Consider the following 144179-nt stretch of genomic DNA (forward strand, 5'->3'; position numbering starts at 1 on the left):
GATCTTTAACGTACTAGGTTAAGTTTATTCCAAGGTATTTGATTGTTTTTGTGGCTACTGTGAATGGGATTGATCTTGGCAGTTCTTTCTCAGCTGTGGCATTGCTTGTGTATACAAAGGCTGTTGATTTTTGTGCATTGATTTTATATCCTGCTACTTTGCCAATCTCTTCAATGCGTTCCAGTAGTCTCTTAGTAGAGATCTTTGAATCCCCTAAATAAAGAATTATATATCTTCAAAGAGGGATAGTTTGACTTCTTCCTTCCCAATTTGTATCCCTTTAATTTCTCTTTTTTGTCTAATGGCTCTGGCTAAAACTTCCAGAACTATATTGAATAGCATTGGTGAGAGTGGTCATCCATGTCTGGTACCAGATCTCAGTGGAAATGCTTCCAACTTTTCCCCATTCAATAGGATGCTGGCCATGGGTTTTTCATAAATTGCTTTGATTGTATTGAGGAATATTCCTTCTATACCCAATTTGCTCAGAGTTTTCATCATGAAAGGTTATTGTTTTTTATCAGATGCTTTCTCTGCATCTACTGAGATAATCATATGGTTTTTCTTCTGCAGTTTGTTAATGTGGTGTATCACATTGATTGATTTGCAAACACTGAACCATCCCTGCATACCAGGGATAAATCCCACTTGGTCTGGGTGGATGATTTTTCTGATGTGTAGTTTTATTCTATAGGCGAGAATTTTATTGAGGATTTTTGCATCTATGTTCATCAGGGATATTGGTCTGTAATTTTCTTTCAGTGCTGCATCTTTCTCTGGCTTAGGGATTAAGGTGTTGCTGGTTTCATAGAAAGAATTTGGTAGGATTACCTCTTTTTCGATTGTTCTGAATAGTTTGGGAAGAATTGGAGTTAGTTCTTCTTTAAATGTCTGGTAGAATTCAGCAGTGAATCCATTGGTCCTGGGCTTTTCTTTGTTGGGAGGACCTTTATTACGGTTTCAATTTCTGTTTCAGTTATGGGTCTATTTAGGTTTTCTATGGCTACATGCTTCAATTTAGGTAGGTTGCATGTGTCCAAGAATCTATCCATTTCTGATGGATTTCCCTGTTTGCTGGCATACAAGTCCTTGTAGTAATTTCTGATGATTCTTTTGATTTCTGTGGTGTCTGTTGTTACATTCCCTTTTTCATCTCTGATTTTATTGATTTGGGTCTTTTCTCTTCCTTTTTTAGTTAGTTGGGCCAATGGTGTGTCAATTTTGTTTATTTTTTCAAAAAACCAGCTCCTCGTTTGGCTGATTTTTTGTAATTTTTTTTTTTATTCAATCCTGTTGATTTCTTCCCTGATTTTAATTATTTCTCTTCTCCTACTAGATTTGGGTCTGGTTTGCTGCAGTGTTTCTAGATCCTTGAGATGCATTGAAGGCTCATCTATTTGGTGCCTTTCCAATTTCTTGATGTAGGCACCTATTGCTATAAACTTGCCTCTTAACACTGCTTTGGCTGTATCCCATAAGTTTAGATATGTTGTGCTGTTATCTTCATTTACTTACAGAAATTTTTTGATTCCTCTTTTGATTTCTTCTGTGACCCAGTGTTCATTCAGGAGCATGTTGTTCAATCTACATGTGTTTGCATATGTTCTAGGGATTCCTGAGTTGCTAATTTCCAACTTCATTCCTTTATGGTCTGAGAAGCTGCATGGTATGATTCTAATTCTTTTGAATTTGCTGAGACTTGCTTTATGGCCTAGTATGTGGTCAATCCTAGAGTATGTTTCATGCACTGCTGAGAAGAATGTAAATGCTTTATGTGTAGGATGAAAAGTTCTGTATATATCTGTTACATCCATTTGGACTATAGTGTCGATTAAATCTGCTGTTTCCTTGTTGATCTTCTGCCAGTTGATCTGTCTATTTCTGAGAGTGGAGTATTGAAGTCCTCCAGTACTTTTGTACTGGATTCTAAGTCTCCCTTTAAGTCTCTTAACATATCTTTTAAATAACCTGGTACCCTGTAATTAGGTGCATATACATTTATAATAGTTACATCTTCCTGTTGAATTGATCCCTTAATCATCATATAGTGCCCCTCTTTGTCTCTCCTAACAATTTTTGTGTTGAAGTTTATTTTGTCTGATATTAAGATGGCTGCGCCCGCTCTTTTTTCATTTCTGTTGGCATGGTTTATCTTTTTCCAGCCTTTCACTTTCAGTTGGCAGGCATCTTTGTTGGAAAGATGTGTTACTTGAAAGCAGCAAATAGATGGGTTTTGTTGCTTAATCCATTCAGCCAGTCTGTGTCTTTTAACTGGAGAATTGGGGCCATTAACATTCAACGTGACTATTAATAAGCAGTAACTGCCCTGCCATTTTCCCAAAGCCATTTCTAATATATGCTTTGAACTTCATGTGATCTTTTACTGGGAGGTTTTTTTCCTTTACCTTCTTTCATATTGATGGCCATGTTTCTGTGTTTCTGTGTATAACACATCTTTAAGCATCTTTTGAAGGGCTTGGCAAGTGGCAACAAATTCTTTCAATTTCTGTTTGCTATGAAAGGTCTTTATTTCACCTTCATTCACAAATGAGAGCTTTGCAGGATATATATAATATTATGGGCTGGCAGTTTTTCTATCTTAGTACCTGGGCTATGTCTAGCCATTCCCTCATAGCCTGTGGGGTTTCTGATGAGAAGTCAGCTGTGAGTCTGATTGGAGATCCTCTGAGAGTAATCTGATGTTTCTCTCTTGCACGTTTTAGAATCTTTTCTTTATGTTTCATTGTGGTGAGTTTGATTACAACGTGTTGTGGTGAGGATCTCTTTTGGTCATGTTTATTAGGGGTTCTAAGAGCTTCCTGTACTAGGATTTCTCTGTCCTTCTCCAAACCTGGGAAATTTTCTGCTAGTATCTCACTAAAAGGGCCTTCTAATCCTTTCTCTCCATGCCTTCAGGAACTCCTAGAACCTGAATGTTGGGTTTTTTTAATAGTATCCTGTAGATTCCCAACAATAATTTTTAGATTTCTAATTTCCTCTTCTTTTCTTTGGTTGACGGTATACTTTCCTGTGCTCTGTCTTCTAAGTCCAACATTCTCTCTTCTGCTTCACTGACTCTGTTTTAAGGCTCTCAAATGCATTGGTCATTTGATCTATTGAATTCTTCATTTCATTTTGATTTCTCTTCACTATCACACTTTCCTGTTCTACTAATTTCTTCATTTCATTTTGATTCCTCCTTAAGATTTAATTTTCGCCAGAGAGATTTCCTACCCTGTCCAATAAGGATTTCTGTAGTTCAAGAATTTGTTTTTGAGAACTTCTAAATGTTCTTATAAATTTTTTGAAATCCATATCTTGCATTTCCTCTATCTCATCATCTTCATAATCTTGAATTGGAGTGTCTTGTTCATTTGGGGGCGTTATAATGTCTTCCTTGTTCTTGTTTCCTCGATTTCTGCGTTTGTTGCTTGGCATTGTGGAGATATTCTTTGATTTCTTCTTTGGTGGCTTTTCTCGTTATACTATGACTCTAGATTAAGTAGACTGTCTGCTTTTGATGAATCCTTAGAGGCTTGTGATGGGTGTGGCCAGAGAGCTCTGTCCAGTTCTTCAGGGGTAAGGGTGTGCCAAAGATGACACAACCAGGTTAGGCATAGTAAATCTCCTCTCTCTCTCTGTTTTTTTTTTTTTTTTTTTTTTTTTTTTATTCAGAAGGGAAGTAATTCAACACAGCTGAGCAAAATTTAAGTCAGTCAGTGTCTGAGCTCTGGCCCCTGTGGGTATAATATTCGTCTGCTCTGTCCCAAGGACCACACAAAGGATTTGTGCAGTCCTCAGTGTAAGCTCAGATTCCCCTTTAGTCTCCCACCGGGTTGCCAAAGTTTCCGAGTTTGTGGCATCTCCTGAGAGTACTCACGTCTCAGGCACTCCGTGAGTTCTCTCACACACCCTCAGTTTTTTTTTTTTTTTCACAGTCTGAGTAAATAAGCTCCACACATTCACTAGGTCTTAACTTCCTGTTATATCTGCTCACCAGAGTCAGGTTTTTCTGCTTGGCTGAGGGCAGGCACAGCCCTGAGGTTGTGTAGCTTTTACGTATGTCAAAATGGTGCCTGCTCTTTGTCTTGCTCACCTTTGTAAGGTGAGTGGAGAGAGAGAATTGTGTCCATACCAGTCTCTTTTATTTATTTATTTTTCTCTCCTCTAATTAGCCTGGTGAATTTTCCCCCACCGGGCTTCAAGCCTCGTTCCCTCTAGGCTCTACCTGCCACTTCCCCGCCAGTGTCTTGGGCTACTGAGGTTTTGCCTCACCTCTCTTTCCAGCACCGGTACATAGACTCAGCTGCTGGGGTCCTGAGCCATGGGCACCTACGTGGACCTCCACGTAGGTCCACCATGTCCTACTTGTTCCAAAAGCGTTTCCTCTGCAGTTTTTTCCCTAACTCTTCCCTGAAACTGCAGTATCTCCACTTTTATTACACTGTCTTTTCCTGGACTATCAGTGTGTTCCCTTCCTATTCAGCCATCTTGGAGGACTCATAAATATGGAATTATAAATTTAAAACATTTCTGGTTTAAAGAATAAATCTGGTAGTCAGTGCAGCTCTGTGGGCATCGGTGTCTAGTAGGGCCAGTCTCTATGCTCCTGGCGGTGCTCACCTTTATCCATTTTTCCAGGTCCTCCATGGCCACCTCTTCTTCCTCGCATCTGTACCATCAAAGGTCTGGGTGGACCCCCTGGGCCAACTCATCTTCCTCCACCAAAGCCACCTCGGTCCATGCCCCAGCCACCATGGAAGCCACCTCTGTCTCCACCACAGCCCACTCTGAACATTCCACCAGGCGCACCATGGTCCACGAGGCCACCTTTTCTACCCCTCATGCCACCACGGCTGCCTCTGCCATGATCTCCATCCGGGGGTAGGAAGGGTGGTAGCAGGAATCCCTCGGGCTTTGGCGCCTTACACTGGTTGTGTTTTGTTCTCCAGGCAAAGTTCTGGTTTCATAGCCCAGGTTGGGCCACTGCCAGTCTCCAGCTCGGTGCTGGACGTTCCCTCCTCTAGAAAGGTTCCCTTGGGAACCCCTGGCCCTCCCGGGGGGAAGCCGCCTCATTCTCCTCCATGACCTCCCATGCGACCCATGGGTCCACCAGGACCTCCAGGGCCACTTGGACCTCCACAGAGAGCGGTGGCATCCCTCGGCCCTCCTGGGGCAGCACACCACCCCACATGCTGCTCATTGGAGGCTTCTTCTGTGCCAGAGACACTTTCAGTTTGCTCCCTTGAAAATCTTCCCATCAAACCATTCCACAGCAGCCTTGGTGGTTGGGGGGTCTTCATAGGACACTGTGGCATCACGTTTGGGCTTTTCTGTCTCCTTGTCCAGGTATACGTGGATCATGGGTTGCCCAGTTATCTTGTTCATCTTAACAGCCCCACACTGCCTTAAGAAGTCTGCTAGATCATCCACAGTCACATTATCATTTAATCCTTGCACATAAATCACACTGTTGTCAGAGTCTTCAACCAGATCTACAGGTGGGCCTAGATCAAGATCTGGTTCTTCATCCATGGGTCCACCAGGCTTATTGAAGCCACCTTGCTCTCCAGCACTGCCCATTCCACCGCGTCCTCCTCCCCACCCACCTTTGCTCATGCCTCCACGATCAAATCCCCCTCTTCACATGCCCCAGTTATCAGGGCCACTCATGCTCCGGTTCTCTCCTGGTCCAGAAAATCCTCCAGACTCCTGCCCATAAACACCCATGCTACTGGGGTGGTCCTGTCAGAATGAACCCTGCTGCCCATAGCTGCTGCTTTGTTGGCTATATTGATTTGGAGCCTGGCTGTAGGATCCAGTTTGGGGGGGGGGGTAACTAGTGGGAGGCTGCTGCCCATAGCTGCTTTGTTGACCATAGCTACTCTGCTGTCTATAGCTGTTCGGCTGCCTGTAGGTGTTCTGCTGAGAGTAACTGCTCTGATTGTAACTAGTTGGCTGGGAAGAGGAGTAGCTGGTAGAAGGATAGGATGGTGGTACGGTGACTGGCTGCATGGGGTAGCTCCCAGGTACCTGGGGATAGTTGTAGTTACTCTGTCCATATCCTAGGCTGGGCTGGTTGTAACCCCCAGTGCTAGTAGTTTGGGATTGACTAGTCTCTGCTGGCTTGTTACAATCCTGTGGTCTTGCAGGTGCAGTGTATGTGGGTTGCTGCTCATAGGCTGGGTAAGCGGGCTGAGTGCCATATGCAGACTGGGCTGCATAGCAGGCCTGGATGGTGGTGACTGTAGCAGTGGTAGTATCGTAAGCACAGGACAGACTGGCTGTATGCTTGGGGGGCAGTTGGAGTAGTATAACCAGTGGGAGGCTGTCTGTAAGAAGTTGCATAGGCCATCTGCCCATAGGTCTCAGTGGTCTGAGCCTGGCTATAGCTGACATCAGTGGGCTGTCCATAGATTTCATAGCTTTGTTGCCCATGTGCCTGGCTGGTCTGTGCATATTCTTGAGTGGACTGGGCAGTGTAAGCACTGTAGCCCTGCTGGGCTGCAGCTTGGCTGCAGGTACTATAATCTGTGGACGCCATTTACTCCCCTTTCTCCTGGTTCTCTCAATGTCTGTCTCCCTCTCACTTTCCCCCTAGGTGCCATACTGCACAGGCCTCTAAATCTTTTGTATCCAAAACCCACCTAAATGATCTCAGAACTTGAGTTCCTCTATATACATAGCCAGAGTTGTAGATTTACCTATTGGTCACCTCGAAGCTGTACTCAACTTTCCATCCACATTAGGACTTTTGACTAAGATTTTTTTTTCAGGCAGAGTGGACAGTGAGATAGAGAGACAGAGAGGAAGGTCTTCCTTTGCCGTTGGTTCACCCTCCAATGGCCGCCACGGCCGGCGCGCTGCGGCCCGCGCACCGTGCTGATCCAAAGACAGGAGCCAGGTGCTTCTCCTGGTCTCCCATGGGGTGCAGGGCCCAAGTACTTGGGCTATCCTCCACTGCACTCCCGGGCCATAGCAGAGAGCTGGCCTGGAAAAGGGGCAACCGGGCCAGAATCCAGTGCCCCGACTGGGACTAGAACCCAGTGTGCCAGTGCTGCAGGTGGAGGATTAGCCTATTGAGCTGCAGCGCCAGCTTTGACTAAGATTTTTATCTCAGAAGTGGATGCACCGTCTGACAATACACTTAATTAAGAAGAGAACTAAGTTTTATTCCTTTTGTCTCTTATGCTTCGTGTTCAAGACTAAGTTCTTTCTACATGTCTTCTTGAATATTCTTTTAAATTATTATTTATCTTTTCATTGCCACCATCTACTGATCTCCCTGCCTCTAATCTTTTCTTCCTCTCATCAATTTATTAGTGTTTTTTTTTCAAAAAATTAAATTATATCAAGCCATTCACCTATTTAAAGTCCTTTAATATCTCCTTTTGGTTACCAAGAAAAGTTGAAACATTAAGTTGACTTTCAAAGCCTAAGTGATTTGTCACCTACCTGCACTTCAGTCTCACTGCTCCCTCTCTCCTCTACCCCTCAATGACAAGTTCCAGACTTTCCTGTGCTTTCATGTTCTTTCCCAGCTATATTTCTACAAGTTGTTCTTTGGTCAGCTTTTTTGTCCTCTGAGTAACGTTTTCAACCTTTGGGTCCCAATCTAAGCATCTAATCATATAGCAAATTATCTGCAATCACGCCGATAGATCCCTGGTCCTGTTTCCACTGTAGTGTCTATCTCACTGCAGTATAATTATTTTATTATCTGTCTTTCTCTACTAGTCAGTCATAGTCTTGATTGCCAGGACCGTATCTTATTGACAGCAATGTCTCACCAACTTTTCATTGTCACTGGCACATAAAAAATACTCTGTTTTAATATTAATTAACAAAAATTCAGCACTGACACTTTTGGGGACATCTGCCCATCACACAAAATTTAGTATTATATAAATTTTGAGATAAAATCGAGATGTCATATGTGTGCTTTGGAATATAGGAGCCTCCAAATTTGTTGACCCATACAATTCTGTGATAACATTTTTATAAATGAAAAAATTTGCAAATCAGCTGAGCTATTGAGGACAAACAGGCAAGAGGGGGTGAGTGGTCCTCCTCTGAGACTTTTGGAAGTGGGTGAGAAAATCCACTGATGTCATATTCCTTTGTTCTTTCCCTAACCTCTACTCAATTGCTTCTTTACCATATTTAACCATATTTAGGTTTTCCACCAAAGGTGCACTATATCCTTTCAGAAAAACCTAGATCACTAGATTTACAGAGGTTGAATAAGACCTGTTGCATGTTTCTGAGATGGGATAATAGAAGGTCCTTAAAATGGACATGAGGGTAACATCTACATAGAAAACAGAGCTTATTTTTCTAAAATTTATATTAAAGTATATTATCTTTCATTGGTTTAATCCAAGGATTCTGATTTTTGGAGATAACTTTGTTGCATTTATTTGTTTACTTTCTAGAAATTTCCTGAAATTTCTAGAAATTAAACAGCTTTTAGACATTTATATAAGACCCCATGCATACACAATAATTTTCTTGTAAAATTCTCTATTCAGTATTCAGCAATGATTGAATCTCAAGTTTTATTAGCCATAATGTCATTGTAGATAAATAACTATGTTTATATACTTACTAGAGTAAACCAAGATCATTAGTTGATGTTTCTACAATGAACTTCATCACTCAAAATTTGTATAGCCAAGTAGTAAATCATGCACATTAACATTTAATGAGTCTTGATAACAACATTCTCTTCATTTTATATATGTACATTGAATCACAAAATTATTGAATTCAGTTAATACACTTTGCTGTGAAATTTTCAAATGTGTTTCAGGGAACATCAAAACCCTTTTCAAAATGCATATAAACAAAAATCAGTTTTCAGTGTAGGAATGAGCCAATGCATACAAAAAGTTACAAAAACAAAAACAGTGAAATAATGTTTCATTTGTCTCAATAACAGATGCTTTTCAACTAACATCCTAATAAACCCATCACAAATTGAAAATATCATGACTCCAAAACATATTTAATATACCCAACTTCCAAAACAACACAAAAGTCATAGAAATATGAATTAAGTATGGGAAGTTCTATTACAGCAGTGCTTAACTCCACAAAGAGGTTGCTATGACATAAAAATACACCCACACCGCAAAAACGACTCAGCCTCCTACCTAACTTCTCTAGTACATGTTACATCATCTCCTTCCTGGTTGCCAGGCAATACAGATAATGCCTGTCATATCTGGGTTGGGTGGACACCATGGAGGTAAAGCTCATGTCTCTAAGTGATGCTCATGAGTCATCAGGTTGCCAGTTTTGATGTTAATCCAGAGAATTGCCCCAAAAGTTTCTGCCAGGCCCCCTTCACCTCCTTATTCCTCAGACTGTAAATCATGGGGTTCAGCATGGGTGTCAGAATGGCATAGAAAAGAGAGATCAGCTTCTCTTGAAGAACGGAAGGCTCAGAATGGGGCTGGATGTAGGTGAAAATGGCCATGCCGTAGCACAGGGCAACCACTGTGAGGTGGGAAGCACAGGTGTGGAAGGCTTTCTTCCTTCCTTCTGTGGACCGGATCTTTAGGATGGTGGAGATGATCTGGATGTAGGACAAAAGAACCAGGAAAAAAGGAGTCATAAGCAGGACAATGCTAGAAACCATGATTATGAGTTCATTGGCGGAGGTGTCCACACAGGCCAGTCTGACCACTGCTAAGATTTCACATGATATGTGATCAATAAACTTGTTATTGCACATGGGCAGCTGAAAGGTAATGATCGTATGCACAAGAGAGTTGATGGAGCCACTGACCCAGGATGTGATGGCCAAACTGCTACACAGTCTTCCATGCATGATGGCTGAATATCGCAGAGGGTCACACACAGCCACATAGCGGTCATAAGCCATCACTGCCAGTAGAACAAATTCAATGCCACCCAAGGCCAGGGAGAAAAATAGTTGAGCTGCACAACTCAGAAATGGGATTGCTTTATGTTCTGCAAGAAAATGCACCAGCATCTGAGGGACTATGCTTGTAGCATAAGAGACATCAACAAGGGAGAGATTGGTGAGAAAGAAATACATGGGAGTGTGGAGTTGGCTGTCCAGTCTGATCAGAAGAACAATGAGAAAGTTCCCCAGCACTGTGACCAGGTACATGACCAAGAACAGGGCATAGAGGGAGACTTGAATGTCCCAGTCACTGGATAGGCCGAGGAGAATAAATTCACTCACCCACGTCTGGTTATATGTTCCCATTAAAAATGTGAGGATTATTATCTGAAGAAGGAATCAGAAAAAAACCAAGAGCTATTAAAGAATCATAAGAATAACTTCAGAAGAAGACATACTGTACACACTAGACAGCCCTCTCGTCTATCACTAGATCATACATGAGGCCAAGTTGACAGCCTTGATCTCAATATGCTTTATATCTGCTGTCTTCTTGAGAGAAAGCTAGTGACTTCAGAAGAGTTTGATGTGTCTCGGTGATGTCAGGAATGTGTGTAGGAAAGATACTGAAATAATAGGAGTTCTGCCTCCTTACCAATTACCTCTGTTCCCAGGCAAGACAAGTGTGGTTGTTGACAACAGTAGGTAGAATGGTAACCAATGAAGATGACAGAGTTGGAAAGTTTAAAAACTACCTTAAATATATCAACTAGATCCATCTATATGGACCACATTATTCAATTACAAAAAGAATTGTTCACAAAGGTGAGGGGATCTTGTGGAAAGATCTAGAATCAGAAAACCTAAGTTTGAAATCATATTTTATCTAGAAGGTATATGATTTTTGTTTAATGGTAGATTTCATATAAAACAGGCTAACATTAAATAACTCACAAATACATTTAAGCTTAAATGTACATAATTTATTGTAGAATATCATGTGTACTGTTATAGGCAGTATTATTATAGTACTATGGGTGTTTAGTAAGATGAGTTCTGTCTTATGATAAAGTAGCTAATGTAATTTATTTTCACACCACTTTCACAAAAGTAGACATAAACAACTGGTGGTAACCTTCCCTATATCAGAGGGCTTGACCTCTTTGCATATCCACTGGTCTTTCTGATAGACTTTGCTGTCTTCATCCACTGGTGGGATGGGGTGAAGACATTTTATTGGTATGCATTTCCTTGTATTTTTCTCTTTTCAAGTTGCTGCTTAAGAGTCTGTCCTTTAGATATGAGTTTAAAGGGAAGCAAATAAGAATACAGATTCTTCAATTTTTTTGGATGCCAGGGATGAAGGCAATGTAGATATTTCAGGACTCATCTTCCTCGGAATAAGGCATAAATTCATGCAGATGACCATTGAAATGAAGATTGCTTTATTCTTAGTTTTGCTCAGCAAATAGATTTAGTTTCCATGCACAGACATCTATAATGTCTCTGAGTTTATAAAATTAAGCTTATCATAAGCAGAGCGATTCCACACAACCTAAATTCTAGTCTTGTCCTATTTCTAATTTATATTTTATGAAATGCAGTATTCATCACCATGCTGAGTGTTTTAAAGCAAAGAATTTTATTAAAACCATTTGCTAATAAGTAAATACCTTTCACTGATATATTAGTCAGTTACTTTTTTTTTTTTTTTTTGACAAGGCAGAGTTAGTGAGAGAGAGAGACAGAGAGAAAGGTCTTCCTTTGCCATTGGTTCACCCCCCAAATAGCCACTATGGCCGGCGTGCAGTGCCGATCCAAAGCCAGGAGCCAGGTCCTTCCTCCTGGTCTCCCTATGCGGGTGCAGGGCCCAAACACTTGGGCCATCCTCCACTGACTTCCTGGGCCACAGCAGAGAGCTGGACTGGAAGAGGAGCAACCAGGACAGAACCGGCGCCCCAACCGGGACTAGAAACTGGAGTACCGGCACTGCAGGCGGAGGATTAGCCTAGTGAGCCGCGCGCCAGCAAGTCAGTTACTTTTAACCTATTGAGGTTGCTATTTATTTCCAAGACTGCTGTTTTATTCTGAGTAATTAGTATTCAAGCATACCTTTTGTATACACTTACATAGTCCCTCTGTGTACTCTTAACGGATAAAGAAAATAGAAGTGTGGTGTGCAGAAGCCAAATGGAAGAGGAAAGTTGTGCAATGCAAATGACTTTAATGTACCTAGAGTTAATATTTTCTCCATATTGATTGGATTTCCATCTAAATAGAACTCGATTTCTGTTCTCATTTAAGATTAAAGAAAGGCCCAGGTGCCAGATAACACATTTCATATCTACCTATCTACTAGGAAACCAGAAATTAATCTTAACTCTGATTTGTAGGTTCTATAACTGTCCTTAAACTTCTGTTTTTCATCAAAGTCAAATAACTAAAGGAAAATGGTGAGAATATGTGTTTCATTTTTTCGGTGCAAAAGACAACAAAAACCTGTTGATATAGAGTTAGGTCTGCACTAGCTGTGCAAAACTAATGATGAGCAATGAATATAGCTAAGAATCGATTCTATTTAGCTCTTCCTCTTGTTCTAGTGTGACTCACATTCTCATCTTGTATTTGTCCAACTGCAGCCACTAGGCTCTGCTTTCAAGTACTTAATGCTCCTTTAATCAACAGTACAAGTCTATTTCTATTTTACATTCTTTGGATCCTGTCATCCTCACACTTAACAGATCTCAAACAACATCTCTCTAATTTGTTTTAAGATTTCTTGGTCTCCTTAAAAATAATAATCCAGAGAATCTGAGAATGCTTTCTCAGAACATAGCATTGAGGGATGACATAGCCCTGTGATTCATCTCCTTCAACATGAACACCATGAAAGAGTGCTGACCTCCTGCTTTTGCTTTGTGAACTGTGTGAACGTGAGGCAATTGCTGTGGCCATAACATACAAAAAAACACGATTTCATGGAAATATTCCTTAATGCCCTATAGTTAATGCTTAGAATTTATTATAGTTATGTTAAGCATTGCCTTTGTGAAATGTTTAAATATGAAACAATGCTAAATGGAAGATCATAATATAAATTATAATCTTATTATGAACTAGTACATCAACTTACATTAAAACTTTAAACTAGTTCACATACAAGTAGGAAACAAGTTTCAGATGAAAATGATGTGGAAATTGTAGGAAAAGTCACAGAAGAAGTATGGGCAGAAAAGATAAAGTTTTCACAGTTAAAAAATTTCTATTGGACTGGCAAAGTCAAGTTGACTAACACACGTATTACTTCACATACTTAACATTTTTTTCTGCTGAGGACAGTTAAAATCTACACTAGCTAAAATCTACCCTAGTTAAAACTACCTCTCTTTGCCTTTTCCTGTTGTCCAGCAATGGTTAGTCACAGCATTCATCATGACTGAAATGTTCTTTTCTGTATGACAAAGAAATAAGACAAAAAATAGGTGTTTGGATTCCTCATGCAGTTCTTTTCATATGACATAATGTATCTAATTTAAAAGTTAAATTATAGTCAATAATCTTTTTTAAATAAATCAGATCTATTCATTAACTCCATGGAAATAATTGTGTTTTCTTTACTGTGAAAATGAGTTTAAATTAAACCATATTAAATGTTGTTTCCATTGTATTCTACCTTGATGAATTAACCCACTATTATTCTTCTTACTATTTCAGCATCCTTTTATATTACACCATCTTCAACTTAAAACATATGTCACTTGACAAGATGAGAATTGTAAAACTCTGAGAACCATCCAGGCTGATGTTAACTCCAAGACTAGCCCATATCTGGTTGGGGTAAGTAAAAATTTGGATTTTCCTGAGTTGGGTTTCTGGTCATTCATCTGTGAGCCAAATAGCTCCTTCCATACATCATAGACTGCTCTAAAACTGTATTTTCTCTCTCCCCCTTTTGAAGCAACATCAGAGAAGTAAAAATCTTATGTAAGCATATTTCTTTTTTTTGTTTGTATTTGTATATTATTTGAAAGACAGTCTAAGTATAGCAAATTAAATGTTATTTTTCAACCTAGTCTACTTTGATAAATTCACCCAGTATTATTTTTCTGACTATTTCAATATCTTATTACATTATAACATTCAGATAACCATCCTAGCTGACGTTAACACCTCATAGAGAGGTAGATAAACAAAGAACTCCCATTCACTGGCACACCCCTGTCCCAAAATACTTGCAATAGCCCACTTTTAGGATGGAACCAAAGCCGGGAACTGGGAACTCGGTCTAAGTCTCCCATGTGAGTGACAGGAACCAGTCACTTGAGCCAGCATCACTGCCTTCTTGAGTGTACAAGTAGGAAACTGTAGTCAAGAGTAGAGCCAGGTATTGAACTCCAGCACTCTTTTGTGGTACGCAGTGTCTTAACTTCTAAGCTAGACACAAACCCTCATCCCAATTTAAACATATTTCTAATGGCAAATTTTCTGACAATAATTTTTAGCAACATTTGTTGTAAAAATTAGGTATCCTTGAAACATGGAAATTGGGCATTTCCCAACTCATCTGTTAAAATTTATTTAAATTCTAAACAGTTGATTTTCCCAGATGGGAGTCCCATCTATGATGAACTCCCTACATCTCTGCAGAAATCCCAAGAGGAAAGGATATAACCACAATTAACAATATGACTGTAGAACATAAACTATCCTTTCAGCTTTACACCATACCTTCCCATATTTTAGCTCTAATAAAAATTGTGATACTCTGAATGAACTCTGTTCATCAAGAAAAGATGGCAAATCTGATCCATAGACAAATCAACAAACATTGATAGAAATTTTCAATACATTACTTGTATTTCTTTGGAAGTATCTTCATATGATGCTGTTCACATTTCTCTTATTATTTTTTAATTGCATGTAGATTTCATTGATATTCCATGGACAAACATTTTAAAATGTTCCATTTACAATTTCGAGAAAACAAGTTTTCAGGGCTATATTTTCTTATCTTCACCCAGAAAGTATATTATGAATTTAAAATAATGTAAAATTATTTTCTACTTGTATTAGCTGAGTTATTCAATAAATTATATTGTCCATTTTTCTCTTATTGGAAAGACAGAATTAATGATTTGGAAAGACTGCGGAGGTATGTACACTATAGAAATTTTCCTCCATGTCTAAACCTTCAGAAATACATTTCATAATGGTATTTATTTATAGTATTCATGTCAATTCAAGAGTGCTTGATTGGATACAATTTCAGATTTACCTCAAGAATCCAAACTCAGAAATCATGAATCCATTATGCATAGGAGGGAATTTTTAAAGATTTATAAAAAATACATATTATGAAAAAGCCTTGCATGGATTTCATTTTTTTGTATAAAACAAACATATTTTGATTCCATTTTTCCCTGAAATTTTTGAAACACTCTATATTACAGAGAGGATGCCCTTTATCATAACATAGATGATGACCTACAGCAAAGGAATGAAATTCCAAAGGCTTTTTGTTTTGTTTTTTTTTAATATGTTCATGCATCACCTTTGGTAACCTGTCATTAATTCAATCATATTTTGCCTTCTCATTGGAGACCTGTACGATCTCATCTGAGACAAATAGAGTGCTAAACACAGAAGCAGAGTACATGAAAATAAGTCCAGCCATCTTCATATATTTTTCAATCATGCTGGTCAAAGATAAATCAGAATCATACCTTTACATGGTTGAGCTGTCAGTGGAAATGACATTTTCATTTAGAAGATGATTCATCTGCCGTAGAGCTGAATACCTGTTTAATGTGCAGACTGAATGGATCCATCATTGACAGAGAGATTTTCATCATCCTAACTTTTGGAAACAGATAACTATATGGCCAATTGTGTGGGTGATATATCAAAGATGTTTAAAGGTCCTGAGAAGGCAATTAGCTTTTCATCTTTATGGCTTTGTTTTCTTTCCTGTCTTGATTTTATTGCCTGACTTTTTATATAATATGATTCCAATTATTAAGACTCAGTTTCTCAAACCGTGTAATACCAAAGCTTACTTTTAGTGATATGCTTTATTATGTTCTCATTCTGTAAACGATCACCATCTCTATATCTCTCATTCCCTGTAGTAAAGGCTAGAGTATTATTTTGCAGTACAGTCCTCTCACTCTAGCAAGTTTCTGTGGTGAAATTCCCACAGCTCATGCAAGAGGAACCATTCCTGAAATGAGAGTCAGGAGACCTTAATCCATGTTTCAGTTCATGATCTAAGAGCCACATGACTTTAATTAATCTTACACTTCAAATTTCTATCATTAAAATGATCATCAAATCATTTTATATACACATGGTTAGGGTCATAATTTGGATAAGAGACATTGAAGCAATTGACAGTATATATTTTCTGTAAATGGAATAAACCCTTACAAGTTCACGGATATAAATCAATACCTAAATGAAGGTTTCATTCATCTTGGTTTACTCTCTACGTATATTTTCCCCATATGATGCAGAATTCTTCCATGATATCTCCAAGTTTTATTTAATAGCCATTCTCTTTCCTCAGCCTCTGCTTTACACACTCTGTTTCTTTCTTTCTGCCAGTTATGTAGTTTGGAATTGAAAAACTTATTCCATGATATTGGCCTAAGCTCTCAGATTCTGAAAACTTAATTATTTTCCTATATCAGTTACAATATTTAGGTGAGAAGATTTCACCATTCATAGTTCATATCCCTGATCCAAAGTCCTTAGCAAATCAGATCAGTGCTCTTTCTACCCCTGTATTAATTTCTGTTTATAACCAACCTCTATGGACAGCTCAGTGAAGAGCTCTGTTCTATTAATTCAAATCTGACAAAATGGGCATGATGACTTTAGGATTAAACTGATTTCTAAAGGGTGCTCCCTAACAACAAAACGGTGGACTGTAGAGTTTAAATGTCCCTGATTCCTTGCCCTCTGTTGCCCCAAAATCATGTGGGACTGGTTTTGACTTGAAAGGAAGGAAGTTCACAGGTGCTCCCAAGTTGGCTCATCCAACACTGAACTAATGAGGTGAAATAGTGGCTGCACTGGCAATGTGGGGCTCACAGATTCCCACAGGAGCTTCATGCTTTAGAGTGTTAATTACTGTCACTACTCTGAAACCTCAAAGGCAGGGCCTGCACATTGCCCTGCCTCTCCCTGTAGAAGACTGTTCTCCGTCCTGCTCCCTTACAAAATGCTACTGAAACCTTATATCATTCAAAAAAAATCTTAGGAGGTAGGTTGGTGAGGTTATAGGATATTCTCCTATAGCCTAAACCACATTTTCAGCCCTCAATCTCCACCCCACACATACCCACACATACCCCTACTAATTAGCAGTCAGTCACTGGGCCTGTATCTGTAGCTACTTGAAAAAAAAGTCCCTTCCACGTTAGTTCCAGGATGTTCTTATTTCTCCTTTGGAGATAAGAATGCTGTGCTTAATTCTGCTGAGATACATGCACATAATATAAGGGGCTGCTATGATCACTACAGGTATTTACAGCACCCAGTTGAAGTGTTGTGGTATTCTTCAACCCCAAAATAATAACATTGCCTAAGAAGATGTAAGACTCCACATAAAATTTGCAAAAACAGAGTCTTATTATTTATAGGAAGAAACTCACAAAGGAAGAAGATCCTTTAATTAACACAAAACAGTAAATTTTGTTTACTTCTTCAAATTCATATTTGTATGAAGATATTCAATAAAATTGAGAGAACACAAGTATCGCTGCATTCTCTGATATATTCTTTATGCATCATGCACTCAACTGAATCAGTTATCCATTTATTTATTCATCTACAAAGTGGAATGCCTGCCTATCCCTCTGCACCGCTGTATGTAACTACTTATGTACCTATCACAGTATCAACTGTCTTCATTCATTTGCTTTTCTGCTCATCCTCCCCTTGATGCAGTCTTTCATCCACTCCCAACTCATTATTTACCTAATGTCCATAAATTACCGACCAAATTATTTCTACTCATCCTATATAGCACCCATTATCTATTCACTAATTTATTCACCTGTGTAGCCATTCCTTCTTTTTTTTCTTTTTAAAGATTTAGTTTGAAAGCCAAAGTTACACACACACACACACAGACACAGACACACACACTATACACAGAGACAGAGAGAGAGAGAAAATCCTCCATCCACTGGCCACAGCCATCTAGGGCAGGGCCAGGCCAAAGACAGGAGCCAAGAGATTCATCCAGGTCTCCCACATGAGTGGCAGGGATTAGGTACTTGGGCTCTTATTTACTGCTTTCCTTGGCCATTGGCAGAATGCCGGATCAGAAGTGGAGCAGCTGGAACATGAATTGGCACCCATGTGGAATGCTGCCATCAGAGGTGGAAACTTTTACATGCTACTCCACAATGCTGGCCCCTAACCATTTCTGATGTTGCGGCATACAATGTCTTTGACAAAGTTTCTGGAATAGTCTAGGAAATAGGAAAAAGGAGAGATTGTTTTCATTCTGCATCCAAAATTCTGAACTCCAGTAGAATTGAAAGAAATGGTTGAGATTTTCTGTACAGTTATATTGGTAAAATTTCATGGCTCTGAGGGATGTATTCGCAGAACCTGGAAGTTCATATTACCACAGTTTATCTCCATTCTTCTGCAGACCACAAAGATAAACTCACGAATTCTCTTCCACAGCATTCTCTGTCACTATTACTCAAAAACCTGGGAAAATTTTCCTTCTCATTCAACCTCTAAGTCAGGTCTTACTTTTAAACAACTCTCAGAACTTCCTTTCCATTATTGCTACTTCTGTCCTCTTTTATTTCAGCATTTTTTCCGTAAGAGCCAAGTAACACAGTGCCCTTCAATCCTTTAATCCAGGCTTACTCAAACAGAAGTTATTCAGATAGGCCCCAGCAAATGCTGTTTAAATGAGCCTTTTAGGTATTTCTCATAGAATAAAATTGGAGAACTCCTGGAACAACTCATTCTGTAGACTACTGTCACATTCATTTTTCAGAAAAACATTTTATTCTAACATTATCCAGCTCACAACTATTTGATCTAAAATATTCAGTGTCCTGATAGTAAAGTATAGATCTTCAAAATCAACCACAATCCATGTTTTTCCTAGTTTCTCTCTTATATAAGCCCCAGCCATCTTGTAACACTTTCTGTCCCCCAAACAATAAAAGTTTTCTCTTTTGCACAGGTAAATCACCTTATAGATGTCCACCTAGAAATTGAATTAGTTCCATCAAGAAGACTTCATGGCACACACACTTACATTTACTCTCAATTCATAGCCTTGGTATAGTTTTTTTTTTTTTTAAAGAGCATGAATATAGCCAATTATGTCCTGTTAGGAATTGTGCATGTTATTTGCATAAGCTACTTCCAGAGAAGCTCCTTTTCTTTACAATTATTTGGCCAAAAGACATTATTTGCCACCATTACAGCTTTACTTAGCTGAAAATTAGTGCACACCCTCCTTAACCCCCATTTATATTTTGTGTGTTCAAATTAACTTTGAAAGATAACTGAAAAATGCAGCATTCTAGTAATGAATATCAGTAGAAGCGGAGATTGTACCTAGGTTTTGGGGGGGATGTAGAGATTCGGAATACATGTGAACTGTCTGTACTTTCTGATCAATTCTGCTGTGAATGCATAACTGCTTTAAAAATAACACGCACTTAAAAGGAAATAAAAACAACTGAGCATGTCCTAGCTTCCACTTAGGTTGTGGAAAGTTGGAAAGAGTATTGCTTCCATCCTAAAATGAGAAGAAGTTTGATGATAACAAAATGCTAATTATTCTTGAATCGATCAGAGAGCTGAGGTTTCAGGAAAACTAAGTAGCATGAACTCTGAGGAAAGATGGTGTCTCTAGTGAGACATGGCACCTGTGCACTGCCTCTCCTGGACCAGAGCATGGGCGGAAAATTGGCCCTCTCTATGAGCTTGTAAGGATTGCCTGCCCAAATTGCTAAAGGCTGCGTCTGAGGTACTGAGGAGTCCTAGATAAATGACTCAACATTTCCCCCTGAGACTACAGACACTGGGCAGGAGGATGTCTGGGGGAGTGGAAAAGAAGGAGCCTTCTTCCTGATGCAGGCAGGGGTGAAGGCAGCCAGAGTGGCTGCAGTCGGGGAGAAGGTACCTCCCTTCTACAAGACTGCCTCCCTCCTGAGACAAAACCTGAGTAGCAGAGGAGAGGCAGCAGACCTTTATCCTACAAAGATGAATACTTAACTGCTAAGGGAAGGGGACAGGAAAAGATAAGTAAAACGTTGTAAACATGGAATTTCTGTGGCCAGGAAATCACTCTGGGCCCAAACCATGAGCAATTTCCTAAGGCTGGAAGCAGTTACAGGGTCACTAAGAAATCCCCAAACCTGAAATGCAGAGACAGAAGATGAATCTAAGATTTAGATGGAAGCAGAACAACAAAGAATGAACCCTCCTCTTCTGCTTCCAGTGGTCATGAATGGAAGAGCAGGTAATCACAGTTTCACAGGAAAGAGGCCAGAGGCGGAAAGCTGAACTCTCTGATGTGTAACTTCACAGGGACAACTTTAAATGGAGGGGGAATGGCAACACTGGAAAAAATCCTGCAAAAAACTGAACTGAACAAAACCCTAAACACAGGTAATACTAGAGGAACTTGGATTTGTTGGTACGCTAATATTCACAGGAACAATGCATTTAAGTCAGCTCAACCCTTGATTGCACTGATTCTCACATCCTACCTGCCTCCTCATCCCCTTCCCACACACAGCACCAGACTAAGGGCAGACAAAAGAGACAAGCTCACTTCAAGGCATATTGTTCTTTTCTTGAACATCTGTTATCCTACATACAGAATGTGTGGAACCCACCAACAGTAGCAATCAAAGGGAAGAGCCAAAACACAACAAAAACAAGAACAATGTGAGGAGTAAAGAAATGAACAAATCCAGGAGCAAATGTGACTTGCATGTAGAAGCTATCATTCAGGAATTTAAAATAACTCTCATGTCTAGGGTTGTAGAATAATTTTGAATAATATAACATATGTAAAATTCTAAAATTCCAGATAGAGAAATGGAGAAAGCAGGACAAAAGGACTATGTGAGGAGCTAGTCACTGAGAAAATTAGTGAAAGAAATCTGTGCACAAATCCTCAGCTGGATATGATAACTGAAAATAAGCCAACAAAATTTGGGTGCTTGGTATTCAAGCTGTCAAAAAGCCAAAAATAAAGTGAAAATCTTGAAGGCAGCTTGAAGGGAAAAAAGAAAAGATACATCATATACAAAAAAAAAAGATCCAAACCAAAGCGGAGTTCTTGTCAGAAACTAAGCTAGCCACCAAGAAACATGGAATTACATCATTTAAGCACCGAGACAGGGGTGTAACTAACAAGTAGAAGTAATGTATACAGAGAAAATGCACTTTGAGAACAAAGAAGAAGTGAATTCTCTTCAAACAAACAAGAACTTATTGAATAGATTTTCAGCAGAACTTGAGCAAATTCTTCAGGCAAAGGAAAATAATGCTAGACAGAAAAATGGCTCCACACACACTATGAAAAGATGGAGGGGAGGAAGGAAGGGAGGCGGAAAGGAAGGAAAGGAAGAAGGGATCAATCTGAAAGTGGCAAAATATAACCTTAACATAAACACATTTTTAAATGTTTAACAAACTACAAGATATCTGATTAATACAAAAATAGTTGCAATTATTTGTATATTTAGTTTATGAATGTTAAAAAACTTCAACAATAATACTACAAAATACAGAGTTGCAAACAGTAATGTGCTCCTGAAGGTTTCTGTGCCACAACATGGAGTAATAATTATTTAGATTAGAATTCATTAAAAATGTATATTTCTGGAGTGATCATAGTCCCAAATGACACAATTCCTATTCAGAAATCCCAAAAAATCTAGATCTCTAAAGTTTATAATCCTAGAAACCACAACTCCAAAAGTTTAAAATCCTGAATATTGAATTCTGAAAGTCAAAATTCTTAAAACTTCCATTTCCACATATAGAAAAGGTTACATTAGAGGCCTAGAAAGTCAAATTTTGGGGAAAGGGCTAGGACAGAGTTGGTTGTATGGAGGATGTCGTATTGTGTTAAGTGGAACAAACACCTAGAAACTTGGTAAAGCACTGTGTTGGCTGTGATTGTGTGGGTGTTTCCAGAGGATATTTTTGTGTGAGCCTGAGTGGCCCAGAGGGGAATGATCTGCTGGTAATGTGTATTGATACAAGTGGGTTGGCCATGTGATACAGCAATGACAGAAATTTCAGCTTAAAAATGCATCATTTGGGTCTGGCATTGTCTCATAGCCAGCAAAGCTGCCTCCTGTGGCACCGGCATCTCACGTGGATGCTGGCTGGTATCCTGGCTGTTCCACTTCTGATCCAGGTCCCTGCTAATGTGCCTCGGAAAGCAGTGGGAGATGGCCCAAGTCCTTGGGCTTCTGCACCCACATGGGAGATCCAGAAGAAGCTCCCGGCTCCTGGCTCCTGGTTTCGGATAAGCCCAATTCCTGCCATTGCAACCATTTGGGGATTGAACCAGTGGATGGGAGATCAGTATCTCTCTCCCACCTTCACTCCATTTCTGTAACATTGCATCTCAAATAAATAAATGGGGTATCTATTCAAATATGTTAACCAGTTTACATCGGGGTTTTTTATTTTCTTACCTCTGAGTTCTGAGGCTTTGTTAAATATTCTAGGTAGAAAATTTTATATTTGTCTTATGCAAACATCTCCCCCCAATAAGTGGCTTGTGTTTTCATTTTCTTAAATATTGTATTTCAAGAAGCAGATTTTTTAATTTTGAGGAAACTAAATTTATCAATTTTTTTCCATTTATAGAACATATTTTAGTGTCTATTCTTGAATTATTATATTTTTATTTGAAAGGAAGAGTTGCAGCAAAGGCGGGGGAGAAATCAATCTTCCATCAGCTGATTAACTCCCCAAATGGTTACAATGGCCAGGAATGGGCCAAGCTGAAGCCAGGAGCCCTTCTGGGTCTCCCATGTGGGTGCAGGATCCAAAGGACTTGGGCCATCTTCCACTCCTTTCCGAGGCACATTAGCAGGGACCTGGATCAGAAGTGGAGCAGCTATGACTTGAACTGGAGCACATATGGGATTGGGCTATTGCAGGTAGCGGCTTAACCTGTTACACCACAGCATTGGCCCCTTATCTGGAAAATCTTTGCCAAACCCAAGATCGCAATGATTTTTCATCAGATTTTAAGTCTCTGCTCCATTAGCTTAAGTCTTTCATTCATTGTATATAAATCTCTGATCCATTATATTTAAGTCTATAACTTATTACATTTGATTTTTTAAACTTTTATTTAATAAATATAAATTTCCAAAGCACAGCTTTTGGATTACAGTGGCCTCTTCACCCCATAATTTCCCTCCCACCTGCAGCCCTCCCATCTCCCGCTCCCTCTCCCATCCCATTCACATCAAGATTAATTTTAAATTATCTCTATATACAGAAGATCAATTTAGTATATATTAAATAAAGATTTCAACAGTTTGCACCCACACAGAAACACAAAGTGTAAAGTACTGTTTGAGTACTAGTTATACCATTAATTCACATTGTACAACACCTTAAGGACAGAGATCCTACATGGGGAGTAACTGCACAATGATTCCTGTTGTTGACTTAACAATTGACACTCTTGTTTATGGCATCGGTAATCACCCAAGGCTCTTGTCATGAATTTCCAAGGCTTTGGAAGCCTCTTGAATTTGCCAACTCTGATCTTATTTAGACAAAGCCATAGTCAAAGTGGAAGTTCTCTCCTCCCTTCAGAGAAAGTTACCTCCTTCTTTGATGGCCTGTTCTTTCCACTGGGATCTCACTCGCAGAGATCTTTCATTTAGTTGTTGTTGTGTTTTTTTTTTTTTTTTTTTTTTTTTTTTTTTTTTTTTTTGTCAGAGTGTCTTGGCTTTCCATGCCTGAAATACTCTCATGGAAAATTCAGCCAGATCTGAATGCCTTAAAGGCTGATTCTGAGGCCAGAGTGCTGTTTAGGACATCTGGCATTCTATGAGTCTGCTGTGTATCCTGCTTCCCATGTTGGATCGTTCTCTCTTTTTTAATTCTATCAGTTAGTATTAGCAGACACTAGTCTTGTTTTTGTGATCCCTTTGACTCTTAATCCTATCATTATGATCAATTGTGAACTGAAACTGATGACTTTGGTTAGTGAGATGTCATTGGTACATGCCACCTTGATGAGATTGAATTGGAATCCCCTAGCTCATTTCTAACTCTCCCATTTGGGGCAAGTCCAATTGAGCATGTCATTTGATTCTAAGACCCATTTTAATTTTTGAATATGGTTCAAGGTCTGGATTCAAAATTCCTTTTTGCTTATGGACATCTAATTGTTCGTTACCATTTATTGGAAAGTCAGTCTTGGGTTGGTCATTGTGACTTGCAAAAGGAGTCATCCTATATGGGCACCATATAGATCCCAGCTGCTCCACTTGCCATCCAACTCTCTAAGAGGGCCCCTAGGGAAAGCATAGAGGATGACCCAAATATTTAGACCCCTACAACTATGTGGGAGACCCAGGTGAAGCTCCTGGCTCCTGGATTTGGCCTGGCCCAGCTCTAGCCATTGTGGCTCTTTGGGGAGTAAAGAGAGAAAGGGAAACTCAGACCCCTTCAAAGGAGTGAGAAGACTACCTATTACTTTCTTTCTCCTCTTTCCTCTTCCTTATCACTTTTTCAGTTATTTCCTCTTTATATTATGCATTATGCAGGCATTACCAAAGAGGTAAGTTTCAATCCCAGGCAAGCCTAGACCTTTAAGTTCACTAGGGTCCTGTTGTGTATATGTGAGGAAGTTGGGCAAAGTACTTGATACGGAAACTTGAGAGTAACATTTGCACAGCTGAGTCACTTATCCTGGTACTCACAAATCCATATTTAAATTTTCTTAACTTTCACTGGCTATGATTCAAATATCTCTCCTTTCTTAGATTAACTTCTTTGGTGGATACTTTACACATTATCTCATATTTGCATGTTCATTTTTTGTCTGAAATTGCAGAGTTTATTTTTTTCGAGATTTTACGGCTTTAACAATTTAAATGATAGCCTTTCTGTATACAGTAAAATTCCGTTCAATCTCTGATTGGTAACGAACAGTGCCAGAAAGTTCACTTTTCCTTGGCAAATAATAATAATAGCCTTAAGTACAAAAATAAATCACTGATTATAACACAGTCAGGGTAAGAAAATTCTTTAATTGAATTTCTCTGCTGAATTAATGCAAGCACTCAAAGAAAGTCATGATGTCCACATTTTGAAGATCCACCTCAAAAACATTTTAATCAGCATTGACAACAAACACTCTCGTACAAATATTGACTACACACAGTTACTGGAGGTGGTTACATACTCCACAAATTATGTGGAAATGCATTCGAATGCCAGTGGAGACTCCAGAAGCTTTTCCAAAACGTGGATGTATTAGTAGCAGATATATTCCAATGTACAAGGAATAAGCCATGTATATTCCAAAGTAATATACATGAAGATTTCCATGATCACGTACAACATGACAAATCAAAGCAGTAATATTTTTTCTAATAATGTCAGGTCATAGAAATGGAGAGTGCATAAATGTGGGAAGTTTTATTACAGCAGTGCTTCACTCCATGAAAGAGGCTGCTATGACATAAAAATACATCCACATCCACCTCCCAATACAGTCACTCAGCCTCCTACCTAAGTTCACCAGTATATCATCCTCTCCCTGGTTGCCAAGGCAATTCATCTGATTCTTATCACATCTGAGTTGGGTGGAGAACACTGAAGCAAAGCTCATGTCTCTAAGTGATGCTCATGAGTCATCAGGTTGCCAGTTTTGATGTTAATCCAGAGAATTGCCCCAAAAGTTTCTGCCAGGCCCCCTTCACCTCCTTATTCCTCAGACTGTAAATCATGGGGTTCAGCATGGGTGTCAGAATGGCATAGAAAAGAGAGATCAGCTTCTCTTGAAGAACGGAAGGCTCAGAATGGGGCTGGATGTAGGTGAAAATGGCCATGCCGTAGCACAGGGCAACCACTGTGAGGTGGGAAGCACAGGTGTGGAAGGCTTTCTTCCTTCCTTCTGTGGACTGGATCTTTAGGATGGTGGAGATGATCTGGATGTAGGACAAAAGAACCAGGAAAAAAGGAGTCATAAGCAGGACAATGCTGGAGACCATGATGGCAACTTCATTGGCAGAGGTGTCCACACAGGCCAGTCTGACCACTGCTAGAAGTTCACATGATATGTGATCAATAAACTTGTTATTGCACATGGGCAGCTGAAACGTGATGGCAGTCTGCATGAGGGAGTTGATGGATCCACTGACCCAGGATGTGATGGCCAAACTGCTACACAGTCTTCCATGCATGATGGCTGAATATCGCAGAGGGTCACACACAGCCACATAGCGGTCATAAGCCATCACTGCCAGTAGAACAAATTCAATGCCACCCAAGGCCAGGGAGAAAAATAGTTGAGCTGCACAACTCAGAAATGGGATTGCTTTATGTTCTGCAAGAAAATGCACCAGCATCTGAGGGACTATGCTTGTAGCATAAGAGACATCAACAAGGGAGAGATTGGTGAGAAAGAAATACATGGGAGTGTGGAGTTGGCTGTCCAGTCTGATCAGAAGAACAATGAGAAAGTTCCCCAGCACCGTGACCAGGTACATGACCAAGAACAGGGCATAGAGGGAGACTTGAATGTCCCAGTCACTGGATAGGCCGAGGAGAATAAATTCACTCACCCACGTCTGGTTATATGTTCCCATCAAAAAGTGTGAAAATTATTACTCTGCAGAAATAATAAGAAAAATAAAAATTCTAAGAATCATTTTTAATCTGTGCTTTAGACATTTTTTACTGTAAACTTTAGGCACCTTCATCCAGGTACTTCAGATCCTATACATATTTGTCAAGATAATACAACTGATCTCAATATGCAGTATAACTTTTGCATTAGAGATACAATCTAGTGCATTCAGGAAAACACAGTGTGGTGTCAATAAGGTGAAAACATGTAGATATGCACTGTGATTTCAAGAGCTCTGCATGTTTACCAAGATATCTCAGATTCCAGGATAATCAGCAAATTGTATGAAACAATGGCAAGTAAAACGATGAGTATTGAAGGCAATGTGTTGGACAAGTGAATAAGTGCCTTCACTATATTAACTAGAATTAGATCCGTCATGATAAAATGCATGAATATACAGTTAATGGAAATATTTGGAGGAGGAACACCTTGTGGAAAGATCTGAAATCACAGAACCTAATTTCAAATCTGATTTTATTAAGCATCTGCATGATGTTGGTTTAGTGATAAAATATTTTATATAAATATTTTGAGATTAAATAACTCACACATACAAATAAACTTACACTTAGATAACATATGGGAAAAGTACTTTTGAATTGTTATTGGTAACGCTACTATAGTAATAGAGGTGTTGTTGGTAACATGACCTCTGTTTTGGGATAGACAAATAACAAACATGATTTTCTCTGTCTCCCTCCATAAATTCAGACATAAGTAAAACTGGATGACTCTTTTAATATATATGAAGGCTTAAGAATGCCTTGGTCACTTTGAGGATACTAGGGGTCATCGGTCTTTTTGATAACATTTGGTCCTTTTAGCCACTAGGGGATGGAGTAGATGATTGTAAATGTTGCTCTTTTTGATTTTTCTCTCTACAACTTGCTTCTCCTAAGAATCTATTCTATGGGTCTGGCCTCCAAAGAAAAAAAATAAGAAGACAGATGCTTAGCTTGTCCACATAAAAGGGAGGAAGAGAACGTTTAGAACTCATCTTCACTTTCCAAGAGAGAGAATAAGATACATGCATCCATACAGTTTTGTATTCAAATGGAGATTCTCTTTTGCTTATTTTTGTTCAGTAAGTACTTTTTTAAGTAAAATTAATGTGTCATAAAACCAATTTTGGAAATCAAACAGAAGACATTACATTTAAATAATTTGGGAACTCATTGTTCATATCTACTAATTTTCATTTTATTCCACTGTATTAAACAAGGAAATTAGGAGAGAAAGAGGCAGGAGAGATTTAAATATGAGACAGAGGCTCTTAATCAGATGAGGATCTCTGAGATGAAAGGGAGAAAAGTGGTAATGCTTCAGTTCTCTTACCAGATTGAAGGCAAAACAAAACAAGTAAGTAATTCCAGAAATGGTCACCTAATCAAGACTTAGTCACATACAATTTTCATAAACTTCCCCAAAGTCTCCTGAAAATCCGATCTTGCCTTTTAACAGTTCCTCTTTTATTGCTCTACCCTGATATGCCCACCCCACCTCACCCCCAACACATGCACATATTGCTTTTCTACTATTAGGATTGATCTAAAAAAATGAAAGAATAAAATCCATGTGCCTCAAAAGACATTCAGATTTAAATAAAATATTTCATTTTTAGAAAGTATGAACCATTATTGAATACTTATTAGCACATCTGCATCCAAAGTAAACATTCCACTTTCTGTTAATTTGAAACATACATGAAATGTCATCTGTACCAGAAGCTAATATTTTAGGATAGTTATCCTTCCCTGTGCTCAAAGAAATGACATAAAAAGTGGACAAAAAGACACAGGAGAGATTGTTTTCACACCAACTGCTGCTCTGTGCTGGTTATCTGGAGAAAATACAATTCGGTGACCCACTGCACTCCGCTTCTCCACCCTGCACATCTCTATATCACCACTCTTGTCTCATTAAAAATGAGTGACAGTGTCACATCCTGCAGAAAGAATCAACTTCAGAATCAGTACTCCTCGACTTTGAATCTATATGTTTTCTGTTTCCTGGAGCATGGCACAAGCTGTTTAGTCTCAGGTTTTTGAGCTGAAAAATGTGCATAATATTTGTCAACTGAAAGATTCATTGGTAAATTAAGAGTTGAAAATTAAAGTTTGTCACTTTCAAGATATCAGTATAGGTGATGCCTTCTTGGATAAACCCCCAAACCACAGGCAACAAAATCAAAACTGACAAATGGAAATTATTTCAAACTCAGAAGCTTCTGCACATAAAAGGAAAACAATCAATAGAGTTAAGAGACACTCCATAGAATGAAAAAAAATATTTGCAAGCTACTTATCCAACAAAGCATTCATATTAGAATATATCAGCTATTCAAAAAACTCAACAACAACAACAACAACAACACACCCAGTCCAATTGAGAAATGGGCAAAGGATCTCAACAGACAGTTATCAAAAAAGAAATACACATTGTCAACAGATATATGAGAAATACTCAATATCACCAGCTATCAGGGAAATACAAGTTAAAACCACAATGAGATACCATCCCACCCATGTTGGAAAGCTATTATCCAAAGACAGAACCTAACAAACACTGGTGAAGAAGTGAAAAACGGGGAACGCCTATACACTGCTGGTAGGAATGTAAATTAGAGCAGCTGTTATGGAAATTTTTTTAAAAACTAGAAATAAACTTGCCATCTGGTCCAGCAATCTCATTACTGGATATATACTCCAAAGACTGGGACATGTTATATCAAAGAGATACCTAGGCCACCATGTTTATAGCACCACTGTTCACAATAGCCACAATATGGAATCAACCAAGGTATCCATAGTCACTTGAAAGATAAAGAAAATATGGTGTGTACATATATATATGTGTATATATTAATATATAACATATTATATATTTATACATATATATATATATATATATATATACACCGAATTGTATTTTCTCCAGACAACCAGCACAGAGCAGCAGTTGGTGTGAAAACAATCTCTCCTGTGTCTTTTTGTCCACTTTTTATGTCATTTCTTTGAGCACAGGGAAGGATAACTATCCTAATATATATATATAATATATATGTGTATATATATGTATAATATATATATTAATATATATGCATAATATATATTAATATATGTATATATATATATATACAATGGAATATTCTGCTATAAAAGGAATGAAATTCTACCATTTTCATCAAAATGGACTCAATTGAAGGACATCATGTTGAATGAGATAAGCCAGACACAGAAAGAAAAACACCATGTATTCTCCCTTATATTAGAAAAGAAAAAAAAGTCATAAAAAAAAGAAATGCCTGTGTGTATCATTATAGCTGCAAATAAAGCTTTGTCAAACTATGTTTTATTTATTTGTCAAACCAATGGTTAAGAATGTTATACTATTTGGGCCAGCACTGTGATGTAAACTATCACTCTAATGTTCAAATAACTTTTACTGATGTAATAGTTTATTTACAAAGGCAATTGCCTTGGGTTCAAAATATGTAAATCCAAATATATATTTTGTCCTCACCCTTTTGACTCATGGTAGACAAACTATATATATCATTTGCACTTAGGGAGACATATATTGGCTGGATGAAAATAACACATTATCAATTAATTCCATCTTCTTTTTAGCTTGGGCTTACTTTTCAGCTAAATTAAATGGGATACCTACTCTTATTTCAGAGTAGATGACCTAGGTGCCAGATATTGTATCTAACCACTCTTTGAGGAAGCCAGAGCTTGCTACATTTAGTTCTGACTAATTTGGAGATGTTAAAGCTCTCCACAAACTTTTGGTTTGCATCAAGGTCAAATAACTAAAGGAAAGTGCTGAGAATAATTGCTCTATTTTTCTGTGTGAAAGAGACAACAAAAATCTTTTAGTACAGTATTAAATGTGCAGTTGATGTTCAAAGCCAGTATTGAATAATGAGTACAGTTCAGAATCAGTTCCATTTAAATCTCGACAAGTTTTCACTTTTTTCACTTTTTTACTAGTGTCTGTTAGGTTCTGCCTTTTGGATAATAGCTATCCTGACATGGGTGGGATGGTATCTCATTGTGGTTTTAACTTGTATTTCCCTGATATCTGGTGATATTATTTCTCAGTATTTGTCCACTCTAGCTACTTTACCTCTTTGCCAGTCACCTCATGCTCTTTTAATCAACAATAAAACTCTATTTTGCATTCTTTGGGTCCTATAATCCTCCTGCTCAACAAACCTCAAACCATACCTCTCTGTATACATTTTGAAATATCTTAGTCTATTCAAAAGTACACAATTTACGCTGCCTGCTCAGAGCACAGTATCAGAGAATGCCATAGCTCTGTGGTTTGCCTCTTTAGGAAAAAAAAAAAAAAAAAAAAAAAAAAAAAACTAAAATGGGAGGACTTCCTCCCTCCTGTTTTATGAGTTGTAATAAATGTAGGGTAATTACTATGACCTTAACAACTGAAATACAAATTATATATAATAAGACAGGTGTCATTCAAATATGTCATGAAACATTACGTCCTTAAAGTCCTATCATTAATGACTGAATTCACTATGTTTCTGTGAGCATTGTCCTTTCTGTGAAGTTTAAAATATTGTCTTTATTTTAAGGGACAGATTTAGTTAATTAACATATGCATTACCACACATACTTATCTTTCTTTTCTGGTGTGAACACTTAAAATATACAAAATACATATACGATTTTATTTGTCAATAAGATAAAAAAGAAAAAATGTGTATTACCTTTGTTATTCCCCAGTTAAAACTACCGCTCTGTGTCTTCTCTTGCTTATCCAATATAATGATTAGTTACAGCATTCATCAAGACTAAAATGTTCTTCTCTGCATGACAAAGAAATAAAGACAAAAAAAATAAGTGTTCAGATTCTTCATGAAATTCATTACACATGGCAAAAACAATCTAATTTAAAAGTTAAATTTCAATCAACCATGACTTTTGCATTTAAATAGATCAAATCTTTTCATTGAATCCATGGAAACTATTATATTTCCTTTATTGTAAAATTTGAGTCTAGATTTTAACAAATGAAATGCTATTTCTAGTCTGTTCTTCCTTGATAAATTCACTCCTATTCTTTTCCTTATCATTTCACTATCCTACTACACAGTAACATCTTCAGCTTAAAATATATGAAGTAAAAATTTCTTAAATTATCTCAATTGATATATGACTCAGACTACCCTTTATCTGGAAGGAGTAAATAAAATGTGGCTTGAAATATCCTTGATTCTGTTCTCCTGAGTCAGATTTCCAACCATTCATCTGTGAGCCTAATAGCTCATGCCGTTCTCTGTTCTAATAAAAATGATGAGACCTTGAAGGAACCATAGCAGCTGTTTATCAAGAAAAGATAAGAAATCTGACATTTCCATATCAGGGCCTGCCCTTGCCTTTTCCTCTCTCTATTTTAAAAGGAGAACAAGGGAAGTCAAGATCTTAAGTCAAATTAAACACATCTCTTGGTAAATTCTCAGGGAGAGATTTTTGGTTATATTTGTTGTAAATATACAGTATTTTTTAATCATGGAAATCAAGCATCCCCCAACTTGGTTTTTATAATTTATTTAAACTCCAAACATGTATCCTCCATATAGAAGTTCCATCTAAGCCAAGCTCCCTACATCTCTGCAGAAATCCTGAGAGGAAAGGGTATTAACAATATGACTTCCAACATGAGCTACCCTTCTGCCTGTCACCACACTCTCCGCCTGTTCTTCCTCTAATAGAAAAGTTCTGTGACCTTGAAGGAACTCTGAGCAACTGTTCATCAAGAAAGAGGCACGACATACGATCCTTAGGTAAATCAACAAAACTCAACAGGCCCTTTCACTGTGTTGGTTCCATGCAGACAGGATCACTACTGGCAGTTATTTAAAAATATGTACATTATGATGTTCACATTTTTTTTTCTCAGTTTTAATTTCATTTAGTTTCCCTTGCTACTCTTTGAACAACATTCTAAAATACTCACATTACCTTTGCAAGAAAGCAAGTGTCCAGGGCTTAACACTGAGGTCATTTTTCCATTCGCAACATTCAGTGCCACATTCTGTAATATTATCCCCGTGAGTGTATTATAAAGTTAAAACTTCCTGACAACATAGTGTATTTCTATTCACTAGCTGCTTTAGAAAGGGGATCTTCTCCTTTACCTCCACATTAGGACAAGAACATACTGATTTGGAAACACTGAGAAAGAATGCATACTATAAAACAATGCCTCAGAGTTTCATCGTTAGGCATATCTTCAGAAGAATAATGTCTGCAACTATGCATTCAATTTTAAAAAGACCATGGTTGGATAAAACTTTGGAACAACATTGAAAATCTAATCTAAAATATAGGTGGGCTTAGTGGTGAGCACATTACCAACATTATCTTTCATTCATTACATTAATGATTTCTTACAACTAAAGCACAGAAATTGTTTTGTGAATCATCTTTTTAAAACACTGCATTGAGTCTTAATCATATTTGTCCTGCTAGAGTCCTCCACAATCTCAGCTGAGGCAAAGAGTGCTAAATACAGAAGCAGAGCCCACGAAGGTAAATCCCACCATCTTCAGACATTTTTCTTGCTGGTGAAAAATAATTAAGAACCATACTTTTACAGAGATGATGAGTAAACAGAAACGACATTTCCATTTTAAAAATGGTTCATTTGCGCTGCAGTTGTAGGCTGGGTTGTGGCACGTTGACTGCATCCATCTTCTGATCAGGAATGTTTTCGACATCCTGGCATTTGAACACAGATAGCACCATTGTCAGTGGGTGGGTGGCACCTCCCTGATGGTTTTAGACTCTGAGAAGACAATTAGTTTTTCTTCTTTGGAGTCCTGTTATCTACTTTAGTTGTCTTTACTTTTCACATAATCTGAGTATAATTCTGAGAATCAATTTCTCAAACAAACGAAAACCTAAAATTCACTTTGAGTGATATATTTTATATGATTTCATTCTGCCAGTGCTCACCTTTGTATCTCTTTTGTCAACTGTATCTCATAAGGATTCCTTTAAAGTATCATTCCCTTATTCTGGAAAATATCTAGAGTGTACTACCTATAGCTTATTCTAGTGTGAACCAGCCCTGGAATGAGACTCAGGAGGCCTCAATTCTAGCCCAGGCCATAATCTCTGAGTCACAGGACTTGGATCAATCTATTTAAACATTTTATATTTCAGATTTCTAACATTAAGGCAATAATCAAAATACTTTATATATGTGTTCTTAGAAAAACAATTAAGAGACTTCAAAGCATTGAAAATTCAATTTTTTCTGAAAATGGAATAAACTACAAATTCATGAATATTAAGTAATACCTAAATAAAAGTTTCATACATCTGGTATTCCTCTCTAAATGTCTTTCCTGAAAATGATGAATAATTCTTCCATAATTTCTCCAATTTTATTTAAAATCTTTCTCTTTTATTAATCTCCCTCCCTTCCTCCCCCCTCCTTTTTTTCCCTCCCTCCCTCTCTCTCCCTCTCTCCCTTTCTCTCCCTCTCTTTCCCTCTTTCTCTCTCTTTCCTCATCCATAGTGCTCTCTGTCTCTCCACCAGCATGAAATGGGTCTACCTTCCCAGCTTCTAAAATCAAAATTATTTTCCCATATCAGTTATAATACTTAGGTAAGAAGATTTTACCATTCATAGTTCTTTCAAAGTCCCTAACAAATTAGATCAGTACTCTTTCTAGCACTCTATAAATCTCGGTTTATATCCATCCCCTGCAAGCATCTCTATTAAGATTTCTCAAATATTAATCAGAATATGACAAAGTGGATTACTTCAGCCCAGGATTAAGTTGGCTTCTAAAATGTAGCCTTCCCCCACAAAAAAGTGCTGTGAAACAGAATTTAATAATCCCAGACTTCTAGGCTTTGTGGCTCAGAAATAAATCTCATGGGACTAGCTTAGTTTATGAGAGGAACTACTGGGAGGAAATTCATTGTTCCCCTATGTTGGCTCATCTTCAGACCTAACAAGTATGGCAGGGGCTAAATTAGCAAGGAAGGGATGACTGATTCCCCTCTGGAGATTCATGCATTGGAGTGTTAATTGCTGTCATCTCCCCCACATCTCCAGGGCAGGGTCTCCATTCTGTCCTTCCTTTCCCTGTGGAAGGCATTCTTCTAAATCTTTCTCCCACCTAACAGCATCACGGAAGTCTTGGGTCATTCTGAAACTTTGTAGAAGCCAGCTTTCTGGGAATGCAAGATGTTCTATAGTGCAAATCTGACTTTTTCCTTCATGCCCCTATTGCCAGTGGATGGACTTGCATTCACACCTGGTGAACCAAATCAATTCTCATCTTTGGTGCTAGGATGCTCTGACCTCTTCCTCTCTACAGAGGAGAGTTATGCTTCAAACCTAAAAATTATATGTTCAAAGAGTATCTCTGAGCATTACCTGTGTTGATGGACATCCAAGTATATTTTCTTGGTGTTATTTAAATTCCAAAAATAATCACATGTTATTTTAAAATTTTAGTTGACTTAAGACTTAAAACAATGTGTATATTTAAAAAGCCATAAAATTTACAGTGGAAAGAAGGGGAAAATGAAATGGTCACCCAAAATTCTTAAAACAGAATGTTTAACTTTTCTGTACTTCTTTGAATTTTTAATATTTGTGAGGAAATTCAATATCATCTCAAAAGAATACAATCATGTTACCGTTCTATGATTTATTCTTTATGTCTCATGTATTTTTAAGTGCATGTATCTATTAATTATTCATAAACAAAATCAACTACTCAGTAATTCCTCAGCACTGGCATCTACCTGTATGTTCTTTTATCCAACTATTATTAACTCAGTAATCACTAATTGGTTTGCTCATTTGCTTATCCTCCCACTAATGTATTGTATTATTCACATGCCAACTCATTTATTTCGCTAACTTTTTATGCACACCCAATGTATCATACATCTGCCTATCCTTTAATGCATCCCACTATGTTGCCATGGTTTCTGATTTTAGAGCACTGGATTATTTTGAGAAAGGTTTTGTGATATTCCAGACAATGCAAAGAGAAAATAGAGATCAGAGATCCTTCCCATTCTTTCCTCCAACTTCTAAACTTCCATAGAATTTGAAGAATTGATTGGATATTTTCTCCAAGGCATGTTGGAATAATTTCTTGGCTGTGAGGGCACAGGGGCACAGCATCCAGAAGTTCACATTGTTGCTGTTTTTCTCCATCTGTGTATAGACATCAAATGTAAACTCCAAAATTCCAAGATTTCAATCCAAAAAAGTTGAAATCATAGAAACATAAAGCAGAATGATGGTTACAAAAAGCTGGGCAATTAATGGAGGATTGGGCAAGGGAGATGATAGTTAAGGGGTACAAAGTTTCAGTTAGACCAGTAACATAGGTTTTAGTGATGTATTGCACAGTATGTTGACCACAGTTACTAATAATATATATTTCAAACTTAGTAAAATGCTAGGCATTAAACATTCTCCCCTCAAAAAGAATGAGTAAATCAAATGATGAATGTTAATTGGTTTGATTTAATATTTCTACATTGTATACATCTATCAAAACTTTACATTATACCCCATAAATGTATAATTATTATTTATTGGTTATTTTTTTTAAATAATACTATATGCCAGTCATTCAGATTGGAAAAATTTCTTCTCATTCAAATGCTGTCATTCAGCATATTTGTATCAACTATTTTGGAAACTTAACTGCATAGATCCTTCCTTTCCATTTTTAATAGTTCAGGTCTTTAATTTTAGCATGTTTTTGCCCAAGAGACAAGTAACTCAGTACTTTTCAAATATGACATGTTTCCTTCAATCCAGATTTACCAAATTTGAACATATGTATCCAGAATCCAGAAAACTTTTTTTAAAGATTTTATTTATTTATTTATTTGACAGGTAGAGTTAAAGACAGTGAGAGGACAGAGAGAAAGGTATTCCTTCCATTGGTTCACCCCCCAAATAAACGCAACAGTTGGAGCTACACTGATTTGAAGCAGGAGCCAGGTGCTTCTTCCTGGTCTCCCATGCGGGTTCAGGGGCCTAAGCAATTGGGCAATCTTCTGCTACTTTCCCAGGCCACAGCAGAGAGCTGGACTGGAAGAGGAGCTACCAGGACTAGAATCGGCGCCCATATGGGATGCCAGCACCGCAAGCAGAGGAATAACCTAGTGCACCAACGCGCTGGCCCCAGAAAACTTTGTTTTAAAGAAATGTTCAAGTGATCTTTATGAAATAAAATTTGAGAACTCCTGGAACACAGTCACATTCACCTTTCAGTGTACTTTTTTGCAACATTATCCAACTTACAAATATTATAGCAAAAGTCTTCAATGACTTTAATACCAAATCTTAACTAAAGATCTTCAGAATCAACCACAATCTAAGATTTTCCCCATTTCTCTCCCAAATGAGAATCCACATCCCATAATCCTTGCTGTTTTCCAAACAAGAAATTCTGTCTTCTACACAGGTAGGTCACTTCATAGTCATCTACCTAGAAATTGAGATAGCTCCTTCAAGGAAAATATGTGGAAGACAAGCTAATATTTACCAGCAATTCATATCCTTGGTCTTACAAATATGAGTTAAATATAAAAAATTACTCCTGCTAAGAATTATACATATAATTTGAGTTAGCAACTTCTGGATAAGTAAAGAATTATTTTCTCTTTTTTAAATATTTATTTATTTAATTGAAAGTCAGAGTTACACAGAGAGGAGAGGCAGAGAGAGAGAGAGGTCTTCCATCTGCTAGTTCACTCCCCAATTAGCCGCAGTGGCTGGAGCTATGCCCATCTGAAGCCAGGAGCCAGGAGCCAGGAGCTTCTTCTGGGTCTCCCACGTGGGTGCAGGGACCCAAGGACTTGGGCCATCTTCTACCTTCTTCGCAGGTCATAGCAGAGAGCTGGATTGGAAGTGGAGCAGCCGAGTCTTGAACTGGCACCCATATGGGATGCCAGCACTTTAGGCCAGGGTATTAACCCACTGTGCCATGTGGCCCTGTAAAGCATTATTTTCTGTTGTTACAGCTTACTTAGTTGAAAATTAGCACATATTTCTGCATTTACAAGCTTCTTCAAAAAAGTTCATGGAAAATGCATATATGAAAATAACTATGCATGAATTTCAAAATATTTTTACGCCAAAAGAAATTTGTACTAACTTGTATAATATTAAATAGAATTTATTCTAAGGCATTAGGAATGATAATATATTAGTTTGAAAAAATTTCTATCAGAGCAATATGAATTTTGATAAAATAGAAACAATAATCAAATTGATGGTGAAGCTTGGACAGAAGAATGGTGACATCATCAATGCTTTATGAAAAGTTTATGAGAGCAATGCCCTCAAAGAATTCATCATTTTGGGATAGTTAAGTCATTGAAAGAAGAGTTGAGACAATATTAAAGTTGAATCCTGCAGTGGCAGACCACCCACATCAATTTGGAAGAAAAATGAATTGAAGAGGACCAATAATTAACAGCAGAAATAATAGCCAATATAATACACATATCAATTTGCTCATCTTGCACAATTATGATCAAAAAATTATTAAACAAATTTTCTGCTCAAGGAGTACCAAAAGATTTTAACCCAGACCAGCTACAGACAATAGCAGAGCTTTTGATGGAACTTTAAACAAATGAGATCAAGATCCTGAAGCAACTCCTCAAAGAATTGGAACAGAAGATGAAAACTGGCTTTGCCAGGAGTCCATTTGATTCTGAAAGACAAAGTACAATCAAAGCAATGCTACCAAGAAGTAGAAGTGGTACAGTAAAAGTGGACCCAGTCAAAATCAAACAACTTTCTAGGATGCTCAAGGCAGTTTCCTTGTTAACTTTCTGAAGGTACAAAGAATGATAACATCTGCTTATTATGAGAATTAGCCAGAGGGTTAGTAGAAAAATCCCCAGGTAAGCTTCACTAGAGTATTTCCCCCACTGTGGTAATGGTCCTGCTCATTCTTATAAAACAAGGGTGATTTTGCCAGAGTTTTGATGGGAAAGCATTAGACCTCCATCTTACGCTCTTGATTTTGTTTTTTAATGTTAAAAAGAAGAGTAGCTAAAGGACATCCACTATTCTTCAGCTAATAATGTGAGAAAGACTACAATTACATGGTTAAATTCCAAAGACCCTCAGTTCTTTAAAAATAAACTAAATAGTGTTTTAATTTGATGGAGTTTATGTTGAGAAATTGTTTTATATTTTTTCTTTGGGGCCCTGCGCCTTGGCTCACTTGGCTAATACTCTGCCTGCGGCACTGTCATCCCATATGGGCACCAGGTTCTAGTCCCGGCTGCTCCTCTTCCAGTCCAGCTCTCTGCTGTGGCCCAGGAGAGCAGTGGCGGATGGCCCAAGTGCTTGGACCTCTGTACCCGCATGGAAGACCAGGAGGAAGTACCTGGCTCCTGGCTTCGGATGGGCGCAGCGCCGGCCACAGCGGCCATTTGGGGGGTAAACCAATGGAAGGAAGACCTTTCTCTCTGTCTCTCTCTCTCTCACTGTCTGTAACTCTACCTGTCAAATAAATAAATAAATAATCTTAAAAAAATTTTCTTTAAGCCCATTTTTTCTATGAACCTTCCACAGTCCCTTCACAAAGAACCTTCACTTTTATTCCTGATGAGTCATCTGTAGACCATATTTTGACTAATTTTGTTCTTTGATCATTTTTCTTACCATTTTATGGGGAATGTGTTCATGTTTGTCAATTTCTCCATTATTTGACAATTCATAGAATATTCAGACAAGATTAAGACATGTTAGAGGTTGAATAGAATTCATATGGGAATTTCAATCTAGGTAATTGTGTTCTCCTGAAATCTATTTTTAGGTGATTTGGCGTGACTTTATATTTAGCCCTTCCATTACAAATATTTTAATTCAGATTCCGGTAATGTCTCAATAGAATTACTGGAACAATTCACTAGCTTTACTCTTTTATTCTACTATTTTCTACTTCTCTCCTGTTTGTCAGTTTTATTTCAAAATTTTCAAGCTGCACTTTTATTAAAAACTCACTACTAGCTCCCTGTTATCACAATAGCTAAAAAATAAAGTGGTATTCAATTTCTTTCCTCATATGATCCCTATATATACATTGGCTCCCTTCTCATTTTTTTCTTATTCCTCTGCCATGCAAGCATGGCTTCTGTATATTTTTGGATTCCAGTATTCTCTGCCACCTCTGTATTGTGGCACTGGTTTTAACTCTGCTCAGATTGTTTGTCATCTGGGTAATTTGTTCTCACTTTTCTTGTCCTCAAATGGACATTTTCTGCTCCCTTCATACAAGACTTCTGCAATAACTCTATATGCACTTTTTCTATCTGAAATATTTACGGCATTGCTTTATAGTTGATTTGTCATCCATTATATACTTGCTACACAACTATGTCCTTAATTGTCAGGATTGTATCACATTAACTATCGAGTTTCCAGAACACTTATTATCATTGACATGCAGTAGACACTCCATTGATACTGCTTGAATTAACACCAACAAAAATTAATCTGCTAGCCTTTCTTGCAAAATTTAGGACAGGAGTGCTTTTAAGATAAAATTCAATTATTAAATGGGCTTTGAAATATGTGAATTTTCATCTCTGTATGAGCCCTGAGGTTCTGTTTATCAGGTTTCTGCCCAAACCTGGTTATCATGGCATATGGGGAATGAACCAGCAGATAGAAGATTCTCGCTCTCTGTCTCTCTCTCTCTCTATTTCTGTTGCTCTGCCTTTCAAATAAGAAAAGAAGTTTAAATATTGTTGAATGAACAAATTAAGCACAAGCTGCAGCTAGCTTCATACATATATATTTTATTTTAATTACCCAACATAATTATACATATTAACAAGGCATGGCGTGACTTTGTGTATATATATACATATATATACATTCACATATATATAATATATACGATCAATTCAGGGTAACTGGCATATCACTTCACATATTTATCATTTCTATATGTTGAAATGTTGAAAACATTCAGAGTATTCTCTATTAGTTATTTTTAAATCTTTAATTAATCATTGTCAACATAGTGATCCCACTATGCCATCGAATGTTAAAAATTATTCCTCCTACCCAACTGCACCTGCATCCCTAAACCCATTAATCATCCTCTCCATTCTCCCTCTCTCATACCCTTGCCAGGCTCTCATAACCACTATTCTATTCTCTACTTATTCGAAATAGACTTTTTAGCTTCCACATACTTGCAGTATTTGTCTTTCCATGCCTGACTTCTTTCACTTCATATGGTATCCGTCTATGATGTTTGGCTATGCTTTTAAAATAAAAATTTAAAAGAAAGAAACCAATGTTTAATCATGTTAAGAGTAGCTTACTTTGGATCTTATAATGAGGGGAGATTTAGCATTCTGTTTAAATTCTTAATGAGAAAATGTAACATTGGGTCTTACTTTTGTTTGTTCCTTTGTTTTCCCTGTAGTCACCATTAGTCTTTGAAATATAAAGGCGTCAATTCGCCCTCAAACCCAGCACCCCGAGCTGAGCCCTCCACTTGCACTAAGGTGAGAGAATGTCCATGGAGCAGAGAGAACCACGAGGATGACTCGGGAAGCTGTTTTGTGGCTTTCTGACACCTACAGTCTCTTGAAAGCGTCTCTGAACTGCTTGCTGCCTTCTGCTCCTGCAATCTTCTTGCATAACATCTGAAAGCTCCTTGAAAGAACAGATTTGGGTTGTTGCTGCTGTTAGCTATTTTGCCCAGAGGGAATATTTTCTCTTAGCCCCACCTACTGAAACAGAGAAGATGCTGTGTGAGCAAGAGAGGGCATGAATTCCTAATCCCATCCCAAATCCCAGGCCCATGACTGTTTCTTTCCATTCCTAGAAGGCAGCTCAGTTAAAATTGTATTTGTTCAAGTACTTATTTTAGTGCAAAACAACCTCCTCTCTTCTTTGTACTTTTTCACCTGGAAGCCCCTTGATGAAATTTTGCAAAAGCCTGTTGCAACTAGCAACTTCGAACTGTGCAGAATGTCTCCGATAGTATTTCAGGGGAATGGCTGTGTCTGAATCAATGCTCAAGACAGAACTTGATCTAAAAAAGAGAGGAAGAAAGAAAGGGAGGGAGGGAGGGAGGGAGGGATGAAGGAAAAGAAGAGAGCACACTGCTAGTAAAATGGCCCGGTCTTATCTATGGCGCCATCTATGCCCCACACCATCCTAGGCTCCACCCCCACCCTAATGGAATTTGCTGCTCCTACTTCCCTGCCCCCACCCAAAGATTTAGCAGGACCTGTTCCTGAACACAGGGCTCTCTCTATCTCTCTCTCTCTCTGTCTCTCCTTTCTCCTCTCTCTCGATCTCTCTCTCTCTGTCTCTCTCTCCTTTCTCCTCTCTCTCGCTCTCTTTTATGCCCTCCTTCTCCCTCTTTTCCTTCTTCACCCCTTCCCTCCAGTCTGTCAGGTTTCCCCACCAATAAACCCTTTACCCTTACTCCAGTGTTCAGTATGTTTTGTGGTGGCCTTACACACACGTCAGTAAGACCCAAAAATTCTAAATTGTTTGTTATTTCTTTTTACACATCTATGATTTCCCAAAGAGTAGAAACCCAAAATCTGTATCTGTAACCTTACTGTAGAAGGAGAACTTCCACAGTAGCCCCCATCCCTCTGGCTTCCAGTCAAGTCCAGACGACTTTATGAACTATAATTCTCCTCTCAGGCCCTTTCTCTATTTTTATTTTTTCAAAAGGCAGAGAGACAAATACGCAGGCTGGAGCCTGAGCTGGGAGCTGTAAATTCAATTCAGATCTCCCACGTGAATGGAAGGGAGCTAACTACTTGCACCATCACCTGCTGCTTCCTGAGGTTTATACTGACAAGAAGCTGGAGTCAGGAGATTGGTAGGGGACCCAGGCACTTCAGTATCGGACATGGGCATCCCAAGAGACGTCGTAAGTGCTGTGTCACATGATCCCCCTCTCTGCTTTTTAAACCTCTAGGCTGCCAGTCTGCTCATCACTTCTCAGAAGATGAATCTCAATCTAAGTACATTCTGAGTTGCAAGAGTAGCACAAAAGAGGAATTTTTTTCTTCTAAGAGTCTCTGGAATCTGGGAAGTTTAACAGGATATAATGCTGAGATAATAGATGGAAGCTTTCACAATGGGTGTATGGCTGGAGCTGTGTAGACCTGTGTGCCACAGGAAGGTGCTTCTATAGGTTAGAGGCTGGGAACCCAAAGTGGGAGCTATTTTCTGGTCCTTGTGTGTTTTTTTTTCTGTCTCAATCCCATGTTCCTCGTCTATTCCTTTTATCTTGTGCTCCCTCCTTATTTCTGCCCCATGAATGTGGAATTACCAAGAAAATAAAGGATTGTTCATTTAATGAATTATCCAAGCTCACTCCCTTCAGCTTGCTCTCCCTGCCTACCTTTGGGGCTGAGTGTGCTCACCCACGGATTCCCTGCATTGGGGATACAGGAAGTGGCAATGATCCTCCACCCAGCACTCACTGTTGGCACACAGACCTGAGTGCAGGCTCCATCCCTGAGGCAGTCTGAGAAGGACACAACTCTTCCTCTCAGGCCTGCATTTCCCATTACCTTCTCCCAACCCTTCCTTCAGCTTCAACTCCTCTCCCACCTCCTTTTGAAAATCAAAATTATATTTTACATTTCATTTCCCAACAACCTAATATCTAGACAAATAATTATATATATATATATATATGCAGATAGATATGGGGTGTCTGTGCATATTTTTGTTTTCACACAGAGTAGAAGGCTTTCTGGCTAGTCTGCCACAGAAAGGATCATATTAGCTTGAAGAAATAAACTTCCTGCACATTAATGTGTACAATAAAAGTGAGATGTTGGAAACCAATGATGTCATGTTCCTAATATAAATTAGAGGTAAGTGATAGTCCCTATCAAAATAAAAGGTAGAGAAATATTCCAAAGATTAAATTAAAGGCTAATATGATACAAACATTGTATAAATACAAATAAGCCCACATGTATGGCTTAGTGATGCCATTGCCAACACATTTGGAAAAAGTGAGTTTGTGGGGCTGCATGATTAGTTATGATAAATTCAGATAGGCTAGAGGACTGACTATATTATCAGAGAGAGAAATGAGAAACTTTGCTACAGAAACGACACCTCAGCCACCTGCCAGGCACAACTTAAACAACCAGAGCATGAACATCATTAGTACTCAGATAAGTAGAGATCATGTGACATCCAGTGTCATTTCTGTGGTATTCTGACCAAAAGACATAAACTGAAACTAATCAAGGGGTGCATCAGGAAAACCAAAATTGAATATATATAAAACAACAGGCCTGTGGTCTTGTTCAAAAGTGCTGATATTACAAGTTTAAGAAAGACTGAGCAGGCCGGCGCCTCGGCTCACTTGGCTAATCCTCCACCTGTGGTGCCGGCACCCTGGGTTCTTGTCCCGGTTGGGGTGCCGGATTCTGTCCCAGCTGCTCCTCTTCCAGTCCTGCTCTCTGCTGTGGCCCAGGAAGGCGGTGGAAGATGGCCCAAGTCCTTGGGCTCTGCACCCACATGGGAGACCAGGGGGAGGCACCTGGCTCCTGGCTTTGGATTGACACGGCGCGCCTGCTGTGGAGGCCATTTGGGGGGTGAACCAACGGAAGGAAGACCTTTCTCTCTGACTAACTCTGCCTGTCCAAAAAAAAAAAAAAAAAAGGAAAGGAAGGAAGGAAGGAAGAAAGACTGAGCAATTATTCCAAGCTGAAGACTAAGGAGATGTGACAACCAAATGTGTGATGTGACTCTAGACATGTCCATATTTGCTATAAATGCCATTACTGGGGAAACTGGAAAATTCAAATGGTGACTGAAGATTACATTGTAATGATAAATCAATGGCAGGTTTTCTGTGATGGTTGTATGGTGCTTTTATAGAACAATCTGCTTAGTATTTTCAGGTGATTGAGGAATGATTTTAGCAAATTACTCTTAGTTAGGAAAAGAATACTGTCTGTACTTTGAACTCCTCTAGAGGTTCAACAATTTGAATGTTAATTTCATCTCCATTGTGCCATTTTAAATAATTCTTTGTCCTCTATACTCTTAATTATGGTAGTTGATTTTCTCCACTTTTTAAGTATTCAAAACTCAGGGCCAGTGTAGTGATATAACTGGTTAAGCCATTGCCTGCATGCTGGCATCATATGGGCACTGGTTCAAATCTCAGCTGCTCCACTTCTGATCCAGCTCCTTGCTAAAGTGCCTGGGAAAACAGTAGAAGATGCCCAATACTCGGGCCCCTGTACCCACGTGGGAGACCCTGATGAAGCTCCTGGCTCCTGGTTTCTGCCTGGTGCAGCCCTAGCTGTCGCTGCCATTTGGGGAGTGAATCAGCAGATAGAGGATTTCTCTCTCTCTCTCTCTCTCTCTCCCCCCCCCATTTCCCCCCACTCCCTCCATCTCTCTCTTTCTCCCTCTCACTCTGCCTTTCAAATAAAGAAGTAAATCTTTAAAAAAAATAAAGTATTCAAAACTAGAATGTTCCATATAATAAACATCCAAATAGCATGCTGAGTTTTAGGCAGATGAGTAAACTGTTACAGACTCTTTGTTTCCTGAGCATGTTTGAATTTACACAGAAAGGTGATCTTTAATCATCTTGTCATCTTGATTGAGTTGCCCACAAAAACTCTAACATAACCAGTTGAATTTTAAATTTAATTCGGAAGTCTAATTATCACTAAATTGCCTTTATACATATTGCTGTTAGAGTCAATTTTGAATAAGTATATTAATTTAAATTTGTATTGAATTTCCAAATTAATATGTATTTGTCAGCTCTTTCTCCATATACAATATACTTGAGACAGGCAAAATTTGAAAGGGAGAGAGGTTTATTTGGCTCACAGCTCTGGGGATTTGCAGTCCAAGATTAGGCAGAGAGTATGCATATCTGTCCATATCTATCAGTCTGTTATCTCTCCCCCCCTTCTCTCTCCCTTTGAAGCCACCCAGATTAGATCATGGAGACTCCTCCCCAATGACATGATCTTTCTAAAGCACCCCCCTCTAGACACCACAATTGGACTGAATTTCCACCCTCTTAGTACCTATATTTATTTATTTATTTTAAAGATTTATTTATTTATTTGAAAGGCAGAGTTACACAGAGGCAGGGGCCGAGAGAAACAGGTCTTCCATCTGCTGGTTCACTTCCCAGATGACTGCAACAGCAGGAGCTGGGAAGATCCGAAGACAGGAGCCATGAGCTTCTTCATTTCCAGGTCTCCCGCATAGGGGTCCAAGGACTTGGGCCATCTTCTACTGTTTTCCCAGGTTATAGCAGAGAGCTGGATAGGAAGTGGAGCAGCTGAGACTCCAACTGGCACCCATATGGGATGCTAGCACTGCAAGTGACAGCTTTACCCACTGTGCCACAGTACCCCCTCTCCTCCCCCACTTAGTACCTTTAAAGTAAAACTTTGGGGGCTGTACTTCTGCATGAATTTAGGGAGATGAATATTCCATCTAGAGCAAATACAAATTCCAGATAAAGAGGTTTTTTATGTAAGGAATTGGCTTATGTAATTATAGAAGCTGGCCAAGTCTGAAGACCTGCAGGATGAGTGAGCAACAGGAAGATCCAAGAGAGACAATGGCTTAGTTCCTGTAAGAGTCCAAAGGCCTAAGTAACAAGAGAGATGATCCGGATAGCTCCAGTCTGCAGGCCTGCAGGCTTGAGACCCAGAAAGAGACAAGGTTTCTGTTCAAAGGCAACAAAAAAGCCAATTCCTGGCTTGAAGGCAGTTGAACAAGGACTCTCTCTTACTACAGGATGGTCAGCATTTCTGTTCCATTCAGGCCTTCATTTAGGAGGGCAGTTTGCTTTCATCCAAAACCACCCCCAGAGAAACACCCGGAACAATGCTTGATCACGTATCTGAGCACCATATGACCCAGATATGTAGGTACATAAAATTAACCACCACGGTTATGTAGCAGATAGAGCCAACCCTTAGGAAGTGTACTAGCATCCTCACTTGCATCACTGACACAGGTAGCTCTGAACGCAGAATACCAGTACACTGGTGCTTACTGAGACAGTGCTCATTCATAGCCTGCGACCCTTTCTTTTTTTTTATTTAATTTTATTTATTTATTTTTTTTTTTTTGACAGGCAGAGTGGACAGTGAGAGAGAGAGAGACAGAGAGAAAGGTCTTCCTTTGCTGTTGGTTCACCCTCCAATGGCCGCCGTGGCCATGCGCTGTGGCTGGCACACTGCGCTGACTCGAAGCCAGGAGCCAGGTGCTTCTCCTGGTCTCCCATGGGGTGCAGGGCCCAAGGACTTGGGCCATCCTCCACTGCACTCCCTGGCCACAGCAGAGAGCTGGCCTGGAAGAGGGGCAACTGGGACAGAATCCGGCGCCCCAACCGGGACTAGAACCTGGTGTGCCGTCACCGCTGGGCAGAGGATTAGCCTATTGAGCCGGGGCGCCAGCCAACCCTCTTTTTTAATATCAGGGGACAGTCACTAAATTCACAATGTCAGAACTAAGTAACGGGCTCCCCTATGCCCCCTCTTACAATCGAAGACTGGAGAATGAAGCTCCCACTAAGGAGGACTCCTCTAATATTAAAGACCTAGAGAAGCCACATGGCACCCATCCTTTAAACTTTTCTCTTAGGGTATTTCCAAAGGCCTATCAGATCTTATTAAGACTCTGCTCTGCATTCACTTTTCAACTCAAGTTGCACTGCTACAGCAATTAACTTTTACCCACCCTAGGGACTCTCAAGCAGTGAAAGGGAAAGGTTGGGAAACTTTTAGAATATGGTTACCAATCCAAATGCCCACAAAGGTCAGGCAGCATTGAACATGAGCAAAGTGGGCCTGGTGTGGATGTTCGGAAGTGATGGGGGATGTGCCAAACAGAAAACTCATTTAAAGGAGCCTTAGCTCCCTGGGAATAGCAGCCTCAGATGACCCTACACACACATGGGAAACCCAGAAGAAACTCCTGGCTTTGGCCTGGCTCAGCCCTGGCTGTTGTGGCCACCCAGGGGGTGAACCAGTAGATGGAAGACCTGTCTCTCTGTCTCTCCCTTTCTCTCTGTGACTCTGACTTTCAAATAAATAAATAAATCTTCAAAAAAAGAATCCTTAGCTTGTTGTGTCAGGAGCATGTAGGATCTCTGATGATCAATTTCAGATTATTAAAGAACCCAGAAGTCTGGATCCTTAAGCAGAACTTCCTAATTTCTTAAGTGTTGAAAATTTTTAGGAAGAATGAGACCTCCTACACACACTTTTAGGGACTAGGCATAATCCTGGAAAGCTTGTTTTTGACCTCTTCTGGGGTCTTTTTGCTTGCTTATTTGATGTGTGTCATTCTGAGTTAAAAACTTCAAGTATATAAAAGAAAAAAGAATTTTTTGTTTGTTAATAAACTTAATTGTGACATTAGCATTCTCTACCAAATTACCACAAAATTCCATTGTAGGCATTGCCAGGATCCTAGCTATTATCTCTGAGATTGGGCCCTTCCTTGGGGTACCATGATACAGCCTGCATATGCCATGCCCATCATCAGTCTCCTGGGACCACAGACTTCATGCCCTGTTTCTAAATTCCTTTCTTTCTACTTTGCTGGTTTGCAACATATCCACTCTGTTACCTACTTCATAAGCACCTTGAACAACCTGTTCAGTGGCTCAGGGCTTTACTAATGACTAGCATTTTCTGCATGCTTTGCATGACCTGCCACATAATTGGGGGCCCAGCATAAGATGAAAAGGTAAGATTTCTTACTCAAAATGTACTAAGCATTTCAAGGTGGCAACAGTGGAGCATAAAAGCAAATGCAGGGCCCTCCTGGGCAAGGGGTTTTCCCTAGTGTGAGGCCTTGTGTGACTGTAGTGGCTGCATACCCATGAAGTGACCCACATTTCTTGCTTTCTGCATTAGTGAAGTGTCTGAGGGGAGGATTTACCTAACAGAGGGGGGAAGAGAGGCCTCTCAAATAAATAAATACAACTTTTTATAAAAAGAATAGAAAATGAAAAAGCACTGTGAAATTTAGTATGTATCTGGAAAAATAACCTTGCCATATTTTCAAGAGTGGGTTCAGGCTTAGACTTGCTAAACTATACATAAGCCTACACATTTCTTAGGATGGAGAGCACTTTTCAGGCCAAGATGGGCAAGTCACCAAGGGCAGGTTCCAGAATTCAGCACCCACATCACTCTTACTCATCCTTTCTTGCTTCCAGTCCAGGAGAAGGGGAATCATATAGGTCTTCTAATCTTCTCCCTCCCATCCCCCCACTGTCTCTTCACTAAGAGCATTCTAGGAAGTGCATCTTATCTCAGCGAGCACAGAGTTCCTCCGTATCCCGGTCTGGTATGGTTTGAGGGAATCAAAGGGATCTCTAGACTCCCTTCTCCCTGCCTCCTTTGCTCTCTAAACCCCCAAGGTGCAGGTACCCCCCGACTCCTCTGCACCTCTGGTCTCCCTCAGAGCTCCCCGGCTGTGGGGAGCAACTGGGAGCAACTCGGACTAGACTAAGTTACTGGAATTAAGACTTATTCTATGCATCTGCTCTACCACAATATGGCGCTGGGAGAGGAGGAAACAGCTTCTACGCAGCTGCCTGCAGTTCAACCAATAAGCAGCAGGACCTGCTCCTGATTGGAGGAGAGCAGCATACTCGGCGTGTGGGTAGTAGAGTTGGGATTGGTGGAAGAGGACTATAAAGGAGGAGAGAGACAATATGCACCAGGAACATCTATCTGAAGGAACACCTGTGCAGCCCCCGAGAGAGCCGGCCGGCGGTGTGCCGCTCCCCCGCAGAAGTGGGGAAAAGTGGCAGGGGGAACCGCCCTTCCACGGGAGGTGGAAGGGACGGTAGCCAACCCGGGAAGAACCAGCAGCAAACCCGGGGAGGGCCGAGCAGACGAAAGAACAACGCAGGGTCCTGTGTCGTTCCTCCACGAAGACGGGGAGTGACACCCGGCCACATCTACCCTGAGGTAGGAGGGTAGACAGGGGTGGCGGCTTCTCAGAGGCTTCTAGGGGTGAACAAGTCCAGCTACCAGCACATAGGGCTGGTTTCTGACTACTCCGGAGGAAGGGAAAGCTGATTGATGTCTGGTGTCAGGGGGGACCTATGAAGCCAGCTGGGTGTGTGAGGATTGAAAAATGGGTGTTTCTAAATCCAGAGTTCCTTGCAGTTGAGCTGTTACTCTTCTCTTCCAAGACGTCTGCATTTCTCGCTTCCCATATCCTCCCCTTCTCAGAAGCTGACAATCAGCAGGACACACCCCTGTCCACCCCAGTCTCCCTCTCTCCCCAGACACACATATACAAAGCCCACCTATTTAGTTACTGTTGTTTTTGCTGTGCAATTGATCACAGTTTCAGGGCTAAAACATCTTGTCCAGTTGCTTCCAGTATCGCAAAAGGAACTGGAAAAATCTATTTCTAATTAACTTGATACACATGAGATTAGCCCTACACTAAGTAAAGAGTTCAACAAATATTATCAAGGAAAAAAAAAACAAACTTGTTCTTCAACAGTCTAGACAAGGGCTATTCAAAATCATTGCATCTCAAAGTGAAAATAGATCTTTGAAAAAATAAGAATGAGACTAGGAGAGGGAGGAGAAAGAAGGGTCAGAGTGCAAGTGGGAGGGAGGGAAGGGTGGGAAGAATCACTGTGTTCCTAAATTTGTATTCATGAAATGCATGAAGTTTGTATACCTTAAATAAAATGTTTCTAGGTAAAAAATTAATAAATAAAATATTTCCATATATTTCTGAAAAACAAAAAAGGACCTGGAAAATGCAGGCAGCAGAGAAGATTCTGCAGAGATGGAGAATGACTTGAAAATTCAGATGCTCATGCTTTCAGTACAAAATCCCTGAGATCACTGGGCAGTCCTCCAGGCTCCTCATGTGTGTGTGTGTATGTCTGTGTGTACTGGGGGCTGGGATGAGACAGTGCAGTGGGGCAGCCTCTTCCACACAGCAACAAGCACTGGCCAACTTCAGTGACCTTTGGCCAATGAGGACCCCTCCAAGCTAGGTCATGCTTTTTCAGCTCCCCCCATTCCCCAGACCCACTGCACTCTGAAGTCACTGGTGTGCTCATTTCCAACTGACTCTGGGCCTGGGAAGGAAAGAAGAGAGCAAGGAGTCCACACTGTCCTCCAAGCTACCTGTTAACACTCGCTGGGGGTTAGGGCCACCTTTCTCACAGGTTATGGGCATATGTGACAACAGTTGTGAAAAGCAGCAGACTTATGGCCAGTAAGTGACAGTAAGAAGGTAAGGCAAGTGTCTTGCTGATTAGATCTTTTACCCACTTCTCTTTTTACATGTAAGAAACTGCATTATCTGAGGACAAAGATGAACTATACTGGAGAGAGAAAAATGAAGAGAATGACTTAAGGGAGATGAACATTAAAAGGGAATCAAGATTTAGGATGGAGGGAGGCCTTTTGGAAGAGAAAGGGAACTGATCAAACTCCCTCTGAAGGCACTGGGGTTTGCTTTTGAGAAAGGGCATAGAAGGGCTGGGCAGAGAACTAGCAGTGGCTGTAAAAGGACCCACAATGCAGGGATAGGTCTCATTTATAGTAGACTGGGGTCGCTGGCAATGCTGTGATTCAGACTCACGCAGGAAGATCTGTCTGTCTGGTCATGTTCAAATATGCCAGGTCATATGTAAGTGTTTTGTCTGTACTAACTAATTTAATCCCAACTGCCCGGGAGGTAGACAGAATCACTATCCCCGATGTTATAGATGAGGATACTGAGACAGAAGTTAACGAACCCTCTGTGATAGGCAGAAAAATGGTCCCCTAAAGATGTCCATGTCCTAATGCCCAGAACCTATGAGTATGCAATTTTACCCAAGCTCTTCAGTTGCATCCCGGCTCCTGACTGCAGTCCTGGCTCCTGTACTTCTGATCCAGCTTCCTGCTGGTGTGCAGATGATGGTCCAAGTATTTGGACTGTTGCCACCCATGCAGGAGACTTGAATGGAGTGACAGGCTCCTGGCTTCCCCTGGCTGTTAACAGGCATCTGGGGACTGAACCAGTGGATGGAAGATCGATCTCTCTCTCTCTCAAATAAAATGAAAATTAAACCAAGAATGTAATCATACTGTCCATTTGAAAACGACCTTTAAAAAATTCTAAATGCGTCCAGGTTCTCCAAGTCAGTTGTGCATTATTTTATACAAAGATGTAACTATTGATCGACCCCTTATTTGTGCACAGTCCTAGGTGGCTTTGGGTTTGGTTTAAACAAATTGCCCTTCGCACTGCTGAGGTGGGTGCCAGGGTCACTGTCTCAAACGTGAGGCCACATACTGGCCAGAAGCTGACACAAAGCGGGGCTTCTTGGGTTGGGGGCGGCAGGCCAACCTCCGCCTCCCCGCCGCGGCGGCCAATCAGCTCCCGGGGAAGGCGCGCCGCTCGCCACCCACTCTCCGCCTGCGACTTTCCACGTCCCCGGGCCTGGCAACCGTCGCGCGGTCCCTTCCCGCCTGAGACGGTCCTTCCGCTCGGGAACAGCCTCTTCCCCGCGGCTAGCCGGTCCTTCCTGCCCCAACCCGCGCTGCAGGGCACAGCGGGGCGGACGGTGAGTAGGGGTCATCCCTGCGCCCTGGGCCAGGAGAGGCCCGCGGAGACAAAGGCCACGTCCCGAAGGGCGGGGTGTCCTGGGCGCGAGGGTCCGGGCAGGGTGGGGCTTGGTCCCCAGGTGGCGGCTGGTGCTGGGTGGCCTCGTTCCTCTGCGTCCCCTGCAGCTGGGGCCCCGCTGACGTTCTCGCCGCGTAGTTACCTCCCTCTGCTTGTCAGGGGGCGCGTGACCTGTTTTCTGGGGATTTGTTTTGCGCTCCAGCAGGAGCCATTGAGATTGGAGCTGAAAGGAGCCGCGGAGGCACGTTCTCTCACCTGTAGGCTAGGCACTGGTTTCGGGGAAGCTTGCCTCAGCTGGGCCCCAGGGCTGAGGTTCTGCGCGCCTTTGCCGCGGGGAGGGTGGCTGCGGGAGTCTCCTCCGTCAGCCTGGAATGCCTCTGGCCCTGCAGCGGCTGAGCTGTGCTCTTCCCAGATCCACAGCTGAGCTGGCTCATCCTGCAAAGGGAGCGAGAAGGCCGTAACTCAGGCAGTATAGGAGGAAAGATGATCTTTGCCAATTGGAGAATCATGGAAACTTGGAAGAAGTACAGCTCCAACTAGACATAAGGAACAGAATGTATCTGCCCAGCTGCCAGCTAACATCCATCCATCCCTTCATCCTCCAAACTGATGGTGGATTGATTGCATTTCAATACTTGGCCTGCTTGCTTTCTTTTTTGGATTGTTTTGATTTAAAAAAACAGTTATGAATAAGAAGTGCAGAAAACATCAAAGAGTGAGATAAAAAACAATGAAATGAATGCCTGACAGTCTGCCAGGTCAACGAGAGGGCACTGTCCTGTCTTAGAAGCCCTGTGTGTGTGTGTGTGTGTGTGTGTGTGTGTGTGTTGGGGATGAGGGCGGTGCCTCATGCTAACTTGCCTCCCTTCCCTGAGACGTGACATTTGTCAAGAGTTTTGTTTCAATCATTCTCTTGGTTTTCTTCAGTTTTCCCGTATTGTGTTATGTATTCCAAAAACGTATTTGTTGATTTTCCCTGTTTTAGCTCTCATATTAACAACATTATCCTGTACGTATTCTTAAATTTTTGAGATGCAGTCCTGTTGTTGTTTCCTGGAATTTTTGTGTGTATGGTATGAATGTACTATAATTTATGCATTCAACTTCGGTGCACATTTTGGTTGTTTCTAGTTTGGGAGATATATTAATTGTATTAATTATCTATAGTTGTGTAATAAATTATCCCAACACCTACCACCTTAAAAGCAAACATACTAAACAAGGCCTATTATCGCACAATTTCTGGGTCAGGAATCCAGGACATGTCTAGCTAGGGGTCTCTGACTGAGTTTCTCAGATTGTTGTTGGGGAGTCAAGTTATTAACTGGGCTGCAGCCATCTCCAGGCTGGGAATCATCAGAGACCCCTTCCAAGCTGACTCACTTTCTGGCCGCACTGACTTTGGCTGGACTTGTCAGTTCTTTGTCACTGGGCCTCTGTGTAGCAAATCCCAACAACATGGCGGCTTGTGTCCCCTAAGCTCCTGGGAAGAGGCAGGAAGGCAGAAGCCAGATTCTTTTTGCAACCTAGTACCTAACCTTAAAAATGATATGCCATCATTTTTGTCATCTTGTGTCTGTGAAGAGTGGGGAAGGGGATTTCACAGGGGTGTGAATACTCAGAAGCAAAGTTGTTAGGGGACATTGTAAGGGCTGCCTTCTCTGGTCATATGAAGGAATAATATGTCCTCTAACATTCACGTTCTCAGGTGCATGAGTTTCCCTAGAGTATACACATAGAAGTAGAGTATACACATAGAAATATACACATAGAGTTGTAAGACTTGTGTATATTTGGCTTTATTAGGTTGTTCCCAAGCTGCTTCCAAAGTGTTGAACCAGCTGCACTCTATCCAGCAAGGGTAAGAGTACTTGTTGCTCCACATACTTGTCATAACTTGGCCTTGTCAGATTTCACATTCAGTCATTCAGGCAGGTATGAGATAACATTCCACTGTGATTTTAATTACCATTTCCCCATAACAAATGAGGCTAACTTTTTATCTGTTGATTGGTTATTGTGCTTTTTCTCTGTTAATTTTTGGGTCTTCTACTTGATTTCATAATGGGTTGTTTGTCTTTTTTTTATTGACTTATTGGAATGTTACCTTTATATAATCTGGGTACTGATCAATCCTTTGTTAGGATTATATGCCGCAAATATCTACATCCAGCTTGTGTCTGAAGTTTCCTTTCTGTGTATCTATTTCTTTTGTCTCTCTCAATGAATGCAGTTTTGAATTTTAATTTCAAGTTACCTGTACTTGTTTTGTAGTCTGTTTTGTTTGCTCATCAAGATGATAATTAATATTACTATATTGTGTTCTAATGATTTCTAATAGTTTAGTATTTGTGAATTGTTTTTTATAATTTTAACAAGTAGAAATAATTATTAGCAACTGTATAAAAATTGTAGATATTTATGGAGTACCATATGATGTTTCTATATATTTATACATGGTATAAAGTCCAATCAAACTAAAATCTATCTCCTCATTTATCATTTCTTTATGATGAAAATATCTTGAATCATATCTTCCAATTTTTTTTCTTTTATCTAGAGAAATGTAAAGTGCATTAAGGTTGTGTATAGTCAACTACTGTGGAACAGAACTCCAGAACTTCCTGTTCCTATCTAGCTGTGACCTGATACCTATCAATCAACTTTTCCAAATCCTTCCATCTGCAGCCTCAGGAAATCACCATTATACTTTTAACATCCATGTTATGAATGACAAGGCTTCATTTTTATGGCCAAGTAATATTCCAATGTGTACCTCATTTCCTTTATCCATTCATGAGTGGATAGCCACTTAGGTTGCTTCCATTTCTTAGCTGTTGTGAATAGTGCTGCAGTAAACATGGGAGTACACATATCACTTTGACAGACTGATTTCATTTCCCTGGGATTTATGCATTACCCAGTAGTGGGGTTTCTGGATCATATGCTAGTTCTATTTTTAGTTGTTTGAGGAACTTCTGTAGTATTTTCCACAATGACTGTACTGATTTACTTTCTTACCAGTAGTGGGCAATAGTTCATTTTTCTCCACATCCTCATGTATATTTGTTATCTTTGTCTTTTTGATAATAATCAATGTAATTGGAGTGAGATGGTATCTCATTACAGTTTTGATTTGTTTTCTCTGATTATTAATCACATTGAGGATTGTTTTTTCATGTACCTGATGGCCATTTGCAGGTCTTCCTTTGAGAAATGTCTATTTAGTCCTATTGCCTATTCTTAAATTAGATTGCTTATTTCATTATTGAGCTGTTTTATTCTTTGTGTATTCTGGATATTAATGACTTGTCAGATGTAGAGCTTAGAAAGATATTTTCTCACATTTGGTTGGTTGTGTCTCCACTCTGTTGATAGTTTCCTTGCAGAAGCTCTTTAATTGAATAAAATCTGATTTGTCAATTTTTCCTTTGTTTCTTGTGCTTTGGGGGACTGATTGAAAAACCCTTGCCTGTTCTAAATCATTGAAGTGTTTCCCCTATTTTTGATTCTAGGAACTTCAAAGTTTCAAGTCTCACATTAATTCTTTAATCCATTTTGAGTTGATTTTTGTATACAGTGAGAGACAAGGATCTAGTTTCATTCTTCTGTTTGTGGGTGTCTCATTTTCTCAGTACCATCTAGTGAAAAGACAATACTTTTTCTAGTGCACTTTCTTAGCACTTCTGAAAAAGATCAGCTTATTGTAGATTTATGGGTTTATTTCTAGGGTCTTTATTTTGTTCCATTGTTCCATGGATTTGTTTTTATACCAATACTAAGCTGTTTTAATTTCTGTAGCTTTGTAATATATTTAAAATTTAGATAGTGTATCCTGCTTTATTCTTTTTCTCAACATTACTTTTGTTGTTTAGGGTCTTTTGTCATTCCATTACAAATATTAGTAATTTTTTTCTAGTTCTATTTAAAAAAAAAGTCATGAAATTGTTATAGGGATTTTATTGAATATATATAATTTATTTAAAATCATTGAGACTTATTTTGTGAGCTACCATGAATCCTAAGGGTGTTCCATGTGCTATTAAGAATGTGTATTCTGCAGCTGTTAGGTGGAATGTTCTATAGATGTCTGTTAGGTCCACATCATCTAGAGTATAATTTACCTCTGCTGTTCAGTGTTGATTTTCTGTCTGGATGATCTTCTCACTTCTGAAACTGAGGTGTTGAACTCCACTACTACTATTATATTTAAATTTTATCTTTTGGGGCTGGTGCTGTGGCATAGCAGGTAAAAGTCACCTCCTGCAGCACCTCATCCCATATGGACACCAGTTCAATTCCTGGCTGTTCCACTTCTGATCCAGCTTTCTGCTAATGCACCTGGGAAAGCAGCAAAAGATGGCCCAAGTTCTCAGGCCCCTTCACCCACATGGGAGATCCAGAAGAAGATCCTGGCTCCTGGCTTCGGTCTTGCCCAGCCTTGAACATTGCAGCCATTTGGGGGAGTGAACCAATGGATGGAAGACTTTCTCTCTCTCTCCCTTTTTCCTTCTCTCCCTCTCTTTCTCTCTCTCCCTCTCTGCCTCTGCCCCTCTAACTCTGCCTTTCAAATAAATAAATAAATCTTTTTTTAAAAAAGAAATCTGTCTTTCATGTGGGTCTATTAATATTGGCTTTGTGTATTTGGGTGTACTCTGATATTAGGTGCATATATATTTACAATTGTTATTTCCTCTTGCTAGGATGAATTCTTTATCATTATATGACTTTTCTTGCCTCTTTAACCACTTTTGATTTAAGATTTATTTTCTGAGAGAAATATTTTTACTCCTACTTTCTTTTGTATTTCATTTACATGGAATATCTTCTTCCATTCCTTCACTTACAGTCTATGTGTGTCCTTAGAGGCGAAGTTGAGTTTCTTCTAAGCACCTTATGGTTGAGTCCTATTTTTTTTAAATTTAATCAGTCAATTGGAAAATTTAATCCATTCACATTTCAGCTAATTGGTCATAGATTAAAGTCTTACTACTGCCATTTTGATACTCATTTTCTAGTTTTATTATTGTTGTTTTATTCTTTCTCCCTGCTTACAATCTTTATTTGTGATAAAATGATTTTCCATAGTAGTATACTTTTAATTCTTGGCTTATTATTTTTGGTAAAGGTATTATAGATTTGTTTTCTTTGTGGTTACCATGAAGCTTACTAAAACACTTTTTTTAAAAGATTTATTTATTTATTTATTAGAAAGTCATTTATTAGAAAATCAGAGTTACACAGAGAAAAGAGAGGCAGAGAGAGAGAGAGAGAGAGAGAGGTCCTCCATCCGATGGTTCACTCCCCAACTGGCCCCAACTGACCAGAGCTGCACTGATCCGAAGCCAGGAGCCAGCAGCTTCTTCCAGGTTTCTCATGTGGGTGCAGGGCCTCAAGAACTTGGGCCATCTTACACTGCTTTCCCAGGCTACAGTAGAGAGCTGGATCAGAAGAGGAGCAGCTGGGACTAGAACCGGCACCCATATGGGATGCCGGCACTTCAGGCCAGGGTGTTAACCCAGTGTGCCACAGTGCCAGCCCCCTAAAAAACTTTTGATTATAGTAAGCTACTTTGAAATAATAGAAACTTCATATTGATTATAAAATAGGGAAAGAAACAAACCAAACACAGAGATAAGAAATATTAATAAAGAACTATACAGTTGAACTTCATTCCTTCCCACATTTTCACTTTTTGATGTTCCATTTTACCTCTTTCTATATGGCTATCTGTTGATAGTCGTTTTATTATAGTTTTTTTATTCTTCACATTAAAGATATGAATGGTTCATATACCATATTCAAAATAGTACTGTATTTTGGGCCGGCACCGCTGCTCACTAGGCTAATCCTCCACCTTGCAGCGCCAGCACACAGGGTTCTAGCCCCAGTCGGGGCGCCGGATTCTGTCCCGGTTGCCCCTCTTCCAGGCTAGCTCTCTGCTGTGGCCAGGGAGTTCAGTGGAGGCCCTGCACCCCATGGGAGACCAGGATAAGTACCTGGCTCCTGCCATCGGATCAGCACGGTGCGCCGGCTGCAGCGCACCAACCGCGGCGGCCATTGGAGGGTGAACCAACGGCAAAGGAAGACCTTTCTCTCTGTCTCTCTCTCTCACTGTCCACTCTGCCTGTCAAAAAATAAAATAAAAAATAAAAAATAAATAGTACTGTATTTTGATTTTGTAAAGTAACTTTTACCATGAGTTTTTATCTCCTAATGTTTTTTCTTACCCATTACCATTTCATTCTTTCACTTTAAAGAACTTTGTATCACATTTCTTGTAAGACAGGTCTGGTGGTGATTACTCCTCTCAGGTTTTCTTTTGGAGCATCTTTACCTCTCCCTCAAGTCTGATGAATACCTTTGTCAAGGAAGGTGTTCTGGGCTGGCAGTTTCCCCTGTCAGTGCTATGAATTTCTCATCGCACTCCCTCCTGGTCTGTCAGGTTTCTATTGAGAAATCTGCAGCCAGATGGATTGGGACCCCTGTTATATATTATGTGGTTATTTTCTTTTGCTTTTGAGAATCCTCTCACCTTTAACCTTGGAAAACTTGTACATACACACACACACACACACACACACAGATACATACACACACATATATTTGGGGGGTAGACTTCATTGGGTTCAATCTGACTATTAACCACTGACCTTCTGGTTCCTGGATACTTTTATCTTTTTCTAGGTTTTGAAAGTTTTCTGTTATTATCTCTTTTAATATTTTATCTACTCCATAGGCATTCTCACGTCCTTCTTGAATCCCAATGCCATAGATGTATACTCTTTTCATTCTGCCCCAAAGTTCTTGGAACCTATCTTCATCCCTCTTGACACTTTTTTCTTTTCTCTCTTCTAACTGTGCATTTTAAAATAGCCTTTCTATTAGCTTATTGATTCCCTCTTTTGCTTGATCTGTTCTTCTATTAATGCCTTCTGTGGCACTTTTAATATTGCTTAGTGCACTTTTCACTAGAAGGGTTTCTGCTTGGTTTTGCTCCTTTATTTCCATCTATCAAATCATTAGAATATGAAATAAGTTATCTGTGTTCCCTTGAAATTGGTTCAATTGCCTTAAAACAATTATTTTTTAAAATGCTATCACATTTTTTAAAAGATTTTATTCATTTATTTGAGAGACAGACTTACAGAGAGAGAGAGAGAGAAAGGTCTTCCATCTACTGTTTCACTCCCCAAATGGCCCTAATGGCCAGAGCTGGGCCAATCATAAACCAGGAACCAGGAGCATCTTCAGGGTCTCCTATGCAGGTACAGGGGTCCAAACACTTGGGCCATCTTCCACTGATTTCCAAGGCCATGAGCAGAGAGCTGGATCAGAAGAGGAGCACCCGGGACACCAACTGGTGCCTATATGGGATGCTGGTGCCTCAGGCAGAGGCTTAGCCTACTAGCCCTGGCCCTAAAACAGTTACTTTAAAATCTTTATCCAAGCATTTGAAAATTTCAGTTCTGGGGCTGGTGTTGTGACTCAGCAGGTTAAGCTGCTGCCTGCAACGCCCTCATCCCTTATCAGAGCATTGGTTTGCGTCCCGGCTGCTCCACTTCCAATCCAGCTCCCTGCTAATGTGCAGGGAAAACAACAGAAATGGCCCAAGTACTTGGGCTCTTGCCACCCATGTTGGATACCTGAGTGGAGTTCCAGGCTCCTGACTTTGGCCTGGCTCTTGTGGCCATTTGGAGGGTGAACCAGTTGATAGAAAATCTCCCTCTCTCTCTCTCTCTCTCTCTCTCTCTCTATCTCTATCTCTCTCTCAACTCTGCCTTTCAAAATAACTAAAAGAAATAAGGAAAAGAAAATTTCAGTTCTGAGATTGTTGGTTTCTGGCCCTCTATTTTCTTCTTTAGTTGAAGTCAGGTTCACTCAATGTTCTTGATGTTTATTGGTGTATGACATCATCTGCATTTTGAAGGCTTTGTTTGTGTCTGTCCTTCTAGAAACTCTAAGCAGTCTGTTTATTTTCTCTGAGCCTTTGAACACTTCTGCTATTTCAGTAATGGATAGCACCTGAAGTCGAGGTTACCCCAGTCTGCTGATGGTGTTTTTTCACTGTTTCAGGTGTATAACACTCCTCAAGCTCAGATTTGTTCAAAGTCTACAGTTGTTATGTTGTTCATTATGAATGGGGGAAATGCCTAAAAAACCGTAGTCTATCCCACAAGCCTATTTCTTGGCTGGGGTAGTCTCAGATTCCTACTCTTGTGCCCATCAATGTCATGGTGCTAGATCACATATGGAGCCCAAAGCCCATTTGAGACCAATGTAGCTTGGAGTGGAACTGAAACCCACCCTGCTGTGGTCTGCTTGCTGCTGAAGTGGACCAAATACCTGATGTTGCCCCTGTCAGCAACTGTTGATCCTGGCTGGACTATAAGAATGATAAGCCGGAGCCATCAGACTCCACCTGGCACTCAGCTGATGGAGAGGCTGTGTTTGCAGGCACTGGCCTGGAGACAGGAACTGTTAGAATCTCTCAGTGTTGAGTTTTACCAAGCTGGCCCTAAGAATAGTTAAAACAATCTGAAGAAGTATAAATAGGTGGGAAATTTTTTCCTATCGCATTTCAATATTTATGTCACAACTGTAGTAGTTAAACATTATGTGGTATTGGTAAGAGTTATGCAAAAAGATAAGGAGAATAGTGAGTATAAAACTAATTCCTGTATATTTTGAAAACTTGACTCATACAGATCTCTGGTGATGGGACAATAGATTATCCATGTGAGATTAACAACGTAACATCAATTTCTAGGTGGAATAAGAAAAGTTGTTGGAGAGGAAGCAAGATAGTAACCGACTAAGACACTCCAGAGACTACATCCCCACAAAGAAACCAATTTAAGTTATTTACACATCAAGTCACCTTCACAGAAAATGCCTACAGAAACCAGATGAGAAACCGCAATATTTAATTACTGATTTTGAATGTACTTTTTATATGATTATTGAAGACATATTTAAACCTTCAACTATGTGGATTGTCTTACTTCCTTTATTACTATTTAGCTTGATGAATTTTGAAGTTATGTTATTAAGTATACATATTTAGGACTACCATATTGTTTTATTGGATTGGTCCTTTTATTTTTATTTTATTTTTAATACATATTTGTTTATTTGAAAGGTAGAGTTACAGAGAGGCAGTGTCAGAGGGGGAGAGAAAGAGAGAGAGAGAAAGAAAGAGAGAGAGAGAGAGAGATCTTCCATCTACTGGTTCATTCCCCAAATGGCCGCAATGGCCAGAGTTGGGCTAATCTGAAGCCAGGAGCCAACAGCATCTTCCAGGTCTCCCACAGGGGTAAAAGGACCCAAAGCATCTTCCACTGCTTTCCTAGGCACATTTGCAGGGAGCTGGATCAGAAGTGGAGCAGCTGGGACTTGAACCAGGGCCCGTATAAAATGCTGACTCTGCAGGTGGCAGTTTTACCTGTTACTCCACAGTGCTAGCCCCAAATTGGTCCTTTTAGCCTCATGAAAAGTCTCTTTTATCTCTGTAAAGTAACACTATTTCAGTGATATTTACTTTCCTTGTTAGAAACACAATCACACCAGTTTTCTTTCTGTTAGTGCTTGTGCGGTATCTTTTCCATCCTTTTACCTTCAATGTCTGGGTACTTATATTTAAAGTATTTCTCTTTTAAACAAATGTTTTCTTCTAATTGGTTTTAAAATCTATTTTTACATAATAAACTATTGGTATAATTGGTGCCTTAGTTCAGGCTACTATCACAAAAATGCCATTCAACTTGATAGCTTAAACTATGAACAATTATTTCCTATAGTTCTGTATGCTGGGAAGTCCAAAGTAAAGATACTGGCATATGCAGTGCCTGGTGTGGGCCAGATTTCTGGCATGTAGACAGCCACTTTCTCACTGTATGTTCATGTGGCTGAGAGAGGAATCTTCATTCCCTTACTCTTCTTGCAAGGACACAAATCCCATAATTGGTGCTCCACATGCATGACCCTGACTGAACCCAATTACCTCCAGGAAGCACCCCCTCATACCATCCCATGTGTTGGAGGACATAAGTATGCAGTCTCTAATAGTTAGGTTTAAGTCTACAAATTTACATCTGTTTTTGTTCTTTTATTTATTTTGCTCTTGACACACACATTTTATATTATTTTTCTTTTATTCTGTTGTTATAAAATTATAATTTTAACGTTACTATAGGTAGTATAATTTGCCTATCAGTCATTGCAATCTACCTTAAATTAGTACTTTCACCTGTGTTCAAGCATGCAAGACTTTAACAGTTTATCTCCATTAACCCCATTCATGCAATAGTGCTACCATAGTATATTTTATATTTTCACTGTTATATACCACAAGACATTATATTGTCTGATTTAAATAATGGATATGTATTTGTGTTTGCCCATGTATTTGCTGTTTCCAGGATACTTTGTTCCTGCCCATGGTATTGTGCTCCTGTCTGGAACAGTTTTTCTTAAACCTGAAGAATTCCTTATCCCTTAGAATTTTTAATCTGTACTCAGCTTTATGATTATAATACTCTTTATTTTGCCCTTATTTTTCAGTAATATTTTGCCATGCATAAAATTTTGGGTTGGCAAATTTTATTTTTTTAACAATTCCATTGTGTTCTTGTTTTCATAATTACTTCTGAAATATCTGCTGTACCATATTCCTTTGAGTAGAAAGTGCCTTTTTTCTTGTGTGCTTTTCAAATTTCCTCTATGAATTTGTTTTTCAGCAGTTTGATTATGATGTTCCCAATTTTCTTTGTATTTATTTGTAATATTGTTTGTATTTTTTGTATTATGTGTATTATTTGTATTTGTAATATATTTTGTATTTATATTCATAATATTTATAATAATATGTATTTATATTTATAATATAAAAATATTTGTAATTTTCTTTGTATTTATCTTGCTTGAAGAAAGTAGATTTTCTTCAATTTGTAGGTGATTTCTTTGTCTTCCTTAGGTAATTTTCAGACATGAATAATTAAAATATTGCTTCCATTCCATTTGCTCTCTTCTTCTGGAACTCTGATTTCAAATATGTTTTAACTTTTCTCCAGGTCTCATGATTCAATTATACTCTTTCCATGCCTTTTCATCTTTTTATATATCATTCTTTCTTCCCTCATGTTATTTTGGATGCTTTCTACTGACTTTTGCTATGGTTCATCGATTTTCTGGTCTTTGGTTTCTAATATGCTATTAAATCTACCTATTAAATTACTAATTTCATTTTTTCTGAAATTTAAATTTTTATCTATTATGACTTTTAGCTCCATGCTGAAATTCTCCAGCCTTTTATGTAAAATTTTTAACATATTTAATCAGAGGTGATTTAAGTTCTTTGTCTAAGATCTCAAACGTATGAACCACTGATGAGCTTGTTTCTGTTATTTTTTTGTTTCTCTTGAGTTCCAAGCAATTTATCCTTCTTTTTAGCCTCCTTTTTAATTTTGCTTGGATACAAGATATTATGGTTTAAAATTATAAATGTTCTGATTGATGTTAATATTTATTAAGAGGAGTTGTTGGTGGAGTGGGCAAATAAAGTTCCAGGAAATTACTTTCCCACTATGGAAGGCTTTGTTAGGACTGGTCCATTTTCTCCAAAAATTTAGTCTTTACTTTTCAGGCGTAGTTATTATATATATGCCATGAGTTTTTTTAATGTGTCAATTTAAATCATAGTGTGAATATTTGTTGAGACTTTAACCACATGACTTTATTCCCAGATCAGTAGAGGCACTGAAATGACTATTAAGCTGTTTACTCTTGTAGCCACTATTTTCTGCAAGTATCATGGAGTCTCCCTTGTGTATGCATAGATTAAACATCATTTAGTCACTTAAGTGGAATCTGTAGTAGATTTCTATTCATTTTTAAAAGATTTAAAAGATTTGCCTATCTATCTATCTATCTATCTATCTATCTATCGCAGGTAGAGTGGTAGAGAAACAAAGAGATCTTTCATCTGCTGATTCAGGCCCTGAATGGCTGCAATAGCCAGGACTGGGTCAGACTGAAACCAGGAGCCAGAAACTTCATTCAGGTCTCCCACATGGGTGGCAGGCACTCGAGTATGTGAGACAACATTCAGTGCTTCCCAGATGCATTGACAGGGAGCTGGATCAGAAGTGGAGCAGCAGGGACTTGAACCAGTGCTCTGAAATGGGATGTGGGCACACCAAGCAGCAACATAACCTGTTGCACCACAAGGCCCAGCCCTATACATAGATTTTTTAGATTCCCTTCCGTGAAGCTTCTTCTTTTCTGAAACTGCTCTTTGAGTTTCAGTTGATAAGATCACTTACTTTCTTCTTGAGATACATGCTTTAGTATTTCCCTTAATGCAAGGCTTTTGATAATAAATTGTCAGTATTTGTTATTTCAAAATGTGTATTTTAAAGTACTTTTATAGAATATAGATTGGTAGATATAGAATTATAGGTTGATTATTTTATCACTATTTTTGAAAATATTATTTTATTATGGTTTTTTTTTCCTGAGACAATGGAGAGCTTAATCATCAGTCATTTATAAATGATCTGTTCTTTCTCTCCCCTTCAGACTACTTTTAATTTCCTTTCTTCCCTTAAATGTCCTCTGATCCTGAATTCGCTATGATATATCCACGTGAGTATTTCTTATTCTCTTAATTTGAAAGTTGGAGAAACAAGAGAGAACGATAGACATACAGACTGACAGCTATCTCCCGTGAAGTGTTTCACTCCCCAATTGAATGCTACAACCAGAACTGGGCTAAGACAAAGTCCAGAGCTCTGACTTAGTCCAGCTCTCCCATGTGGGTGGCAGGGGCCCACGTACTTGACCTGCCACCTGCTGCCTCCTGGATGCATTTTAGCAGGAAACTGGAATCAGAAGCAGAGTCAGACCTTCAGCCCATGCACTCCAATATGGAATGTGGGCATCCCAAGCAGTATCTTAATCTCTATTCCAAACATCTTCTCAAGTATTTCTTTTTATTTTATTTTTAACATTTATTTACTTGAAAGGCAGAGTTAGAGAGAGAGAGAGAGAGGGAGACCTTTCAACTACTGGTTCACTCCCCAAAATGGTGAGAGAATCCTTTCAACTACTGGTTCACTCCCCAAAATGGCTGGCACAGAGCCAGGCCAAAGCCAGGAACCTAGAATTCCATCTGGGTCTCCCACACTGGTGGCAGGAGCCTAAGTACTTGGGCTATCTTTCATTGCTTTCCCAGGAACCTTAGTATGGAGCTGGATCGGAAGCAGAGCAGCCAGCACTCTAACCAGCACTCATATGGGATGCCGACATCACAAGCAGTGGCACTCCAAGTATTTCTTTATATCTATCTTACTTGGATTTGTTAGTTTCCTGGATCTAAGGAAAGAACTCTGGGAAATTCATAGTAATACTTTTTCTCAATAATAAACTCTTCTACAATGTTTCCATTATATCAATTTGGAGGCCAGATCACATATACGTTGCATCTTCTTTCTGTATCTTTCATGACTTCTATCCCTTTCACATTTTCCATTTTGAGACTGAATATGAATAATTTCTTCTACTCTAGAGATTCTTTCTTCAATTTTGTTTAGTGTTCCAGTTAATTTCTTCAATAAATTTTTATTTGCATCCTTCTCTTTTGACTATTGTAATTTTTCATTTTAAATTCCATTTGATTCTTTTAAAATTATACTTAATTTCTGTTCAGGTTTCCATGTTTCCTTTTTATTTTTCAGTGTATTAAGTGTATTATTTAGTGTTCTGTGCCTAGTGATTCTAGTATCTAAATTCTGCCTCCCTCTGGTATCTTTTGCCTATGTAGGTTCTCTTTCATCATGCTCTGTTTCCCTGAGTGTTGTATAATTTTTAAAATTATATTTATGAGCTAATTCTTTTGTGTTGGAATTTTTATTTTTTGTAGACATTCTTTGTAGATGTATTGAATGTAAATGTTTCTGTCTTTGCTTCAGTTATTCAAAACACTACCTAACCAGGACCACTTCCTGTTAAATTATTTGCTTAGGGTTTTTCAATCCACAGAAGTGAATGAATTCAGATTACAAATCTCCGTGAGGAACTGCTTTGTGGTTACTTATTCTTAGAGATTTACCCCCATTAGCCTTTCATCAAGGTTAAGACAGTTGCATTGATTTCTACTGTGTCATGCAATTTATTTCTTATGTACATTTTCCATGTAGAAGCACCCCTTTGGTGTCAGATTTGTATAGGGATGTCCTTTACATTATATACTTTGTGTGAGCCTGGTTTTAATATCCTAGACTTGAAATTTCAGAGTCATAAATTCCCTAGGATTTTGCAAAAACATCATGTGAAAGGCAGGTTTGTGGTTGGCTCCTTCAATATTCCCTCACTTTTGTTTGGTTTTGGCTTTGCAGAGTCGTTACTTTCACATCAACATATCAATGCATATTACATTAATATATATGTGATATATATAGTACGTTTAAGAGATTTATTTATTTATTTGAAAGGCAGAGCTACAGAGAAAGAGGGAGAGAAAGAGATATCTTCCATCCATTGGTTCACTTGCTGAGTACCCACAATGGCCAGTGTGGGGCCAGGCTGAAGCCAAGAGCCAGGAGCTTCTTCCAGGTCTCCCATGGGGGTGGCAGGGACCCAAGCATGTCAGTCATCCTCCCCTGCTTTCCCAGATGCATTTAGCAGGGAGCTGGATCAAAATTGAGCAGCTGGGACATGAACTGGTACCCCTATGGGATGCTGGTGTCATGGGCAGAAGCTTAACTGCTGTACCACAAGGCTGACCCCTATATGTAGTATCAATAATATGTAGAATATCAATAGTTTGATTCAGAGTATCTTTTCAACTACATTTCTAGAAATCAAATACTTTCTTAAATATAATCAAATACTTTCTTAAAGTATAATGTTTGTAGGTATGCTTATAAATCATAAATGTACAGTTCAATCAACTTTCACAAACAGAACAAATCATTGGACCTGTGCTTAAATCCATTAAGAGAACATTACCAATAAAACCATTACCAAAAATTCTCCCCAAGCTTGTTTCCAGTCACTGCTTTGCCCAGAGGCAAATATTATTCTGAGTTTTAATATGAAAGTTGGTTTAATTGTTTTGTATTTATGTGAACATAATCGTCCAACACCTAAGCTTTTTCTGGCTTCTTTCATCCTCAGTCTGTTGATGAGATTCAGCCATATTGGATATAATATAAATCATTCTGATTATTGTACAGTATTTCACTGTGAATTTATTTAAACATTCTACTGTCATGGTGCCCTAATAGAGACCAGGGTGGAACTAGGGTTGACAAGGCAGGAAGGATAGACTTGGGTGGCTTCCAGTCTTAGATTATAGTGGATGGTGCTGCTGTGAAGTTTCTAGTACACGGTTTTTGTTGAACGTCTGTGCATTTCTATTGGGTATATACTTAAGAGTGGTATGACATTGATAGTCTTAATTTTAGAATGATACTAGAAACATTTTTAAAACACAAGGTTCCAAAGAAAATTATTACTAGTCAACCTCCCCACTTCATGAGGTAGCCGACTATGTACTTTTTTTTTCTGTGCTTGGATAAACATAAAACTGCATGGTCGTAGTTTTGCTCTGAAAAAAATAGGATCATAGATTTTCACTGAACATGCATATATATCAATATATATATATATATATATTTTTTTTTTTTTTTTGACAAGCAGAGTGGACAGTGAGAGAGAGAGAGAGAGAGAGAGAGAGAGAAAGGTCTTCCTTTTGCCGTTGGTTCACCCTCCAATGGCCGCCGCGGCCGGCCTGCTGCGGCTGGCGCATCACGCTGATCTGAAGCCAGGAGCCAGGTGCTTCTCCTGGTCTCCCATGCAGGTGCAGGGCCCAAGCACCTGGGCCATCCTCCACTGCCTTCCCAGGCCACAGCAGAGAGCTGGACTGAAAGAGGAGCAACCGGGACAGAATCCGGTGCCCCGACTGGGACTAGAACCCGGTGTGCCGGCACCGCAGGTGGAGGATTAGCCTAGTGAGCCGAGGCGCCTGCCTGAACATGCATATTAAGAGCATTCTTTGAAGCGTGGGTTGAGCTCACCCTTTTCAAGAACTATATCCTATTTTGTAATGGAGTTTTTTTAATAAACTGTTCACTCACTGTCAGAACTTAATATCTCAAAATTTTTTTCAGTGTTCTTAGGATTTCATGGTAGACTACATTTCTCAGGAATATTCAGGACATTAGAAAAAAAGAAACTCAAGGGAAAGTAGAAATAAGAAAGGATATATGACTTAAAACTGAACTAGTAAAATAGTTTGAGAGAGAGAAAGAGAATGTAGAACCAGCTCAGACATTGAGAAAGGTGTTGGGAGACACAGAATGAAAACCAAAGACTTAGGGGACAAACTAAAAGAAGAGGGAGAAGAGAAAACTCATAGCACAGGAAATTGATAATTTGATCTGTATTTTACATCAGGCTGCTGCTATCTGGGGAATGATCCTAGGGACTTCGTTTCTTACCTATGTCCATCTGTGAACATTAGAGAGCACCTGTTTATGACTGAAGAGGGTAACTGAATATGAATAAAACACAGCTCTTGACCTCTAGTTTTCTGAAACCCTTAAATAATACAGGATGTCATACTCTGCCCCTTTCCCATTGAATCCTCCTTCCTTGGATTGGGCCCATGGCCCATGTGCTTAAGATGCCCCTTGGGGCACCTGCATCCCATGAGGGACCACCTGGTTGAGTCCTGGCTCCTATTCTGGTCAAGCTTCCTGCTGATGGGCATCTTGGGAGAGCAGCAGGTGATGGCCCAAGCAGTTTGGGGAGTGAACCAGTGGGTGGAGAATCTCTGTCTCTCTGCCTTCCAAATAAAATGATAATGAACAGACAGATAAATAAACAGGGGCTAGGGCAGTAAGGGGTTAGCCGCTGCTTCTGAGATTTTACAGTTGAGCTCATCAACCTAGACAAGATTCAAGGTAGGATCTGGCCAGGCACAAAGCCAGGCCCTAGCTTCAAAATAAAAGTGTTGTATCCTACTCTTAATTAAAATGATGCAGGACTGGGAGCAAAGTTCTAGAAACCTCCATGCAATGTTCTCAGAAATCATATTTATAGCGAAGTCCCTACCAGCTAACTTAGCAAGGATACTTTATCTAGTTTTTTTTAGCTCATTTATTTGTATTAAGAAATACCAGGTGTAACTATTGAAACATCAGTAAAGTATATGAAGGAAACATACTTAGATGTAATGCACTTACAAATAATATTCATATGAATACTTGTAAGTAACCCATTTCTTGTCTGCAGGAGCTGATTCTAACAGTTTGGTGTACAGCTTCCATTTCTGTGTTTATATAAATATATAAAACATTTTAAATTTTTTTTCCAAAAAAATTCTTTTTTATTCCAACATTAAAACCAAAAAAACAACCAAAAAACCACCACTCTCTCATTAATAAATAGTCTGACCGACTTAACTTTTGAACAGACAGCCCTATGCACTCCCAGGGAGGGCTCCTGCGCCGCCAGCCAGGGTTTGAGGCCGCATTTGGGGGAGAACCTGACACAAAGCAGAGCCTCGGCGGTCCGGGGTGGCCGGCCAGGCTCCGCCCTCTCGCCACGGCGGCCAATCAGCGTCCGGGGGCGGCCCCCAGCTCGCCACTTCTGCAGTGCACCCCACCTCCCTCGCTCTCTCCCACCACCGGTTTTCAAACCCAGGCCGCTGCTGATCTGCTGGTCGCGCCTCTGCGGAGGACACCCTTCCCCCTCCGGAGGAGCTGGGGTGGAGACTGCTGGAGCAGCGGTGAGTCTCGACCAGAGATGGTTTCCGGTACCCGGACAGGCCCTAGCGCACTGACCGAGCGAGGGGTGGCTCCGGGCGCGGGTCCCCAGCGGCCCGGGTGGGAGAGGACGCCCTGTTCGAGGTCCCTGGGGAGCTACGCGAGGGCTCGGATCTGGGGCCCGAGGCCGCTCGGGCGCAAGGAGGCAGAGGGCTCCCTGCGGCCCCTCGGTCTCTGCTGCCGCCTCCTCCGGCCACCCTGGATCTTCTTTCTGCTGCTTTCTCCTCCGCAAATCCCACCATCAAGTGTGTAATGCGTCTGCCCCTTCCAGCTTTCTCCATTGCGAAAGGTTTCAGAGCTACCTACGGAACACAGATCAATCAAATGCTAACATTTACTCATGGCTGTTGCTTCAGCGCCCACCCCCGCTTCCTCCCCTTCCCTCTCCTTCTTTCCCTCTCCTTTCTCAGAAATAAAACAGTTCAAACCCCGTTCCACACCAAGTCTCCTGTCCTCATCCTTAGAGCTGGTTGCATCCTTCCCACCTCTATTTCATCCTTTATTGTTGGTTTTCATATAAGCAACGCATGCCTTTTTGTTCCGAATTTAAATTTTTTCATGAAATGCAGCGTTACAGGGTTTTAATTTGCACTACTGTTAGCCCTGACACGGGCTTAGTGGGCAGGTCAGCAACCCGCATCCTTGAGCTGATGAACTTGAAACCAAGAGAAGATAAAGATGCGCTCACTGGCTGCCAGGCATCCTTCACCAGGCCCGGATCCTGAATTCTGGTCTCTCCACTGCTGTTCTGCCATTCCCTCTACTCAAACCCTGCCTCTGACCTTACCAACCCACATTGTCCTGCTGGTTGTCATCAATGTGACTCAATTTGGAAAAAGGGTGTCTAAGGGAGATGGGCCTGGATTTGGACCAAAGCCCCAGTCAGTATCGAAAGATATGCCTTTTCCTGAAACATGAAATATGAATCCTAGGATGACTTGAATAGTTATTTTAATTAACAAACACTCACACCTTTAACTGTATGCCAAGCAGTTGATCTGAGAACTTTATGAGTGTGAGCTCATCTAACTTAAGTATTACAGTAAGTCTGGAATAAAGGTATTCTTTTTATCATCCCCTTATTACGGGTAGTAACACTGAGGCACAGTGGAACAAGGTAACTGGCACAGAGTCACAGAGCAGGTGAAGTGTGGCACAGAGATTTGAGTTGCAGCCACCTGGCTACAGCCCAGCTGTGCCCCTATGTGTCACAGTCATGGGAAAGTCAACACGCAGTCGGGACAGGGAATTCATAGTGGAAGGAGACTCTCAACTGAATATCAGAAGGGAAAGAGATGGGATTTGAACTGCAAACTTAAGAACACATGTAACTACCTATTGTCTGAAACATGATCTCCAATGTAACACAGTAACAATGCAAACAGGGACGGTTTATAGAGTTGTGTCTGGTTCGGGTCTGCAGGATTACCAGGTAGAGATGTGCCCTTCCCTTCTCCCACCGTTACAAGTACACAAACGGAATTGTTGTTTCTTATAAAGACGAAAGCATATCCAGCAGTATCTGCAATTTTTGTACTTTTCGGTTGGAAATATATCAAGGCACCTTTCCTACCTAAATAAGGATTTACACGCTCTTCCTGCGAAGTGCTTCCCATAACTTGTGCAGATTGTTCCTTGCTGATACGTGGGTTTGTGTATGAACCAGCCGTCCAAACTGCCAGGCTGGGACCACCCGGCGTCCCTACGCCTCTCAGTGCCCAGGGGCCCTGGACACAAAGAAGCGCTGTCCCCCGCCAAGCGCCGCCCCCTCGGGCCCCTGCTCCAGCCGGAGAGGAAGTGGGGAGGAGGAGACTCCTCGGGAGCCCCTCCCCTCCCCGGCTGGGTCCCTCCCGCCTGCCCGCTCCCAGCTCCGGGCTGGGTCTCCGGGTCGCTGCTCTGCGGAGAAGCCCTTCCCGGCCGGACCTTGCGCCGCGCCGAGCGCCGGGCCCTGCCCAGTCAGGCCCAGCCACCGGGGTGAAAACTGCAGGGTGAGCTGATGAGTGGCCGCGGGAGGGGCGGGTGACGGCGGGGCGGCCCGGGGGCCGCCGCAGGCGGGGCTGGAGGGCGAGGGGCGCGCCGGGGGCGCCGGCCGGTCTGCGGGGGCGCGGCGCGCGGCCGGCCTGGGTGTGCCCGAGCCTGGGGCAGAGACCCCCGCGCTTTTTATCGGCGCTCCAGAGGGTGCTTTCTCTGCTGCGGGCTCGGCATCCCGGTGCCGCCAGGGTTCAGACATCGAGGCGTGCGTGCTCCCCCTTCGTGCGGTCGGGTGCCAGCCGGCCTGTCCCCTCCGCTGCCTTCCCGAGGGGATGTCGCAGCTCAGGGCACGGGGCGGGCTGGCTCAGGGTCGCACAGGTGGCTGGCGACAGAGCATCACTCCTGCACTATTGCCCTTTGATCTTTGCAAACACAGGCTCCGGGGTCTGAGGTCCCCGCCCGCCCACTTGAACTGTCCCCAGGAGACCGGTGGTGCTGCCCCACCTCACGCACAGACCCCAGGGCCAGCGATCTTCCCTGCCAACCCGCGTCGCGCTTCTCGGCGTTGCTGGGTTCGGATCCCACCCTCCCGTCCCACTCCGCTCATGACGTCACCGTCGTGCTCTCTGAGGGCTGGCATTGGGCCTGGGGAGCGAAGGAAATTTCGCAGCCCCTGGGAGTGTACCACGACATGTCTCATACCCTGACCATTTGATGGAACCCCCTCTGGGGCAAGCAGACGGACAGCTAGGAGGAGGCAGCAACTGGACTTAAAACATACAGCTCTTCTCACTCCAGACCTAAGACAAGTATGAGTGAGAGAGACTAGTCCCAGGAAGACTCAGTGTGGTGAAATGCAAGAGGGAAACAGAAACTGGCTTTCAAACCTGCTTACTCCCATGGGATGGGGAGGGTTGACCAGCAGGGACCAGGAGAGGGGCTTCAGGCTGGGAAAGATCTGTTACTTTAAGGTGACTGGTAGGTGTATGGGAATCCATGGGATTTTAAGAATTATTTTATATTTTACTATCCATATCATTCCTTATGCTTTACATATTCTTTTGTATGTTTGAAAATTAAACCATTTTAAGTGAAAACTAAAAAAGCCTAATCTAGGAATGTGACAGAATGCAAAAGCAGGGTTTGGCCCAGCCCCAGCTCTGGCTTAGAAGTTGATGGACAATGGAACAAATATTGGATGTGTAAGAGAACAGAAAGCAAAGGGGGCTCAAGGAAGAGTACAGCGTGCAGAGAAGACCTGTGCAATTGGATGTCGGTGTTACTAGGGAGTTTCCAGGGTCAGGCTAGCTGTTGGCTGAAGGTTTGCCCATCCGTCCATCAGTCTCCCGTCTTTGGAATGCCCATGCACTTTCCTGGGGTATCCAAAGAAAACAACATTCTCTGACCTCAGACACTGCAGTTTCAGGATTTGAAGTCAAACTACAGAGTAACCCAGGCTTATCCACAGTTTCACTTGCCACAGTTTTCGGTTACCCGCAGTCAACTCTGGTCTTCAGCACAGCATAACGGAAGTTTTTTGATGGCCAGCACTGCCCCGCCCTGATCATGAATCAGTCCTCATGTTACCCACATCATCACTTAGTGGCCCCAGGGTTATGGGTCAGCTGTCTGAGCATCCCTGTGCTTGTGCAAGTATCCCTTATTTTGCTTGATTTAAACTCCAAAGTGAAGAATATGGATGCTGGCAGTTCCAGTAGGCTGAAGAGAAATTGTAAGGTTCTTCCTTCATATGAAAAAGAAGTTCTCAACAAAGATAGGGAAAAATCGTATGCGATATTTGCTAAGATCTACATGGAGTACATTAAGATGTTTTGAGGGAGAGACAGGGATGGGCCACATTCACTTAATTTTATTGTAAGACAGTGTTATAATAATTATATTTTCATGATTAATTTTTTAAATTTCTCAGTGTTTAATTTATAAATTAAGCTTTATCTTAGCTATGTATGTGTAGCAACAAAACATAGTATATATAAAGTTGAGTGCCAGCTTCAATTTCAGGCTTATACCAGGGCTTAGAATGTATCTCCCCCCCGAGAAACACATGTGGGTAGTGCAGTACCGAAACGGCCGTCAACCCACCTTCCCTTCCAGGTCCCATGAGCTGCTCCCTTCCTGAGTCACAGGTTGCACCTGAGGTACCCTCTGCTTTGCAGGCGACTTTGGTTCGAGAAAGTTAAAGGAGCCAGAACGGGCCCAGCTGATAGAACGAACCATGGAGAAGATTGAGAGAAATGAAAGGGCGTTTCCCCCAGGTCATGTCGCTCTTAACTCACCAAGCTAAGAGAACAAACAGGTGTTTCAGTATAGAGAGGTAGCAGTGGGTTCAGAAGTCAAGCGTTTGAATCAGCGAGAGCTAGGTTAAAGTGGAAAGAGAAACAGCCACAGAGTTCAAGGAGCCCTCACAGAGGAGAGAATGAAATCTATAGGTGAGCGGATGCACAACCTGCTGGGAGGTGAAGAGAGACTTCTCAGGGCCAGTGAGATAATAGCAGCTGGTAAATCCAATCATGTATTATTTCAGCCTTGTAGTGAGCATTTGCTTGGCTGAATTAATACAGCCTCAGTGTTGTTTTTAATGGTAATAGTGTGACAGGCAACAGTTCAAAGGATGCAGACTTGTATAAAGACTTCACTTCTTCCCTTCTCAGTGTAGCCAATGCTAGCAGGTTGAAACGTGGCCTCCACAGATTTTTGTATGCATGCAGAATCTTAGTTTGTAACAGGTACTTTCATGTTTCTGGTGATTCAGAACGTAGGCTCCATCTTTACATTTCCTGGGTTTGAATACTTGATCTACCGTCACCTATGTGACTTTGAGCAAGTTAGAACATTCTCTGGACATCAGGGTTTGGTGGTGGTTTGGATTTTGCTCATCTATAAAATGAGAATAGTGGTAGTATGCCCCTCATAATTTTGTCAGGACTAAGTAAGTGACATGAATCACTATGATAATGTCAGGAACCTGGTAAGCTGGTATTGTTATCACTACTACTGTTATCTCTATCTTTATTCATATGAAAATTGTTCATGTCTACATGTGACGACTTGAAATTTTCACTTGAAATACAGATATATCTGGAACATTCTTCGAGGTAGATGCAATGTAGATTTAATTTATCATTGAGTTACTTAGAGAACAATGAATGAGAAAGAATTGTGAGTTCCCTGCCCTGGTGGGCTTGGTGCATCAGCTCTGGACCCTTTGGTCTGCTGGGCAACTCCTTAGGGAAAATCAGGTGGGCGGCTGGGAGCTGTGATGTGTATAGTAGGGTATCTGGAGGATATGTGGAAGTTACACAGAGTGGTTTTAGGGTAGAGATTCTGCACCCCAAGAGGCAAAACTGGATACTGCAGAGCACTCATTGTCTTGGTCTTTCTGTCTCCATTTCTGTATTTTTATTTATTTATCTCCATTTGTGGTTTTGTGTCACCGTCAACATCCTTACAAATGTATCTTTAATACTGCTGCTTTCATTCTTAGGATAGGCTGTTGGAAGAGGGACTTTGAAACCTAATTGCCACTGTCAGAGTCCTTCCAAACCAGACTACATTCTCAGTCCCTCCAGGAGATTGATAGTGGACTTTCCAGCAAGGGGCATTATTAGCTGCACTCATTTTCTTTATCTTCCTCATCTTCCTCTCTTTCTCCTCTTCCTCCTCATCCTCCTAGTTTTTCTTTTTGACACTCTTTTATACAACATATATGAATTTTACATTTCCTGATGACTTGTGAGACTGAGCTTTTCAGGGAAGTGGCCATTTGAGTTTCTTCTTCTGTGCATATCTTATCTTAGAAAGATAGAAATTCCTTAGATAGAAATATGTGGGGGAAGGAAAGGGAATGTGAAATGAAAGCATGCCTCTGGGGACTAGAAGCTGCAGGGGGAGGGAGCAGGAGACTGGAGAATCTAAGGAGTGGCCAGCCCTGGAGGTCTTAGGTCCTGGGAAGAAGTCATCAGATTTTTTTCCTGTGGATGAAAGGGAAGCTATGTCGCTTTCTCTTCAGGGAATTAATGGAATTGAAGTGGTTTTAGAAAGAATATAGATAGGAACAGATTCTGATGCTTAGGAATCAAATCAGTTTAATCCAGGCACAACCCATTAAGGATCTAGTCAAGGTGAGTGGATGAGTTATTGGGGACCATGAACAAGGAGTTGACAAGGCTATGAGCAGCTGAATGTGAGAACAAGAGGGAGAAGGGATGTGTGAGTCTGTGTGATTTACTGTCCTGGTTATTTGTGGACACAAGGAGGGTAGGGTAGGGACAAGACTTTTGTTGATCAAGTATTAATTGATTATACCTCCTTAACAGTGACTTGAGGTACATGGCTAAATATATAATGAATAAGGAAGCTAAGTCTGAGATGTGTTGTCGAAGTCTCACAGTTAGGAAACAGAAGAGCCTAGATTCAGAACCAGACAGCATGAACTGCAGGGTCCAAGCTTATGATCATTTTGCACATTACCTTGAGAGTGAGTGCTGTGGTTTGAACGTGTGCTCCAAAATTCATGTGATGGCAACGTGCGCAATAGCGTTGAGAGATGGGATCTTCAAGAAATGATTTGAGTGGATTAATGTGATCACTGCAGTGGTGGATTAGTTATCATGGGAGTGGGTTTCTGATAAAAGGGTGAGTTTAACCCCCTTCCTCACTCTCTCTCATGTATGTTTTCTCACTCTTACACCTTCTGTCATGGAATGATGCCACATGAAGGCCCTCACCACCCTAGGGCCCCACTCAGTCTTAGATTTCCCAGCTTCCAGAACTGTAAAAAATTTTTGTTCTGGATAAATTACCCATTCTCAGGTATTCTGTTACAGCAGCACCAAATGGAAGAAGACAGGGAACATATTCTCTGATGAGAGAACTAGAGAAGAGATAAGGACCAAAGATTAAAAACTTAGGAATTGTTTGCATTTTGCAAGAACTAAGGCAAGAACTGAAAATAAGTGGTTCCAGAGACTGAGGATCAAAGAGACTTCTGTGGCCACACTGTTAGAGGTGAGCCTCCTGGACTGGAAGAGCATTCATGCCCAGGGCTGGTCAGTGAGGACAAGAAGCCCTGGTTGTCCTCATTATGAAAACTCTCTGGCTTGGGAGGACCTGTTTCAGTTAAGTGCATGTAGCAGAGGTTAGAATGTAAGGCATGCTTAATGAGAGAGCTCGTGAGTGAAGGAGCAGAGGGTATCTGTGAGTTCAGATCTGCAGACAGGCACAGCTTTCTCAGCTATCTCTTAGGTGCCAATAAGAGTGTGCCGTCATTTCACAACTTGTTAACCTTCTGCTCCTGGCTGTCTGGGACAGAGAACTTCCATTTCCCCTTACCTATTCTATCACTTTAACCAAAGAACATTCTCCAAGAGCCCAGAACATTCAGACTAAAGTTGTGTACTTACCAAACTGGAATTAATCGTTGTGGGAGCCAAAAGGGCTGGAACAGGCAACAGGGGGCTAGCATGCTGATTACTGATTACTACAGTGGGTGACAGCAATGGGAAATTATTCTTTCCTAGATCCAGAGGCTTGGGAATCTAGGTGACAGCAGTACTGTTCATTTCTGCCATTCGGAGGCAGAATCTGTCTTGTGCCTCTCCTCTCTTCTAGCTTCTGGTGTGCGCTAGCAACCTTTGGTGTCTTTTGGCTTGTAGATGCATCATTCCAATCACTTCCACCATCTTCTGCTCCCCCAAATATCTGTGTCTTTTTGTCTCTAAGTTTCTTATGAGAGATGTCATCCAAATCCAGTATGATCTCATCTTAACTTGATTACAAAGAACCCATTTCTAAATAAAATCATATTCATAGGTACTAAGGCTTTGTACTTCAAAATATCTCTTTGGGGACACCCTTAGCCTCCTTTTGTGACACAGAAGTGTCAAGCTCTGCAAGTTTGACCTCAAGAGTTTCCAAGGACAGCACGATGGGGTCACCTGGACTGCAGATGCTGCTTTGGGGAGCTTGAGTCGCTTCATGTTGTCATATTGTCTGTAAGGTGCAATTGTAGGAGGACTTACCCCAACTGTCAGAACAGTGAGGTATTCCGCTTGTTTCTCTCTTGGTTTATACATTCTTCACCAAACTAAACCATAATTATTTTCTCTGCAGAAACCACTAGAGCCATGGCGACTCCCTCTGCTGCCTTTGAGGCCCTTATGAATGGAGTGATAAGCTGGGATCTCCCTGATGAACCCACGCCAAGTGAACTGCTTCTTATTGGAGAGGCCTCATTTCCTGTGATGGTGAATGACATGGGTCAGGTCCTCATTGCTGCCTCCTCCTACGGCCGAGGCCGCCTGGTCGTCTTATCCCATGAAGACTACATGGTGGAAGCCCATCTCAGTACCTTTCTCCTTAATGCCATGGGATGGCTAAATTCTTCCCCCGGGGCTCCCATTGGTGTGCACCCTTCTGTGGCACCTTTGGTCAAAATCCTCGAAGGCTCTGGAGTGGAGGCAAAGATTGAGCCAGAAGTGAAAGACTCCCTGGGGGTTTACTGTATTGATGCCTACAATGAAACCATGATCGAGAAACTGGTCCAATTTATGAAACGCGGAGGGGGCTTGCTCATAGGAGGCCAAGCCTGGGATTGGGCCAACCAGGGCGAAGATGAGAGGGTTCTGTTCACGTTCCCTGGCAACCTTGTGACCAGTGTGGCAGGCGTGTACTTCACTGACAACAAAGGGGACACAAGTTTCTTTAAAGTCTCTAAGAAGATGCCCAAGATCCCGGTCTTAGTTTCGTGAGTACCTTACCCTATGTGGCATTGGCCCCAGGTTAAAAATCAGACATGGTTCTTACATTTAGGATGTTAGCAGACTAACAGAAGGGAATTTCGCACTGTCCATCAGCTAGATTTTTAAAATGCCATGAGGTACAGGAGGAGCAAGGTCTTATTGTTGCTGTCTTTCCAGAAGATTTAGCTCTTTTAGGGGAGGAATGTAATGACCTTTATATCCTCTTGTGTCTAGCAAAATGAAATATACTCCTCACCCAAGAGTTGGCATGATGAATCCAGGAAGACTCATAGTAGAAGGTGGCTTTCAACCTGACTGTGGGGGAAAAAAAAAAAAAAAAAGGAAAACAGACAAGAAGAATCTCATAAGCCAAATCTAGAGAGTGCAGAAAAGGTTTTAAATGTCCAGCCAGAGGGGGTTAGGATGGAAATGAGAAGTCCAGAATCCAAGATAACACAAAAGATGATGTGAATTATGAGTACTCCATCTAGAATTGAGGGGAGTAGTTTTATCTCTGAGGGCAGAGCAGATACCACATGATCAGGAATGAAGGAGGCAGATGTTAAGAACCAAGACAGGCTGCACTGAAAGTTGTTTGAGAGCATTGCTCCGTCTGTTCTGCTCACTGCATGCAGTACCAGACACTATCCCACATTAGTATGTGCTCAGTCTGAATTGGATTGGATGGAAGAGTGAGAGGGATTAGAAACTGGAGTAGTACCATGAGCAGAAAGAGAACACTAGGCCACTTGCTATCTCGTATATAAAACTCGGAGTGTCCTTGGAACAAAGAGCACTGGAGTTTCTGGTAGAGCCAGGTAAGTAGGATTTCATGAGGAAGGCACACCAAGGGTACTTAGAGATGTGGGGAATCAGTTGTGACTTCTGCTTGGCATAAAAGTCTTAAGCAAGTTTCAGGAACATCAACTAGTTTTTTTTATATAGTTTGTTTTCTCGGTCTTTTGCTTAATAAGTTCCTTTGTCTCATTTTATCTAAGATCTCAAGATTGTACGATGGAGCTCAAATTTGTGTTATTGAGTATATGAAATACTCATTCATTCACCTATAGTTAATTGAATAGACTCTATTTCCCAGACATGATGTCTTATTTCAAGAATGTAATTTACAAAGAGCTGAGTATTAGGGACACAAGCATCTCCAATAACCAGACCTGGAGGAAATGTCAAAAGGCAAATGTTGTAGGAAGAGAGCTCTGCTGACTTGGTTCAGTGCAACCTAGAAACCTGTGTGTGCAGAAGGTGCACAGTGGGACCTTCATATGTCCTTTCAGTTCCTTTATTCCCCTCTGGTAAGGAAGGGTTGGCATAGTGTAAGGTGTCCAGTGCGTAACAGATCTTCCCAGGCAGACGAATCAATTAATTCATAGGCTTTTATTGGGGTTCCGCTCCCGGGCGAGGTTCCCCAGTCCCAACAGAGCAACAGAGCGGGGGCCGGGGAAGTCGCACGTCAGAGATTGGGAGAGCTCCTTTTATAGATTCAGGGCATGGGGGTTAAAGGTTGAGGCGGGTCTGATCCTCATTGGTTGACCTTCAGGCACCCACAGGGACCTTGACAAGGACTTTCTTCCCCGGAAGTACAGGTAGGGACTCTGCATTCCCGGAAGTGTAGGCCTTTCCTCCTTGTGGATCCCAAAGCTACCACATAGAAGCTCCCTTTGACGTTTACTCCCTTGAAGCTATGGATTTTCAGTCTGTAGTGATCTCTGTAGGTTCATAAAGTCATCAGAATGCAGAAACAAGAATCCATTTTACAGATGGTCATACTTTGAATGCTCAGTGTTTCAAGAATCTTGGCTTGAAAACACCCTCTGTGAAATATGAATCTACAGACATTATAAATTGAAGTTAATATGTGTCCCCTTCAGTTTGAAAACCAGTAAAGGGACATAAACTGCAAACAATATTTGATTTCCTGATTTCTAAAGAGATTGAAGTATTTTGAAAACTGAGTATTTACTTGAAATTGTTTCAAATGAAATAATAAACTGCCAAATTACCGAAGATAAATGAATATGATTGTTCAAGTAGTTTGGAAAATGAAAATAATATCTGAGTAGCTATTAATAAGTTTATTTATATCAAGGATTCACACATCTTTGGAGATCATTGCTACTTTTACATGGAGAGTGAAGTCAAAAGATGCTTATTTTGTTGCAAAAATTTGTTGAAATTCATGCAAAGCTTTCTCATGGTGCTTTTTTTCCATGATCTTTTTGAAGATTCTTCGTATGTTAACTATATATTGAATTGAGTAAATCAAACAGTTGGTTATTTGAAAAAAAAAATCAACAGGTTGTAGTAAACCACTAGACAGACTGATCACAATGATAGAGATAATATAAATTATAAACTTCAGGAATAGGAAAAGGGATATTAATACAGATTCTACAGATATTAAAAGGTAATAATGAAATATTACAAAAAATTTATGCCAGAAATTGATAACTCAGATGAAAGGAACAGATTTTTTCAGGCACAAATTACAAAAATTTCACAAGAAAAAATTATAAAATGTGCTAAATAAGTTGAATTGTAATTAAAACATCCAAACACTAAATGCAGTTGGATCTTAGAAGACTTCAGCAGAACTGATAAATTTATAAGATGTTTTAAGATTATTTAATCAAAATTAACTTGTTAATGTTGATGAATGTGCCATGGTTGTATACTGTATTAAACTAGGGGAAACTAGGTCAAAGGTGCATACATATAGAAAGTCTCTGTACTATGTTTGCAACTTTTCAAGGTTTTTTGAATTTCAAAGGAAAAAATCATTTAAAATCATCAACACAAAGACAATTTCAGGTCCTGATAGCTTCACTGATTAATTTTATCCAATGGTCAAGAAACAGATAACACTAACCCTACATGAAGTTCTCCAGAAAATAAGAAGAGGAAATAAATTTTTCCAACTTCATTTATTAAACCAGCATTTCTCCATTACAAAAAACAAAGAAAGACATTGTAAAAAAGCAACAGCATGATGTCCTTCATGACCATAAGTGAAAAACTTCTTAATAAAACACTAGCAAACAGACTGCAGCGTTGTGTTAAAAGAATGATATATCATAACAAGGTATGGTTATCCTAGGTATGCATGACTGATTTAAAATTCAGAAATCAAATTAATTCACCATATTAACAATGAGTGGGAAAAGCCATATAGCTCAGAAGATGGACCAAAAGCATTTTTGACAAAATTATGATAAAATTTCAGCAAGCTAGAAATAAAAAGGAACTTCTTCAAACTGAGAAGAAGCATCCATGAGAAACCTATACCTAAAATCAGTCTTAAAAATGAAACTCTGAAAGTTTTTCCCCTGAGATTAAAAATAAAGCAAGGAAGAGTAGCTGCTGTCATTCCTTCTGTTCAGCGTTGTACTGAAGGTCCTGGCCAGTGCAGTATGACAAGAACAGAGGACATAGAGATTTGGCGTTAAGAAGTAAACTTGCACGTATGTTCTTGTTTTATTTCATACTCCAGTTGTTACCCATTATCCAGGGGAAATACCTTCCAGGCCCCTCAGTGGATGCCTGAAACCAGGGATAGCGTGGAACTCAAAGCTATGTTTTCTCCTCACATAAATACATATGGTAAAGTTTAGTTTATAAATTTGGCACAGTTAGAGATGAACAGTAATACTAAAATAGAACAAATAAACAATATGCTACACTGAAGGTTATGTGAATATGGTCTCGTAAAATATTGTACTCTACCCATCCTTCCTGTGATGATAAGATGCTCATACGAGATGAAATAAGGTAAGTGACCATTGCATTTTTACGTGGTGCTGAGCTGCTGTGTAAGGGTTAATTGAACACAAGCACTGCAGTAAGACAGCTGGCCAGATAACCAAGACAGCTACTGAGTGACTAACTGGCTGATAGTATACAGAGTGGATGCACTGGACCACCAGCCTTCCACATAGAGTGGGATGGAGGGAGAGTTCATCTTGCTACTCAGAAAGTGCACAGTTTAAAACTTGTGAATCATCTGTTTCTGAAGCTTTTTGTTTAATATTTTTGGACCACAGCTAACTGTGAAAAAGTGAAACCACAGGAAGCAAAACTGCACATAAAAGGGACTATTGTGTATATTTTCTAGAACACTGAGCAAAAGAGAGAGGAAAGGTTTGCATCTTGATTGTGTGAAAATAGATACAAAGGCAATAAAAATAGCATTTTCAACATTTAGAAGATTTTTTAATTGTGGGGAGCAACTCAGACTAGACTGTTACTCGAATTAAGACTTATTCTATGCATCTGCTCTCCCACAATATGGCGCTGGGAGAGGAGCAAACAGCTTCTACCCAGCTGCCTCCAGTTCAACCAATAAACTGTAGGACCTACTCCTGTGGAGGAGAGCAGCGTACTCGGCGTGTGGGTAGCAGAGTTGGGATTGGTGGAAGAGGACTATAAAGGAGGAGAGAGACAACATGCACCGGGAACATCTATCTGAAGGAACACCTGTGCAGCCCCCGAGAGAGCCGGCCGGCGGTGTGCCGCTCCCCCGTGGAAGTGGGGAAAGCGGCAGGGGGAACCGCCCTTCCACGGAGGTGGAAGGGACGGTAGCCAACCAGGGAAGAACCAGCAGCAAACCCGGGGAGGGCCGAGCAGATGAAAGAACAGCGCAGGGTCCTGTGTCGTTCCTCCACGAAGACGGGGAGCGACATTTAATGACAAAACAATTGATCATAAAGTCAGCAGAGCATTTCCTAGAATAGAATTATTTTATCCCAAGAAGTATTTACAGAAAATAATGTCATATATGTAAAAAGCTCTAAAACTACTATAAAATTGACTTTAGCAAGGTTGCAGGATACAAAAATCAATTACATTTTTTGGTACCTGCAATGAACAATTGGTAATCGAGGAGCCAGTACTGTTGCACAGTAGGTTAAGCCTCTGCCTGCAACTCTGGCATCTCATATGAGTGCTAGTTCAAGTCCTGGCTCCTCTACTTCCAGTCCTGCTCCCTGCTATTGCACATGAGAAAGTAGAGGAACATGGCCCAAGTGCTTGGGCCCTTACTACCCACGTGGGAGACCCATATGATATTACTGGCTCCTGGCTTTGGCCTGGCCCAGCTCCAACATTGTGGCCATTTAGAAGAGTGAACCAGTGGACAAAAGATCCCCCTCTCTGTCTTTCCCTCTCTGTAATTCTACTTACAAATAAATAAAAATATTTTTAAAAAATAATGGCTAATCCTCCACCTGCAGCACCGGCACCCTGGGTTCTAGTCCCAGCTGGGGCACCAGGTACTAGTCCTGGCTACTCCTCTTCCAGTCCAGCTCTCTGCTATGGCCCAGGAAGGCAGCAGAGTATGGCCCAAGTACTTAGGTCCCTGTACCTGTGTGGGAGACCGGGAGGAAGTACCTGGCTCCTGGCTTCAGATCAGTGCAGCGCCGGCTATAGTGGCCATTAGGAGAATGAACCAACAGAAGGAAGACCTTTCTCTCTGTCTCTCTCTCGCTGTCTAACTCTGCCTGGCCAAAAAAAAAAAAAAGTAATTGAAATAAAAATAACATAAGTTAAAATAGGACCTCAAATTACAAAATACTAAGGTTAAATTGAATAAAATAAGCCACAAGACCTGTATGTTGAAACTTACAAAATATCACTGAGAGAAATTAAATAAAGCTTAAAGAAACTGAAAAACATTGTGCTGGAACTGAATACAATTGAGAGCTATACTGTGAATTAGAACGTTCAAAATATTTAAGGTGTCAGTTTTCCCCAAAACAACTTGTAGACTCAATGCAATCCCAATCAACGTTCAAGTTATATATTATACAAAATTAATATAAAAATAAAAAGGAACTGACATATGGTCAAAACTATTTTGAAAAAGAGTGAAGATAGAGGACCTATATTAACCTAATTTCAAGACTGTAGAAAGCTGAAGTAGAGCCCCATGACACTTGTATAAGGATAAACATACAGATCAATAAAATAGACCAGGGGCCAGCATTGTAACATAATAGGTAAAGCTGCCCCCTGCAACACTGGCATCCCATATGGGGTCTGGATCATGTTCTATTTTTTTTTTTTTTTTTTTTTTTTTTAGTGGACAGTGAGAGAGAGACAAAGAGAAAGGTCTTCCTTTTTGCCATTGGTTCACCCTCCAATGGCTGCCACGGCTGGCACACTGCGCTTATCCAAAGGCAGGAGCCAGGTGCTTCTCCTGGTCTCCCATGGGGTGCAGGGCCCAAGCACTTGGGCCATCCTCCACTGTACTCCCTGGCCACAGCAGAGAGCTGGCCTGGAAGAGGGGCAACCGGGACAGAACTGGCGCCCCAACCGGGACTAGAACCAGTGTGCTGGCGCCACAGGCAGAGGATTAGCCTACTGAGCCACGGCACCGGCCCAGTTCATGTTCTGACTACTCCGCTTCCAATCCAGCTCTCTGCTAATGGACTGAAAAGAAGTAGAATGTGGCCCAGGTGCTTGGGCCCCTTTTCTGTCATGTGGGAGACCTGGGTGAAGCTCCTAGTTCCTGAGTCAGCCTGGCTTAGCCCTGGCTGTTGAGGCTGTCTGGGGAGCGAACTAGTGGATGGAAGATTTCTCTCTCTCTCTCTCTCTCTCTCTCTTTCTCTCTCTCTCGTTTTCTGTGATAGCCTTTAAATAAATAAATATTAAATGAAATAGGCCATATCATTGAAAAATAGACATGGGTTTATGATTAGTTGTGCGTGCGTGTGTGTGTGTTTTTAACAAAGTTGCCAAGGTAATTCAGTGAGGAAAATGCAATCTTTTCAACAAATTGCTTTTAAGCAACTGAATGCCCCCATGGAAAAAGAATGAATCATAACCCCTACCCCAGTGCATACAAAACAGATGCTTAAAAATAGATCCTGATCTAAATGCAAAACCTGCAATTCAAAAAATGTCTCAGTGAAAGCATGGTAAGAAGTGTCTGCAACCATAGGACACAAAAAGTGCATGAACTGTAAGAGAAAATATAGATAAATTAAGCTTTATTTTTATAACGAGTACCTTCTGCAGGTCAATAGACAGTATTATGAAACAAAAAGGCAAGCCACAGGTCGTAAAAAAAGAAAATACAAGACTTATATCTGATAGTAAACTCGCATTTAGAGCACACAGAGAACTCTTACATCCCAATAATAAGACAGATTTTTTAAAAATCATTTTAATGTGCTTCACAAAAAATGAAATAGAAATCTTCAAAGGTTCATGGATTTTTCAGTTATTTGTATATTATTTAGTTATATCATAATGTTATATTATTATACAACTTAATTACCTTTTAATTCCTATTTTCCATACCTTTTCTTGAAGGTTCCTTCCGTATGAAGGAACAAAATGCCTATGAAATGATCTTCACATCATTAGTCATCAGAAAGACACAAATTAAAATCAAAACCAAATATCCTTCATGCTCACTAGAATGGCTGAAATTAAAGACCTACTATACCAAGTGTTGGCAAGAATGTGAGCAACCAGAACTTTCATACATTACCAATGAGAACATACATGACTTAACAACTTTGGAAAACACTTCAGCAGTTTCTTATAAAGTTAATATATGTTTGCCATACAAATCAACCTTTTGATCCATAAATGTTTGTCCAAGAGAAATGAAACTGTGTCCACATAAATACTTGTGCATGCATGTTCATGGCAGCTAGCCAAGTGTCCATGAGCTGGTGACTAATTAAACAAAAACTGTTTTTCCCACACTTTTTGATGTGATTTCATGTAAGTCATGGTGAGAGATCTCATGATCTCTCTCAGAATGCCCCTGGCTCAGCAATGACTTGGGCCTTGTATAGTGGCATTGTCTAGGTGAAGTTCTAGGAACTCAGTCTCTGAAGAGCCTCAGCTTTGATGGTTTGGTATTTTTGCATCTTGTCACAGTAGGCTAGAAGATAAATCTTTTTTCAAAAAAATCATTTCATTTTATCTGTTTCAGAGGCAGAGAGAGAGAGAGAGGGCTCCCATCCATTGGTTCACTCTCCAGATGCCTACAGGGGCCAGGGCTGAGTCAGGCCAAAGCTAGGACTCTGGAACTCAGTGTGTATCTCTCACATGGGTGGCAGGGACCCAATTATTTGGGCCATCACCTGCTGCCTCTCAGGAACCATATCAGCAGGAAGCTGGACCTGGAAGCAGAGCCAGGACTTTAACCTAGGCACTGCGATATGGGATACGGGTGCCCTAAACTCTATATCAAATGCCCATCTCAAGAGGAGAAATATTGATATTGATACATTAAATCCTAATGCAGTAACCCACTTATCCATGAACTTTGTAAAAAAAATCTATGAAATTCATAATACAAATCCTTACTAAAATAATTAAAACCTTTTTCATTTAATTTTATATATGCTTCAAGTACTAAAGTAAAAAAAAAATTATATTAGAATGCCAAATTAAAGATTGTCTTCTTTCCAACATGGTGCTTGAGAAAACTAAATGTTGCAATACCAGAACAAACTGGTTGGCCTGATCAATAACTTCTTTGTCTAGGCAAAGAGCAATGGGAAGGAGGATTATAAGCATAAGGTTATCAGGTAACCCTAGAATCAGAGCAGGAAATACTAGATGCACAGTTTTAAAAGTTAATACTTGGCCGGCACTGCGGCTCAATAGGCTAATCCTCCACCTAGCGGCGCCGGCACACCGGGTTCTAGTCCCGGTCGGGGTGCCGGATTCTTTCCTGGTTGCCCCTCTTCCAGGCCAGCTCTCTGCTGTGGCCAGGGAGTGCAGTGGAGGATGGCCCAAGTGCTTGGGCCCTGCACCCATGGGAGACCAGGAGAAGTACCTGGCTCCTGCCTTCGGATCAGCACGGTGCGCTGGCCGCAGCGCACTAGCCGTGGCGGCCATTGGAGGGTGAACCAACGGCAAAAGGAAGACCTTTCTCTCTGTCTCTCTCTCTCACTATCCACTCTGCCTGTCAAAAAAAAAAAAAAAAAAAAAAAGTTAATACTTAAGGCCTGCACCATGGCTCACTAGGCTAATCCTCAGCCTGCGGCGCCGGCACTCAGGGTTCTAGTCCCCGTTGGGGTGCCGGATTCTGCCCCGGTTGCTCCTCTTCCAGTCCAGCTCTCTGCTGTGGCCCGGGAAGGCAGTGGAGGATGGCCCAGGTGCTTGGGCCCTGCACCCTCATGGAAGACCAGGAGGAAGCACCTGGCTGCTGGCTTCAGATTGGCACGGCGCGCTGGCTGTAGCAGCCATCTGTGGGGTGAACCAACGGAAGGAAGACCGTTCTCTGTCTCTTCTCTCTCACTGTCTAACTCTGCCTGTCCAAAAAAAAAAAAAAAAAAAAGTTAATACTTCAAAGAGTTGGGGAGTCATCTCTAAGCAGTAGGGTGACACTTTAAGTAAGGGTTATACTTGCTAAGAGGACCACAGTTTCCCAACAGTTAGTTATTCTGCCAGCAGCAGAGAGTACAGGACAAGTTCCAGAAGTCTTCCTGACCCCCGTTTTTCAGTATCTCCTTACAGTGCCTTCTGATCCTAGAGCTGCTAGAGCTTTGTCTAACAAAAGTGTCAGAATCTGCTTTGGAATCTCAAGCTGAAAGAGGCCTCTACCCCTAACCCTCAACAACCCCACTAGATATCTAGGACTTCATATCCTGTTTTTGTCTTCTGTGTGTCTTAGGTCTTCTAGAACTGGCTTATTCATAGACAGTAAGTAACATGATCTCAGCAAAACCTGAGGGCGTGGGTAGGCATGAATGAGGGGAGTTCTACATGCAGACAGTGAAGTTTTCTCAAGTTCAGTTAGCCAGAGGGTCTCACTAGAGCTAAGGCCTGTCAGCTCCTTTGCTCTACTTTTGAGATGAGAATAATTTTCCACTAAGCTCCAGCTAAACTTGGCTCTCCATAGACTTTATTTGTAGGAATTATCTTAATAAAGCTTATGAACAAAATTCCTGATCAGAATAAACACAGGATTCCTCATTCAGTTATTTATACAGTGTTTAAATGGCTGAAATAAACGTGAACTTAAATCTAGAACATCAAAGATAGAGTAGTGAGTAAAACAGCAGGACTTCCTTTGCAGTGTCCTTCAGAGAATTGGTGCTCTGAGAATGAGAACAGAATTGATACTGAGCTTTTCTGTCTTCCCTCCCTGCTTCCAGATGCAATAAGGTCAGACCTGCCCCAGCCAGTCGCCCAACTCTTCTGTAAGAGCTAAAGTAACAGTATTAGCAAAGCTGACACTTCGATTGATCGCACTTGCTTGCGGGGCACTGCTCTAAGAGCCGTTCTTCTAACAGAGAATGTGTGTGTCTTTTGCAGCTGTGAAGATGACCTCTCCGAGGACAGAGAGGAGCTCCTGCACGGGATTTCGGAGCTGGACATCAGCAACTCGGATTGTTTCCCATCCCAGCTGCTAGTGCATGGGGCTTTAGCCTTTCCTCTGGGGTTAGATTCCTACCATGGCTGTGTTATAGCGGCTGCCCGCTATGGCCGGGGCCGGGTGGTAGTCACTGGCCATAAGGTATTATTCACCGTTGGCAAACTGGGCCCCTTTCTGCTCAACGCTGTCCGGTGGCTGGATGGGGGACGCAGAGGCAAGATTGTGGTGCAGACAGAGCTGAGAACACTGAGCGGCTTACTCGCAGTGGGCGGCATAGACACCAGCATTGAGCCCCATCTGACCAGTGATGCCAGTGTCTATTGCTTTGAACCCACGAGTGAAGTGGGGGTCAAAGAGCTGCAGGAGTTTGTAGCAGAGGGTGGCGGGCTGTTCGTTGGAGCGCAAGCCTGGTGGTGGGCCTTCAAGAACCCGGGAGTGTCTCCTCTGGCCCGGTTCCCAGGAAACCTCCTCCTCAACCCCTTTGGCATCAGCATCACAAGCCAAAGCCTCAACCCAGGGCCCTTCCGTACTCCTAAAGCTGGCATCAGGACCTACCATTTCCGCTCGACTCTGGCTGAGTTCCAGGTTATCATGGGCAGGAAGCGAGGGAATGTGGAAAAGGGTTGGCTGGCAAAGCTGGGACCAGACGGTGCAGCTTTCCTCCAGATTCCCGCAGAAGAGACCCCTGCATATATGTCCGTGCATCGACTCCTGAGGAAACTGCTAAGTCGCTATCGGCTCCCTGTGGCGACCCGAGAGAACCCCGTTATCAATGACTGCTGCAGGGGTGCGATGCTTTCCCTGGCCACGGGTCTGGCCCACTCTGGAAGTGACCTCTCTCTGTTAGTCCCGGAAATTGAGGATATGTACAGCAGCCCCTATCTGCGCCCTTCGGAATCTCCTATCACCGTTGAGGTCAACTGTACCAACCCAGGTGAGGAATGAGGGGTGAGAGCCCAGTGTTATGGGGACTGGTGGAGCAGGGCATGGTGACCACAGCAGTTAATTGGTGGCATCTGACCACCTCCAGAGGGCCACCTCCATCCTTTGTCTCCTGCTACAGAGAAGACAGAGGGTGGGATTGTAAGTGCTGTTTGGAAGACCGTAGTGAGGGCAGCCTGGAGGAGAACAGAGGGGCAGAGCTCACGATGGGTATGTGGAAACACTGGGTGGGATGCAGTCAAGAAGCAGTGATGCAGCCCACGCGTCTGTGCTTTTGGCAGGAACCAGATACTGCTGGATGAGTACTGGGCTGTACATACCCGCAAGGCAAATCATAGAAGTCTCACTACCTGAAGCTGCTGCCTCTGCTGACCTGAAGGTGAGGCCATGCCCCAGTCTCCCCCTAACATAGAACCCAGATTCTATTGCCTTCACAGTTGGTAGCTCATTTGGTTCTCACAAAATATACTGTCAATAGGAGGCAGGTGCTTTGCTTCTATTTTAAGGATGAGGCAATGTACTAAAAAGCTAATGATTTATTTACTTGTATGGGACCAAGACAAGTTAGAGTCTAGAACTCAAACCTAATCCAGCTTCTGGCTCTTAAGTTTTGTGCTTTTGACCTAAGTCATAGAGTAAGAACCAAAAAAGATACCAAATAGAAGGTCCCCTGGTACACAGTTGGTATCCAGTAAATCTTAGTTCATGTCCCTCCCCATCCACCTTTCCCACGGTCCCACAAAGTGTTTCTGACTCTAGTTTCTTCCCTGTGACACCAAATACTGTCCTTAATTCTCAGTCCATCTCTACTCTGTCATCCCACATATACAATCCTCATGTAAAAAATTAGTCTTCCTGCTCTAACCTTCTTGAGGGCCCTTGAGATGGTGAGGATCTGTTCTGTGCCTTTATCTGTCCTGGAACTTGTTTGGAAAAAAGCCAAGGCAGGCAGTCCCAGAACTACCAGGTAGATGATTCATTCAGCTTGCCCAGGAAGGGGAGCTTGAGAAAGGGAAGGAGCTGAATCAGCCCTCCACTGTATCAGCCAGATCACACTGCCTCACGCTGGGCCCCCTCCCTAACTAGCAAAATGCAGCATCACCATTACAGAAAAAGTAACCGATAAATCTGGGTGCTAAGAGATACTTGGGGGAAGTGGGGTTTTGGCCTAGCGGTTGAGAGGCCTGTGCCTCACCCTGGAGTGTCTGTGTTCAGTTCCCACCTTTGCCTCCTGATTCAGCCTCATGTCAGTGCAGACCTTAGGAGGCAGCAGTGATGACTCTAGTAGCTGAGTTCCTGCCAGCACATGGGAGATCTAGATTGTTCCCAGAGCCTCGCCCCAGTGCTTGCCCAGCTCCAGCCATGCAGCCATCTGGGGAGTAAGCCAGTGGAAGGGAGATCTCTGCCTATCTGGCTCTTTCCCTCTCTCTAACTTCACCTCTCTGAGAAAGAGACAGCAAGAAGGGGAAGGAGAGAGAGGGAGAGAATGGGAGAGGGAGGGAGGGGGAGAGAGAGACAGACAGATAGACAGACACCAAGGGACCATTTGTGGGAGCTGAGCCCACATAGAATTAGCCTGATGGGTTACACCTGGTGCTCATCATGTTAGTGTCTCAACATGACCCACTGTGAAGGTTTTTGAATCCTTGGGAGAATATTCACACATAGTTTGTGCCATGTGACCAGGAGAAATGCTGCAAGTTAATGGGTTTAACACCTGCATTTGATCAATGATGGGAAGGCTGGGCATGCATGGGGCCATTGCCTAATGGCCCCTTCCTGAGTGCTCACATCCTGGGCTGTTTTCTTCCACCCACTCATGGTCCGTGCTGACTCTGTGGGGATCTCTCTGCTCCAGATACAGATCGGCTGTCACACCGATGACCTCACAAGGGCCAGCAAGCTGTTCCGAGGCCCACTTGTGATTAACCGGTGCTGCTTGGACAAACCCACGAAATCCATCACCTGCCTTTGGGGTGGCCTCCTCTATATCATCGTGCCTCAGAGCAGCAAACTGGGTTCTGTGCCCATCACCGTTAAGGGGGCTGTGCATGCTCCATACTACAAGCTGGGTGAGTGGAAACCATGGATGCACCCTGAGGGAAAGAGTGGAGCAGGGATAGGAGGTGACTGCTATAGGGGGAGAGAGACATGGACTAGCAGAGGGAAGGCAGGTGGGCTTCCTTGACTACAGCATCAGAGCAAATCACATCCATAGAAGGACTGGTTGTTCATGGTCATGATCTTGCCACTTTTCTCCTGGGAGAGTCCAAGCTGTATGTTTTAGCTTTAGGGATTCAGGAAGATGTGTTTCAAGCCCACTTGGTCTCTCTTCCTAGGGGAGACATCCCAGGAGGAGTGGAAGAGGCGTATCCAGGAGAACCCAGGCCCCTGGGGAGAGCTGGCCACAGACAATATCATCCTGACGGTGCCAACTGCGAATCTTCGCACTCTGGAGAACCCTGAGCCACTGCTCCGCCTCTGGGACGAGGTGATGCAGGCTGTGGCACGACTGGGAGCTGAGCCCTTCCCTCTGCGTCTGCCTCAGAGGATTGTAGCTGATGTGCAGATATCTGTCGGTGGGTGCTCTGAGCGAGCCATCTGTGCCTTTTGCCTCTACCTGCCTTCTGTTTAATGCTCAACAACTACATGTGGACAGCCAGCAGGGTAAAAATGTTGTACTAGCCAAGCATAGATGGAATCTTTTCTATCCAAATGGAAAGGAAACAATGTAAATAAGAAATAAAGGGGGCCTGTGTTGTGGTGTCACTGGTTAAGCACCCATCCCACATGGGTGCTGGTTTGAGTACCAGCTGCTCTGCTTTCCAATCCAACTCCCTGATAGTGCACCTGGGAAATCAACGGAAGAGGGACCATGTGCTTGGACCCCAGCACCCATGTGGGAGACCCAGAAGCTCCTGGCTTCAGATTGGCCCAGATCTGGCCATTGTGGCCATTTGAAGAGTGAACCAGAAGATGGAAGATCTCTCTTTGTCTGTCTCTCTCTGTCTCTATTTCTCTATGTTTCTTTCTCTCCCTTTCTCTCTCTCTCTCTCCCTCTCTCTCTCTGCCTTTAAAATAAAAAAAAAAGAACAATTTAAATCAGCATGTCAAGGAGTGTCATCAAAGACATCAAGAGATGTCAGCTGAGATTTCGGATGTCACTCTGGGGACTTGAAGGAGTGTTGGTAAAGATGGTAGAGGACTTCAACTTAGGTCAGAGTTACTGGGAGAGACAATTTTACTACCTTGAGAAGCCACTGAGTAGAGGTCATTGCCTAACTCAAGCAGCCTAAAAATTGGGAATATAGACATTCAAGAACCACAGAGAATTCACTAGACCCTCATTGTCTTGGCTTTCAAAGATGATTGTGTCAGTATAAGCAATTCCATGTCTAGATAATGAGACGGAGCCACACTCAAAAAGCTCTAGATATTGAGAAAGGATATGACATAGGTTGGTGTGGATAGGTACCATCACAGAAACAAGATAAAATAGTGGTATGGATGGCTGTAACCTGCTTCTCCTCCTACAGCCATGTTTCTTCAGGTCAGAGTGAAGATAAAGGCATTGTTACGAAAGGGGAGAGTAAGTAGCAAGCCCTAGAATGATCCTGCTTTGTATTGTCCTTGTGATAATTATAGGCCCCTGTGACCATACGGTTAACTCTTGAGAAAGTCATTTTTTCTCTGTACTCCCGTTTTCTTGTGTGTGAAATGGGGATTAAAAAGGTACCTGGGTATTTTGGAAGAGAAATAATACAGAGATGAACTTTGTGAGAAAAGTGGGGAGGATCTCAGCCCTCTCTTCTACCCCCTGCATTTTCCAGGCTGGATGCATGCAGGATACCCCATCATGTGCCATCTGGAGTCCGTGCAGGAGCTCATCAATGAGAAGCTCATCAGAACCAAGGGGCTGTGGGGCCCTGTCCATGAGCTGGGCCGCAACCAGCAGCGACAGGAATGGGAATTCCCACCACACACCACCGAAGCCACCTGCAACCTGTGGTGTGTTTACGTGCATGAAACAGTCTTGGGCATTCCTCGAGGCCGTGCCAACATTGCCCTGTGGCCCCCAGTTCGGGAAAAGAGAGTCCGAATCTACCTGAGCAAGGGACCTAATGTGAAAAACTGGAATGCATGGACTGCCCTGGAAACATATCTGCAGGTACTGGGCAAAGGGTGATTGGAGACCCCTGCAGGGACCCCTAAGGCCACACTGTTAGATGATATTCTGGTCATCCAAAAGGGGCCCCCACTGCGTCTGTCTCCTGCACTGGGCCATCCTGGCCCAGTCCTGGCTGAGGCCAGTCGTGACAGTCCTATTTGATGATGCCTCTCAGTGCATTGTTTTGCATGACTCTAAAGCATATACAATAAATAGCCTTAGCCTCACCTTCCACAGCTTAGAGATACAAGAGAGTAGATAGAAAACACTGAGAAAATTTAAACTTGGCAGAGGCAAACCTAGTGCTATAAATATACTTAAGAAGTCTGGCTGTAAAGTCAGACTCTCCTACTTAATAGCTATCTAAAAATCAAGCAATCATACACACATAAAACATGGGATATGACCCATTTTTTCCTTAACTGAGCAGCCTGTCTCTTCAGTATGACTTAGCTGTGCCTCAAATTCTACCTTTGCAGGGAATCCAAGACCCCTCAGTGCCCTGGCATGAAGGTTACCTTTGCCTTTGCAGTACTGTTTGATGCCGTAGTTCCCTCTCTGCAGTGACTGGGTCATTTCCCAGCTTGCTGTGGAGAGTCAGCACCTCGAGCTCCGGAACTCAGTCTCAGGCCACAAATGCTATATGCAGGTTCTTCTACCTGCTGAGTGCCTCTGCTCATTCCCACTGCCATGAGAATGGTGGGACGTAGCAAGGAAAGCTCTGTTTTAACCTTGTCATTGGAGCTGCTTTGCCCCAAGGAAAAGATGTTCTTCGTCAATGAAATAAACTTGGGAGTAGTCTAAGAACCTCCTCAGGTGTCTCACAACTCAGAAGTTCTTGCAACAGTGGCCACCAGCATCTATCTCCAGGATGGCTGCTTCTTTTTAAAATCACAACCTTTACTGTTAGTTACCTGGACTATCTAAAGTCCACTTCTACCTGACTCAGTTTTTTCCCCAAAGCCCATTTATAGCATCCTTGTAAATTGACAGACTTGTGATTAAAGAGGTTTTGTTGTCAGGATAGGAGTGGGAGTTTCCCAGTTATTGGGGTTTCACTTCGCAACTGTTCAAGGATTGTACCACAGCAGGCAACTTTGAGTCCTTGTATAGTTTCCCATGAACTATATGAATAATAACATCAGTAGTAAAGATTGATATTAATCAAGTCAGTGATTACCCCAGCCATCACTAATTGACTCTGCTTTGTGGCAAGCCCTGGACTAACCCTGAATTCCTTCCTTTGACTAGAAAATGGAGGGCTATGGCATAAGATTTGCAGGCAAAAACAGAGGAAAGATCAGTGATGTGAAGCTAACTTTTAAGGGATTTACTTTCAGTCCACTTCGGGTGTTTGATGAACCCTTGTTTTATATGTTAAAAGTCTCATTCTGCCCCTTCTTTCTCTTTCCAGCTACAGGAAGCCTTTGGCTGGGAGCCATTCATCCGTCTGTTCACTGAGTATAGGAACCAGACCAACTTGCCCACAGACAATGTTGACAAAATGAATCTGTGGGTCAAGATGTTCTCCCACCAAGTGCAGAAGAACCTGGCTCCATTCTTTGAGGCCTGGGCCTGGCCCATCCAGAAAGAAGTGGCTACCAGCCTGGCCTATCTGCCTGAATGGAAGGAAAATATTATGAAATTGTACCTCCTCACACAGATGTAAGGAGTGCCCATCGAGGTGGCAGGTAGAGAGGTTTGGGGAGGTAGGCAGAGGTGGGGATTCACTCCTCTGCCTCTGTCCTCTAGGGTTCTGACCTTGTCCTGTTAGTTCATGCCCCTGCATTGTGTTATCGACGTCCATCTCCAGAAGTGGGTTAAGAATACCACAAAAAGTGGAGTCAGAATTTCCCAGGAACAAAGCCCTTCTGTTTATGAATCTTGTTCCCCTTTCTTTCAGCTATCAGATTCCTGTATCGGCCCAGGTCTAAGATCCTGGGCACCTGTTTCTATAGCAGTCCCTGGGTTCATCATTATTGGCCATAGCCTATGGAGCATAGTTCTAATTTTGATGACCTAAGAGCTCTCTCTGAGCTTTTAGTTTTGATTGGTTTTTCCAAAAACCTAAGCCAAGAACTCAATAGAAATTTACCATGTTGACCAGAAAGCTCCCTGATAACTCATAGTTTTGTTTCTTTGGTACTTTTCAAAAGCACTTAAAAAGCAGTCTTGCATGTTGGGAAGAGCCCAGAACTAGGGTTATAGCTCCTGAATCATTTTGTTTCTCTACTCCCATTTTCTTGTTTGTGAAATGCAGACAAAAATACCTACCTCACAGAGTTGTCTTCAAGATTCAGTTGATAATTCTAGAGAAGTTGGTGAACTATGCAGTGCATTCCACCCAGGGAATATTTTTGTTGATACTGGCCCACAGAAAACTGAGCTAACTTCTTTCCATTCTTTTCCCTTTCCTTGTGCGTTAGATCTGCTAATAGTCTCCCTACATCCAAATCCTGATTCTTTCACCTATTACTTGTCAGAGCCTGACATTTTTCTTAACTGCCCTGTGACTCAGTTTCCTTATCTACTTTGTAGGATTAAATGTGAGGATTAAATTTTATATTACCTCTAATAGTGATTAGAACAGTACCTGGGAGTTACTAGGTGTCAAGAAAATGTCGTCTGCCACTACTGTTATCTGATTAACTCAATATGATTTTTGAGCTAGACTTTATTTTAGATGGCATTTACAAATGCAGTTGTTGTTAAATCTGTTCCAAGCTACACTTGAGGCACTCATCCCTGAAAGAATTCTGATGCGGTGATTTCTGATCTGAAAATAGGACTCAGAATTCAAACTGTAAAGCAATTTGGGCCTTGGCCTTTTTACCAGGTCTATATTTTAGGTCAAATTCCTTCTCTGATTAGATTAAGAGTGGACATCTTGACCGGAACAATTTCATGATGGTGATTGTCTTTAACAAACAGCAAGCACCCAACTTTGTGATGAGGTTTATATTTTTGTGGTAGCAGATTTGTGACATAATCACCATCAAGAGTTGTTTACAAGGCTGGCAGACAAAGTCCACACACATACAAATAACTATATTGAAGCAAGACAACTGTATAGAGCTGACCCAAACTTCATTAAATTGCCATACATTCAAATAGTCTCTTAAGTTTTCTTCTGGTGTTATTCCATTTCTTTGTACTTTTAACTAGAGTTGGGTCTGTAGGATGGATGTTGTGGTTATCAAGGCAATTTTCCTTTAATTCACTGCTTTTCATGTACTTCAGTACACCATTTTACTTGCTTACTTGCTAATTGCGTGCATGGTACACAGAAAGATTTGTGCCATATAATGTTTTTCTTTGGATTTATTTACTCTGTAATTTCTCAATCCTAGAATTATTTTCTCTTATTTAATGAATTTATATTGTCTAGGTTCTTTGGACATGGGTACTAAAAATTTGCTCATTATTTAAAAAATCAGTATCAACTACAGGATGTTGAGTATGTACCAGGTATTCTACTGGTTTCTATATATATATTTAGTCTTCATTTAATCTTCACATTAATCTTCTGAGATGGAAACAGTAGTCACTCCCATTTTGTGTATGAGAGAATTGAATTTTATGGAAATTAAGTAGATTATCTAAAGCTTTATTGCTAATAGGTGGTAGAACTGCAATTTGAACCCAGGTATTCTTATGATAGAATTGGAGTTCTTAACCACAGTGTTTTGGATGTCCAAATGAATGTGTAAATAAAAATAACAACAAGCAAATAGAAGGCCTTTATGTTCCTACTTGCCATTGGCTGCTTATTCTTACCCCTAATCTGTTTTATCAGGACCAAAAAGTTCCTCTGTTTATTTTCAATGTCAGATCAAAGTAGAACGTAAGGAAGGTTTCTGAAGTGCTTCCCAGTAGGTGATGCTGGGGTGGGGACTGTTGCATCAGTCATCCGTTAGGCTCTGAGTTCCTCAGGGTTCTGTCTTTCTAGGGCACAATGAAAGCATTCTCTAGCTTAGTGGATTCTGAAAGATGGGGTGTTTTGGTAAAGTATCTGATTCCCAAAATACCAAACACTCCATATTCTAGAGAAGAAATTAGGTTTTCAGTCTTTTATAATACTTGTATCCAGTCTTGTCCTTGTTGATCCACCTTTTATCAGTACAACCTGGGAATTTTTAAAAAATAGGAAGTTATACATGTTCCTTACGTAAAATTCTCCAGTGAGACTTCCAATTTAAAGTGAGAGACTAAACATACAAGTTAACCTCTCCTCTTCCTCCAGGCCCCACTGAAATTGAAGTCAAGAAGTGAGAAATGGAATTGACACATCACAGCAATGAAAACTGAAGGGATTTGGTTGTAAGTGGAGATCTCAACACATTTCTGGAAGAGAGAAAGTGGATAAAGCAGGATTATGAATAAAAGAGTGAAGATACCTTTCAGACAGAATGTTAGCTGATCTGAACAACACAATCCCAAAGAGACTTGGGCACCTGAAAAATCTATCTACTAAAGAATTATTCCAGTTGTATAATTGAACCCCATCTTACTCTGCTCCCACCCTTGTGCACAAAACACAGGTAACTTGTTGATACCAGTAAAAATTTTGTTGTTTTTGTTGTTGTTGTTTGTATAAAGAAATTGAATAAACCACCTAAGGGAAAGTGAGAGTTAATACTCAAGAGTAAATTCCTCTTTTGTTGAAATAGGTGGGTCCCCCTAACCTGTCAGCCAATTCTTTACTGACAATTCAGACGCCCTACTCCAGTACACAGAAGACCTAGGGAAACAGCCTTCTTCATACAAGAGCAGAGGAAATGCATACCAACTCCTATAAGCTCCTATAAGCGGTTAAGTGCATTCTTAAGTGTGGGAAATTCCAGACCTGGGAGTGGGGAGTGAAGAACAGGGTAGAAGCATATGATAAATAAATAGGTAGAATTGGGAGATTTGAAAAATATTGCAAATTCTGGAGGAAATAAAGTTACTGTGGGAAAAACAATTTGAAAATTTAGCTGTACCTTCAGAGAAGTTAGAGTTGTGTTTCTAAGATGAAAGCAAGATACTACAAAGAAAAGAATTCTGAGAATAACTCTCTGAAAATGAAATAATATTTCCAAGTGTATTCAGTAGACAAGCTAGAAAATAAAGTTAAGGAAATCTCCCAAAATATAAAGCACCCCCTCTAAAGAAAAAAAAACTATGAAGAAAAGAAAAAAAGTTATAGACAATCAAATCAGTGTCCTTTTTTAGGAGTTTCTAGAAGACAGAATTTAGAAAACATATAAGGAAATATAAAGAAAAAATTGGAGAACAGAACAAATGAAGGTTTCAGACTGAGAGGGCCCAATTTAATCTATATCTTAATACAATCTTGGAAAATTTGGAAATATTAAAGATAGAGGGGAGGTATATAAGTGACAACTGGTGGGGAGGGGAAAGTACATCAGATCGTCATAATTGTGTCAACTAAAAAGAAATGAGAAAAATACTGGCAGCAGTTTTTTCATCAACAACACTGAATGCTAGTAGTTAGTGGAGCAATGTCTCCAACATAGTTTATGGAAATTTTTTGTACCCAGAATTCCACAGCAAGACCAACAGTCAAGAGCACCATTAAAATAAAGACATTTTCTGATGCAAAATGTTTTTGCAAAGTCTACCCCTTTGTGCACCCTTTCTGAGGAAGTACCTTGAAGAAGTTCAGCAAAATGGGGATTAAAACCCAAAATGAGGAAGAAATGGCATTCAGAAAACAATGGGCATCCCCCTGAATGTCTCACTGTAGAGTGAGTTTTCCATAAAGAGATCTCACTGCAGACAGTTATCCAGCAGATCCTTTTGGGATGAAAGCATACAGTCTCGGGCTCTCCAGGCAACGGCATTCTCTGCCATGAATACTATCACTGAGAAGTCGCAATATTAGAGAATAAGGAGGACCCCCATTCTTTGTCAATAAGAAAGACAAATCAAAGCTATGTCAAGAAATTCAGGTCCAATTATGAAGCAAAATAAAATGAGCTGTGATTTTGATTTGCTATGGAATGTAAGAAGAAACTCAGCTGGTCACTGGCAGTGGGTAAAATTCCCCTCCCATGGTATAGGCATCACAATACTGTGTGTGTAGAGAAGAAAATATCCTAACTGCTACCTGACGGTCATTAAAAAGTATTTACATTGCCAAAATGATGTACATGACATTTATTCTGTGTTCTGACCAGCCTATCAACAAACATGAAAGGCTTAGTTTTTTATTCATATATGAAGTTGTAAGTAAGTAATGCTGACAAGTTAAGGAACAATGAAATCAAGAAGTTGAGAATCAGTTGTGGGAACAGCGATGGAAAGAAGAATTGTACTACTTATGCATCCAAAATGGGGATGACAGATAAGGTCTTCAATTAATAAAACAACTATTAATTAGTGTGATACTCAAAGCTAAAAATTAAGCCAATGTAAGTATTAAAAATGACACATCTATAAAACATTTCAAGAACAATAGCAAATGAAAGGTGGGGATACTGTAAGTTAAATCCTTATCTTTTGTATTGGGAAATTATTAAAGAGTGTCTAAAGTTAATGGAAGAAATTGTTGTTCAAACATGTTATTTAAATTTAGGAAGTTATTTACCAGAAGTTCTAAAAATAGATATTGTTAAAAGAATTGCCTCTAGAGAATGGGACTAGGTAAAAGAAGTTTGGGGTGGGAAACTGTGTTTTCATTTTAAGTTCTTCTGTACTATTTAATTTTTTTACCTTGTGCATGTATTACTTTGAAAAATTTTTAATAAAATCAAATAAAAATCCTTCAGTGACTTCACATTGACTAAGATGCAATAAAAACAACACCTTGACATTGCTTGCAGGGTCCTCATGTATTAGGATCCAGCTGATGTGTCTTGGCTCATTGTTACATCCCCATTACTCTCTAGTTCTACCCACACAACACATCTTCCAAGCACACTTCACCTTCTCTTGTTTTTATAGCTGTTACATTAAAAAAAAGAAACAGGCAAAACCCACTACCGTTGGTCTCTTAATAATGCCTTTTTTTTTTTTTTTTTGACAGAGTGGACAGTGAGAGAGAGAGAGAGAAAGGTCCTCCTTTTTGCCATTGGGTCACCCTCCAATGGCCACCGCGGCCTGTGTGCTGCAGCCGGTGTGCTGTGGCCGGCGCACCGCGCTGATCCAAAGCCAGGAGCCAGGTACTTATCCTGGTCTCCCATGCAGGTGCAGGGCCCAAGCACTTGGGCCATCCTCCACTGCACTCCCGGGCCACAGCAGAGAACCAGCCTGGAAGAGGGGCAACCAGGACAGAATCCGGTGCCCCGACCAGGACTAGAACCCAGTGTGCCGGCACCACAAGGCGGAGGATTAGCCTATTGAGCCACGGCACCAGCCATTAATAATGTCTTATGATATGTTTACTGTCTAGGAGGTTTTCAATGTTTGTTAAATGAAGGAACACCCAACAGAGCATCAGATGATGATTGACAACTATATTTTTTTCCAAAAAGCCTAAGATATTTGCCCATATTCTGGGAAATATTTCCAAGACCATATGGGACTATAAGTTTCCTATACTCTTAATCATTTGGTAACTTTAATAAGTTTTAATTAACAAGGTATTTGAGAGGCAGACAGCCAGAACTGCCATCCACTGGTTCACTCCCCAAATGTTCACAATGGCCGGATCTGGACCAGGCCAAAGCTGGGAGCTGCATACTCAATCCAGGTCCTCCACATGGTTGGCCGGAAACCAACCACCTCAATCACCACCGCTATCCTATAGGATACACATCTGCAGGAACCTGGAATCAAGAGAGGAGCCAATACCCAAACCCAGGCAGTAAATTTGTATCTTCAGTTATTGTCAATATTCCAACCTCAAATTGGGTGTTTTGTAGGCACTCATTATCTTAGAAATTAATGGAATAAATGAATGGGGGAATAAAGGTAGGTGATGTAACTCCAGCTTTATATATAAAAAGAGCTGTGTGTTGACAGTGATGTCTGTGGTGACTATGTTGGGAACCAAGATTTATGTTAATACAAATATGTTACTACTGTTCATATGAACTTTTTTGGAACTCAAACACAAATAATTGCTTATGAAATACGCACATGTTGGGGCTGGCACTGTGGTGTAGAAGGTTAAACCTCCACCTGCAGCACAGGCATCCCATATGGACACTGGTTCAAATCCCAACTGCTCCATTTCTGATCCAGCTCCCTGCTAATGCACCTGAGAAAGCAGTGGAAGATGGCCCAAGTCCTTGGGCCCCTGCTCCCAAATGGCAGACAAAAAGAAGCTCCTGGCTCCTGGCTTCAGATCAACCCAGCTCCGGCCATTACAACCATTTAGGGAGTGAACCAGTGGATGGAAAATATTCTTTCTTTCTCTCTCTCTCTCTCCTATGTATCTCTGCCTTTCAAATAAATAAATCTTTTTTAAAAAAGAAAAGAAATATGTGCATGTAAGCAGTACAAGTGTGTTTCCATGAACTGCCTAAATTCTGACATAAAATTCATTTACATAGACTGCCAAAAGTATTCAGTATAGTGTGAAGTCTGAGATAGTGCTCAAAGTGTGGGGGATGTGGGCAAAATGCTAGAATACACAATATAGGGCCGGCATCATGGCTCAGTAGGCTAATCCTCCGCCTTGCGGCGCTGGCACACCGGGTTCTAGTCCCAGTCGGGGCACCGGATTCTGTCCCGGTTGTCCCTCTTCCAGGCCAGCTCTCTGCTGTGGCCCGGGAGTGCAGTGGAGGATGGCCCAGGTGCTTGGGCCCTGCACCTGCATGGGAGACCAGGAGAAGCACCTGGCTCCTGGCTTTGGATCAGCGCAGTGCGCCGGCCGCAGCGCGCCAGCCGCGGTGGCCATTGGAGGGTGAACCAACGGCAAAAGGAAGACCTTTCTCTCTGTCTCTCTCTCTCACTGTCCACTCTGCCTGTCAAAAAAAAAAAAAAAAAAAGAATATACAATATAAAAACATATGTCACCAGGGAGTACCCAGAGACATAGAACTAAGACCCCACCTCTTCTTGAACAGATCTTGTAGCCCAGGGACCACATAGAAACAGCAGGTCATATCTGTGCCCATCCTTGCTTTCCATGAGATGTCTGCTTTAAGCCGAAGCCAAGAACCTGAAAAAGAAACCATAAAGTCTTCCCTTTTCACCCAGGTAAGTAGCAAAGAGGGAGGCCATTCCAGCTTTGTGTTTTATTTTATTTTTTTTTAAGTTTCTCTCTTTGCTCTTCCTGTCTGTGTGGCCTTGGAATCAACCCCAATAATCAACCTTAATAAGGTTGTTGGCATTCAATCATAAGACAACCAGCACTGTGAGCTTGTTTATTTGTTGCTCCCAGTACAGAAAGCATACCTAAATCTCTGATCCTCACTGGAAGCTTTGAGATCAACCAAAAAAACCAAATACCTGACAAATGTCACTAACGTTAGGGTGACCTTTAGTATAAAGCCGACTGGATTTCTAGTATGGAAAAAGAAGGACTAGTAGTGGGGTAAAGAGGAGGAAATGCCCTCAGGTGTTGCAGGTGATGATGTTAATGCCCTCCAGCCAAAGACCAAAGCTGGAGCTGTCACTCATTGCAGCTGGGGAAATGCACCTGGAAGAGAATGGTGAGCATCTCAGGCAAAGGGTATTAGAAAGAACCTGATTTGGGATTTGGTTGGATAATTTTAGGGAGGGTCTAAAGGAAGCCGTATGGGATTGAGTACTGTTGAGAAGCAGGGACAAGTCTATGGTTGAATACCCAGAAATGTCTTATTAGGAGGGATGATTAAAGTGAGCCTAAATCTCTCTTTTTTTAAGTAGCAACTACTCGTTTTAGACAAGAGGGAGGGTGTTCAGTATTTTGGGCTTTGCACAGTCTTTGAATTACTTTATGGTCTCAGAGTTAGCCTTGTCTGATGTTGACATTCTGTGAAATTAGCCATGCACAACAGGAGCACATGGTCTAGCCTTGAGTGCCAGAGAAGTTCCTGGATGTCAGCAGCTGCTTGTCCTTGATGCAAAAGGCAAGAGCCTTTGCTCCATTTATGGAAATTCAAGTCTGTATCTCTTTTGACTGCACATGAACAGAAAATTGGAGTAAAAATATAGTATATGCAAGAGGAAAAGGATGATTCCCTATAGAGCGCTCAGATTGGCTGCACATCTTGGGGTAAACCAAAATAAAACGGGTTGTAAGTCAATAATTATGAGTTCAGGTGCCCCTATTGTGGCTCCGCTGCCTGAGCTGCTGCTTGCAGTGCTGACATACCATTTCCGAGTGTGGGATTGACTCCTGGCTGCTCCACTTCCAATCCATATTCCTGTTTCATGCTAGTGCACCTGGAAAAGCAGTGGAAGATGGCCCAGGTATCTGGGTCCCTGCCACCCATGTAGGATATCAGGATGGAGTTCCTAGGTCCTGGCTTTAGCCTGGCCACACCTAGTTGGCTGTTGTCATTTACAGAGTGAACCAGTGGATGGAAGATTCTTTCTCTCTCTCTCTCTCTCTCTCTCAGCTCTTCATACTGACGTCCATTAGGACAAATATGTAGAGTACTGGAAATCAGACTCTTATTCTTGATTTTTTCATATCTACATTTTCCTCTCATTCATTTGGATGCTACTTATGTGGTCCCAGTTAAAATTAAAGACACTTTGGGTCACAGGTCACAATATATAATGGAATGCTTTAAGAAGCAATGACCTCAGGGCCAGCACTGTGGAGTAGCGGGTAAAGCCATCGCCTGCGTGCCGACATCCCATATAGGCACCAGGTTCGAGACCTGGCCGCTCCACTTCTCAGCCAGATCTCTGCTGTGGCCTGGCAGGACAGAGGAGGATGGCCCAAGTCTGTGGGCCCCTGCACCCGCATGGGAAGACCTGGAGGAAATTCCTGGCTCCTGGCTTCAAATCGGCACAGCTCCAGCCATTGCAGCCAACTGGGGAGGAAACCAGCAGATGGAAGACCTCTCTCTCTCTCTCTCTCTCTCTCTCTGTGTGTGTGTGTGTGTGTGTGTGTAACTCTGACTTTCAAATAGATAAGTAAATCTGTAAAAAAAAAAAAAAAAAAGCAATGACCTCGTTTTCATAGGAGCTTTGAATAACTCAATAGTTATTTACATTTGAGCAAACAAATAATAGGTGCTAGCTTTGCAGGACCAGGAACTTTGCTTCACTCTTTCTTGTTAGGCATTTTCTTGTATGTTATGGATCATGTATGACCCACACGCTATCCTCTAGCATCATGATACCTGTAATTCTTGTGGGATTATGCATAAAGACACATACATCACACTGGTATTGCTGGAATAAAACAAAATATCTGTTATGTACCTACACAATGAATATGGTATTTCAAAACCACTCTGCCTTAGGATAACTCAGTTCCTCAGGCTCCCAGACAGTTGAAATCATTCATACAAAACCAAACTTTATGCCTGGAGTTGGGGGAAAGAGTCTGAGAATGTACGAAAACGCCTCCCTCCTTGTCCCTAACTGGGGAAAGAAACTGTGGAGTGGCAGTGACATGTTCCAAGATGTCCTGTATGTCCTGAATGTTACTGCCCCTTACCATGCGTATTCCATTCACTCAGGATGAAAATAGAGAAAAAAGGTAGGCCTATGTTGTTTTCACAAATACACTAAAAGATAACATGAAAGATTTTATAACTCTGGGTGAGTACTGACAACCTGTCAAGAGAAGCAACAAACTCCAGCTTTATTTCTTTCAGGAAGAAGCAGGGAGAAACTTGCCTTTGGATATAGACAATGCTATAATTTGAATTAATTATCATAAATGTACAAAAGAATGAAAAATGTAATGGGTGAGTCCCTGATAAATACACTTGTTAGTAATTTTGTGCTTTCTACCCACTACAACATAATTTAAATAAATATGTTTGAGCATTACATGTGAGGGGATATAATTATAACAGTACTTGTGTTATGCTGAGACCTCCAGGAGACAAAAGCCAAGATAGGATCAGATATACAAGCAATTTACTAAGAGAAATGTCTGTGGACAAAATGGAGAGGGAGCCGGAGAAAGCTGGAAGAGCCAAGAGATTGTACTGTAGACTGAGCACTCAGGAAGCAGAGATCAAAGGATGGAAGGGCTTACACTGTCTTCCAGGTCTCTGAAAGTTTCTTAAAGTCAAATGGAGAGTCCTTGAGCCAAAGTCACCTATCAGAATATTCCTATGTTTCCCAGAAATGGGCCTGCCTGTGCCTTGGCACCACACTTAATCACTGGCCAGGAAAAGCTCTTAGGCAGCATAGCCTTGGCGCCAAAGGTATCAGGGCACACCAGCTGGGACTGTCTGGCAATCACCTATCCACCCTCTGTGGTTGGAAATCCGAGAGCACTTTCATGGACACCACGCTACTTATTTCTGAAATAGCTGTAGACACCTGTTCTGGATCATCTTAAATAGTGACTTAATAAACCTCCCCAGTGAGTCATACAAATAAGTGGACCTAGATGGATTCACCCATTTCTATTCCTAAATTAGAATGTGGATAATCCGTGCCAGATTCTTAAGGCCCATAAGGAAGAGAATATGCAAGACCTCATAAAATTACACTCATGACTAAAAATAACTGAAGGAGGCCAGTGACTACTAATGCTATCTCACAATTAGAAAGCACATGGATTAAGTAACCCTTGCATTTGGCTTACTGATGAAAAGGAATTATGCAGCAAATTCCCTTTATTTGACTATAATGAACAGATGGACTGATGTACCACTGATAAGGATCACAGTTCTGATTTGTGTAAGCATCTGCACCTGTTGGACAATTGAATATATCATTGTTTAGATATATTTCCCATACATAACTCAGAAAGAACCATTTGTGGCAGTGCAAAGGGTATAGATTATTCTGCTTGCTTGAAGCTGATACTTATTTACCTTTGAAACCAGAAGTGGCTTCATTTCCCCCTGATTCTCAAAAAGGAGAGGAGTATCTGAACACAATTGCTATTTGGTTATAAAGGACAATAGGGGTGGGGTGGGGAATATATGGTGAAAAGGAAGCCACAGCATTTACAACATGAAATTCGGTTAAAGCTCCTCTGTGAGCTGGCACTGTGCCATAGTAGGTTAAGCCTCCATCTGTGTCACTGGCATCCCATTTGGGCACCAGTTCAAATCCCAGCTGCTCCACTTCCAATCCATCTCCCTGCTAATAGCCTGGGAAGGCAGTGTATTATGGCCCAAACGCTTGGCCCTCTACATCCATATGGGAGACCCAAAGGAAGCTCCTGCTTCCTGGCTTCAGATAAGCCCAGCTCCAGCCATGGTGGTCATTTGGGGAGTGAACCAGCGTATGGGAGATCTCTCAGTCTCCGTCTCTCCCTCTCTCTCTATAACTCTGCCTTTCAAATAAGACAAATAAATCTTTCAAACAAACTTTCCTCTGGACCATAGAACTCAAACCAAACTCCTTAGTTTAACAACATATTTCCTCATGATATGAGTTAAATGGATGTATAGAACCAGCACTTTGCAGGTCCTGTTAACAAGTTTCAGGCATGATGAACGTTTCTGTCTTTCTCAAATAAAATTTTTCACATCCATACTTCCATGCTCTGAATGATACAGCCTCATATTGCAATGCCTGCCATGTCTCTTCCCTACAAATGTATGTGCATACATTTAGCTAAGGTTTTGCATAGCCTTCTCTGCAAGTTCTTCTATGATCCCTTGAAAAACATTGCTTCTCCTTTTCTGTTCCCTTGCACTTAATTTGCAGCCAGTTTTGGCACTTAGATAAATCAATGCAATATTATAGCTGTTTTCATGTCTTCTCTCCTGTGGATGCTTTTATCCACAGGATACTTAACTGTAGCATCATCTCTGTCTCACAGAGTGTGTGTCAGTGAAAACCTGTCAACTTTATGGAATAGACTCTGTTTTATCATATGTGGATAGGATGTTCTGGAGGTCCATCCCTTCACATGAACAGCACCTCTTTAATTAGAAGCCATGATGGTAAGCATCTATTGCCTCTTACTTATTCAGTGGATTGTTTTAATTCCATTCCTTGAGCAGCTCCTACTCCCAAGTAGCACGCACCTTAACAATATGAGGCTAGCTTCTGCTCTTTGACTCTAGAAAAAAATCAACAATGTTCAGTGTTTTTCTTCCGCTAGAGAACCACCAAGACATTTTCAAGATTCTTTTTCAGAACAATAGCAGTACCTGGCCATACAGAATGAGGTTGATGTAAGTAAATACTGGTTTAAACCTTAGAGCACAAGCACATAAAAGAGGTAGTGAGGCCTTTGACATAGAACATTACTGGCCCTCCTCTTCAGCTAGTCATCTCCCACTTCAGTTGCCAAAGTTCAGTTGTTTCCAGGTATGAAGTCAAAGAGCTCAATGTACTTCACCCCACATTAAGTTTCCATCCCAAATAATGCTGAAATTCCAGCAGGTCTTATCTAAATTGTCTTCCTTTCGTAAGTTTTTCCTATTCTTTCTTCCTGAAACCTAAATGTATTTGCTTCTCTCCCAGATTTCCACTCATCTTCCAGTCTCTTATTTACTTATGAATGAAGCAGAACCTTTTTTTTTGACATCAGCTATATATGTATTTATTAAGAATTTAAACATCTATTTATTAAATGTAAATTCACTTATTTATGAAGACTCTAAGGCCTACTACATATCAGTAATGGAGCCAGGCAACGAGGATCCAGTGGTAGACAACACATGTAGACTGCAATCCTTGCACTATGCCCTAATGAAAGAAACCAGTGTCAATCAAATAGTCATACAAAGAAATGCAAATTTGCAACTGAGATAAGAACGAAGTATCAGGGCACTTGATGTAGTCAGGAGGAGAACATCCTTTAGTCTGGGGGAGGGTCTTAGAAAGTGATGACAGAAGGCCGGCGCCGCGGCTCACTAGGCTAATCCTCCGCCTAGCGGCGCCGGCACACCGGGTTCTAGTCCCGGTCGGGGCACCGGATTCTGTCCCGGTTGCCCCTCTTCCAGGCCAGCTCTCTGCTGTGGCCAGGGAGTGCAGTGGAGGATGGCCCAGGTGCTTGGGCCCTGCACCCCATGGGAGACCAGGAAAAGCACCTGGCTCCTGGCTCCTGCCATCGGATCAGCGCGGTGTGCTGGCTGCAGCGCGCCGGCCGCGGTGGCCATTGGAGGGTGAACTATCGGCAAAGGAAGACCTTTCTTTCTGTCTCTCTCTCTCACTGTCCACTCTGCCTGTTAAAAAAAAAAAAAGTGATGACTGAACTAAGAAAAAAGAGTAATTTTCTAGGAAATGGAAACTTGACTTTGATAGGATGGAGCGCTGCACATTATATGAGCTTAAAGAAAACCCATGGGAGGCTTGAGGATCAGGACAGGTGGAAGCTATAAATGACCTGCTAGAAGTACTGGCATACATCCCTTCAAAACAAAGGACCAAAGCAAAGAACAAAAGTTGTTTAACTGGAGTGTTTGACACAGAGGAACATGGAAATACATCCACACATGGAGCATGAAGATACAAGCTGGCCTTAAAAAGAGGGACTAGGAACAGTTCATCTACTCTTCCATCTCTTTTTTCTCCCAAAACCTTTTATGTAAGGTATACAAACTTCATGCATTTCATAATTATCGCTTTAAGAACATAGTGATTCTTCCCACCCTAACTGCCCTCTCACTCTCACTCTTATCCTTCTTCCTCCTCCCTCTCCCATTCCCACTCTTATTTTTTACTAAGCTCTAGTTTCAATTAGCTTTATACACTTAAAATTAACCCTGTACTAAGTGAAGAGTTCAACAAATATAATGAAAACAGAAGCTGTTCAAAGTCACTGCATCTCAAAGTGTCAATTTTACTTCTATAGATTACCTTATAGGTGCTCTTATAGATACCAGATCAGGGGGAACATATGGTATTTGTCCTTCTGGGACTGCCTTATTTCATGAGTAAAATGTTTTCCAGTTGCATCCATTTTGTTGCAAATGATAGGATTTCATTTTTTACTGCTGGGTAGTATCCCATGATTTCTTTATCAGTCTTCAGTTGGCGGACACTTGGGTTGATGCCATATCTTAGCTATTGTGAATTGAGCTGCAATAAACATGGAGGTTCAGCTAACTCTTTCATATGTTGTTTTCATTGTCCTTGGGTAGAGTCTCAGGAGTGGGATGGCTGGATCATATGGTAGATCTATATTCAGGTTTCTGAGGTATCTCCATACTGTATTCCACAAAATGAAAAGCTGTATCAGTTTACATTCCCACCAACAGTGGATCAGGGTACCTTTTTCCACACATCCTCACCAGCATTTGTTGTTTGTTGATTTCTGTATGAAAGCCATTCTAATGGGGGTGAGGTGAAACCTCGTTGTTTTGATTTGCATTTCCCTCATGGCCAGTGATCCTGAGCACTTTTTCATAACTGTTGGCTATTGGATTTCCTCTTTCAAAAACTGCCTGTTAAAGTTTGTTTCCTGTTTCTTAACTGGATTGTTTGTTTTACTGTTGTTGAGTTTCTTGAGCTCTTTATAGATTCTGGATATTAATCCTTTATTAGTTACATAGTTTGCAAATAATTTCTCTCATTCTGTCAGTTTCCTCTTCACGTTGTTGAATTTTTCTTTTGCAGTTCAGAAGCTTCTCAGTTTGATATAATCCCATTTGTCAACTTTGTCTTTGATTGCCTGTGCCTCTGGGGTCTTTTCCAAGAGCTCTTTGGCTATGCCAATGTCTTGCATGGTTCCCCCAATGTTCTCTAATAGCTTGATGGTATTGGGTCATAGATTCAGGTCTTTGATGCATTTTGAGTGGATTTTTGTATACGGTATAAGGTAGGGGTCTAGTTTCATGTTAAAATGGAATAAGTCTGGCAGAGAAAGACAAATAATATGTTCTTTTTTTAAAAAAAGATTTATTTTATTTATTTGAAAGACAGAGTTACAGAGAGAGGTAGAGACACAGAGAGAGAGGTCTTCCATCTGCTGGTTCACTCCCCAGATGGCCGCAATGGCTGGAGCTGCACCGATACGAAGCCAGGAGCCAGGAGCTTCTTCCGGGTCTCCCATGCAGGGGCCCAAGGATGTGGGCCATCTTCTACTGCTTTCCCAAGCCATAGCAGAGAGCAGGATTAGAAGTGGAGCAGCTGGTACTAGAACCAGTGCCCATATGGGATGCCGGCGCCTCAGGCCAGGGCTTCTTACTTGTAGGCAGAAGGTTTAAAGTTGAACTCAAAAGACATGTTAGATCCTGAGAAGAGTGTGGGGAAGGGAACGATGGAGAGAGGATGGATACTATGTGTAGGGGTGCATTGGATAAGTGTAATGACTTCTAATATTCTATAGAAAAATAGGCTGACTATGGTTGACAAAACTTAATGGAATATTTCAAAATAGCTAATATAGAAGATTTGGGATGTGTCCAACACAAACAAATGATAAATATCTGATGCACAGATGTGCTAATTATGCTGCTGTAATCATTACACATTCTATAAATGTATTGACATAGCATACTATACTCCATAAATATGTACAAGACTATATGTCAGGTTTTTTAAATATTAAAAAAGAATAAAATCCGCAGGGCTAAAATACAAGTGAAAGCAAAGCCAATATGCATCCCCTAGGGCTGCAGAACTAGGCAGGAGCCACATACAGACTGTGTGTCCGGTGGGTGTTCTCAGGCGGGTGTTCTCAACGCCATTCCATGGATCAGCTCTGTGCTGCAGCCCTCAGTGTGCTATTTACTCATACAGTTCTCCAACCTAATAAGCTAGGGTACAATTTTAGTGATTTTAACTACTGATATTGTTAAATTCGACAAGCTAACCATGAAAAATCCTCAGAAGTCTTTGTGACTCTCAAGTTACCAAAATTATACACTGCCATTTCTTCTCTCAAATACATATATATATATATGTATTCTTTGTTTTTAATGTTGTCTTTTTATGATTCAAACAATTTGATAAAAGGCTACAGTAAGTAAGAAGGAAAAATGTTCCTCTACATTCCTAAATACCATTCTTAAATACCATTAAGTCATTTATTAAAGGTAACCATGGTTACTAAGTTCTTCTGGAATCCTTTAAAACAGCAAGACATTCCCATGCATTACACACACACACACATTTATAAAATATTCATTTGCAGCAAAATGGTTGTATCTAGAGGACATCATGTTAACTGAAATAAGCCATACACAGAAAGACAAACATGGCATGTTCTCTCCTTATGGGAGTTAAAATAAAAAATAATGATAAGGAACAAGGAGGTGCTACCGGGAGTCACTCTCAGGGAGACTGCCTGAGAGCTGATTCCAGGACTGACTTCCAGATCCAGTTGGTGACATTTCCAATAGGTCTCCGTGTTAAATTCCCTTCTGCTAACCCCTGGTGTTGCAAACCTTGATTTCATGCTCCAGATGACCCAGCTGGGCTAAGTTGGGATATTAAAACCAGAGGCCAAGAGCGCTTTGAGTGGGAAGTAACGTCCCCTGGCCATCAGCATGCAGGTGGCAGTGACAGATCTGAAAGGAAGACATTCCTGGAAACAAGAGTTTAAAGACTCAGCTGCCCGGTGCCATGTGGAGATTCCTGGAGATTTGTTTTATGCTTCCATCATTGGAGGATCTGGATTTATCAATGGTAGTGAAAGCCACATTTTCTTGCAGCTGGCAATTTAGGAAAAGACTCCACTATACAGATGTGCTTACAAAGAACTATCATGTCATGTAGAAAATGTTCCAGATGTTAACAACGTGACTTTGGGGTAGCCGTCACTCAGTGAGCTTACAGCAACTGTGATTACTTTTGGCTTATAACTTTTATAACAAAACCACATAATTGTGTTCTAATAATATTCTTCCATGTTAACAAAATCATATCACACACAGTAACCAATTTTTAAACAGTTGTATATTAGTACTTATGGATCTACTTCATTCCTTTTAATAGTTGGAAAGAGTTCCACTTTAGAGTATATTTTAATTTAACCATTAATTTTTTGGTAGTTTGAACTTTGATTAGGTAATTTTAGGTTGTCTTTCTACTTAAAGTATTTTTCAGTGAACTAATTTTTTTATATATCACCATGCTCTTTCCTCTGTGCACAGAGCCCTGGTTACTTTTTCTCTTCCTATAATTACAACAGTCATATTGGATTGGGGCCTATTTTAACATCTTCATTTTTTTTTTTTAAAGACAGAGTTACAGAGAAAGGTACAGACAGAGAGAGAGGTCTTCCATCCGCTGGTTCACTCCCCAGATGGCCGAAATGGCCGGAGCTGCACTGATACGAAGCCAGGAGCCAGGTGCTTCTTCCAGGTCTCCCATGCGGGTGCAGGGGCCCAAGGACTTGGGCCATCTACTACTTCTACTGGCTTTCCCAGGCCATAGCAGAGAGCTGGATTGGAAGAGGAGCAGCCAGTACTAGAATCAGTGCCCATATGGGATGTCGGTGCTTAAGTCCAGGGTTTTAACCTGGTGTGCCACAGCACCGGCTCCTTAACATCTTCATTTTAACATAACCTTTTTCAAAGACTTTCTCTCCCAATACAGTTACATTCTTTAGTACTGAAGATTGGGACTGAGAAACATGAATTAGGAAGGTAGCTGACACAATTCTACCCATAATGAGAAACACTTCACAGCATATGAGAATTTCACTTGTTTCACCCACTCTTACAGAAAACTAAAAAGTGCTTTAACGTGCTGTGCTAACTGAAAAATGCTAGACAAATTAAACTTAAAAGGTTTGCTTGAGCAAAGAACAATCCATGGATTGGACAGCACTCAGCAGCAGGAGTTCAGGAAACCTCCCCAGCAACAAGGGCAGGCGGTGCTGTTAGTGGGGAAAGGCAGCCGCATTCAGAAACAGCTCGGTTTTCTACAGCTCCTATTTGTGTTAGACAGAGTCTGAGCAGCTGGCATCCTGTGATTGGCTGAAGCTTGGCTGAGACTCAGCTGCTTGTTAACAGCCGTAGAAACATAGCTGCAGTTTGTTTCCTAGTAAGTCCCGGCGCAGCTCCCTCCGGAGCTGAACATATATTTTAGGAAAGGTCAAAGAAGAGACACAGCAATAATGTATCATTATGTTCATGTGAAAGAGGGAAACAAAAGGGTCAGTCAGCATCCTCAGATGTGAGCTGAAGGGGAGGAGGGAAGGATGGAACCGGACCCGGGAAGAAGTCCAAGGGGGTGGCAGAAGTCCATGTTGGTTCGTCCTAGGCAGGGCAGGAAAGAAATGGCCTCTTAACCAATTATATTTTCAGTCTAGGAAAGAAATCTGAAGACGAAAAGGAGGGTGACGGGACAGCGAGGTTCTAGAGGAGATGCAACCTGTTTTATAAAGCGTGGGTTTGGCCTTGGCAGGCTGGAGGGTCACACTGTTTCTTGGGACAGAAGACAAACAATAAGAGAAAATTCAAGGGAATGAATGCCTGCTTTTAAATAAAGAGACCATCTTGTGCGCTAATAAAAATCACACACATCTGACAACTTTATAAACCACGGGGTGATTGGCACGTGCGATGACTGACACGTAGGAGTCCAGCCAGTGGCAGCCCCAAAAGAGAGCTTAGGAAAAAGACATCTGAAGTCCCCTCTCCATAATCTTTCTCAGGTCCCGGTACACTGGGACTAGTGTCTCTCCTCTCCCGTGTCTGCACTCTGGCTCAAACACAAAGCAAAGCTCCCTCAAAGTGGAAGCAGCGTATCTGCAGCGGAAAGTTGTGCAAAACCAGCTTTACGGCCACCCCCGCGCATGCTTCCCCCTTGATTTCCACCTTCCGGCCTCCTCCGTTTAGGCAGCGGTTCAAGCACCAGCCACGCCAAAGCATTAGCTTCACTTCTGCAGCCGCGCACGCTTTGGCGCTGCAACCGGCGCGTTTCCTTCCCAGCAAGAGCTTCACGGGGCAAGATTTCCGCGTGTGCCAGCCAGTCCTCTGCCCGCGTAGCCCCGTGACCCGCGTGGCCGCCAACCGCGGGACGGTTCCGGCTTGAGCACCAGAGGGCAGCGTGAGGACGCAGGGACCGGCAGAGCCCGGCGGCGCGGAACAGGGGTCCTCCCCAGAGCGGCGCCCCCCAGTCGGAGAGCCGACGGGTCTTTGCACGGGGGGACGCTGTGGTTGGGAAGCTGTCCGCCCCACTGTGGTTTTTGCTGTTTGCTTTTCCTGCCACAGGCGCCAGACGCTTTGCCGAGCTCGCTCTCCCATCCGAGGACCCCGGAGGGTGGGCGGGAGGGGGCTTGGCGTCCTGCACCCCCGCAGCCGGACACATCCCCACGCCCGCGACCTCGCCGCGCCGCCCCGGGCGGCGCAGGTCTGGGGAGGCGGGCGGGACCGCGGGGCGGTGGCTCCCCGCGGCGCGCCCCGCCTCCCGGGACGACCCAGCCTCCCGCACGGCCTCGCGGAGCCTCGGCAGAGCGGCCTCCAGGGTTCCCGACCGCCGAGGGTGAGCTTCAGTGCGAGCGCGTCCTGGGGCGCGCGGGGGCGGGCGGCCGAGGACGCGGGGGCGCGGGGTGCCCCGGGGTGACCAGGCGCCCTTCCCGGGCCGTTCCCGGCCCGCGAGGTGTGGCGTCTCGGCGTGGACCCAGGGCTTTCGTCCCGATTCGCCTCCCTAGTCTAGGGCTATGGCTGTTTGTCTCAGATACTCAAATCACAAATCGCATTTCTCTCCGCTCTTTGAACTTGAGCAGTTTGACAAGGCTGCGTCGCGGGGCGGGGTTGGGGGGACCTGCGCGTGCGCGTTGACTCTGGAGGGCGGGATGGGCGTTCTGAGACGGATTGTTCATCAGGGGATTTTTACATGTTTTGTTGTTTTTCCGATAAACGAGGGAGTCCCTAGAAGTGAAAGACTTTGGTTGTCTCCCCAGAGTAGTTGCGAGGATCTTGAATTCGGGTTCCTGGTCTTTCTCCGCCTTTTTTCCATTCCTGAACTGTTACGTGAATACAGTTTCTTACCACTGACATTACGAAGGAGCGAAATGAGAGCGAGAAGACAGAGTCCACATCCTGAGATACGGAAATGCTCAGGCCCGGCCCGCCAGCCAGCTGGGGCTTCTCTGTGCCGGAACCCTGGTCTCCCAAGGCATTTCTGGTATCAGCTTCAAGACCACTTTCTCGAAGGGGCCTTTCTGTCACCCATTCCAAAGTGGCTTTCCAGTCAATTCCTGTCGCATCACCTCGTTCTGTTTTGACCACAGCAGTCGCTGATTGTTGCATTTCATTTATCTGCGCGCCTGCAGTATTTATTGTTTTTCCTCTTACAAAATGTATCTGTGGAAGTGTCTCTTTTGTTTCTGGCTTGCAGCCCCAGCGCTAGAAGACGGTATGAGGAGCACAGTATGGGGAACTCAGTAATATATTGGGACTGCATGCATTTAGTTGTTTGCTTTTCTTTTCTTTCTTTCTTTTTTTTTTTTTTTTTTTTTTTTTTTTTTTTTTTTTTTGGTTCTGGTCACTAACTTTTTGCTTTGCTTTCCTCTGCAGCAGCCAGTAGATCATGGCCACCACTCCAGCTGCTGCTTTCCAAGCCCTCATGAATGGGGTGACAACCTGGGATACCCCCACAGGTCCAGTCCCCAGTGAACTCCTTCTTATTGGAGAAGCTGCCTTCCCAGTGATGGTGAATGACAAGGGCCAGGTGATCATCGCTGCCTCCTCCTATGGCCACGGCCGCCTTGTGGTTGTGGCCCACGAGGCGTACCTGATGCATGCTCCCTTGGCTCCATTTCTTGCCAATGCCGTGCACTGGCTCTGCCCCTTCCTGGGGGCCTGCATTGGAGTGAACCCCTCCCTGGAATCACTAGTGAAACTCCTGCAGGACACTGGGGTTAAGGCACAGGTTGAGTCGGAGCCGGGAGAGTCCCTGGGGGTTTACTGCATCAATGCCTACAATGACAGCATGACTGAGAAGCTGATCCAGTTTGTAAAACGAGGAGGGGGCCTGCTCATCGGGGGCCAGGCCTGGTACTGGGCCAGCCAGCATGGCCATGATAATGTGCTGTCCAAGTTCCCTGGGAACCGAGTGACAAGTGTGGCTGGAGTGTACTTCACTGACACCTATGGAGACAGAAGCCACTTCAAGGTCTCTAAGCAAGTGCCCAAGATCCCTCTGCATGTCAGGTGAGTGCCTGCCCAGCCTCTCACCCCATGGAAAGTCCATCTAATGTTAAGCAACAGAGTCCCTTGTTCAATGAAGTCCAGTTTCAGTACAAGTGATTCCTTGTTGCGACAACCACAAGTCAAATACAAAATAATTAAAACTCACGAAGACAAATGCAGAGCTGTCCCTGTCACTCCCTCCTATGGCCAGAACAAGAATCACACTCATTCTATTTTTCACCACTCTGTCTCTGTCTAATGCTAGAATAAAAAGAATGTTTATCAATATCTCAAATAAATGAAAGGACAGGGGCCCTCTTCTGGACACTGGGGGTCCAGCAGAGATCAAAGCCGACAATGCTGTCATGAGCCTGTATTCCGGTGGAGAAGCAACTGAGACAACTTAGGAACTGAGGAAGCAAATAGATTTCATGAACTATTGGTAAGGGGAAATATGAATAAAGCACTTTATGGATACTGAGGTGAGGAAGGGAGTTCAGGCCATTTTATTTAGGGTCTTTGGGCTGAGTTAGGATATGTGGGTGCTGGTATAGGAAATTGAATATGCAGGTGATAGAAGTGCAAAAAACTCACACAGGTAACTTAAGTATTTATAGGATCCACAGAGAGAGGTGGTGTTATTGCTGGAACCCAGGTGCTGTGGCCACCTGGCAGAAGTTGAAACCATGCCAGCAGGAGTTGCAACTATAGATGGGAGCTGGTGGGAGCTGGAGTCTTGGAGAAGACATTGTGGTTATCAGAGACATGTCCTCAAAGAAACATGTAGCTCAGCTCTTCCTACCCCCTCCCTTCCTCCCTCCCTCCCTCCCTCCCTCCCTCCCTCTCTCCTTCCCTCCTTCCCTCCTTCCTTCCATCTTCTCTCTCTACCTCCTATGGGCTGAACCCACCAGGATCCAGGGGAAAAGGGAGCCCAGGCAGTGCAACACGGAGGATGACTAAGAAGAGTGGGGAATGGTCTTGAGTGCAAACAAGCAAATGGCCAGCTTGGAAGGCTTCTCAGGTAAGTGACAGTTGAAAAGAGATTTGAAGGAAGTGAAGGAACAAGCTGAGTGGACCTCTATGAGAACAGTAGAACAGGAAAACCTGAAACAACCCTGTGTGGTCTGCTTCAGGAGCATCAGGAAAGTTAGAGTGACTGGAGCTGAGTGAACGAGGGCTACAGCAGTAAGAAGTGAGGTCCATGGGTAGAACCGTAGATCTTATTTGTAATGAGACGGGAAGATATTTTGGATTATATACAGAGGACTGACACGTTCTGATTCATTGTTGTGGACTCTTCCTGTCGGGAGGGTGGGGCAGCAGCTTTCTTCAACAAGAAGCACCAGGGACAAGTTTTGGTGAACAGTCCGTTTATTAACGATCAAGCACAAGCTTTAAAGGGCAGGCGGGGGGGCATAGCTAGTTCAGGGCAATGCTAATTCCATAGCATAAAGCCAATATTGGCGCCACTATGCTTCTCCAGTCAGCTTGAAGGTCAGGTATACGGAGCTTTCCAGGTGGTCCTGATGGGCCTGGGCCACACCCTGGAGCTGTTTCATCACACTCCTGTTTATATTTGGCCATTACTAGATCATATGGCCAATTCTAGTTGTCAGGGAATCTGAAGGGATGAATATTTTTAAGAGGACACTGGCATCTCTGAAAATATGAGTATTCTGCTACAAGGAAGAAGGGGCCTGGGACCTACCGATACTGAATGAACTATCAGTGCCCTCAACCCTCAGCCCCGTGCCCTGGAACAGCTGCAATCCCTTCTCTTCTGAGAGATCTGGAGAGGCGATAGGGTTACTCAGAAATGTGAGGGTGGATCTGACTTGCCACAACTTGTTTTTGATTCTAATACTCTAAGGGATAAATGCGTAAAATTCAATCATCACAAATCCTCTTAATTGTACCGAAAGACTCTTCTTCAGTAAACTAAACCTGTTTTTCTTCATCTGTACCTACATTTTTCATCTCTGCTACTGGACTCAGAGATACATTTTGTGGTTATCTTTAAAATTCTGATCATGAAATCTTTAAAATTGTATAAAAGTAGAGAATAATATAATGAATTCCCATCCAGCTGCAGCCTAACCCCTCAGCAACAGTCTATGCATAGTCAATAGTATTTCATTTATAAGACCCCCAGAGTTTTTTGAAACACATAGGAGATATCATTCAACCTGTATTTCTCTAAAAATCACTAAAGATATGCACTCTTTTGAAAACAATCACAAGGTACCATTATCACACCGGGAAAGAATAACTTCTTAATATCATTACTCATTTCCATCATTGTTTCATATTATTTACTCAAAATTTGTAGACATTGGTATTTAAACAAATTCCAAATATTTGGATTTCTTTTTTAATAAATATTTATTTATTTATTTGAAAGTCAAAGTTACACAGAGAGAAAAGAGGCAGAGAGAGAAAGAGAGGTCTTCCATCTGCTGGTTCACTCTCCAATTGGCCGCAACAGCTGGAGCTGGGCCGATCCAAATCCAGGAGCCAGGAGCTTCTTCCCAATCTCCCATGTGGGTATAGGGGCCCAAGGACTTGGGCCATCTTCTGCTGCTTTCCCAGACCATAGCAGAGAGCTGGATCGGAAGTGGAGCAGCCAGGACTTGAAGCAGTGACCATATGGGATGCCGGCACTGCCGGGGGCAGCTTTATCCACTATGCCACAGCACCAGCCCCTTCTTGCAGGTTTTGTTGTTGTAGTTTTGTTGTTAGTAGTTTTCTTTGGTCTGAGTTCTGCTGTTTGTGTACCTATGATATCATTTAATGTATCCCCCATTTCCCATATTGACTGTGAATTTGAAGTTAGATCCAGATTCTACAGCAGAATTAATAAACTAAACCTCATGAGGCAGCCCCCTGTTTTTTGTAAATAAAGTTTTATTACAGCACAACTATGCCCCTTTATTTACAGATTGCTCTGTGGTTCCCATCACACAAGAATTACAGAATTGAATAGTTACATAGTTTCAGCAGAGATCACAAACCTAAAATGTTTGGCCCTGAATGACGAAGTTTCCCAGCTCCTGATCTGGAGGCTGTATCAGATTCCTGTTTGAATTTTTGGCCTGACAGTTTTGTAGGTGGTGGTGTGTACTTCCGTCAAGTAGAACATACCATCTGAATTTCTGTCTGCTATGATGTTATCTGTCATGAATCATCATCACTACAGCCTTGAATCTATTAGAGATTATAAAAAGGTAGCTTCAAAATTCTAACATTTCTTTTCTATTTTATCTGAGTAGTGATACAGCTTATGTAAGAGAGATAAGTACTTAATTTTCTTCTCTCATTTAGAAATCAGTTTTCAAAACACTCATTTCCTAGTATCTCCCAAAGGTCACCAATATGTTTTAAGTTTGTTTGGAATAATGATGAAATCATGGATTTGAACACATGGTGTTTCATTTATTATCTTTATACTAAAATTGTTCTTTGACCATTGTGAGCCAACTCAGGTTGACTCCTGATTCGTGGTGAGGCTTCCTTCCAGTTTGGAATAACAAGAAATTTCTGTTTTGCAATATTTATTTCCTGCCCATGCCCAGGAGTAGCCATTTCTCCAAGGAGCTCTGTGTATTTTAGTGGGAAGTGGTATTTAGAAACCACAATATGGATGTTAGAAGTATTCATTGTTTCTAGGAATTCTGAATAGGCAAAACTCAGAGATAGGGTTTTTTCCTAAGATAAACACAAAGGTTCATACTGATAGTTAAATTCACCTTTGAGATTATGTGTTTTTTCTTTAATTTCAACAGCCTTACATTGATAGCTTATTTTTTCCCATGATAAAAAATTCCAGGGGCCACTCCTGTGGCATAGTGGGTTAGGCTGTGGCCTGCAGTGCTGGCATCCCATATGGGCGCTGGTTTGAAACCTGGCTGCTCCACTTCCGATCCAGCTCTCTGCTATGGCCTTGGAAAGCAGTAGAAGATGGCCCAAGTCCTTGAGCTCCTGCACCCACATGGGAGACCTAGAGGAAACTCCTGGCTCCTGGATTTGGAACGGCACAGCTCCTGCCATTGTGGCCCATTGGGGAGTGAACCAGCAGATGGAAGACCTCTCTCTCTCTCCCTCTTTGCCTTTCCTTCTCTCTGTGTGTAACTCTGACTTTCAAATAAATAAATAAATAATCTTAAAAAAATTCCAGTTCTGTAAGACACCAGCATAATGGTTCATTTATAACATGATACACACTCAACAGTTAAGAAATATGAATAACGCGACTTCCAGCAGTATGATTACTGTCACAGTTGAAGGTGATTTTTACTTCCTTTTGTCCTTGTGATGTATTTTATTAGGTAAATAAAGTCCAACTACCATCTTTTAAAGTCCCTTAGAATAGTTCCTTCCTGTGCAGTTATACATCTAAGTAAGAATATATGTTGACTAATTTGGTTATTCTACTTTTGATTTTGGGAATTGTTTTTATAATTTAATTTTATTTTATAATTAGGAAAAGTAGTCATGCTGATTCAAAGTCAAATCTTAAGAACCTATTTTCTGTCCCTGTCCTCTGTACAATGCAATTCTTTCCTCTATTTCTATTATTTAATGCCCCATTATTGGTTTAGATATGAATATACACACATGCATTAATAGCCATCTTTTTCTTGGAGAAGGCGAAGCACACTGTATTCATTGTTTCTTCCCCTTTATTTTTCTACTTATTTTATGGATGTTGCTCCATAATAGTGAATGGAGATGCATACACACTCTGTTATACGACAGTGTATAGATATAGTAATATAGTCTATTCAGTAATTGCCTTGCTAACAGTCATTTGAGTTTCTAGTAGGTACTGTATTTAGTGTATAGTAAATTTACTATATTTAGTAAATACTAGATTTACTATTACAACTAGGCTTCAGTGAATACCCTATGTATATATCTTCTTTTTGTTTCCATATTGATAGAAGTGAGTTGCTGAATCACAGGGAAATACAAATGTAATTTTGCTAAGCATTACCAGGTAACCCTTTGCATGTTTGAGTATTTCACATTGCTAGTCTTCATACTTGTAAGACTTTTATTGAAAAAAAAAAAGGATGTTAAAGTATTTGTGTTTTTTGTAGTTTCTATTATGGCCCTAAAAATGTTTACCTTTACATATATTCTATCATAATACAACATTTTTGCTGTTCATGACTACACTAATATCTTGTGTTCTGCTTAAAAACAACATTCTATTATAAACCAAATCCTTAATGAGAATGCATGATCATAAGTTCCAGATCATTGTGAAAGTACTTCTTTTTGTTAGATATTTAAATATTTCCTGATTTCACTATTTTGTGGGAGAGCCATAATTATACACTAGACATACATGTCTTTTAAATACTTCAGAACTCTTCCTACCGTGAGGAGATCACAATGTGTAACTTTGCAGCTCTTGTTTTATAAATATCAAAACATATGAAAATCTAATTGGTAGAAAGATAATAACACTGGTAGTTCAGCACTGAAAAACTTCGTTTTCAAATTTCTCTTCCTATTCTAGATCTTCTCTCAGCTATTGAAAAACCGATGTGTTATTTATTCAGGTTCAATTAGACACCCTCCTCAGAGACGTCTTCCCAATCAGCTCTGTAGAAACGAGGACTATCCCAGCTTCACTTTGCCATTTCTCCCTGTATAAGCTCAGTACCAACAGGATACCTGGCGTGCCTCCCTCCTAGAGATACTCCCCTTTGAGGTTTGCAGTGAACTTTCCTGGCAACACATTTTGGCCAAAGGCCTGGACTGACCCAGCAGGCTCTTTACCTTGAAATCCCTGCTGTAAGGCTCTGAGCTCCTTAAGGGAGTTGAGCTCTGCCCCACCCTGACTCTGTCTGCCTGGTGGATAGGCTGAAACCACAAACCAACACAGGATCCTTTGGAGCCCTATTCCTGAGGGCTACGGTTGCACATCTATGTTGTATAACCAGGAGGACACTGCAGTTACTTTACTTTAATATTCAAAGCAGAAACAAAGGTACTTGTTCCCTTTACATCAGCACCAAAGAATAGAGGAAGACATCCACCTCAGATCATCCACAGTTCATTGCACCTGTGTATTGTGTGTGCTACAAGGTTCAGAGCCTCTCAGGCGCTACTCATACGAAAGTGACTACACATTGGTAGCTTGGGTGTGTGCACCTCGAGGATTATATGTTACCTCAATCTACCCTCACCACAATCCTGTAGAGTTGGAAGGTCACTGACCAAGGGCTTCCAGGTTTTAAGGGGCATACTTCTGTTAGGATATTCAAATCCAAAATGTAAAGAGTTACAAGTAAACATTCTGTGAAATAAGGTTAGCTCCTGGAATTGGCCTGCCAACAAAATCTGATAAAATGAGTGGAGGAATCTAATAAAACAAAAAAATTGGGTAGGAGCATGAATGTCATAGCAGTTAAGATACTGCTGCAGACACCCACACCCCACATGGAGTATCCAGGTTCAAGGTCTGACATTGTTCCCGGTTCTAGCTTTCTGCCAATGCCCACTTGGGGAAGGGGGCGTTACCAGATGGTGGTTCTAGTAGTTGGGTCCTGCCCCACAGGAGGGAGATCTGGATTGATTCCTGGTTCCTGGCAATCGCCTGGCCCAGCCCCAAGCATTATAGCTAAATGGAGAGGGAAGCAGAGAATGGTAAATCTCTTTTTCTGTCTTTCTAACTTTCAAATAAAACAACTTAAGAAACAATTTTTAAATGGAAAATAGCACAAAAACAGCTGAATATGAGTTTTTTTGATAATAGTGGTATATGTGGCTAGGCACTGACCAGAGACAGGAATAGGTGAATGAAATGTGGAATATCTCCCAGTACCACCCAACCACAGATATATAATGGAAAGAAAATAGTTGAGACCACAAAGTCAAGAATTGCATATAGGATTCTGACTAGGGAAAGACAGTAGAAGAAAAGCAAAGGAAGTGTGCTCCCAATGGGGAGTTGGAGGGAAGTTTGCAGTGGAAACTCTACAGAAAGGAAAGAAATGCTGAGGAGCAGAGTGGAAAATGCAGATGTGCGGCAGAGGGTGGGGACACCAAACGCGAATTCCATGGCTGGAGGCTGGAGGAGATGCCAGGTTCTGAGTGGGAGGTGAGAGCGTGCAGCAGCCCGTGCCACCGGGGATATTGCATGAGGGAGAACGTTGTGGACCACAATGACTTGGAGTACAGCCTGAAACACTAGTTGGAGGTGGATGCAGAGTACCCCTCTAATCCAGTGAAGGACAAGTACATTTATTTCTCCCCATTGTCCCACAAGGGCAGCTGGCAACCCACGGGGAGAAGGTGCCATTTTGACAAAAATAGAGGCTGTGGCAGCTCGCGTGTGCGGACCAGGGTTCTTTATCAGAGGAAAAAATTTGTGTTTCCCACTGACTGAGTCTCCTGGAAATGTTGACGAGGGATTCATACCCACTTAGGATTGTGAGAGCCTCTATCCTCTCAGCCAGTCACAAGCTTGGGGATTCCAACAGCCAAGACAGAGCATGCACAGGCAGCTTGCTCTGGAAACGACTCCGCTCTCTCTGTGGATGGGGCAAGTTTGCAGGGGAGAGAAAGGATCCTCAGCACCCTGTGACATCAGGGAGCCTTGTGCTCTGTGACTGTGTGAATCCTCTGACTGCACAATAGGGTGTGGAATGTATCTGGGTCTCTGGGCAATCACTGTGTCACTGTGTAAGAGGGTCAGAGCTTCCTGAGTGCATGTGTTGGGTCATTGCTGAGTGACCCATGCTCACACTGAGGACTGAACAGAACCTTTGAGTGGTTCATGCACCAGCATGGGTGAGGATTGTACCCATTGTATGCTAACCCTAGGCATTTATAACCTTGGAAGAGAGGAGGTAAGGTTGTGATTCCACCAACAGGCATGATCACACCCTCTACCTTACTAACAATAGAGATCTACAATGCCCAACTTGGTGTCACCCTGGATTCTTGCCCCATTCTTGAGCACTAACCAGAGATTCCCTGACCCCACCCAGCACACACCTCTGGGTATTCATTAAGGGGACAGACACTCCACTAAGCCACAGAAGTGTAGTTCAAAGGTAAAACTCATCAGTGGAGAAAACCAACAAGTGTTTCCACAAATGCCTAAAAATAAACACGGAAATACAAGACAAAAGAACCAGGAAGGCAACATGACTTCCCCAAAGGAACAAAACAACACTTCAGTATTAGAATGTGAAGATTAAGAGGTTGATGAAACACCTGAAAAGTAATTAAAAATAGCAATCATAAGCAGTGAGAATGCAAACCTGTGAGATAAATCCAAATAGCCTGGGGCTGGTGCTGTGGCACAGTGGGTTAAAACTCTGGCCTGAAGCGCTGGCATCCCATATGGGCACCGGTTCTAGTGCCAGCTGTTCCTTTTTTAATCCAGCTCTCTGCTATCGCCAGGGAAAGCAGTAGAAGATGGCCCAAGTCCTTGGGCCCCTGCACCCACGTGGGAGACTTGGAAGAAGCTCATGGCTCCTGGCTTCTGATTGGCACAGCTCTGGCCATTGTGGCCTTCTAGGGAATGAACCAGCAGATGGAAGACCTCTCTCTCTGTCTCTACCTCTCTCTGTAACTGTATTTCAAATAAATAAAATAAATCTTTTTGAAAAATAAATCCAAATAGCCTGACACTGGAACAAAAATAGATATGGCATCAATGAAATAGAGTAGAAACCCCAGAAATGAATTCATGTGTCTATAACAACTCATCTTTGATAAAGGAGCTAAAATCTATCCCTGGAAAAAGCATACTATCTTCAACAAGTGGTGCTGGGAAAATTGGATCTCTGCTGTCCACATGAAGGAGTATGAAACAAGACCCCTACCTTATACCCTATACAAAAATCGACTCAAAATGGATCAAAGATCTAAATCTATGACCTGACTCCATCAAGCTACTTGTGGAGATCATTGGGGAAACTGAAATACATTGGCATAGGCAAAGACTTCTTGAAAAGACCCCAGAAGCCTAGGCAATCAAGCAAAAAACGACAAATGGAATTACATCAAGCAAGCTAACAAGCTTCTGCACTAGGACCAGTGCCATGATGCAATAAGTTAATCTTCTGCCTGCAATGCAGGCATCCCATATGGGTGCTTGTTCTATTCCTAGATGCTCCACTTCCAATCCAGCTCTCTGCTATGGCCTGGGAAAGCAGTGCAAGATGGCCCAAGTACTTGGGCCCCTGTAACCACATGGGAGACCCAGAAGAAGTGCCTGGCTCTTGGCTTCAGATCAGCTCAGCTCCAGCCATTGTGGCCATTTGGGGAGTGAATCAACAGAAGGAGACCTTTCTCTCTGTCTCTCCCTCTTACTGTCTGTAACTCTACCTCTCAGATAAATAAATAAAATCTTTTTAAAAGGAAGCTTCTACACTACAAAATAAACACTTAACAGAGTGAAGAAGTAACCAACAGTAGAAATTATTTGCATAATATGCAACTGATAAAGGCTTAATATACAGAATCTATAATGAGCTCAAGAAATTCATTAGCAACAAAACAAACAATCTAGTTAAGAAATGGGCAAAATACTTGAACAGGCATTTTTCAAAAGAGGAAATTCAAATGGCTAGCAGACATATGAAAAAATGCTCAGGATCACAAGCCATCAGGGGAATGCAACTAAATACACAATGAGGTTTCACCTACCTCCAGTTAGAATGGTTCTCATACTGAAATCAACAAACAACAAATGCTGGCGAGGATGTGAGTAAAAAGGTACCCTAAACCACTGTTAGTGGGACAGTAAACCAGTGCAGCCATTGTGGAATACAGTATGGAGAGACCTCAGAAATCTGAATATAGATCTTCTTTATGATACAGCCATCTCACTCCTAGGAATTCACCAAAATGAAATGAAATCAGCATTTGAAAGAGTTATCTGTACCCCCATGTTTACTGCAGCTCAGTTCACAAAAGCTAAGATATGGAATCATCCAGATGTCCAACATAAAATGACTGGATAAAGAAAATGTGTTATATGTGTGCTATGGCATATTACACAGCCATAAAAAAGAATGAAATCCTGTCTTTTACAACAGCATGCATACAACTGGACATGACTATACTTAATGAAATAAACCAGTCACAAAAAGACAAATACCATATGTTCTCCCTGATCTGTGATAACTAATAGAGTACAATAAATGTAATATGTAAATATTCTCATTGTAATCTGCATTAAAATTATTACTGTGCATAAACTGTTGAGAGGAATTGGCTTTTAGTCAAAATGAACTTAATTATTTTCTTGTAACAACACAGGAAATATTTAGATGTTACATTGTTACTGGTTGTATTTCATTGAACGAAATGAGTGACTAGCAAAAAGTTTTTTTATGGTTGAAATGGTCATTTTTCCATTCAATTATAGTTTATAGCTGTTGTCTAAATTCCCATTAAAATAATTGTATATAGATTATCTTATATCCAAAATTCTTAGGATATTAGGATGACTGTATTTCAGATTTTGATTTTTTCCAGATTTTTGGCATATATATATAATTAGATGTCATGGGAATGAGACCTAAGTTAAATGTAAAATTCATTTGCACCTGTACACATAGCCTGAAGGTAAAGTGTGCAGTGTTTTTGGTGTGCCTGTGTTTTGATTATGACCCATAACATGAAATCAGATATGGAATTTTCCATTTATGGCATGATGTTGGTATTAAAAGTTTTTTATTTTGGAGAATTTTAGATTAGGACTGTTCAGCTCTCATCATTAATGCCCTCATTTGTGGGAAAATGAACAAATCAGGATGAGTAGATTCTTAACTGCAACAATGATCCCTCAAGTGTAAAAGCAACAGAGATACTTCAGGACCTGGTGGAAGCAGAAATGGACGCTAGAGGCTTCCATCTTCCAAGCATGGTTGTGAGCTGAGCCTGCTAAGCCAGTTTCATCTGTGGTTAAGTGGATGAAGCCTACCAGGACCACAACAAGGACACTTGTGGCCCCTACTTGTTCTTTGCCCTTCAGTGAGTCATTAACAACCTTAAGTAATAAATGGGGAAAACTAATAAGTAGGCAGTATGATTTTAAAAGGTGGATGGATGTGGTGCATGAAGAAACAAATTGCCCTTAGGAGACTGGAAAGGGTATGCAGGAGAATTCACCCACACTTTATCAGAACCCACAACAGAGCTCTCCACACTAACCTAGAAAAAATCCATGTAATAACTGTAAACATGTGGTAACAGTATAAATTACAAATGACAATGCAAATTTATTCCAGATATTAACAGAAACAGACATGCCTAGAAGGAAAATATGACCCAATAAACAAAGCACATACCCTGAGAATGCTCCAAGCTCTAAAAGAACTGTTGAAAACTGTGTATTAAATAAAATGAGAAACATAGCAAGATGTAAAAGATGGTTTCAGAATGAAGAAAATGAATTAAGAGGCAAACACTTCAGGTAAGATTAGTAAATTAGCCACAACACAGAATAGGAGAGACAAGTCTTCTCTCTGTCGGGATGTAACCAGAAAACAAACCAGCTCTGTATTGGAATGCAGGAATTACGAAGCACACACAGAGATGACTACACAGATTATCAAGGAACAGAAGGACCAGTCAGGGGATGTGAGAGTAACAAAAAGAGGCTAGAACCGTGTTCTGTCATTCCTAGATGGGGGTAAGGAGAGGAGCTGACATAACCAGACCCAGGGGGCAGGAGCTGTAAAGACAACATTCTGAAACACCTGGCTCCCCGTCCCTAATGGAACACAGGTGCACAGTAACAACCAGGGACCGACTGCTGGGGACATCCTCGGAGCAGTGCCCAGTACACAGCAGCAGGGGGCCCTGTTTATCTGCAGGCATGCATGCCTCCCAGTGGCATTGCGAGGAGTTGTTACCCCTCAGACTTTGCCTGAAGTGGCCCTGTGGAGCCCTTCCCCAGTGTGGAGTCAGAGTACTTTCTCAGCTAAGGCATTGTTTCAGTGGCTCCAGCCTGATGTTGAAATTCATACTCTTTCTTCTTAGGCAGGACGGTAAGCTTAAGCAATGATCCTCTCAAGTGCTAAAGAAGTATCTTGCTGCAGGTTCCTTCACTTTTATTTGGTTTTCTTGTTCACCTATTAATTCAAGTAAAATCAAATGCCAAGATTTTTAATTGGAAAAATGGTTCCATTCCTAGATAATTCCTCTTTCTCTATCCACCCATAAACCCAGCTTGCTGTTGATTTACCTATGTCTAGATGTGCTATTTATTACTGAGAGTTTGTTCCTCCTTCTTGTACTTGCTTGAATTACCTGAATAATTAATTCACATTTAAAACTTTATGAAGACATTATTATTATTTTCTATTCATTTGCTCTAGTGTCTCAGTAATACACACATGAAAAACAGAACATTCTAGCCTTCCTCTTTCATTCTTATGCTTAAACTATTTTAATCCTCTTTTTTTCTGATTACCCTTTTCTAAAAATTTTCCTTTTAAAATCTGTAATCATAAATTATGCCCCTATTTTCTCTGAAGTTTTCAGATTTAGTCACCTTCAGAGTTAAAGTAGACACACAAACAGATTGAAGTGTCGACTGCGTACAGGTTATGTGCTATGTATGCCTTCGCATAGCCTATCTCCTTTGATCCTAGCAAAGCTCTTCACTGGGATTGGGAGCACAATAATAACGCTTAGATGAACATTCAACACTGTGACATGGTTGAAATGTTTATATTTTTAGTAGAATTTAGGTGTGACCTAGAAAAATAAATATATCTGTGCCCATAAGTGAATGACATCTGTTTTTTAACTATTCAAAATGAGTAATTAATATAACTGCATTTTTTTTACAAAAGTCAGTGTTCCAATTTATTTCCTTAAATCTAATGAATTAAGTGGGTTAACTGAAATTGTGTTTTTAAAAGGAAATTGAATGCTAATTACCCTGATGTTCTCAGTACACACTATGTAAAACTGTACACTATAAAAGTATACAGTTATTGCATGCTAGTCAAACTTTTTTAAAAGAGAACTTTAAAACTAGGCATGATTGGGACCTCAGCAATTTTTCCCCTGTGCCTACAGGCTTACAATAAGATAGAAAACTATGTCCACAACTTCAAGATGGCCCAGAGAAAATATCCGTCTTGCTCAATAATGATCCAGACTGTTTGTTGATTTACTGTTTACCTGTACTTAGAAGGGAAAAAACACAGAAAAGTACAAAAGCTCGCAGTGAGGGTGGAAACATCCTGTCAACTTGGTTCCTCTAGTCCTTTACTTGACGTGGTAGATCCCAAGAAACATTCCTGCTGGTGCCAGTGTTGTATCCTCAGGTTTACCACAGAGTGACTTAAATCCAGAGGAGGATGCTTGTATCCCATTCTGTCTGAGCAGAGAAACAGTTAACCTGTACCTGTTCCTACCAAGAGGCCTCCTTACAGTCATGTTCCATAAGAAGTACACAAAGTTTGAGGCTTACGTTTTGTATATGGAAAATGACAACAGCTCACTCCACACTGAACTTTCTAATCACCACTGTGCTTCCAACCATGGCAGGTTTTTTTTCCTTTTTTGAAAAACATTATTTAAGGTATACAAACTTCATGTATTTCATATATACAGATTCAGGAACTTAGTGATACTTTCCATCCTACGCTCTCTCAGGCACTTGCTCACCCTTCTTCCTCCTCCCTCTCCTATTCCCATCTTATTTTTTTTACAAAGATCTATTTTCAGCTATCTTTATACTCATAAGATTAACCCTACACTAAAGAAAGAGTTCAACAAACAGTATGAAGGGAAAAAAAGAAAACACTGTTCCTCAATAGTAGAGACAAGAGCTATTCAAAATCATTGCATCTCAAAGTGTCAATTTCACTCCTATAGATGACCTTTTAGATAATCTACTAGGTAGATCATACAGTATTTGTCTTTTTGGGACTTGCTTATTTCACTAAGTATAATGGCTTCCAGTTGCAATCATTTTGTTGCAAATAAAAGGATTTCTTTTTTATTTATCTTACCTCTGTCACTAAGAGTCCAATCACTCCTATTACCTGTCTGCTTAGATGGGCTTTGATCATTCCTTAAACATCATCCCTCCCTTCCCTTCCCTTCCCTTCCCTTCCCTTCCCTTCCCTTCCCTTCCCTTCCCTTCCCTTCCCTTCCCTTCCCTTCCCTTCCCTTCCCTTCCCTTCCCTTCCCTTCCCTTCCCTTCCCTTTCCTTCCTTTCTTTCTTTCTTTCTTTCTTTTTTTTTTTTTGACAGGCAGAGTGGACAGTGAGACAGAGAGACAGAAAGGTCTTCCTTTGCCGTTGGTTCACCCCCCAATGGCCGCTGTGGCTGGCATGCTGCAGCCGGCGCACCACACTAATCTGAAGCCAGGAGCCAGGTGCTTCTCCTGGTCTCCCATGCGGGTGCAAGGCCCAAGTACTTGGGCCATCCTCCACTGCTCTCCTGGGCCACAGCAGAGAGCTGGCCTGAAGAGGGGCAACCAGGACAGAATCCAGTGCCCTGACCGGGACTAGAACCCGGTGTGCCAGTGCCACAGGCGGAGGATTAGCCTATTGAGCCGCGGCACCGGCCCCCTTTCCTTTCTTTTCAATAGTTTCCCCTGCACTCTCATCTCTGAAGTAATGTGTGCTTTTCCTTTTTATAAATGCAGCAATATTCACACCCTCACATCTAATTAAAACCTCCTTGCTCAATATCATACAACTCTCATTGTATGTCCAGAGCCGTAGTAATTGAGTAAGAGATTTCTGGTACATAGAAAACAATGATGGCTTCCAGGCCAGCTTGGTTTGCTTCTTGTCCATGTCAATTATTAGTCAACAGGCAGGGCAAAATTGCTTAGCCTTTCCAAACATTATCCATAAAGCAGTATTGTTAAGTTTTAGGTTCATTACATTGATTAAGAGAATCCATATGTTTAATGTATGGCTTATGCAAAAAGTCCATGGAAATCAGAATTAAAAGCATGAGTTTATTTTGGTGCAAAAACATTTTTAAATCTATGTATACTTTTCCATAATACAAATTTACATACATTTGAAATTCATTTTTGCTCCAGAAAATTCATACTTTTTAACTTGATTTTTTTCAATGAAATTTTGAGGCCCCCTCATATTAAATGTCCTTAATTAATGGCCACTTTCATTGTTTGTCTCCACACTTAAACATTGCAAATAGATAGTATGCAAGACCTTGCCTTATAATAGTCAGGTCTTCTGTTGAGGTTTTCTTGGCTTCCCAACTGCTGGGCTTACTCACTTTCCTTTCTTCCCTCTCAAATATTTTGTGAAGTCCTGTAATTCAATTTTCTATGTCCCAAATCAAGTCTTAAGTCACAAGAGGTGAAATAAAGCCACAGGCAAAACTGATAACACTCATGACATTTTCTGGCTAATTTGAAAATGGGATGACAAACTAGGATGTGATAGCTCCCCGTGTTCCTGCTGAGGAGAAATGAGGGACAAACCACCTGTACTGGCAGCACTTTCTTCACTCTCGTCTTGTACTACAATAAGTAAACCATTTTTGTTTTTCAAAAACATTATTTGATTGTTATGAAATAGACAGATGTTAATTTTAAAAATTGAGACAATAAATTTTATAAGGTTAATTTGAATTACCTGTAATTTTACTAGGCAAGATGACCACTGAAGACATTTTAATGGCAATATTTTAGATCCCATTGTTAGGTCTGGTTTGATGACTTTTTGGTGTTTTTTGTGTTTGTGCAAAAGCTGGCCAATATAGGACACACTATCTTATAATCTAATTTTCAAATTTTTCCCATTTAGTGTTTTCCAAAATTCAAGTAATTAATTTAAGAACTATAAGTTTTATTATTTATAGTTAACCATAATTTATTTAGCCAATGTCTTATTATTTGGCATTTACAGTTACTACAAATCAATGAGAAAAAAATCTTGAAATTAGAAGCTTTCTCTGAATTCATTATTTGACCATTTCTCTATAAAAATAGTAAATATTTTCATCATATAAAGTGATCTTTAAAAAGTTTTAAAAGCCTGTGTGTTTCAATGGCTGCTCTCTCTATCTCTTTCTGTCTTTGAAATAAATGAAAAAAAAATTAAATACTAACAAATGGTGGCATGTAGTATAGTATTAAATGATACTTGTGATGTGTTTCCATTTGTAGCCCATGGAAAGTGCAAGTTGAAGTTTTTCATTGCCTGCCTTCACAGAGAATTAGCTCTGAGAGATTGACATCCAGAACTACTTTCTCCAGGCATAATAAATGAGTCTTTCTAACTTAATTCCCTTACATACTTCATTATTTTAAAAGATATAAAATTCAAGCTAGAATACTTCAGATTTACTTGGAAGTTTTCATTCAGAGAATGTAGATTCTTAAATATGCAAATAAGGCCACCAGCTCCTACACAGTATTTCACTCAGTGTTTGACAACTATTGCCATTAGTTTTTGTATCGCTGAGAAAGCTCAAACACAGTCGTTAAGTGACTCCAGCCTTCCTGTCCCTTGTGTCTTTTGCAGGTGTGGGGAGGATCTCAGAAAAGACCAGGAGCAACTCCTAGAAGGGATCTCAGAACTGGACATCAGGACTGGGGGAGTCCCTTCCCAGCTGCTGGTGCACGGGGCCCTGGCCTTCCCTCTGGGACTCAATGATTCCCTTGGTTGCTTCCTTGCTGCTGCCCACTATGGCCGTGGCCGGGTGGTCCTGGCTGCCCATGAGGGTTTGCTCTGTGCTCCCAAGATGGGGCCCTTTCTTCTCAATGCTGTGAGCTGGCTGGCCAGAGGCCAAACAGGCAAAGTTGGGGTAAACACAAGGCTAAAAAATCTTTGTCCACTACTGTCAGGACATGGCTTGGAATGTGCCCTGGAGCCCCATCTGACCAGGGACGTGAGCGTCTACTGCTGTGTGGCTTACACCGACAAGGAGGCTAAGGAGCTGCAGGAGTTTGTGGCCGAGGGTGGGGGTTTGCTGATCGGGGGCCAGGCCTGGTGGTGGGCTTCCCAGAACCCAGGTCAGTCTGCTTTGGCCAATTTCCCTGGTAACATCATCCTCAACTGCTTTGGCCTCAGCATCCTGGCTCGGACTCTCAACCCAGGCTGTTTCCCCACCCCAACTCCTGAAATGAGGAGTTATCACTTCCGAAAGGCTCTCTCTGAATTTCAGGCTGCACTGAGCCATGGGGGCAAGGACTTAGAAAAGAGCTGCCTGGCCAAGTTGCGAGAAGACGGTGCAGCTTTCCTACAGATTCCTGCCGAGGGAGTCCCTGCTTACGCATCCTTTCACCGGCTTCTGAGAAAGATGCTGCTTCGCTCGGGCCTTCCAGCTGTGAGCAAGGAAAATCCAGTTGCCAGGGACTCTTGTGAGGCCACGATGCTGTGCCTGGCCACAGAGCTGGCACACTCTGGAACTGACTGCTCCCAGCTGGTCCAGAGGCTTGGCACCTGCGCCTCCAGTCTGCAACCTTTGGAACACTCCATCACTGTGGAGATCAATGGAACCAACCCAGGTATGGTGTTAGCAGAGACATGCACATATCACCCTCGGGGGAAGATGGGGTTGATGGCCTAAACAGAATCTGGCAGGCACTGACCCTTAGAAAGTCTGGTTATGCGCTTTTTGGGGTGCTTTCAAGAAGATGGAGGATAGGGTTCTACTTAAGGAAAGTCCACGAAGCATGGACAAGTTGGGGGTACACAGGAGAGAAGCTGTACCTCTAGAAGGGGCTGGAAAACTTCAGATGGAGATGGAGTCAAGTAGGAAAAAAAAGAACTTGGTCTTTTCTTTGTCAGGCAATGGTGATTCCTGGCTGAGTACTGGGCTGTATCTCCTGGAAGGACAAAACGCAGAAGTCTCACTGTCTGAAGCTGCTGCCTCTGCTGGCTTGAAGGTAAAACCAGAACACCTGCAGCCAACATCTCTCCACGCCATGAAGCCACTGCATTCTTACCCACTGTCTTGTTCCAGCTCATGGCGATGCTAAAACAAGAGTACAGGGAGGAATGCTTCCCCACGTCTTACAGATCTTACAAATGAAGCAGCTACATTTCAGGGAGCCTGAGTTGCTCAGATCAGATCCTGTACTGAAACCTAACTGCCTGATTTCCACATATGGTGATTTGTACCTACCGACAGAGGAGTGGAGAGTTACCAAATCGAGTTACTAGTATCAGATCCTGTATTGAAACCCCGACCTCCACATATGGTGATTTGTACCTACCGACAGAGAAGTGGAGAGATACCAAATCGAGTTACTAGTATCAGATCCTGTATTGAAACCCCGACCTCCACATAAGGTGATTTGCACCTACCAACAGAGAAGTGGAGAGTTACCAAATCAAGTTAGTAGTATCAGATCCTGTACTGAAACCTAACTGCATGATTTCCACATATGGTGATTTGCACCTACCGACAGAGGAGTGGAGCGTTACCAAATGTGAGAAGGAGTTCTTATTACCTACCAGCACCTCATCCATTCTCCCAATAGCACAAGGTTTCTCTGAATTTTACCAATTTCTTTGACACCTGGAGGGTATGTCTAATCTCTTTACTTACAAAAATATGACCTTCGTGCAGAATTTAAATTTGATCAGCTTCCACTGAAAGTCATTTCCTACCCCAGTTAGGATGTTTTTATGTCAGCATATGTTTTAGAGCTTGATTTCATCAAATCTAATAAAAGAAACTCCAGGAATCCCCACAAGTGGCCTTCATCGATTCCCCCAAGTACTGGGGGAGAGAGAGTATTACTGTGCTCCCCAGGCCAGATCCTGCTGCTTCTCAATGGACCTCCTGTCTATACAGAAAGGGCAGAACAAAACCCCCAACTTATTCCCCGAATCAGAATCAGCACACAGACATAGGTACTGGTGTAAGAGCCCATGGCTCCACCTATAAAAGGCTCAAGATCTCAGACCCAGTCTTGAGCTTATGCCTGGTTTCTTTCCAGCTCAAGTCTCAGGGAGTTTAAAGAGAAGCTACTTAAATCCCTGAGAGAACAATCATTTGTATTCTTTAATCCTTATGTCTTCGGAGTGCTAGAATTTCATGGGTATCCATGCAAAGCTCATAGGAAAGGGAGCCTGCTGTTCCAGGGACATGTTTGTCTAATACACAACTCTACACCCACATCACAGGGACTCCCGTCCCTGACACCTGTTGGAATTACCTGTCCAGGTACAGATCGGCTGCCATACTGATAACCTGACCAACGCCAAAAAGCTATCCCGAGCTCCTGTGGTGACTCACCAGTGCTGTATGGACAGGACCGAGAAGTCACTCTCCTGCCTCTGGGGTGGCCTCCTCTATGTCATTGTGCCCAAGGGCAGCCAACTTGGCCCTGTGTCTGTGACCATCAGGAGAGCAGTGCCGGCCCCATACTACAAGCTGGGTAAGTGAGCTGGAAGTTGAAGGAGGAGAGCGAGCTGTGGATGTCGCTGTGACAGTGAGGTGGTTGCTAAGGGGGAGGGTGATAAGGCTCAGTGGAGAGGAGAAAGAGCTGTCTGAGGCAGGAGCCAGGGAACAGGGCAGAGTAGGGAGAAGGCCTGGAAGCCTGTCTACTTCACAGCCAGAGACCCTCATGAGAGCAGTTCATTGTTTCAGTGTTCTGCTTCTGGGGTTTAAGCCATATTGTTCTGAGTTCACAGGAAGATGGGGAAGTGGGTGGTAGGTTCCATATTTATTCCCAGGTAAAACATCCAAGGAGGAGTGGAGGCGCTGTCTCCAGGGGAACCCAGCTCCCTGGGGAGAGCTGGCCACGGACAATATCATCCTGACGGTGCCAACTGCGAAGCTCCAGGCCCTGGAGGACCCTGAGCCTCTTCTCCGCCTCTGGGATGAGATGATGCAGGCTGTAGCCAGGCTGGCAGCCCAGCCTTTCCCTTTCTGCAGACCTGAGAGGATTGTGGCCGACGTGCAGATCTCAGCTGGTGAGTATTTCTGTAGGTGTATATTGTTACGTATCATTTTTGTGCAAGATGTGTGAAACAAAATTCTATTAGTAAAGGGGAAAAGACATAAAAGACACGGACCATGATGGATGTGAAAGATGTGTGCAGATGAAAACCACTTACATTTACCAAGTAAGGTTTCATAGGATAATAGAACAATCTCAGGAAAAGTGGCGCAAGGACCTCTTCGAAGGCAACAAGTGACCTTGTGAGGACAGCACACAAAATGAACGACTTTCTTTAAAAAGAGTCAGAGTTGAAAATGAAAAACAGAAAAGATTCATGAGAGGTTGAGTACTGTGTGATTTAGAGGAAAGAGGAACATGGGAAAAAAGTAAGGAATTCTGATCCTTACATAAGGAAAATTCCTTTAGGGCTCAATTATCTTTCAAAAACACACAATGATCTATGTCACAGAGTACAAATCTGGACAGCAGTGGTTAACATGGTGTGGGGGGAGTAAAAAAAATGACAATATCCCAGCCACCAGGATCTCAGTCCAGACACATGGTGTAATGTCAGGCTTGCACTCACGAGAAGCTCACAAGACAATGAAGCACTGAGTTGCATCAGGATACCTAGGGGAAGTGCATCACGGCCAGGGTGAACAGCAGAGTATAACACAGGGTGGAGAGGCTGGGAAGGGGATGGGTACTATTCAGTCTCTGCTCAAGTTGAAGAAGGGAAGCCAATCACTGTGGACATGATGGAATTAGTGGGGACAACAGGATGGAGAGGGAAAGTTCTACGATAGTGAAGCATTTGGCTGGAATCCACTTTTCATGTCCCGTGTCTTCCTTCTGCCCGTCTAGGCTGGATGCACTCAGGATACCCTATCATGTGCCACCTGGAGTCAGTGCAGGAGCTCATTAATGAGTCAGGCATGAGAAGCAAAGGTCTGTGGGGAGCCATCCACGAGCTGGGCCACAACCAGCAGCGGCATGGCTGGGAATTCCCCCCACACACCACAGAGGCCACGTGCAACCTCTGGTCAGTCTACGTGCATGAGACGGTGCTGGGCATCCCCAGGGCTCGGGCCCACCCTGCTCTGAGCCCCCCTGAACGAGAGAAGAGAATTAAAGCACACCTGGGAAAGGGAGCCCCTCTGAGTGACTGGAGTGTGTGGACCGCTCTGGAAACATATCTACAGGTATGAGCAGAAATGCAGGGAGACGGGCTTAGGGACATGAACCCCTCAGTTATGTGGGTTATGTCCTGACCTGTAGGAGCCCTCCAAACCCATCACCATGCTCCAGCCTGGATCCACCCCTCAGCAGACACAGGAGACTGGGCCAGTGTGGTGCCTCCCAGCTTATACTTGTCTAAGATGGAGACAATGACACCTCTCCCACTCACCTCCAGAAGGATTATGTGAAAAGCAGAAATATAGCATTCTGATACCCAGCAGACAATATGGTAGCTATTCCGAAAGTTGAATCACAGCTCTTGCACTCACTGATTCTGCCTTTGACCCCCTACTAAGTATTTTCTATTTGGTCCTTGTTTTGCTGTGTCACATGTTGTTTTTCCTCCCTTAGGTTAGCTAGTTAGTGTTACATCCCTTTAAAATCACAGGAACATGTTTACAGAACAACTGCACTCCAAGATGGCATCTTAGGGACGAGTCTGTGAGAAAGGCTCTCATTTCCATCACCCCACTTGAACTGAAAATGCTTTTTTTATAATGAGTCAGTAAATGGCTGATCCAACAGGAGAACATGAAATGTTGAAAGAACATCTACTTCATGTGAAGCACAGCAATCCCTGGCCCCTTTCTCCAGTCTTTGAGTTTAGATGTTTTCAGGGTGTCAGAGTTGTTTCCTGTGCCGATCTCTTGTCTCACACAGCCCTGTAGGTAGGATTTGGCTGACCCAATTTTCATGGAGACAACTACTAAGAGAATTTAAGCAGCCTGCCCAAGAGCACCCGCTTATTAAATGGATCTAGAATTTAAAATCAGGAGTTAATGACCAGCCCCAAATTTTACCCTTTACCCTCTCTGATTTTTTTCTGTCACTAATGTTCTAGTGAGTGAATGTGAGATAGTCCCAGTCAGTGAGATTATTTTCCTCTGCCTCACTTTTCATATTTTTTTACAATGGGACTTCAAACATTTCATGGAAAATAGAATATGAAAATAAGTTAATTTGGATGCAGAAATAAATGAGATCTATGCATAGCTTTTTCATACTGTGCCTTTTCAGGAACTTTTTGAAGATCCTCTCATTTACCTGGCTACCACGTGTTTTGTTTTCACCAACATAAGCTCTTAATTCACTTTACACAAATGTTTTGCAGGCTGTGCAGTTACTTGGAGGGTGTACAGACTTTAGTGGTGGGGTCACTATAGTGTAAGTTAAAGCCCTCATTCTTGCTCCCACCTGCACACTCACTGTGGTGCTCTCAGTAGCACAGGCACCTCCATCAACCTGGAGTCTGATGCTGGGTTGTGGGATGTACAGGTGCCTCAGGATTCCTCCCCTTCCAGAGGTCTCCTCCTGGTCATTCCTCCTATGGGTGCTTTAACGAAGGCCCCATTTTTTCTGCTCTCAGTCTGTCCCAGTTGCCTCAGTCTTCTACCACCCATCTTTCATACTACTCCCAAAGTAACATTAATATTCTACCTTTAAAATCTTAATGTGTGCTCTTTAGAGATGAAGCTGCTGAGCAGGGTATACAGGGTCCTTCTTTATCAGATTTTGCCAACACCTCCAGCTACATCTCCTGGTTTCCTGACCTCTGAATTTACCCTCCAGGGCACCATGCTGCTCACAGTCATGAACACACCTTGCTATTTCCAGCTCCTGTGCCTCCACAGGCTTCGTCTCTGCTGTTGCAGTGTGCTTGGACACCTTGTCCATTACCTACCTAGTCAGCCTTCACTCATCTCTAACGTCCCCTTCACCGACATCACCTCCTTCATTAGCCAGCATGTTTAATCCTTAGTCTATTTGTGCATCTGCCTCTCCCACTGACCTGTCCCTTCTATGAGGGTGAGACCCTTCAGCATTGCTAATACAGTACCTGCCATGTTGTATGCATCTAATAAATGTTATACTTTAATAACTATTTATTAATGTACTGATTGATAAATTATGTCAGAAGTTGGCCAAAGGCCAAGGCAGTGAAGAGAGATGAGCAATGATGAGAATATAATAGTGAGACTGACTCCAGGGGATGCACATTGTGATCGATGTCATCTGACCTTGAGCTTCAGTATCCCAGATGCAGAGGATCCTTATCCATAAAGGGAATGGGACTACGAAACCCCCAGATTCCCAATTCCAAATTTCTATAGCCTTAGTCGCAAGCACTTACAGTTCTATAAAATATGAGTCATTCTATCTTTGACATGCCTGGCTCTTTCCTTTTCTTCCCCAGAGGCAGTGTCCCACAGGGCAGTATGGTAGCCTTGCACAGTCATAAGTCTGAGCAGGCAGTAAAACAAGTAATGATTATTATCATTGTGTCTGGAAGTGCTGGAAGTCTCCAGCTTTCAGGACCCCTAATAGGTTGATTGTTTGGGTTTCTCATCTCAGTCAGGCTCAAACCTGTCCCGATACAGAGGGAAACACTTAAGATCTGAGGATATAATTTGTATTCAAGGTAATAATAACTGCCAAATGTGGAATACTGACCTCTTTTCAAACATTTCCTGTGAGCCCCTGGCCTAGAGTTTCATGGCCAAGTGGTGGAGCCGGCAGGGCTGGGTGGGGGACAGGGAAGAAATTAACAATGAAGAAGTGATCCCTGTAGAGGCAATGTGCTTGTGACCACTGCTGTTCCAGCTGCAATGGGAAACCAGACTCCTCATTCTGCCCCTTGTTTCTCTGCAGCTCCAGGAAGCCTTTGGGTGGGAGCCATTCACCCAACTGTTTGCTGACTACCAGACCCTCTTAGGCCTCCCCAAAGACAAAGCTGGCAAGATGAACCTATGGATGAAAAAGTTCTCCGAAAAAGTGCAGAAGAATCTCGTTCCTTTCTTTGAGACCTGGGGCTGGCCGATCCAGAAGGAAGTGGCTGATGGCCTGGCCCACCTGCCTCCATGGCAGGGAAACCCCACAAGGGTACCCCATTAGGTTCTGAGGAGTAAAGAGGGACGGAGAAGGGAACTGATCATGCCATCAGCACCACCATTCTGATTTGACTGGGATGTTGAGCACCTTGAACCTCAATCCTGATTGCTAGCCAGACTTCAGGACAGCAGTCAAGGTCCTAAAACAAGACAGAACCAACTTTCTCAGGAATGTGTCTTTGTGCTTCTGCTTATGGGTTTCTCTTTATATGGAGGGGTCTTCAAAAACTGCATGGAAAACATGTACTATGAAAAATCTACACATAGGTTTCAAAATTTTGTGCAAAAATAAATGTAATCTTTTAGCTCCTTTTGCTGCAAACTTTATAATCTTTTAGCTTCATTTTCTTTTTTTTTTTTTTTTTTTTTTTTTTTATTTTTTGACAGGCAGAGTGGACAGTGAGAGAGAGAGACAGAGAGAAAGGTCTTCCTTTGCCGTTGGTTCACCCTCCAATGGCCGCCGCTGCAGCTGGCGCACCGCGCTGATCCGATGGCAGGAGCCAGGATCCAGGTGCTTTTCCTGGTCTCCCATGGGGTGCAGGGCCCAAGCACCTGGGCCATCCTCCACTGCACTCCCTGGCCATAGCAGAGAGCTGGCCTGGAAGAGGGGCAACCGGGACAGAATCCGGCGCCCCGACCGGGACTAGAACCCGGTGTGCCGGCGCCGCAAGGTGGAGGATTAGCCTATTGAGCCACGGCGCCGGCCTTAGCTTCATTTTCTGCAAACTTTCTGAAGTACCCGTGAAGTGGAGTCAGCCCTTAATCAGCCTTGGTTCTATGGAAAATCACTTAAACTCTCTGTGTTTTGTATTTTTTTACCCAAAACATGTGGGTAAAATTTGTTTGACAATGGTCAACATGTTTGTGCAGCACCACATGCATACACATATACAGGAATCTGTTACCTTTCACCTGGTCCCAAAGTGGCTTGTCAGAGTGTTCAGTTTAATGTGGACATCCTGCACACTGACTCTCACCTGGAGGTCAGTGTGAAGGTCTCTAGAGAATGTAAGTGTTGCTCCAGACATGGTGTCAACAAGGATAGTTGATGGTGATATCCTAACCCGTCCTATATTTTACTCTCAGCTTTGAAATAATTCTGTGATAACCTAACTAAGGAGAAATGGTTAATTGAAAACCGAGTGTTCCACAGCTATTGCAGTTTGGTCTTTCTGTTTAGTTCCATTTTTCAATACCAAATTAAATTCAACCCTACCAATTCTACACACCTTTTGGTCTTAGTAAAAATCAGGCATTTGGCTGCTGTAGTCACCATGGAACCAAGGCACTGTATACAAGGACAGTTTCACTCATAGTGAGCTTTATTGTGGAATGGAATTACTGGCTTCCAAGGCCAAATCCTCAATAACTCAAAGCCGGTACCTCTGAGCTTTCTAATAGAATCATATTTTGACCCACGCTCACTCTTTGTTTAGCTGGACTCCTGGTTGGAGTACCATCTCCAGTATTAATGGAATATCTGCATGGCTATTTTTCTCTGATTTACTTTCAAGCCAGAGTTTTATTTTTTTAATCATTTCACAGGCTTTGTTGAGTACAGTGGCTCCTAATGGAGGACATGAGCCTAGGGAATGTCTTTTGGTGAATCCCATCAACACATCCTGGTTGTCTTGAGGTTAATTTCCTTGTATTTCATTAGAATCATCTATAGGTGCTTTGTGTATGGAACTCCTTCCGAAATGAAAGAGCATAGTGCCACCTAACCTATATGAGCAGTCCTCTTCCACCAGGCATTGTGTGGTATTTCCTAGAAAGAGTTATTGTATGTAAAATACCCAGCAAACCTCTACGGTAGGTACTATGCTATCCCTATTTCAAAGATGAGAAAATTGACATTTCTGGATATTAAAGAACTTTTCTGAAGTCCCAATGGAAATAAAAGGAAGAGTCAGGGCCTGACTGACTACCAGACCCTTTCAGGCCTGTCCAGTACAGGCCTGGAAACATTGAAATGAAAAAACTGTGGAATTGGTTGCCAATGATCTCCATGAAGGCTTCAGAATTTTAAAAAATTGGCCAAAAGGTGTCGGCCGCGGTGGCCATTGGAGGGTGGACCAAAGGCAAAGGAAGACCTTTCTCTCTGTCTCTCTCTCTCTCACTGTCCACTCTGCCTTTAAAAAAAATTGACCAAAAGGAGATGAGAGGAATGTCAATAAATCTTTTGTTTTTCCCAGGTTCACTATTTAATTTTACTAAGTGCTAGCTTCCAAAAAGGGAATTGGCATTTGATTGTCTGGTTGCCTAACCTAGTGATTAGTCCACCTTTTAGTAATCCAGTATTCAGGAAAGAATGCATTTGAACCCTAGCAGCAAAACCTCCAGAGATTATGTTCTTGCTAAAATATTAGTGAGGGCTACCTCAGCAGATAATCCTGGATTTAGTAGGTTGCCTGAGAAATGAAGACAAAATCTCTCCTCTCTCTCTCTCTCTCTCTCTCTCTCTCTCTCTCTCTCTCTCTCGTCCCTCTCTTCATTCCTCCCTCCCTCTCTTTAAATTTATCTATTATTTGAAAATCAGAGAGACAGAGAAAGAGGGAGACAAAAAAAGAGACTCTAGTATCATACATGCACTG

The 144179-nt window shown here is 41.7% G+C and overlaps 4 protein-coding genes and 1 pseudogene across 14 annotated transcripts; 2 read left to right on the forward strand and 3 right to left on the reverse strand.

The window, feature by feature from the left end:
* Positions 1-4585: 4585 nt before the first annotated feature.
* On the reverse strand, positions 4586-6544 carry LOC100358089 (RNA-binding protein EWS pseudogene; annotated as a pseudogene).
* Positions 6545-9234: 2690 nt separating this feature from the next.
* LOC100348061 (olfactory receptor-like protein OLF3) lies at positions 9235-10303 on the reverse strand. Its single transcript, XM_070071582.2, has one exon. The coding sequence runs from the start codon at positions 10238-10240 to the stop codon at positions 9287-9289; it is 954 nt and encodes a 317-aa protein (XP_069927683.1). The 5' UTR covers positions 10241-10303; the 3' UTR covers positions 9235-9286.
* Positions 10304-25147: 14844 nt separating this feature from the next.
* Positions 25148-31614, reverse strand: LOC100348312 (olfactory receptor-like protein OLF3). Its single transcript, XM_002711949.6, has 2 exons — positions 31513-31614; positions 25148-26753 (listed from the first exon to the last, which is right to left on the reverse strand). Exon 2 carries the CDS (start codon positions 26728-26730, stop codon positions 25777-25779), a length of 954 nt encoding a protein of 317 aa, XP_002711995.1. The 5' UTR covers positions 26731-26753; positions 31513-31614; the 3' UTR covers positions 25148-25776.
* A 20611-nt stretch (positions 31615-52225) lies between these two features.
* LOC100348562 (TRPM8 channel-associated factor 1) lies at positions 52226-101281 on the forward strand. 8 transcript variants are annotated; one of them, XM_070071362.2, is made up of 10 exons: positions 52260-52425; positions 54291-54345; positions 78419-79052; positions 89344-90338; positions 90628-90725; positions 92205-92418; positions 92686-92925; positions 94177-94514; positions 95929-96205; positions 98758-101281. In XM_070071362.2, exons 3-9 carry the CDS (start codon positions 78433-78435, stop codon positions 96181-96183), a joined length of 2760 nt encoding a protein of 919 aa, XP_069927463.1. In that variant the 5' UTR covers positions 52260-52425; positions 54291-54345; positions 78419-78432; the 3' UTR covers positions 96184-96205; positions 98758-101281. The 8 variants fall into 8 exon arrangements, with proteins under 8 accessions (XP_069927462.1, XP_008256300.1, XP_069927463.1 ...); XM_008258079.5 differs by having other exon boundaries at positions 95929-96179; XM_070071361.2 differs by lacking the exon at positions 54291-54345 and having other exon boundaries at positions 52226-52425.
* A 14215-nt stretch (positions 101282-115496) lies between these two features.
* Positions 115497-141907, forward strand: LOC100358347 (TRPM8 channel-associated factor 2). 4 transcript variants are annotated; one of them, XM_070071380.2, is made up of 9 exons: positions 115497-115928; positions 116966-117601; positions 118492-118601; positions 134085-135070; positions 135354-135451; positions 136738-136951; positions 137250-137489; positions 138323-138660; positions 141347-141907. In XM_070071380.2, exons 4-9 carry the CDS (start codon positions 134305-134307, stop codon positions 141587-141589), a joined length of 1899 nt encoding a protein of 632 aa, XP_069927481.2. In that variant the 5' UTR covers positions 115497-115928; positions 116966-117601; positions 118492-118601; positions 134085-134304; the 3' UTR covers positions 141590-141907. The 4 variants fall into 4 exon arrangements, with proteins under 4 accessions (XP_069927481.2, XP_008256311.4, XP_069927482.2 ...); XM_070071381.2 differs by lacking the exon at positions 115497-115928 and adding an exon at positions 116430-116573; XM_008258089.5 differs by lacking the exon at positions 118492-118601 and having other exon boundaries at positions 115778-115928.
* Positions 141908-144179: the final 2272 nt, after the last annotated feature.

Source organism: Oryctolagus cuniculus, chromosome 3 (assembly GCF_051225735.1).
Source record: "Oryctolagus cuniculus isolate XC-2025 breed Fujian yellow rabbit chromosome 3, ASM5122573v1, whole genome shotgun sequence".
Taxonomy (NCBI): Eukaryota; Metazoa; Chordata; class Mammalia; order Lagomorpha; family Leporidae; genus Oryctolagus; species Oryctolagus cuniculus.

Bases quoted from the DNA above. Each gene is read 5' to 3' on its own strand.
- LOC100348312 (XM_002711949.6), bottom strand. From the start codon at position 26,730: ATGGGAACATATAACCAGACGTGGGTGAGTGAATTTATTCTCCTCGGC.
- LOC100358347 (XM_008258089.5), top strand. From the start codon at position 116,979: ATGGCCACCACTCCAGCTGCTGCTTTCCAAGCCCTCATGAATGGGGTG. The intron at 137,490-138,322 runs GTGAGTATTTCT...CTGCCCGTCTAG, and splicing joins CGACGTGCAGATCTCAGCTG to GCTGGATGCACTCAGGATAC. The intron at 138,661-141,346 runs GTATGAGCAGAA...GTTTCTCTGCAG, and splicing joins CTCTGGAAACATATCTACAG to CTCCAGGAAGCCTTTGGGTG.
- LOC100348562 (XM_008258078.5), top strand. From the start codon at position 78,433: ATGGCGACTCCCTCTGCTGCCTTTGAGGCCCTTATGAATGGAGTGATA. The intron at 79,053-89,343 runs GTGAGTACCTTA...TGTCTTTTGCAG, and splicing joins AAGATCCCGGTCTTAGTTTC to CTGTGAAGATGACCTCTCCG. The intron at 92,419-92,685 runs GTGAGTGGAAAC...CTCTCTTCCTAG, and splicing joins TGCTCCATACTACAAGCTGG to GGGAGACATCCCAGGAGGAG.
- LOC100348061 (XM_070071582.2), bottom strand. From the start codon at position 10,240: ATGGGAACATATAACCAGACGTGGGTGAGTGAATTTATTCTCCTCGGC.